Source organism: Sphaeramia orbicularis, chromosome 15 (genome assembly GCF_902148855.1).
Source record: "Sphaeramia orbicularis chromosome 15, fSphaOr1.1, whole genome shotgun sequence".
Lineage (NCBI taxonomy): Eukaryota > Metazoa > Chordata > Actinopteri > Kurtiformes > Apogonidae > Sphaeramia > Sphaeramia orbicularis.
The window spans coordinates 20,307,131-20,442,124 of NC_043971.1; the positions used below are offsets into that span (position 1 = coordinate 20,307,131).

Below are 134,994 nucleotides of genomic sequence, written 5' to 3' on the forward strand. Positions count from 1 at the left end.
TTTAAAGACATTGACATTTGTTTGACCTTTCAAGGTCACACAAGGTCAAAGGTCATGGCACTGAATGAAAGCCCATATGTGACTTCTTATTTATTGCCAATAGTATTTATATCAATATCCTCAAGTGTTTTAAAGTTATAGCACATTGAAATTTGTCCCATTATAAACCAATGGGGATTTTAAAAATTTCAAAAATTCATAAAAATTAATCAATATTTCTCAGTTCTTTGAACAAATTTGGTAGACCTTACCGCCAAAGAAACCTCTGCTATGAATTTCAATTGATTCTGGCAGACAGTTTTGGAGAAAGTTTCTAGAAATCTGGACATAGATGATCTTGAGTTTGACCTGTCAAGGTCAGCCAAGGTCAAAGGTCATGGCACTGAATGAAAGCCCATATGTGAGTTTGTATCTATTGCCAATAGTAATTATATCAATATCTTCAACTGTTTTGAAGTTATAGTGCTTTGAAATGTGTCCCATTATAAACCAATGGGGATTTTTAAAATTTCAAAAATTCAAAAAACAATATTTCTTAATTCTTTGCACAAACTTGGTAGACTTTACCCTGAAGATGTTCCACATCAAATATCAAGTCCTTCTGACGGACTGTTTTGGAGAAGAAAATCTATTGGAACTACAGAGTTTCACATAGATTTACTGACAAAATTAAAGTTTCAAAAAGTAAAAGATGGCAGAATTTGATAATGTACAGCTTCCTGTTTTAGCGCTCTCTCCTCTCAGCCCATATGAGGAGAACATGAATAAATATAGCTGACCATGTCGAGTCCAGGTCGTGTCTGACAAAATCTAATCAACGAAACCTAATTACCACTGTCAGTCATATATTTAACCCTCATCCATGTCTGAATAAGCCTGTGATTAAACCAAATCGGGGCGTCACTGGGTACATTTTCTGCCTGAAAACACAGACAACAAGGACATGGAGGATTCTCACGTTCTCTCAGACCACTTCAATGGCAGTTTTCTGAATGGTAATTATGGACTTTTTGCCCAGTGATGCTTAAAAAAACATCAAGCACTTCAGTTTTAAACACGTGTACCTGAATCTATTTTCTACTGCATATAATGATACCGATGCCTGTTACAGTTATACTTCATCTTAAAGTAATTCCTCATTTGTACCCCCTCTGGTACAGCGTGGGATGCATGAAATGATGGCAGACACATTGATTCTACATGATCTAAAAATACAAAGCCATTATTGATCACTTCCTCTCAATAACCTCTAGATTACTACTTATTAATAGCAAGTAAGGAAGCTGCTGTACATGAATTGTGATTACACACTACCATCTCCGAAGGGCTATTCTGCACAAATTATACTAAGAGAATAATTCATGTTCAACAAGTCTCTCATTAAGCGGTAATTAGGAGGTTAATGTGGGGAAACTTAACGGCCTGGTAGCCGTAGATGCTGAATATGTGCTCTATAATGGCTAAGAAGGAGGCAATATGCAACAAATCTGTGGTAATAAGCAACTAATGTTGGATTTATGTAACACTATATTAAATATATGCAAAAAATGCATTCTGCTTAGACACAATAAGCATTCAAGACCACAGCAAAGAGCATGGTAAAGTAATTGGACTTTATCTGAGTTGATGAGTGAATGTGTTTTCATTTTAACGTCTGCCTACAGCGACAGTGACAATTTAATTTGATATGGCATCTGTGAATGTGGCAAAACACTCGAGAGCTGAGTAAACAACTTCAGCTAACTGTGGTGTTTTTTTTTTTTTTAAAGTTAGAAAATAGTTTAGAAAGAGGGAAATTATTTAAGGTATTTTAAGTGTTGACAAGTGTATTTGGTATGTTTATAAGGCAGCGTGATATAAAATAATGCTAGCTCGTAAATGAATCTAGCTAAAACTCTTTATTTTGGGTTTTATATTCTTTTGTTGCTGTATCCTAATTCCTCTGTTAATAAAGAAAATTGCAGAGAAACAACATGCAAGTTTTCTATTTTATGCAGCCTTTACATAACAGAAGTAAAACTATGCAGGATTCTTGCTCATGAGCAGGGCACATCAAAGAGAATATAGGAAGTGTTTTGCAGCAGCGCTTAAAGGGCAGTCATTTGATTTCACTGTTTGGATGTTCCTACGGCTGATTAGGCACCATCAAATCTAAACCTACTCAACATCAAAGAGCCTCTTAGACAAATGGGAGCTACACTGTGTAGGTGATTGCTGCACTAAGACAGACAACTGCCTGCTGTGCACCTTGGGGCGGTGAGATGGTTCAACAGAAGATTGTGGTTACCTAATCAATGTTGAGAGATCAGGTATAAAAATATCCTGAAGTTTGTCTAAAGCCATAACCTTTAATTCAACAGCTCAGAACAATTATTGGTCATTATTCATTAGGGACCGAGCCTGGTTTTATTTAGATTCTGTGTGTCTCTTTAGTGAGCAGTAAAAGTCAATATTTCTTTATTTAAAGGAGCGATATTTTGATTTTTTTATTTTTTTAAAATGGTATTATGCATTTTAAAACATTTCCCTGTGGTCTACATAAACTGTAAATGCTATGCTCGGGTCTGAATTCTTCATTAATAAAACTCCACAGGTCCATCTTCAACCCTATTTCTGACTAATGACACCGAAAGGTTGTTTTAAGTGCCGGCCCTTGACATGCAAATAAGCCACTTCAGGCCCTGCCCCCTCCAGGTTGTTGGCTGTGCTGCTCTGTCCCATTCAACTAACAACTGAACATTTTAGGTAATCAGCTCGAAGTTTGGACATATTTTCAATATGGACTACAATCACTGCTTCTGACAAACAATTATGGCGTACTCGGAGAAATGTTCATTGGAAGTCTTGACCTTATATGTGCAAATGTCATGACGTAACCAGTTATAGACTCAACAAATTATCCCTATAACACCAAACATATCATATTTGGTACATGAGTTTTGAAACCCTCTACTTGATCAGAGTGATATTTTTTTCTTGAAAAACCTGATGTATACAATTAGATACATGCAATCTGGGGCACAGATGGGGGGGGGGGTAAACAGGTCAAATTCATGGGGCCCAGTATTTGTGAGGAGCCCAGTGGATATAGAAGCTGTGAAAATTTCTTATAAGATCCGCCCTTTAAGAGAGGTGTAAAAGTGGGGAGCGAACGTTGAAAGCATGTTTTATTTTCATGATATTATAAGTCACGTTGTTTATGGGCCACACCCCCACGTACATAACCCCACCCCCCAGTCCGACAGATTGAGAAGATAGTCAGTTTCTGTAGGGTCCATAACAATTATGCTTTCATGGGGCCCATAACTGGTAGCAGCGCCCCTGCATGCAATACACAGATAATCCACTGGGAGGAGGAATTTGTTCACCAGGGGCCTTTCCAGTGAAACTACAAGATTGTCAGGAGGCAGAACCTTGGCAATCTTGAAAAGGAATTACTAATTTATTAGACATGTTTGTGTTATATTATGTTTTTGATGTTTAAAAATAATATTTGAGCATTGAGACCTGATGTATCAAATATGATACAAAATTGAAACTCATACATGGAAATTGCTATTTGAAAAAACATTTTTTGATTGTTCAGAAGGACCAATAAAGGCTCCAGTTTCAAAGAACTGGAATTTCTGTCAATGATTTAATGGTTCAGGCTTTATAGGGTTAAGCAGGAATTAGAAATCCACTCGATTTTTGCCAAAATGAATATAAAGATAGCTTTGCAGCACCTGGAGGGTTCAAATCCAAACTTTTTGAACTATTAGGGTCCAAATACACAAATAAATGAACCAACCAAATACACAAATAAATGAACCAAAGACTAATAAAAGTGGGTTTAACAAATATGACCCCTTTAATTACAGAAATATGCAGTTCAAAATCATATAAAGACTGCTGTTAACTTTTGCATCAGAACATCTAAAATGTCTAAAATGGAAGAATTCATTTATATTTGAGATGTAAGGTCTGGATTACAGATTTAGTGCTGTGTCAAAGGAAAAAAGTAGACTCATATGTAGCACTGAATACAAACATAAGGATCAGATCAGACAGATGCCAAAGTTCTGCTGATTTCTATTGACTGAGCCCAAGTGTTTGTGGAAGAGCTCTTATCCTAAACCCTGGGATTCTCTGCTTCTTTCTTTTATTCCCCTTCAAGCTCAAAGTCATACAACATACATTTTATTACCTCCGCCAAGGAGGCTATGTTTTTGCCAGGGTTTGTTTGTTTGTCTGTCTGTCTGTTTGTCTGTCCGTTAGTGTGCAACATAACTCAAAAAGTTATGGACAGATTTTGATGAAATTTTCAGGGTTTGTTGGAAATGGGATAAGGAAGAAATGATTACATTTTGGTGGTGATCGGGGGTGGGGGGCCCATTTCCAACAAACCCTGAAAATTTCATCAAAATCTGTCCATAACTTTTTGAGTTATGTTGCACACTAACGGACAGACAAACAGACAGACAGACAGACAGACAAACAAACAAACAAACCCTGGCAAAAACATAACCTCCTTGGCGTGGGGGGGCCCATGGGGGGGCCACTGATCAGCCTTGGCGGAGGTCTGCGCTCTCCGAGTGCTTCTAGTTATTTTTTTTTTTTACTGTGCCTTTTTAGACTTATAAACTTCCCCTCACTTCCTGTTTCTACCAGTGGTGTAGGGGTCCCTGGAGAAGTGGATATACTCTCAATTTTTGCCTTTTTTTTTTTTTTCTTTTTAAGTAGTCCACAAATATGCTGTTTTAGAAACAATGATATGTCAGACTACTCTATTTAGTTTACCCAAAAATCTCTCAGTAGTATTTGCTCACTATTATAAAATTATAATGACTTGATCAGGAGCAGTTTGTAGGTATTACTGGTCACACAAGCAGCTGCATGAATGTCAAATGTACTCAACATGAGACAAACATAGTTAGCCTTTCATAACTTTAGCCTACTCTATTAACTATTGCCTGTGTACAGAGGGAGGTTTAGGATCCCAAAAGTCACAGTATGTGACAAATAATGCATCAATGTCAATGTGTGCAACCTTTGTTTATCCTTACTCTTACCCCATGATAACTTTCTTCGGTGTATTTATGTTCAGGTAGATGACAACGGGTGTGTATAATGTTATTATTGAAAATGGAGGTGGGGAAAAATCTGTCGTTTTTGTTTTGTTTTTTTTTATATATAATTTTATTTTTCAAGTTTTTGTACAGAAAAAAAAATAAGAACATTTAACGAGGGGTGCACACAATCAAATACAATACAATAACAATATACAGGGACATGCATTTTCATGAAGAGAGTACAAAATATAAAAGAAAAAATATTTACACAAAATGTGGTCGTCTTGATAAAATATATGTCCTCCATTTCTCCCATATTTCATCAAATCTATAATTTTGAAGTCTGTTGTAACGTATGATTTATTCCATCACAAAAGCCAAGTAAACAATTTGATGCCCATCTTCTAGGGTTGGGGCGGAAATATCCGTTTTTAAAAATACTCTGCAACATGTAAAACGTGGCCCAAGTATAAGCTGTCAATTTGTAAAGTAAATTTCCACCACAAATTACCCACACTATTTCAGCAAACACAGAGATCCTGTAATTATACTCTACTGCTCATGAAGTTGGAATAATGTTGTTTTCTGATACATTCCTCTTTTTTTCCTTTTTATGCACATCAGTAACAGTGGTGGCTGCTCATCTTTCAGAGAGGGGAAGCTCATTGTCGGCTTACATACAAAATAAAAAAGTCATGTTATTTAAACATAAATTCGGCCCTCCGTTCCTTTTTAAGAAAATGGTCAGTGACCTTATCGTACCAACTAAACAAGAAAACATTGAAATTATGTTAAATTGAAACAAGGAAGTACAATGAGTGTGTTTTATTTACAGTGCAAGAAATGAACAAGCAATTTCGTAGTGGTTTCCTCTCTCGATTTCACAGCAGAATTTGCGATGATATTAAACTGAACTCTGTCAAGTGAAGGAGCAGATCTCAAACTAGCTGTCAATCAAATGGGATTCAGCCTTTCGACTGATCCTCCAATCAGCACGTGGAAGCCTGGTGTCCAGCCCGGCCGAGCTCCGCCTACAGCTCCATTCACTCCCAGAGACACTGAGCGTCCAGGGGCGGGACAACATCATGACATTTATCCAATTACCGTCCAGTTTTGAGGCACTGAAAAAAACTGTTCCACTCAGTCCCATTGAAGCCCATAGACGCCCGCAGTCTACGGACAAATGCACTGACCATAGATCATATGAGAAAACAGCACAACGGGAATGTATGAGAAGTAACAACGTCAAGTCCATTGAGTTGTGATAAAGCTGATTCTGTGTCTTTGAGATGAACGTGTTCTAACACATTTGTAGTCAGTGAATTGTCAACACAACTGTACATATTTAACCATTTAATTTTTGTAATTTTAGGGGAAGCTGAGCTTCCCTTGCAGTCTATGAGAAATCGCCTCTGCACCTTGAACCAGGTGCAATGATTACATGCAGTTAATCTACTGAGAATAAATCACACTGTCACAATCATGAGGTGAGGTAAAAATGTTTTATTCCAACTTTATGGACAACAGTGTATTAGTCCTGTATTAGTTCACATTTACATACCTGTAATATGGTGGGATATTTTAACTCCACCGATTTATTTAGCCTATTTCCTGGATTCCTGGTATTGATAAATGTTTTAATAGTGTTTTGGGAGGAAATTCGGGAGGCTGAAGTTGCACCACTATAGCATGGATGTTCACTTAAAGAGCAAAGTTAAACTACTGTAAGGAACATTTGTCTAACTTTCAGCTATTATCTGGAAGTGGTGAACCTGCCCTTTGCATCAGAACCGATGACTAATGTCAGTACATTTAAGTACGTAAAAAAAACAGACTTTGCCTACACAGTGTGAAAGCATGAGGCATGGGGGATTCATTTGCCACAGGTTATATAAGTTCTGTGTGAATGGGGCTTTATTAGCACAAAAAGGAGATGATTTCTCAAACTATGAATATGAATCAACACTGATGCTTTCCTTCTCTCCAGTGAATTCCAACCATTTTATGGTTTTATGGCTGATTTTTTTAAAATCTGTTTTCTCCAATTATGACCCCGCAAAATCTATGCAGTCCTTTTGTGGATGTGGTTCACTTCATATATTTTCAGCTCAAAAACAAGTCGACACCTTGCAGCAATCTGCAGACATGAAAACTGAAGCTAGCAGCAAAAATGACAAATCCATCCTTGAATAACCGCCCAAGACTGGCACTAAAAAAGGACTCAGTCCCCTTACATCAACAAATTTAATCACTGATGACAACTGCAGCCAGGTGAATTTTTATTATATTAAGGCTTAAAAGTCAGACATAGTTGAGACTGAGTGGGCCTTGAGTCGCTGGTGTTAAATGTCTTATTTATTCCTGTATAGAAACACAAACAGAGTCTATAAAAGGCAGAGTCCACCTGCCTGTCAAGAGGAAAAAACATCATAGAAAGCAAAGCACACTGAGACACAAAATATATTATCAGTGTCCTGTCTGTGGACAAGACCTGAACATAGTGTTTTAACCCATAAAGACCCAGTTCTACTTTTGTGTCACTTCCCAAATGAAATTTTCTCTATATTTAACCTTTCTTAAGTGATTTATCACCATTTATAATGGTATTATTGTCTGTGTTTTGCTTTTTTTCCAGTATAAATCAGGTATTTTCCTGTATTTAATTTACTGATCATGTAGATGTTCATACAAGCTCAGATTCAAGTTAAGGGTTATTATATGATATCACATGAAAAAATACAAATTGGCTCTGTTTGTCTGAATTAACGAGATAATTATTTCATTATTACAAGAAACGGTTTTATGGAAAAAAAAAAAAAAAATCTGTTTTTCTTGTTAATTTAGAAAAACAGCCAAATTAAATTTTTTTCATTAAACCGTTTCTCATAATTATATGATAATTAGTTAATTAATTCAGAAAAACAGAGCCAATTTTTAGTTTTTCATGTGAATGCAATATGCTTCCATAGGTTTGGGTTTGAGACATTGGGAGATACTTGTGTCTTTAAGTAGTGTTGATGGCATTGTTATTAGTTTGTCGACTTTGCGCAGGCACCTCAATACAGAAGCATATTGCACTGACATGAAAACATTTAAATTGGCTCTGTTTTTCTGAATTAATGAGATAATCATTTCGTAATTACAAGATGATTATCTTGTTAACTCAGAAAAACAGAGCCGATTTTTATTTTTTCCTGTGAATGCAATACGCTTCCTTAAAAAAATGAGAAAACTGCAAAAAAAAAAAAAAAGTGACTTTCTCAGTAAAAATCTAGCATTAACTGAACTTAAACCAAACATTTCCATCCACTGTCATTGATCCAACTCTATGGGTTTTACTGGGGAATCCATGTTGTAGAAGATGATGGTGTTTCTATGTTCATTACGGAGCCTCTGAACGTCCAAATGGGTCATATCTGATGACCATGAAAAGATGATAAAGTGTATTTTACACCAATTATTTCCATGTATTAATAGGATTAGTGGATCAACAGGGATTAAACAGTTTAGATCAGTGGATGCTTTTGGTCGGATGTTTTATATTTGGGTCTTTATGAGTTCAAGGATTTTGCCCTCCTTTATATTTTTGTTTCTTTATGCCTAAGTGGACAAATTACCTGAGACTGACAGAAATAAAATCCACCAAATGGGTATACTACCTGGGTGCAGAGATGAAATGATGAGATAAACTTTACTGATCCTCTTAGAGAAAGTCAATAAGGTCAGGAGGTTCAGAAAAATGTCAGAAAAATAAAAAATAATAATAAGTCGACACAACACATCAAAGTGTAAAGATGAAATGACTTGTGTTGATTTGTTTTACAGAACTCCTTTTAAAAGTTGTTGGTTTGGAATCCCATTCTTCACCAGCTGAGGTGTCTGACCACCCCTTCAACCCATTTCTTTTATGTGTTTGCAGGAGAGCTGTCTCTACTGCAGCATCTGGAATCAAACAAAGGCAACCTACACAAATCTTTAGCAAAGATCTCAGCAGCAGGATAAGGGCGGCAAGAAAAGAGGGAGAAAATGAGATTGGACTGCAGCTGAATTGGATGCTAAGTTCTCACAGTGCTGATAGAGGAGCTAGGGAATTGAAACTATCAGGGAAAGGAATTTATATTAAAAAAGTGTTGTTAAAAAAAAAAAAAAAAAAGCAGACATTTTATTTTAGTTCTGTAATTTCATAGAAAAGATTTATGGTCGTTACTTGGATGTTACCAGTCAAGACTTTACAACAGATAGAGCTGAGTTCAGGTGATTTTAACCCATAAAGACCCAAACATCCATCACCAACCAAAACCATCTACTGATCTAAACTGTTCAATATCCGTTAATCCACTAATCTTATCAATACATGTAAATTCATTCATTCATTCATTTTCTGAACCCGCTTTATCCTCACTAGTGTCACGGGGGTCGCTTGGAGCCTATTCCAGCTACATAGGGGCGAAGGCTGGGTACACCCTGGACAAGTCGCCAGTTCATCGCAGGGCTGAACATATAGAGACAAACAATCACTCTCACATTCACACCTGTGGGCAATTTAGATTAACCAATTAACCTATTAGTGCATGTCTTTGGATGGTGGGAGGAAGCCGGAGTACCCAGAGAGAACCCATGCAGACACGGGGAGAACATGCAAACTCCACACAGAAAGGTCCCACCCCCCCGTCGACTGGTGTTGGAATTGAACCCAGGACCTTCTTGCTGTGAGGCATGAGTGCTAACCACTGCACCACCGTGTCGCCCACATACATGTAAATAATTGGTGTTAAATGCAGTGTGTCATCTTTTCATGGTCATCAGATACAGTATGACCCATTTGGACGTTCAGAGGCTTCGTAGTGAACATAGAAATATCGTCATTTTCTACAACAATGATTCACCAATAAAACCCATGGAGTTGGATCAATGACAGTGGATGGAAATGCTTGGTTTATGTTCAGCTATTGATATATTTGACTGAAAAAGTCACTTCTTCTGCAGTTTTCTCTTTTTTTTTTTGACATAATAACCCTCAACTTTAATCTGAGCTTTTATGAACAGCTACATGATCAGTAAAATAAATAAAAGAAAATACATGATTTTTACTGATAAAATACCAAATACATTGGATAAATATTAGAATAAATAGCAATAAATCACTTAAGGTTAGATATAGAGAAAGTTTAATTCAAAGTAGCGCTGGGTCTTTATGGGTTAAAACACAATTTTCAGACCTTCATGTCATGTGTTATATTCAGGAGAACATTGCAGGGTAATCCTCAATGACCTAAAGTACCAGCCTTTTACAGAGAACCTTGTCTGTTATCATCTGTAAAACTGACTGTGACATTTATGAGACAAAGAAATGAAAAAAATAATTTACTTCAGAGAGATGCTAAAACTGACATTTAGTCAAATGTTAAAATCTGTTTTTCATTCAGGATTCAAGACAATTATAGTAACCTACTGAAGGACAAGTGAGCGCACACTGAAAGATTTGTTCTGGAGGCTGCAAACAAACGTGTAATGGATGATGCAGATGTAGATCTCTGTAAAACACTGACGGTAAAGGGATCATGCGAACCTTTATTCCTTTATCAGGCAAGTGACTTGTTTTGGTAATTTCTGCATATATTACAAGACTGTGACAGCAGCAGTTACAGTGAGGACAGTGAGGCAACAATCTCAGGTCCAATGTGGTCTACACCCACTGCACAAGGTGACATCAGAGTGATGTCTTTTCTAAGTCATTTTTGGACATGTTTAGTAACGCCAGGCAACGTCTTTTTTCTGACGTCTAACGATGTCAGTTGTTGACATCCGTGGGACCTCTGTGTAAGGGCTATTTATAGTCCAAATATGGTCATTATAGACGTCTTCTAAACATCAAAGTTAGACTAATTCTAGATGTCATTCTTACACTACTATCACTGCTTCAAGGGAGTGAAGAACATGTTTTCTGTACCAAGGTTATAATAGTTTTGGATTTTTCATTATAGTTTAGTTTTATTTAGTTTTGACTTTTTTTCTCTAATTCAGTTAGTTTTAATTAGTTTTTAGAGCAGGTTTGTTAGTTTTTATTAGTTTTAGTTTTTTTTCTAAATGCTTCGTTTTAGTTTAGTTTTAGTTTTTTTATATCCTTTCTCTTCTTCTCCGTCGTATTCAAATAAATCCCAGACAGGACTCTGCTGCTTTCTCCCAGCTTTAGTATCCATGTTTCCAGGTAGAGTGGGGACGAGAAGACGACTCTAAACCACAAGTGACCACAAGTGACGGACCGTTAAATATCATGTGGTGCTGCTAGCTAAAATTGTTTGAAGGAAATAAATCTATTTCATATCAATCTGACATTGACAAAGACAAAAACTAAGAGAATTTTATCCATAATTTTTATACGTTTTAGTAAGTTTTGTAAGCACACAATACAGTTTCAGTTAGTTATCATTGTTTTCTTTTAATTATAGTTTTTATTTATTTCAGTTAACAAAAATGTTTTTGCAATTATAGTTTTCGTCATTTTGTTAGTTTTCGTTAACAATAATAACCTGGTTCTAGTTAATTTTCCTGTAGCTTTGGCTCAGCAGCTAGTTGAACAACATATGCATTACACCTTTGTATGGGAACTACGTGTTGTGTTGTCAAATGTAATGTGTGTAATGTGATGGACAAGGCAAGGAAGAGACAGTAGACTTTCTTATTATAGTTTTCCTGCTTAGAAACAGAACCAAGGGACTCGTGTTTCTGATGATACCAAGAGGAGACGTGTTTCCTGGGTCTCCACAGTACGACGCACGGATGTAGTTTGTCTTTGTACAGTACACATTTTTTCCATTTTATTGACTTTTCAATATACTGACTCGCTTCAACCGTACACTGAATGGATTTTAAGTTCAGCTAGCCGGATAATGGCGGCGTCTCATTGTTTGTGTCCCAGAATGCACTGCGTTGTGACGTCGGTTGCCAAGCTCTAATGGCGAAATTTTTAAAAATGACTCAAACATCTTACTTTTGTATTTACTTGATGAACAAAAAGATAAATATCAGGCAACTGAATTTAATATTCCAATTTTCATTTTTATGTTTTGAAATAGAAAAATACAGTCTAATTAAACGTTATATGGACCACATTTATTAATCATGTGAATTTCCTGCACCAGTCATAGATGTCAAATTGGCATCCAAAATGTACCCAGTTCAAAGGTCAAATGTTGAATGTCAATATGACGTCCAAGTTGGGTCATGTTTGGACTTCCAAAAAGTGGACATAGTTTGGACATCGAATAGATGTCTAGAATTGTTCATGGACTGGCCGACCCAATATAGACATGATCTGCACGTCTATCTAATGTTTAGTGGGCAGGGTCTGTAAGGTCCACCTCTGCATGAACAGTGAGTGTACCTGCTTTGTTAGGTACCATGAAGTAATGGTACTAATGTAAGGAATGATGTTCAAAGAGATAATTGTGGATGTGGACAGGTGTCTGAATCAGCACTTATGTTGGTCTAATGTTCTAAAATACATGTTCCTTTCACCTTACATGTGTTTTTCTTGTATTTTTTATATATAATTCAATTTTTTTGCTACTTATAGGCAAGGAACCAAATATGGTACCTTAATTGACCTTTTCAACATGACAATAAAACATTTTGAAAAATTTCACTAAAGTCTTGTTATGTCCTCTAATAACACACTAATGCCGCATTTCCACTGCGTGGTACTGGCTCGACTCCACTGGACTTGGCTCGGCCTATTTGCGTTTCTATTACGAAAAAGGACCTGGAATCTGGAACCCAGTACTAGTTTTTTGATATCACCTGCACCGAGGTTCCAAGCGATACTAAACCGTGACGTGTAAACACTGCAGACCACTGATTGGTCAGACAGTTTTCTCTGTGACCCGCTGTTTTACAAAAAACAGATGCGGAAGTGGACAGTAAATATAGCGGTACATTAATCCACATGATAACAGCCCAAAATGACACCATGGTCGGTCGAGGAGATTCAGTCTTTGGTGGCCGACGTAAAAATTCAGACAAGACAACACGTAACGAGCGAGTTTTCAGCAACTCTCTGAGCAGACGACATGGAAATAACGGACCGCTATGACGTCCACGGAAACGGTCTCCAGGAATACCGAGTCGAGCCGAGCCGAGCTGAGTCGAGCTGGTTCCACATGGTGGAAATTTGGCATAAGGTTAAAATTTTGAAGTTCAGAGTATTTCTACGAGTGAAGTACAATGAGTTAAAAACATACAATAGCTCTGTGTTTGTCATAACCTGGAAATTATAGTCCTTTTTTTGTCCTGTGACTTTTATTTTGGTAATAGTTTGTTCCCCTCATTCTGTCAACTCGTCCTTCCTGTTTGTCTGATTGTCTCCTCACACCTGTTCCCCATTACCTACTGCGTATTTATTGTCCTTGTCTTCCTTTGTCTTGTACCAGTTCGTCACCATCTCATCTCCTTGTCTTGTCAGGTCTTGTATGTTCTGTGATTCACACATTTACCTGTATGTTCTTTTGGTACTTTGTCCAAGTGAATTACTGTTTTTCCCTGACTGAGTGATTTTGAGTTTATTTTTGAACATTTTACTTTTTTTCAAGTTTTTTCTCCTCTGTGAGTGATTTTGTATTATCAGGTAATTTTGACCTTTTGTTTTGAAAGAATGATTTTGTGTTTTTGTGCGTGTTGTTCTTGTATTTTTGACCATTTTTCTCGACTGAGTAGTTTGGAGGGTTTTTTTTTTTTTTGTTATATTCTTTTTTGACTTTTTTGCCTCTACTGAGTGATTTTAATTTGTACTTTAAAGGGGTCATATTTTGCTAAACCCACTTTTATTAGTCTTTGGCACATTTATTTGTGTATTTGGACCCTAATAGTTTATAAAGTTTGAATTTGAACCCTCCAGGTGCTGCAAAGCTATCTTTATATTCATTTTGGCAAAAATCGAGTGGATTTCTACAACCTGTTTTAATTCCTTCTTAATTTGTTACGTTTTATAACTAGTGAAGTCACAACATTTGCACATATAAGGTCCTGAACATTTCTCTGAGTACAACATAATTGTTTATCAGCAGCAGCAGTTGTAGTCCATACTGAAAATATGTCCAAACTTTGAGCCGATTACCTAAAATGTTCAGTTGTTGGTTGTTATAACGAACACAAGTGGCTGAACGGGACAGAGCAGCACAGTCAACAGCCTGGAGAGGGTGGGGCGTGAAGTGGCTCATTTGCATTTAAAGGGCCAGCATTTAAACTACCTTACTCGTGCCATTACTCAGAAATAGAGTTGAATTAATGAAGTATTCAGACCCAATAGCATTAACAGTTTATGTAGACCACAGGGAAATGTTTTAAAATGCATAATTCCATTTTAAAAAAGCAAAATATCACTCCTTTAAAAAAAAAAAAAAATCATTTAAAGTTGCTGTCTGGCTGGTTTGGGTTCATTCCTTGTTGAACTGTGACAGTGTCATTTTATAATAAAAGATGCTTTCCCCTTAAGTCACAATGATTTAAGAAGAATCAAATTCCGTGGGGCACTGTGTCTATTCTAAAATTAAAATAGTGTGAATATTGAAAGTTAGATGAGGGCAATGAGAGATAATAAAGAAAGAAAGATCAAATATGTGCAGGGATCACATCTAGGCATAGTCTATAAAAGGCAAAGTCTACACACTGCCTTCCCATGAGTCCAGGTGATGCAGAGATTGTCAGGAGAGAAAAAAAAAGAAGAAAGCAGAGAAAGAATGCAACCGGCAATGTGACAGAAAGATGTTATCAGTGTCCTGTCTGTGGAGATGATCTGAAAATCCTATGAGTAGAAACAGTCAAAGGTTGCAACATGTTTATACACACTATTGTCAGTGTGACAAGGCCAGTGTTTTAAAATATACAACAGCTTAATGTCATTCACTCTTTCAAGTATGAGAATGTTCTATTCAGAGCATGGGAGTTCTTTAATTATGCCTGAAATGTAGAACTACTTCAGAGATATACGAAAGGAAAGGTTGTATTTAATATCCATTGTAATGGATCACTCGTGCCCTAAGTGAGACCGGTGAGAAACGAAGTATCTTTTCAGTAATAATGTTTAAGGGCTACAGTGCTGAAATGTGCAAACCTTGCTGTCCAGGTTTTCTGATTCATAGGCTGTATGTAATTAGTAGATGGAGGAACCATCATTGTGGGAGCTTCTGTTGATTGAATAAAACATTTGTTTTTCTTGACTTTTGTTGTGGTTGATAACTTACACTAGAAAGAGTATAAAATTAATGTGCGTCATGACGTTTATTATGTCACTAAGCATTTAACATTAGCTCCACCATGGCCCCTTACAAGGAGTTCCACCCTCTGTGTCAAATATGGTCATTTAATGATTGATCAAAAACTAGTGGATGATGTTAGACGTCAAACATCCAGTCTGTGCTCTCAGCAGAAGACAAACCGCATGATGTGAAACAGTGTTGAAAGTGTGATGCTCATTGTTAAATATGCAAGAGCTGTGCAACTGAGATCTAATTAGTTTGACTTTATTTGTTAGGAAACATTCACCCTTTGCCACACTGTTAAAATAAGGTTTTGAAGACACAGTGGAGGGTCAGTTTTTGTTCCAAATCTACTTTGGCACAAACATTTAGTGTCCAGTGTAAAGACAGACTTTCAATATTTACTCCCCAAATCAAAAATCTACCTGCAGTTTTGCACTTTATTAGCATTCATGTTTTAAAGTGACATACAGTAAATTCAGATTTGCTAGCTTGGCCCCGATAGAGAATCTAAAGAAGTGTAAAAAGATTCAATGATGGTCACCTACTTGACAAAATGGTGCTGGTATTATCTAAAGTGCACCATCATTATATCATATTTCAGTTTGTGCTTCTGATTGAGGCTCTGAAAAGGATCCTTAAAGTTCAAGAATTTCAGATGATGACTGTACCTTTTATGAAAATCCATGAAAAAAATGTTGCTGAAATATTTTTTGTTGTGTTTACATCTGTGCTTCAATTGCAAGACAATTTTCCTACCTCAAACTTGTTTACTTAAAGCATTTGTCAGACACATATTTCAGTTGTGGGATCATTATGTTCCCTACATTCAAAGATAAAGAAGGATATGTCTGCCTAGCTGTAAGTTAAAAGGAGCTTTTGTTTACTACAACACTGCAAAATCAATGGGCTGGTAGAGCAGATAAATAATACAATATAAAGATGAAACAAATTACTGATTTACAACATGATATCATGAATTGCGTACAGATAACACACCAGTTTTAATTGGTGTGTTATCTGTACGCATTATAAGCTTTCAGCGTGTATATTTATGCCGCGTAAAATAACACGCCATTAGTGCAATTAGGGGTTAGGGTTAGCGATTAGCATGATTAGGGGTTAGGGTTAGCGGTTAGCATGATTAGCAGCTAGCGCATAGACATGTCATCATATGGCGTTAAATAACACATGAAAGGATGAAAATGCATACGCATAGCACACCAAATGCAATAAACTGTGTCACATACAACGTGATTTCATGAGATCAGTCTGTGATTTAACACAAATTCATCACAGAGTTAAGATGCATTATCATTCTATGTGTTTGCATTTCTTGTTAAAGTCAGGGCCGGTTCTAGCCTTCATATTAGGGTGGGGTGGTTGAAATAACAAGTGGGCCACTTGGTTGGTATGTACAGATGATAGTGAAGCCAAATAGTGGCCTGAAGGCTGACAATTTGAATTTCAGTCCTGACGGCACTGAAAAGAAGTGGTTTGGGGGTTTATTTAGGTATAAGAATCGCTTTATTGATCCCCAAAGAGAAATTCAGTTGTCAGGCAGCTCATCTGTCTTCATTTACTCTGAAATATGAAACAAAAATGATTTTAAAAGTCCTTCATGCATATTTCTTTTCATTGGATGAGCTAGAAAAATAAAAGAATGAGCTTATTTTGGCATCGATCCAGCTGATGTCATCATGTGTATGCGTGTGCTGATGTCAGCATATCAGTTTCCTCTATATATGTGCCAAGTTTGAAGTAAATTGAAACAAAATTGATGTTTTTATAGACATTTGAAATTTCGCCCATTATAAGTAAATATGAGCAAATTATTATTGATTTCAATTAATTAAAAAAAAAAAAAAATTTACTTTGACCTACTTTTCCCAAAATGTAACCACATCTATTCTGGGTCACTCGCAATCTATAAGCCCAATTTGGTATGAATTCAACCAATAGTTTTGCTGCTATAGACATGTGAAATTTCGCCCATTGTAAGTAAATGAAAAAAAAAAAAAAGATTTTAAAAATTCATTAGAAATTGAAACTTTGACCTACTTTTCCCAAAATATAATCAGATCTATTTTGGGTCACTGGTAATCTATAAACCCAGTTTGGTATGAATTCAACCAATAGATTTGCTGCTAGAGTGTGAACAAAGAAACAAACCAAACAAAAAACAATACACCTTGCCTCCCCTTCGAGGGAGGGAAGGGGATAAAATTATGCGACCTAGGTTAAATCTGTAATCCATGAATTAGAGTAGTCATGCCACCTGCTTGTTAATAGTTTACAGAGCCACATACACACTCATTTATTCAGCACCCCGCAATGAAGAAGTGAACATACTCACACAGAAATCATATAAACACAGTTAAACAGATTCAGTAAATGTTTACATGAACTACAGGACACAGACTGAGTAGATGCCAGGGTACTTAGAGTGAAAATCTAGATCTGCTTTACATATACTGTTGGAAGCTTTATTAAACGTGCGATATCTAAATTGTGATGATTATTTTTTATAATTAGTGTAATTAGTCGTCCAGTTTGCAGACAAACTCTGAGCGAGGCAGTAAACCATACCTGCTGAAGGCAGTGGACAAGTTGCGGCTGAACATAATCACCATCCTCCGCTACCAGACCTATATTTATGACACTCTACAATACAAAAAGCACATACCGCTGCATGTTCCCATTCTGCCAGGTTTACTGTGACGAATGTATACAGAGGCCTCGAGATGGTGAGAACTGATGACCAGCATGCAATTATAGATGTCACACCACCACAACACTGTTTGTAATTACTTTTAATATGACCAGGATACCCTAGAGGAATATATCCTGTATTGAAATGGAATGTTCTAAAAAAATACAAATAAATAAAAGTAATTATGATCTTTAAAGCTGTGTATAACTTTCATCACCAATTTTTTATCAAATCTGTAAAACCGAAGTCATAGCCTAAGTATCGCAAATCCATGTCTTTCCGTGATTACGCACCTAAATCTCTTCCCTCACGGTGAACAATTTGGAAGTGTACTCCACCATATTCATAGGTTACTCTGGCATTCTCGGAAATTTGTTGTGACATGCATTGTAGGAAGTGGAGCTCCACGCAGCCGCATTTTGGCCGCAGCGGCAACAAACACGGAAACGGCTTCATTGCCTCTTCCTACTGCAGCTGAGTGGAACTCCGCTTCCCACAATGCACATCGCGACAAATTTCCAAAAATGCCTGAGTGACCCACGGGTTCTGTTTGTAAACACATGAATTGTTTATGGTGGACTAAACTTCGAAATTGTTCACCATGAGGGAAGAGATTCAGGTGCGTAATCACAGAAAGACTCATGGATTTGTGATACTTAGGCTATGACCAGGTTTTACAGATCTGATGAAAAATTGGTGATGAAAGTCAGAAAGTCAGTCATTCAACAGAATGTGAGTGTCGTAAGAACATGATTTCTTTAGGCTAGGTCAGTGTTTTTCAAACTTGGGGTCGGGACCCCATGTGGGGTCGCCTGAAATTTCTAATAATTTAAAAAATAATTTTAAAAATTCTTAATAATAAAAAATACATGATGAGTGTTGAGAAAGAACACCATAATACATAAAAGACATGACAAACTCTGAAGCTGAAACTGAAGCACTGTGGTTCTGTTTATCTTTCAAATGTTCATTGCGGTCAGTTTCAGATGCTGCAGCTCTTTCATAATTCATAGTTTGAGTTATTGTTTGTTCAGTATTAATTGTCAGCCTTGTAAACCCAAGCTGGACTGACTGTACATATCCTGATCAAGGAAAATCAAATTCTCACTTTGTGCAGTAATCTACACCTGGCTTTTCTGCCTTCGTCCATAATAATATACATTATATAGACTAAATGTCATCTAAAATTAACGTATATTTGCAACGTTGTATAGCAAACTATTACAAAAACAAATTAAGTTTAGCAAAGAAATGTCTACGTTTTGAATGTCTGGGGTCGCTAGAAATTTGTGACGTTAAAATGGGGTCACGAGCCAAAAAGGTTGGGAACCACTGGGCTAGGTTGATATTCTAAACTCTATTATGTTTTGCATTTTAATGGTCTCTTTTGTATTCCACTCAACCAACATACCTAAGTCTGTGAAGTTTGGTTGTCCTTTTTATATGACAACCTTCAACTTTGGGATGTTATAACAGGGTACTTTTCTCAGCCCGTGCCAACTCTGGGAAAAACATAGGGTTCTACAATTTTTCTTTTTGAAGGTAGAAACCAGTGATTCAATATCAAATGCTGCCTCTTTCACACAGGAGAAATGGCCCTCAAAGGGTTAGGTGCAACAGTACAGCAAAACCATTTTTCTACTGCTCTGCTCATCTCAACATGGACTGACCGGGCTGGCTTTAAAGGTTTACATTCATTTTTCATAGCATGTGTGTTGATATGTGAGTTGATCTTCATAGCTTTATTCTTTTGATTTCTTAAATAACATGTCATGCACTCAAAGATTTTTGAGTTATTGCATATCAAGATGTGGTTGTTTTTTTTTTTAATATTTAGTTTTCAGCTGATGCAGCATTACAACATTTCATTGCTGTAACTGTGAATTTAAAAATGATAAATGTTATATTTTTGGTAGTGTAAGGCTCAGAAGTTAAGGTAATTTATATTGAAGAAATGTAAGGTTTAACAGTGAAGTAAATTCATATTACAGAGAATAAGTGAATTCATGTTTTAGTCAAAAATATATTGAGAGTGTCTACCCAATTAACTATTTACATTTATGTTTGCAGAATTATTATTTACATATTTAAATATTCTCATTTGTAGTATACAAGCAGCTAAGATAAGATCTGCTGAATTTGCCTCTCTAAATCACTTACATTTACCATTTTAGGTACTGCTAGCTCCTGATTGGTTAGTTCAGTCATGTGAGGGTATGTGTCAGGAAGTGTTCTGAGTAAAGTTTACTCATAAAGCGCTTTTCAGAAACACACAGAAATATATGGTTTGTGTCTTCATTCCTAACAACATTTCACTTGTGCTTTTCAGAATTGAGGTGCACTGACCACAAATCTTTGTGTTATCGTGGCCCTGGAACCTGTAACAAACACATCACTAAATATGCTAAAAGTTCTGCATGTAAGTGATGGAGATGGATTCCTCAAACACACTTAATTATGACTTTTGTAACATGAACTATTTCATCACCTTTTGTGTTTACTTGCGTTATTTCTATGCAGGTGACTGTCTTCTAATGTGTGTGACAGACAGGTTTGGTACTTTTTCTTTACATATTATATTTACTTCATCATGGCTTGACATGCTGGGTAACTGTATCAGCTTTGGGGTGCCGCAGGGGACTGTTTTGGCTCCCTTAATCTTTACAGTGCATACATCAGAGTTTAAGTTCAGCTGCTGGAGAAATGGACTCGGGATGAGGTGAAGGATGTCATGGACTGTACTGGTCATCTGATTTGCATAATCCTGACAGACCTGAGAGGAATCTGCAGCGAATGGGTCACTTCAGTGACCTTCAGGACTGAAGGACACAGGGGATCCTTTGACCCCGCCACCATCTGACTGTACAACATCTGTCCTAGAGAAAACACTCGAATGGACTCTAGAAATTCATGGGCAAGTAAACTATGTGATTTTTATGATTTAGTGAATTATTCTGAACATGCAATGAAATTTAACATAAATGTGAACAAGCTAAACATAAATAATAATACAAAAATCAACAATCAAGACAATCTTAGACAGAAGAACAGCACACTAGCTTCATTTACATGCCCAAAAAGGGGTGGGAAGAAGTGTAACTTTTTCAATCCCACCCCTTCTCCATAAAATAATAATAATTATTATTTATCTCCCTCTAAAACTAATACCAGTGACCTACTATATTTATTATAACTTCACTACTACAATGATTTAGTTATAAATAATTATATCCCTGAAATGGAGTTTCAGAAAAGTTCATATGGTGTCATTTTCATTCACCAGGTGGAGTTTTGTGGGGCAAAATTGGTTCTCTGATCATTATTCTGCCACTATCAGGTCGATGTAGCTGAAACTGAGTTCATATCCATTGTCTAACTATTATCTTTCTTTGTGCCACTGCCTTGAGTTTACATAATGTCATATTTTGAAACCAGGTGAAACCAAATGGTTGGGGGAGCAGAGGATTGGGTGGATTTCAGGTATATACCCTTGCTGTCGGCCCCTCAACAGCGTAAGCCTCGTTAATTACTTATTTTATTTGACTGTTTAGTGCGCTAATGGTCAGTTTAAGATTCTACTTTCTACTGATGATTTCTTGAGGGAGTTATTGATGTCTATCTTTATCTTTGTACACATAACATATAGGTTTACTCTCAGTTTGTCTCAGTACCAAACGGACACCAGTTTGCATGAATTTTTATCACAGATGAGGTTTTTGAGAAGGAGCACAGGTGCATTTGGAGCAGAAAACAAAAGACAAGAGGCCTCCATATGGTGTTATTTCAACCTGGTAATGTGTTTGACTTTGTGCCAAATAACCTGCCTTGAAAACAAGGAGCTCTATCAATCACTACCACTCTTCTCAGAGCATAGATTTGCATTCAGTATTCAGGTGACGTTTACAGCAGTCTGACCTGCTCCAGTGCTTCAGCGGTGGATAAGATCCAAGGGGTAGAGGGTCTGTAATCTCTAACTGCAAGGATTAGAGCAAAAATAAATAAATAAGTATTATAAAAAGCATATGTGTGGGTTCTGCACCACCTTGTCATGCATTCACCTCAAAAACACTTTCAAATGTAGAAGCAGGTGAGAAAAAGGTAGATAGTGTTTACATAGCATTAACCCCCCACTGTCTGCTAAACAAGTACAATTATGAGCTTCCAACACCTGTACAAACACAATCAGTGCTCCAGCTATCAGGTTTTAAAAAGCCCATAGCCTGCACTTTCATTTTAGGAAAGATAATTTTCAACAGTTTTTGCTTTTGTTAATTTTAGTTAATCACTGACTACATGTGTAGGTCTATAGAAAGGAAAGTTATTCAGAATTTCTGCATTTTTAATTATGATAACTGAAGCAAAAAGGAGGATAAAATCAGTTAAAGAATATGAGTCAAGCATATAAAACATCATAGCTCTTTGTTAGTGGTCCTAAAATGACAGATTTCTCCCTCAGGAGCACGTTTTTTAAAATATCATCTTAAATATGTGAATCTATCCTCATCTGTCTTCTAAGAATGTGAATAATGTTTTCAAAACTAATGCCACAAACCTGTTCATCTACATTTTACCATCAACATTTGGATGTAATACATGTAGTGATATTTAAATTGCAGTCAAGAACTGACTTTAAAGTAATTAGAAAACTAGAGCCAATGAAGTGAAGATAAAATGTGCATCATGTCACAGTTTTTTCATCATTTGACATAAAATATATAACAGATGAACTCATATTAAAGACATACTGCTTTATATATTAACTTTTTTTTTTTCCTTATCCTTACTCGTTATTATTATGTTCCGGAGATGTGGACTCGAGTCACATGACTTGGACTCAAGTCAGACTCCAGTCTTTCATTTAATGACTTAAGACTTGACTTGACAAAATGTAAAAAGACTTGAACACTAGTGACTTGTAACTTCACTCGGACTTCAGCCTTATGACTTGAAAAGACTTGATAAGTTACCCAAAACTTTAAGATTAAAAAGTGTGTCATTTAAAAAGTGTATAATCAAGTAATTTCATGCCTCCCTCACTGAGTGACACAATCCACTTCTCTCTCTCGCTGCCTTGTGTGGTTGTGTGACCTGTCAGCAGCCAATCAAACTAATCAACGAGAAGCTAGGGTCACTGTAAACTCTGCAAAAATCACTGCAAAAATGTTAACAAAGGTAATTTCTACACAAACCTTTATTATTGTTTACTGATATGTTGATGATGTTATCTCTCTCTCTCTCTCTCTCTCTCTCTCTCTCTCTCTCTCTCTCTCACACACACACACACACACACATACACACACACACACCGGTTCACTGGCTCCGCCCCCATGCCGCTGTCATTCATTCACACATCTGTCAAACCCACACACACTCTGTCCTCTGTTGTACTATGTCCTGAGGTAATCTATATCCATAAATCAAGGTGAAGAATAAAATTCAGTGAGTGGATCAGTTCTCACATAATAAAGTTATTTTTCTCTGTGCAAAATGTCCAGGGGAAAAATCTGATATCATCAAAGATTTTATCAAACTTCTGTAAAAATCTTCTTTTTCCAAATATAAATAATATATCAAGGGAAACACTTTACAGAAAGAGTGAAATGAAGCTAAAAGAAGATATCCTTATTCTAACGCAGCACTTAAGGAGCACAGACTTTTAAACCAACTAGCCCAGAAATGGGATAACACATATTGTGTTAAATTGGGGTTAACGAATTACTGAGCGAACCCAAAAACGGGATAACACAAAATGCATTATATGGATGTATTTTGCGTTGCATTTGGGTTTATGATTTAACAAGCAAGCGCAGAAGTGAGCCCCTGGTTGGGAATAATTATAAAGTGCCAGTGAACATTCTTAGAGACTGAAGTACTTTGTGCTCTTCTCTGACACAAATAATGAAAGGAAACTGAAGTACGTCAGTGGTGGATTCTGTTTTTCCTGAGGAGGAGAAAATCCAACCCACACATAGAGTACAGGTCACATTGGTACAAATGAGATGAGAAACATTGTTAGAAAATAAAGTGAAAGAAAAATTGCAAAAACAATCAAATGTGAGCTTTTCTGACTTGGTTCAAGGTATCTTTATTATCCCAGAAGGAGCAAGGTGATTTACAGCCAGCAGGAAATAAACAACAACAAAAACATCAGTCATCCAACAACAGCAAATACCTGGCAGCAACAACATTCAAACCACAGTGGAAGGTAAAATAATAACAGATTCAAATAAACAAGAAGAAAACATTTTCATAAAAATAACGTCAATAGTAAAACTGCAAAGTTTGCAGTAAAAATGCATGTGTTGGTGTGTTTTCTTACACACACCATCAACCTGCGGCTCAAAGATAAGTTTATTGTCGGTCACCCAAATACCTCTTACCTGTGCTGAATCACCAGGTCAACAGTTTGACTGTTTATCATAAAAGGGAGATGGCCCAGTGATTTCTCCTAAAACTGGACATCTCTTCTGGTTTTGCCACAATAATGCTCAAGACATCATCTTCACCTGTGGCAAATTCTATTAAAAAAATCCATCAGCCAGCAGCTTAGGCCAGCATCAACATTAATAAAAACTCTGATTTCTGTGACGTCAAATGTGGGGTCTGGATGAAGTTAAAATCAGTGGAGAAATCAGCAAAAAAGGAAAACCGACTTGGCTCCTCGAGGTGTTTAAAACCATGCATCCCTGTTGCACCCTCCACACCTCAACCCAAACTGAAAAGGGTCTAGAGTTCTTAACTAACAACAGAGGCTCTCATTACAAAACAGGTAAACACTACTGGTCTGAAGTCATCTTTGTCTTTGGGATACAAGAACAATTACTGAAGACTGGATGGAAAAATGAAGCAGAAAATATCTGTTAGTGACATGGCAGTCTTTCAAAACCTGATCATCGATGTCAACAGTGAATTGGAACTTTACCTTTCCTTTACATCACAGAAATGTTTCAAGACCATGAACTTGTCAAATGGCACATTATTATAGAAAGGGTTAAAAGTAGACCCCTCACTAAAATTAAACACATTAAAATTAATATAAAATACATTAAGCCCATTAGTGAGGTTTGCATCAGTTGTCCTATCCAGGGATATTGCACATTTTTGGGAGTGCATCCCCATCGTATCAAGGATCCTGTGATGTCCATGTCTACGTTCAGACCACAGCAAATGTGGCCCAAATTCCATTTTTACTCCCATATGTGACCTATATCCGATCCATTAAAAACAGTTTGAAGAGTACAAATTTGATTTTTTCAAAACCGACCCAGGCCACTTTCGTATGTAGTCCTAAATCCGAAATGTATCAGATATTTTCCAATGCGACTTCAGTCTGAACGGCCAGGTTGCAATTATCCAACCTTTACGTCAGTGAAATGCGACAAATGTCACAATTTGGTGTCTCAGGAGGAGGAGCAGTGGGAAAAACATACTTACCTCTGTAAACACAGTGCATGCCTGTGTGGTCTCGTATTAAGTCAGGATCTCTTTTGTGTATGTAGGTCACTTAAGGGTCACATTCAGGTCATACTCAAAATTGATAGAAGTCGCATTTAATGTGTAATATGAACGAGCACACAAAAAAATTGGATTTCACCAAAAAATCCAAATTGTGCATTAAGACTTGCTGTCTGAATGTAGCCTATGACTCCTAAGCCTCTGTTGCCCCCACCCCCCCATGTCTTTCTCTTTTCCTTGCTGTTGGTTTGGATGCCCAGCTCTGGCTCCAGTGGTTGGATGATCACCCCAGGGAAAACTGCAGAGATCCCATGTTGGTGTTGCATAATAGCAAGAGGAATTCCCAACTGCACTGGCTCTATATTAATAGATAGTCCATATAGGGCCGTTTCAAGACATCTGGGGGCCCTAGGCAAGAAAGTAAAGTGAGGCCCCTAATACACAAAGATGTGGTGGTCGAATCACCGAAGAAGAAAAATAAAATCCAGATGCGATTTCCTGTTTTCTGGTGCATTTAATGAGTCATGAATTACTCTGTATTACGCAACACAGAGTATCCACCAGAGTGTAGTAAAGGACACAGTGTCTTCAATTAGGCATTGTTGATGGGAATGACACAAATTGTCACTGTCAATTGGCGCTGACAGAAATTTAAGCAAAGCACCTGAAAAAGAAAAAAAAAAAGGCATTTGGTGAGTAGGCTTACTTTTGTCCTTATTCTAGAAGTATATGATTAAAGTGCAGAGGATTTGATAGTAACTCTGCAGGAGAAGAACTTCACTTCCCATAATGCACCAAAATGTAACGTCAGACGTCATCGGCAAAACTACCTGAGCACATGGTGCAAAGTGTTGTGGTGTGTTGATGGGCAAATGTGAGAAATATAGATAATTACAGAGTTAAAAATGTAGGATTGTGATTACATGGTTCACAGACATGGTTTACAGACACCGCCATTCATTTTTTTGATGTTGTATTTGAATATTCTGAATATGTGACGATTTTGAAGAGTGTTGTAATTTCCTAATTATTCTAATTGTTCCTGAACGCCTCATGTATTGTTTACGTGTGCCTCCTTGAATGTGAAGAAAAAACGCAGTGAGGGCACAGAGCTGATGTGAGGGACTTTAACTAATGTCGGCTGGAAAATCCAAACTTTTGCTGCAGTCCTACTCTAGTCCTCTTCTGTGCCTAAACCAGCTGACACACAAGGAACAGACGTATGGATGAGACGGACAAACGCAATGGAAAAGGGACATTTTTCTACTAATGGGATGGACAGATCACCAACGGAAATTGCTAGCTAACCAAAAATGTCCATTGAACTGGATGGATTATTTGTCCAAACTGGATGGGATTCATAGGAGCAGACGATTTTGTTTGGAATAAAGTTGTGTGGGTGACCGCAGCAGGAGCAGACAACCGTCCAGAGTAAGTGAAAACACTTCAAGAGGTTTAACTTTGGCTTTTAATGACAACATACTGTTAATGCTGTTGTACTTCGGTCCACATCCAAATTATTTAACTCCAAAGAAGTTTTGGAACGCTGTACAACAATAAAAAAGGGCGATGGAGAAGTTGTGTTTCTTCTCTCCTTAAATTCTTCCAACAGAACACAGTTGTGTTGTGTGTATACAATTAGTTGTTGAACTGAATCCTCTCCCTCTCATGCTAACATCTATCTGTGTGTTTGGTCACTGATGTGAGGGCTTTTGTTCACACACTTTCAAACATATCACACAGTTGTGGCCTATTTGAAGAAAACAGTGGTTTACTTAAAACTTACCGCTGTGTCGTTGGCGTTTTTCCTCCTCTTCTTTATTTTTTTGTCTTTTTGCAAACCCTGAAGGGTAGGAGCGCTTCATCATTGCTGTTCTTTTAAAATGGCCGCCGCCGTGCTCAGTGTGGACAGACCGTTAGTTCCACAGACAGCAAGTGGGGGGTGTGATGGGGGGTGCGCGAGGGCGGAGGTCAATTCTACATGAGCCTCATAGTGTTTGTCATTGCAAAGGGGGAGTCCCTCTAGTTTGGGGGGGCCCCAGTCACAAAACAGTTCAGGAGAGGGTTAGTGATGCCTCACTGTGGTGGTTTGTTTACAATGGATGGTTTTTAATAAGTTGTACAGATAAATGACCATGCGGCCATCGGGGGCCCTCTTCAGCGAGGGGGCCCTAGGCAGCTGCCTACCTTGTCTACGTCATCCCCACGGCTCTGAGTCCATATATAAAGTGGAGGAAAAGACCCACCATATTAGGGTGAGTCATCATGTTACTTACTTACTTACTTACTTACTTACTTACTTACTTACTTATTACAAAGGAGAAAAAAGACTATTTAAACAGCCTCAGTTTCTCAGATGCCAAACTGCAAACTCGTACATAGTGCTACAGTATTTTGCCAGAAAGTGTAATAAAACCCATCAATACTGGAGATAATGCATACGCAAAAATAGCTCAATTCACTTTTTCCTGTATGGAAATGTTTTTGCGCCATCCCACCCAGTTCATGATGCCAACTTGTACTTTTACTGGTTTAGTACAATTCTATGTCACAAAATTTGAATTAAAAAAAAAAATATATATATATATATATCATTGTTACCACTTGTAATTAGAGGTGCTGATTTTACTTGTCTCAAATTCTGCCAGACTTCATTCATTTTTCACTATGTTCAAGTCCAGTTTCTTGAAAAAAAAAAAACCCAAAAAAAGAAGCTGGATCAGGTAATTTGTCAGTTTTAATCTGAAATAACGTCTCAAAATTGCAGTGGTACTGCAACTCAGGCTTCAGAGTATGTCATGTTGTCAGGGAAGTTTTTCACTTTAGGAGCTTTATGCTTCAATTACCCATAGGAAACACCTACAGTATGTGATGGAAAGGAAAAGAGGAGGAAAGTATTCTAAGAATGGTGTACAAGTAACTGGATAAAGGTTGGAATTTAGGGGGTTAAAGCAGTACAAAAATTCGGACCAACCCTTTCAGAGCCTCATGTGTTTGTGATTCTCTGAATGGATAGTGTCCCTGAACTACAACACTTGCACATTCAGCCACAAAACACCTCCATCTGAAGATTATTTTTTCTTTGTAGACATTTCATCGCCATTCAATGGATGGAGATTGACTCAGAGCATTTAAAAAGTCCAAGGTATGGACTCACTGACTACACATTTCTAAGCAGTGCATTCTCTGCATAACATGAAAACAAAGATAGTGATCAAAGCATTGCCTCTATTTACTTTAGCGTTTGGAATTCAGAGTGGCCAATGATCAAACATTACTGCAGTGGGTTAGGAAGCAGCTTCATTTGAATCACGCCCATTCATACCTTTCAGAATGCCAGGGAGTCCCTGATCATTTTAACCACTTACTCAAATGCTTATTGCACTGACCTACTTTAGGACAGGGAGGAGGTGTTGTCTTGGTTCTTGTTGGTAGTAAGAGAAGCCGCCCAGCACAGGTTTCAGCCTGAATGATATGTTTGGTGATTCTGTGTGGGGTCCTCTCACTGTCACGCTAGATCACTGGAAGTCCTTCCCTGGCCGACTAATCCCACTGATTATGCAAACGTCTTCAAGAGGAGACTATAAAAGGCTGGAAAACTGCTCAAAGCAACAAAAACAATAAAAACAATTGTTTAACCTTAGAGCTCAAAAGTGTGTGTTCTGTCCATTTGTCGAATGGTTGCTTCTTCTTCTTCTTCTTCTTCTTCTTCTTCTTCTTCTTCTTCTTCTTCTTCAGTGCAAAAATCTAAATCTTACCAAGTACATTTTTCTCAATTCTAGTCAAAATATCTCATCACACTTAAAATAAAACATAATCACCTAAAGAGTGACTTGTGAGATATAAGAACTTATTTTTAGACAATAGATCTTGATCCATTGGCAGATTTTATTTGCTTGGATTAAGCAAAAAAAATCTTGAATTAAACAAAAACAAAATCTGCCAATGGAACCAGTGAAAATTGTCTTGGTAAGATTTCTTGAAATAAGATTTTCAAGATCTATTGTCTGAAATAAAGTTCTTATATCTCACTGAAAAGTTACTCTTTAGGTGTTTATGTCTTATTTTAAACGTGATGAGATATTTGGACTAGAAATGAGAAAAATACACTTGGTAAGATTTAGATTTTTGCAATGTTCTTCTGCCTTTCATTCCAGACCTGATTTGCTGGTACATATACAGTGGTGAAACAGGTTTCAGATCAGAACTATGTGATTTCTACTCCACGTCGCAGGACGAAGGCACAGTTCCATCACATACATTTACTTCTCTGTCAGGTTAAGGAGGTTAAGGCAGCAGTATCTGCCCCTGTGGGGAAAAAGTCTGGTACAGGGTGAACTTTGATATGTGAGCACTACAGACAGGGTTGTCCTACTTACTAAAGAACTCAGAGCCTGCCTATCTATCTATCTATCTATCTATCTATCTATCTATCTATCTATCTATCTATCTATCTATCTATCTATCTATCTATCTATCTATCTGTCTGTCTGTCTGTCTGTCTGTCTGTCTGTCTGTCTGTCTGTCTGTCTGTCTGTCTATGTACCTACTGTATCTATCTGTCTGTCTGTCTGTCTGTCTGTCTGTAGTATCAGCGAAACTGATCCAATACTTTATGTTTATGCATTTGGCAGACGCTTTTCCACTTTAAACACTTAGGGCTGGATCTACTAAAGGTTTGCGTGTATTAAAACATGTTCAAACTCACTGTACACGCAAAAAAATGTACAAACGGATTTACTAACAGTGCACACTAAGGGTTGCATCTTTCAAAGGTGCAAAATAGCGCATCTGCATCCAGTTAGTACATTTGGCACAATGAATATGCATTTTGGGGCATTTATAAACAGTTGTGCGTGTGGTGGGAGGAGAAAACGTAAATACATTAATTTAGCACACGCAAAGTGATTTATCAAACCCAAAAGCAATTTTTCTCATAGAAACTGTGTCTATATTTAACACGTTTCAAAAGGAGGTGCAAACAGTTTGGATGCATAATTGCGCACGCATGGAAGTGGTTAGGAGACATCAAAATGATGAAACAAGATGCAGAGAACACATTTTTCACCCTTGTGTGAAGATTTTTGGAGTGACGGAAGAAAAGATAATTAAGACATATTCTAGATTGCACAAGCAAATTAGAACACGCAAATTGGGATCTTAGTAGATCCGGCCCTTAATGTCTGGAAAATCAAGAAAAAAAACAAAATAGTGCATTTCAAATCATAACTTCATAAGGAATACAAGACAAGAGTAATTATTGTTTATAAATTAAGAACTATTATTAAAATGAAAACTTGCAAATGAATTCATGTTACATGAACGTGTTAAAATGAAACACGACAATACTGAACATGTAACCCTTCAAGAAAGACATTCAACATTGACACTTTCCCTCATTCATCAGTTTTTGTTACGGAACAACGGCATATTCACTGTTTTCCCCTTTATTCTGTTCTGTGATGCAGTACACATTTACCCAGGCGGAGGAAGAAGTAGTTCCCATCAATCGCATATCATTTGGATAAGATCCCAATAGTTTAGCTACTTTCCACTGTGTTCCTGATATACATTACCTCAAATGACCGAAGTATCAAAAGTGTTGATATTTTGATTTGTGAACTGAGTATAGAGTGCAAAGATCTGGTATCGGAGATATCGATACTTCAGTATCGATCTGCACATCACTATTAATAGGAGATCAAGAAAGAGAAGAAAGTAGATGGTTAGTTGTGGTTGAAAATTATTATTTACAATTGGAACACAAAAGACATTTTAGAAATAAGGTACAACATTTAAAATCATAGTCATGGTTAAAAAAAAATCAATGCTGAGAGAAAATAATTCAAACTACCTCTGAGGCGTTTTGGATGCAAAGATAATTTAAACAAACTAACCAATATAATGATATTTATCACAATATTAAAACTATATTATGATATTTGTCATTATTGTTTTGTAGTTCAGACCACCGTTAGAAAAGAAACACCTGAATTCAATGTGTCCCAATACTTTTGTCCACATAGTGTACTTTATTGTGATTTGATTATTAGTTCAATAAATCCTTAAACTGGCATATTGCATGAACCCCTCTACAAAACAGTGAGGTTAGAAAATAACAGATGCATTTTCCACTGTCACATGATGTGTCTTTTACACAAATGAGTGTTTATGGCAAAAGCTCAGAAAATATGACCTTGATCAATAAAATAACACTTTTGCTGCATAATATTTGCATTTTGTCAAAGTACTCATGAAAAAAAAATATATATAATGAAGTGCAAATTAATTCCATGGAAAAAATGTTCTGAGCGGGTAAAGAGCTACAATGTTTGAGAAGAAACAAGTGACAGAATAATTCCACAAACCCCACTTCACTGCCTTAACAAATGTCTCAAGACAGCAACTACAATATATGACGTCAGCAGTCATACACTGTAGATAATAAACCATGTAAATAATGTCAATTTTCCTCAACAGTAATGTATTATGTAAGCAGGACACATTTTTTTTTCAATCATTTTGGCTTCAATTGGCTTTACAAAAGGTACAATGTACATTATCTGTACTTCCCCATTCAATTCAAAGCGAACAAATGGAAAAGGCATAAAGAAAGTAAGAATGAAGGTGGACTTCAATATGTGTTTAGAGTACAGAAAACTACATAAAAAGTGTGTATAGAAAAATGTACATACTGTATAGAGTGTACAACAATGAATAATGAAGATATACAGGGTGGGGAAGCAAAATTTACAATGAACATTTAGTTGTTTTTTCTCAGCAGGCACTACGTCAGTTGTTTTGAAACCAAACATATATTGATGTCATAATCATACCTAACACTATTATCCATACCTTTTCAGAAACTTTTGCCCATATGAGTAATCAGGAAAGCAAACATCAAAGAGTGTGTGATTTGCTGAATGCACTCGTCACACCAAAGGAGATTTCAAAAATAGTTGGAGTGTCCATAAAGACTGTTTATAATGGAAAGAAGAGAATGACTATGAGCAAAACTATTACGAGAAAGTCTGGAAGATACTGTTAAAGAAGAATGGGAGAAGTTATCACCCAAATATTTGAGGAACACTTGCGCAAGTTTCAGGAAGCGTGTGAAGGCAGTTATTGAGAAAGAAGGAGGACACATAGAATAAAAACATTTTCTATTATGTAAATTTTCTTGTGGCAAATAAATTCTCATGACTTTCAACAAACTAATTGGTCATACACTGTCTTTCAATCCCTGCCTCAAAATATTGTAAATTTTGCTTCCCCACTCTGTATGAGCAACATTCAGACAGAATCAGCAGACAAGACCCAAACTTCACACCTCCAATAAGTGAAACTGGACATAATGGATGGGATATCCAGACCATCCAATGTAGTAGTAGAATGACTGACATTTAGGAGACGTGAGGATGGCAATCACAACTAATGATCTAAGTCAGGAATTTAGCTGAACTATGGAGGCAGGTCATAAAATTAAATACTCTCTCTATTTACCCTTTCCTAAGTGATTTATGACCATTTATTACAACATTATGGTCTGTATTTTGCATTTTTTCAGTGAAAATCTGGTATTTTCCTATATTTAATTTAATGATCATGTAGATGTTCATTTAACCCTTTCATGCATAGTGGTCACTACAGTGGACAGCTATTCTACAGCTGTTCTCTTGTATATTCATGGGTTTTGTAGTTTTAGTTCCATATCAGCCAACACAGTGGACGCTTATGCACCATCCCATAATACACTGCAATTCATACCATTCCTGTAACTTTGCTGTTCTTGATGAACCTGATCTGAAGTAACATGTTTGAGTGTAAATCAATTGATAATTGTTATTAGACTGTAAATTACAGGGTTTTTTTTAAACATTTATTTTTCTTTTTGCATATTATCTCCATGAAGTGAGAAATAACTAGTATCAGAGTACGTTAAAATGTTAGAAAACATCAGATTAGCAGCATATAAAATATTTTTATTTCATAGTTTTCTCACTTTATATCAGTAAACATATTTTTCTTTGCTTCAAAAATTAAACACATGGTGTCCAGCTGAGTGGACATTTTTGCAACTGTGAAAAATAGGTTCATAAAAAAATTTCAATTGCATTATTTGTTTTTTTGTTTTTTTCATGCCTAAAGAGGAATAAAAGCACTCAGGGCAAAAAAATCTTGATTAAGGTTCTCATAATTCATGCATGAAAAGGTTAAACTCAGATTAAAGTTGAGGGTAATCCCCCCCCCCAAGAGGAGGCAAGGCGTATTGTTTTGGTTCCGTTTCTTTGTTTGTTTGTTAACACTCTAGCAGCGAAACTATCTGTTGAATTCACTTTAATTCATACCAAATTTGGTTTATAGATTGACAGTGACCCAGAATAGATGTCAGTACATGTTGGGAAAAGTAGGTCAAAGTTTAAATTTTTTACGAATTTCTTAAATCTTTTTTTTTTCCCATTTACTTATAATGGGCAAAATTTCACATGTCTTCAGTAACAAAACTGTTGGTTAGATTCATACCAAATTGGGTTTATAGATTGCCAGTGACCCTGAATAGACGTGATTATATTTTGGGAAAAGTAGGTTAAAGTTAAAATTTTTTATGATTTTTTTTTTTTTTTCTCCCATTTACTTATAATGTACGAAATTTCAAATGTCTATAAAAAAAAAAAAATCAATTTAGTTTCTATTTACTTCAAACTTGACACATTTATAGAGGTTATTGATATGCTGACCTCAGCACACGCATACATATGCATGACATCAGCTGGATCGGTGCCAAAATAAGCTACAATATGTGCGAGAGGCGGGGTTTGTTGTGCCTGGAACCACTTGTTATATCAGAAACAGAGAAAACTGAAGAAAAAGTGACTTTTTATTAAAACAAAGATATCAATAACAGAACATAAACCAAGTTTTTCCATCCACTGTCACTGATCCAACTCCATGGGTTTTACTGGTGAATCAGATGAGGGTGTTTTGATGTTCGCGACGGAACCTCTGAACGTCGAAATGGGTCATATTTGATGATGATTTAAAGCTGAGAAACTGCATTTTACACCAGTTATTTGCATGTTTTGATAGAACTAGTGAATCAACAGTTATTACATACAGATGCATTTGGTCACTGGTGGCTGTTTGAGTCTTAATGGGCAAATCATAAGACTTCAGCAGTGAGACTAAAGGATACATTGCAGATAGGTGAAAGCCCTGTAATCTGTTGAGTTTGGTTTAGGAGGTGTGAATTGTGAGAAAGAAGAGCATGGGATGGAACGTAAGGTGTAGTGAGATCAGCTGAATAAAAAACATAAGCATTTAGACTTCTGTTTCATAACAGTTTAGGCAGGAATGGAAGTCAGAGCAGGTCACAAAAATCAATTCCACCTTTGCTCCCCTTCTCATCAACTTTCTATGTAGTATTTATATCACAAATCCTCAACACTAGGGTAAGACATGCACCAGAACACACATCATAACTACCAAAGGCACCAATAAATCAACAGTATGTATCCACAGACTATATCACTCACTGAAATAAGAATAAAAGTCATTATTTAGACACATCTGTATTATGGTATTATACAGTTTTCTTCTTCAAACTAAAACTCAGAGCTGATTAATGTGGCAGTTGGTGAAAATAACACTATGTCTTAAAATCTTAAAGTTACCGCTAATAGTTTACATTATAGCTCTGTTAACTTATTTCAGTTTTTAGACCGAAAACAGTTGCGTAAAGCCACAAACCACCTGTTCTCTGTAAGGTTTGCGTTGTCAATAGCTGCACTGAAGATCAGTTTGGGATCATCCAAACAAGATCAGAACTGTCATAGTTTAGTCCAAACTAGGGATGTAACGATATGAAAATTTCATATCACGGTTAAAGTGACCAAAATTATCATGGTTATCATTGTTATCACGGTATTGTTGAAACTGTGCTCAAAATGTTCAAAAAGTACTAATACACACACTGAAATAATTTAACCAAGTTGTATTTTGAAAAAAACAAACAAAAAAAAAACAAAAAAACAAATAAAACCAAATTAAATAATAGGCTCAATGTATCTTCTGTTGCAAAAACATTCGAATATTAACCCTTAGTGGTCTGAGCCTATTTTGTCTGTTTTTCAGTCCTTTTGATTTTGCCTTTATATACTATATAAACAAATGTTTACTATACCCATGTTTGGGATCTGTTTTTTCAGCACAACTTCATGTATATCATCTGTCTATTATTTTTTCACTTTAAGCCACTATATAAACATAAAAGGCCAGAAAAAAAAAAAAAATCCGATTTGAAAAATGTATATAATTTATTGCATAAATAACACAAAGATGCTTAACAAACCTTTTCAAAGACTTTAAAAGTGACTATTGGTTCCAAATATTAGGTATTGAAAATTAAAATTGCAATAAATTTAACCTATACTCAAATATTTGACATAAAAACATATCTTTACACAGGTGTTTTCTCCGGAAAAGTGCGGTAATCAAACACGGTTATCATAATTAGAATTTAAACGGTGATATGAACCGTTGGCAGTTTTACCACGGTTTATCGTTATACCGGTAATCGTTACATCCCTAGTCCAAACTATGGTTCAACAAACTGAGAATTTAGAAAAGATAATAACTTCACATAATAATTCCTTCATAAGCCTCATAATCAAACTCACTCATGTGGAAGAAACGCTGTGATTTCAGCATCAAACTCCATTATTTTCATTTAGAGCTGAGTCAGGTAATAAAAACAACAGTGCTTCTGGCTTTGTCTCCTTCTTTGAGCAAAATATATTCTTATGTAGGTGTAATTGTTCAATTATTCTTCGCTTATCCATTCAAACATGAATCTGAAGTTCTGCAGGGTGGATTTCTAAATCATACTTGCACATTCTCCAGAAAATCTCTTGAGCTCAGTGCTCTGCCGGAAGTATTCTAAATGTTCAAAGCACCTTGAAATTGGATCTAACCTGAACAAACAGCCACTGAAGCAAAGCCGAGAATAGAAAAATATAGTAGAATGTTATCATTTTCATTAGGTTTATGCTACAGTATTTAAATGGGTTGTAGATGTTTTGTATCTGTGCTTTTCACATCATTAAAAGCCTCAGAGACATCACATCGACATGCTACAATGGTCCGCATCTGCCTCTGACATGTTTGTGTTCAGTAATATATCACTCCATCCCTCTGTATTGACAGCTTCTCTTTTCAGGTGTTAAACCTTATCTTGATCTGGCAGTTAAATATAACTTTAAGTATGTTCCCTCTCTTTGTCGCAGCAACACACAACAGAAGCTCCACTATAGTCTCACCTTTTAAGCTCCTCATACGGACCTCATATAACAGCAACCGATAACCACTGACCTCCTCCATTCACACGTTGAAATAGGTTCATTTCTACACAACAAAGATGGATTTCGATATGATCTGGAATAGAAATTAGAACTACATGCAGCAGTGAATGCCCATGTGATATCAGCTCCTTTCTCTTGCATGTGAGAGATAAATATGATTTTGATACAGAGAGCAACCGCCACTCTGGTATCTAATCTGGAATGTGTTTCATTTTGTCACAGGCTAATGCGCAAAACAATGGATGAGACAAGCAAGAGCAATGAAACAAAACACCACATGTTGAGTTAAAGATCACTGTGTAAGATTTAGGGGGATTTAAGTGCATAGATGTGATGTAATATTTAAAATTACGCTGTGACCAACTCAGTCAAACAAACTGTCATTTAGTAGATGTAGAAATTTTTATCTTTTTATTCCTATTTATACACATGAGTATTCATCTTTGGCCACGTGCAGTGATTACATACTGAGTCCCAGGTACACTTTATCTACCAAGAATAAATTAGTCGCTTTTCCATTGACCCTCAGATTGTGCGAATATAACTTGCACATACAAATTTGCCTAATGGAAAAACAGCAATTTCGCCAAAACTCTTGTTTTTCGTTTAAAAGTTTCTGTGCTGGCAAGAGGTGGTTTTTCAAGCAGAGCGTATATGGTATATCATGCAAAACTGCAATTGAAAGACCTTTTTCCGCAACTAGAGTCACGTGAATTAAAAAAAAGAAAAAAACAGATGTTGACAGAGAGTTTTGAAAGAAACATAGCACAGTATGTGAGGACACACCACACTGTAAAAAAAAAAAAATCCTGTTGCTTTTACAGAAAAAAACTGGCAGCTGTGGTTTCCAGAACAATACTGTAAAAAAACACATCCAATTGTGAACATATTATGGAGTAACATGTAGATTTAACATTTTAAACATGTAGATTTAACATGGATTTAAACGGTAAATGGACTGTGCTTATTTAGCTCATTTTCTACACCTTCATGGTGTCCAAAGTGCTTTCCAAAGCCACCAGGTCCAACTAGGAGCAATTTAAGGTTCAGTGTCTTCCATGGACATATGGATAGTTGGAGCCAGGATTTAAACCACCAACCCTTTGGTTATTGGACGAGCCGCTCGACCAACCCATTCTTTTACAAGTTTAAAATGTTATATTGTTAAATGTTTACTTTTTTATAACTTTTTTATATTAAAAAAAAAACAAAAAAAAACGCAAATACGCCATTATTTCAACATGGTCTTGCCATTTAAACTGCACCACATTCTTTTTTAATTTACAGCTTTATTTTCTAAAAACAATAGAAATACATCATTTCTACATACAAATTTGCTTTTGTTCACATACTCTTCCTGTAAAAACTACAGCTATATTTGATTTAATCGTTAACACAAAAATCTTTTCAAATAAACAACTTTGCATCGTATTGTCATTTACAGTTTTTTTATGCTGCAATTTGACAACTTTTTGGTGTTAATCCTACAGTCATTTTTTACAGTGCAGGAAACTAATCATTTTTTAATTTAGGACATGTTTATGGAATGACTTCTCATGTCATCTCACAAAAATAAATAAACAAATCATTGCATTTGTGATTTAATGGAAAAACCAACATTACGCACTTCTGGTTTTTTGTTTTTTTTTGACATTTAGTAAATATCAGTAAAGTTTTGCACATATGGAGAAGTGACTATTGTCACAATCATTTCATCAGAAGAGACAAAAATATTTTATTCCAACTGTAAGAGTAACAGTGTTGTTGTAGGACTAGTATAATATGTTTGGCTGCATAGTTTTACTGTGGGTCTCCAATGTTTTTCTCAAGTGTTACCCACCTGCTTGTCAACCTGTCTAGAGTTTATGGTAAGACACCACTTGGTAACACTAGTGGAATACAGAACTACACTGCTAGAGCATGGGTTCTCATTAGTGCAGATCTGGTGAGTGACCTATGCACATCAGTACTCTGGACAATGACAGACTCTCCACGCTTTAACAGGAAACATGAGGAAAAGAGGAGTAATAAAATATAAATAAACTAGAAGCACTCAGAGAGCGCAGACCTCTGCCAAGGCAGATCAGTGATCCCCCGTGGCCCCCCCACCCCCGATCACCACCAAAGTTTAATTATTTGTTCCTTGTGCCAGTATCAACATTTCCTGAAATTTTCATCCAAATCCATTCATAACTTTTTGAGTTATCCTGCACACAAACAGACAAACAGACAAGCCAACGCCGACAAAAACATAACCTCCTTGGCGGAGGTAATAAATAAAATAAAATAATCTGGCTCCAAATGAAACCTTTCTACCCCGTACCAAAACATTCTCAGTGCTCACCTGGTGTTCATATCCTGCATACGAAGTGTGTACAACCACAGACAAAGCTCCAGAAACTGTATTAACAACAGCCAACATGCTGAGGTGATAGACCGACAGTACAACGTCAACCCATAAAGACAGTGTTATTTCTGTGGCAGTTCCAAAAATATTTTTTTCTCTATATTTAAGGTTTATCAAGAAATTTATCACAATTAATTATGACATAGTCCTCTGTATTTGGGTTTTTTCAGTGAAGATTAAGTATTTTCCTCTATTAAATTTATTGATCATGTAGATGTTCATCAAAACTCAGATTAAAGTTGATGGTAATCATATCAGAAACAGAAAACTGCAAAATATATCATTAACTGAACATAAACCCAGTGTCTCCATCTACTGTCATTCAGATTCAAATTTATTTGTCATTTCAGCATATAATAAATACACAGAAACGAAACATTGCATTCAGGTCCCTGACTGTCAGCAGCATTTAGTAATAGTATAAATTACTGATAAAATAATACAATAATAAAATACTGATATAAAATAGCAATAACAATAACCCCCTCTCCCCTAAAAATTACCTATAGATAACTAAAAAGTTTTATTTCTTAAATGCAATCCAACTCCATGGGTTTTAATAATAATAATAATAATAATAATAATAATAATAATAATAATAATAATAATAATAATAATAATAAACTACATTTATAAAGTACTTTTCATCCAGCAGAATCTTAAGTTTTACTGGTGAATCCACATTGTAGAAGATGATGGTGTTTCCATGTTCACTACAGAGCCTCTGAACGTCCAAATGGGTCAGATCTGATGACCATGAAAAGATGACAAATTGCATTTTATACCAATTATTTACATGTATTGATAGGATTAGAGGATCAGAGGTTATTAAACCTTTTACATCAGTAGATGTTTTTTGTTGCCAGTGGTTGTTTGGGTCTTTCTAGGTTAAGCTGGTCTGACTCACAGGACGTCCTCTGTTGGAATAATCCTGCCAGTGGGTGACTCCCCTCTGCTTTCTGCATGTCAATGTTTTCAGTCCAGCTCATCGTCACCTTGGAGTAAGCTGTGGTATTACAGAGACTAAACCCCCTGTAAAAGAAAACACCTTTATATGTCTGTGTCAAAATTCCTCATATTGAATGTCTTAATCCAGTCTGGAGGTTTGTTATTTCACTGACTGCCCTTAGTGTTATCTCAGATCTCGTACATTTTGGTCCATATCTAGTATTGTAGAGTTTTTTTGATGTGTGCTACACCAATGGGAGATTTCAGAACATTTTTTTTTTTTTTGTATAGAAAGATGTGTTGACTGACAGTATCAACACTGTACCTTTGAAACCCTATCCAATGATGGAAACATAAATCCAGATCCAAGGATGATGTTTTCAAGGCCAACTAAATAATTTATGTGTTTTCCACACTAATGCAGATATGTTTCTCCACACAGTGACCTCTTACCCATATATTTGTGACTCCGCACACGTATCTTTGTGAATCCGGTCAGCCAGGACCACTGAAGGATACAGATACAGACAACTTTATTAGTCCCCTAGGGGGCAATTCAGTTCAAGAAGAAGAAGGAGTGTGTTTGTCTACTTTTTATTTCAAATACCAGAAATGTTTCTAAGGAATTTTCCCTTTTTAAGTAAAAGCACAGGGGAAGGCAGTAGTAGTAGTTTGTTAAGGTAGTACTTAACAAACTGGTGAGGAAAGCCGGTTCAGTTCTTGGCTGCAGTCTCCATCCAGTCGAGGTGGTGGGGGACAGAAGAATGACAGCGAAGCTGTCATCAATCATGGACAATGTCTCCCACCCCCTACATGAGACTGTAAGAGCCCTAGAAAGCACCATCAGTGACCGGCTTCTTCACCTACGCTGCACGAAGGAGAGATACCGCAGGTCCTTCCTTCCCTCTGCTGTCAGACTTCACAACCAGTCCTGCTCCCATTAGATCAATGCACAATGTGTAATAACAACCCTCCCTCCACTCCACTTATGTTATTCAATCCGTATTTATATATTTATATATATATTTATATATATATATATTTTTTATATTTATAACCGTTTGCACTACATCATATCGAACAATATTTGCACTCTCCTTTTAAACACTTTTTTATTCAAATTTATATGACTGTTTTTATGTGTATGTGTATGTCTGTGTATGTTTTTTTTTATGCTGCTAACAACACTGTGAATTTCCCCATTGTGGGATCAATAAAGGAATATCTTATCTTATCTTATCTTATCTTAGTACTAGTCTGATTGTAGTTTGCAGTTTTATACGCACAGGTCTTTACGCTTGTGAGTGTCCTGTTGGATGGTGAAGACACACACCTGATTTCTTTAAAGGACTGTTTTCCATTGATGGCACTGAATAAATCTAATAGAATAGAATAGAATATCTTTATTGTCATTGTACAGGTACAACAAAATTAAAAAAGTGCAATCGTCCTAGGTGCCATAAAAAAAGTATAAATAATGTATATAAAAGATATATATATACTAGAAGATACATAAAACAGGATCATATATTCTAGACAACATTCAGCATTCCACACAATTAATTAATGTATTTGTGTAATATTCAGTGCAGTTATGGCCCTGGGATAAAAACTGTTTTTCAGATGGTTTGTGCTGGCCTTCAGTGTCCGGAAACGTCTGCCAGAGGGTAAAAGTTCAGAAAGTGGAAAGCTTAGGGTGGGTTGACTGATGATGTTCCGTGCCCTCCTGAGACAGTGGGAACTGTAGAGGTCCTCCAGGGAAGGAAGGGGGCAGCGGGTGGTCTTCTGGGCCATGGTGATGACCCTTTGGAGCGCCTTCCTGTTGGCTACCGTACAGCTCCAATACCACACACAGATGCAGTATGTCAGGATGCTTTGTATGGCACATCGGTAAACATACACGAGCAGTTTCTGGGAGAGATGGTTACTCCTAAGAGTCCTCAGAAAATAAAGTCTCTGCTGTGCCTTTTTAATGATAGCTCTAGTGTTGGCGCTCCAGGTCAGGCCATCCTCGATGTGCACACCCAGGAATCGGAAGTTGGAGACCCTCTCCACACACTCCCCACCAATAAACAGGGGCTGAATGTCTGTTTTTCTCCTCCTGAAGTCTATTCTATTCTAAGGCTTGGTCTAAACAGAAAAAGCAAATTAAAGTCTAAAACAAGTGGTGCCAGGGACAACAAAACCCGCTCTTCGTACATATTTCACCCATTACAAGTAAGTGGGAAGATTTTAAATATTCATAAAAATTTTAACTTTGACCCACTGTTCCCAAAATGTACACTGCAAAAAATCCAAATCTTACCAAGTGTATTTTTCTCATTTCCAGTCAAAATATCTCATCACATTTAAAATAAGACATAATCACCTAAAGAGTAACTTTTCAGTGAGATATAAGAACTTATTGTTAGATGATAGATCTTGAAAATCTTATTTCAAGAAATCTTACCAAGATAATTTTCACTTGTTCCATTGGCAGATTTTTTGCTTGAATTAAGCAAAAGAAGATTTTCAAGATCTATTGTCTAAAAATATGTTCTTATATCTCACTGAAAAGTTACTCTTCAGGTGATTATGTCTTATTTTAAGTGTGATGAAAATCCTGAATTAAGCAAATCAATAAATATAGTATTTTCTTTTGTTCAGACAAGGAATAGTTTTTAGATGTTACCTGCTTGACAGTTTCGACTGTGACTCCAGTCTTGAAGACTGGAGTCAGTCTTGAAGACTGGAGTCACAGTCGAAACTGTCAAGCAGGTAACATCTAAAAACTATTCCTTGTCTGAACAAAAGAAAATACTATATTTACATAAACAGAAGACAAAATGAATGTCTTTAGCCTTAAGCAAATCAATCAATCAATCAATCTTGAATTAAGAAAAAAAAAAAAAAAATCTGGAATTAAGCAAAAAAAAATCCCGAATTAAGACAAAAAAAAATCTTGAATTAAGCAAAAAAAAATCTGCCAGTGGAACAGGTGAAAATTATCTTGGTAAGATTTCTTGAAATTAGATTTTCAAGAACTATCGTCTAAAAGTAAGTTCTTATATCTCACTGAAAAGTTACTCTTTAGGTGATTATGTCTTATTTTAAGTGTGATGAGATATTTTGACTAGAAATGACAAAAATACACTTGGCAAGATTTGGATTTTTTCCAGTGTAATGAGATCCATTCTGGGTCACTGGCAATCTATAAAGTCAGTTTGGTATGAATTCAAGCAATAGTTTTGCTGTTACAGACATGTTAAATTTTGCCCATTATAAGTAAATGGGGGAAAAACATATTTAAACTAGAAGCACTCGGAGAGCGCAGACCTCCGCCAAGGCTGATCAGTGCCCCCCCCCCCCCCCCCCCCCGTGGGCCCCCCCACCCCCGATCACCACCAAAATTTAATCATTTCCAACAAACCCTGAAAATTTCATCCAAATCTGTCCTTAACTTTCTGAGTTATGTTGCACACTAACGGACAGACAAACAAACAGACAGACAAACAAACAAACAAACCCTGGCAAAAACATAACCTCCTTGGCGGAGGTAAAAATTCATAAAAAAAATTAACTTTGACCTACTTTTCCCAAAATGTAACCAGATCTATTCTGGGTCACTGGCAATCTATAAACCAAATTTGGTATGAATTCAACCAATAGTTTTGCTGCTAAAGTGATAATAAACGAACAAACAAACTGAACCAAAAACAATACCCCTTGCCTCCCCTTGGGGGGGCAAGGAGTAATGAGTCAATCCTGGTTGAAAGCTCTAATCTCAGCTCAGTCACTGCAGATTTACTGATGTAAACTGAAATAAAGTGTTGTGTTCCAGTTCAACAGTGACTGACAGCATCTGTCTGAGCAGTCCATTGTCTTTCTAATGGAGTGGGTCAACATGTTACCTGATCTGAATCCAGTCTGTGGGGCATCATGAAACACAAGGTGGAAGAATTACGAGTGTACAAGATAAGACCTGTGAAACTATTTAGAACTGAGAACCTAATGGGATTAAAAAAAAAAAAAACAGAAAACTTTAGAAAGAATACTGAAATTACATTGGCACAGATTCAAGTCACTGAGGCACAAATGAAATAAAAATCACTGAACATCTTCTTAATGAACTTCACTGAGGGCCTGTAATACAGCTGCTCAGTGCCAGAGTTATTCACACACTCGTGAACTATTGTAATATGGGATTCTGAGCCAGAAATTCACAGTCATTGAACTTTCAGACACTCATTTCAATATTGTGACATTGCCAGCACGTAGATTAATTTTGTTAAATTGGAAACAAAAAACACCCCTAGCCCATTCAGCCGTATAACAGAATGTAATGAAAGAGATTTTTACTGAAAGGGAAGCTTGAAAAATTTCATTAGACACGGCAACCATTCAGACCTCTCTACTGCAAATATATGAATACTGAGCTTGACCCAATAATAATGTGACATCCTGTTGTTAATGTTTACTGCTGCTTTTTCTCTCTTTGTGTACATACTGCATATTTTGTCCTTGATATACATGCTTTATCAAAACAAAATCTTAATGAAGAGAATTACTTAAAAAAAATCCATCCATCCATCCATCCATCCATCCATTTTTTACCGCTTATCTGGGGCAACAGTCTAAGCAGGGATGTCATACTTCCCTCTTCCCAGACACCTCCTCTAGCTCTTCCGGGGGGACCCTGAGGCGTTCCCAGGCCAGCCCAGAGACATAATCTCCCCAGTGTGTCCTAGGTCTTCCCCAAGGTCTCCTCCCAGTGGAACATGCCCAGAACACTTCCCCAGAGAGGCGTCCAGGAGGCATTTGAAACAGATGCCCGGGCCACCACAGCTGACCCCTCTCAATGTGGAGGAGCAGCGGCTCTACTTCCAGCTCCTCCCTGGTGATTGAGCTCCTCAGTCCATCGGCTGCTGCCCAATCCACACTGCACCCGGCCCCTACAGTTCCCTCAGCGGGTGGTGAGTCCACCGGAGGTCGGGCCCACGCACTACCAAAACCTGCTTATCTCCCATGTTCTTTCTTCAGTTGCATTAAAGATTATCCTTCAAAGGTTAGACTACTGTAACAGCCTTCTCACTGGACTCTCTAAACGAGCTGTAAAACAGCTGCAGAACGCTGCTGCTCGAGTCCTGACTAGAACCAGGAAGTACGACCATATTAGTCCTGTGCTCAGGTCTCTGCGCTGGCTTCCTGTCACTCAGAGAACAGACTTTAAAACAGCTCTGCTCGTTTATAAGTCTCTCCATGGTCTAGCACCAAAGTACATCTGTGGCATGTTGGTCCCATATGAACCAGCTCAGACCCTGAGAACCTCAGGGACTGGTCTTTAGCTGGTGTCCAGAGTCAGGACTAAACAGGGTGAAGCTGTGTTTCAGTTCTATGCAGCTAAACTCTGGAACAGTCTTCCTGATGATGTGAGACAGACCTCTGCTCTGACAATGTTTCAGTCCAGGCTGAAAACAGCTCTGTTCAACTGAGCATAGAACAACTGAAAGGGATCTATCTGCACTCTTCTCTTTTACTTTGTTTTAATTGATTATTATTTATGTTTTATTGATTATGTTTTAATTGTTATTGTGTGTTTTTAACTTGTCTCTTTTCTATTTTTGTAAAGCACTGTGAATTGCCCTGTGTATGAATTGTACTATACAAATAAATCTGCCTTTCCTTTCCTTGCCTTCAAAGGGTACCAAAACAGCCAGAGAGGAGGAGACTGTATCGCGGCTATTGTTAAAATCGACAAGCGGTGCCACAGTGGGCCTAAAATATTTCAAACCACATGAAATCAAATCAACATCAAATCAGTTTTATTTTATAGTGTCACATCATAACCAAAGTTATCTCATGACACTTGAACTAATAGTTAAAGTCAAGGTTTGGCTCAGAATTGGTTAAGTTTTGTTATGATCCACTTTCAGTTTGGTTTTGTTGTTGTGTTTCCTGTTCCCTCTCCTCTGTGTATCAGTGATTGACCCGTTAATGGCACACACCAGGAGCTGATCTGCAATCAAACACTCCACCTGCTTTTAAGTGCTGCAGTTCCACAGCTGTGTGCCAGAACACCTTCGCTTCCATGTTGGGAAGGTGGGCTCTCTTGTATTGGTGTGCGTTTGCATTTTCCCTCGTTGTTGTTTCTTGGTGCTTGAGCCTTTGTTGGTTAAATTCCATGAGTGAGTTCTGACCGTCCTGTGTATTTATCCTCTGTTTCTATTTCATTTCATTTTTCCTTGTGTTTTTTGAATACCACGTTTGCTGTGTTTCAGGTCCTGTTTCCTTGGTTCTGTTCGTGTCTTTTCTCTTGGTTCGGTGACACCCTTAGTTCTCCTTGTCAGAGTATTGCTTTTCATTGGTGTATTTTGTGGATTAATAAATTATTAATCGTATTCACACTTGTCCGAGTCTTGGCTTCCGCTAGCCTCAGATCCTGACAAGTTTCATATTTCTGAAAATAAGAAGTAAATTTTCTGAAGTTAAAGGGTTTGTTACAGAAAAAAGTCATAATTACTTGAAATTTGTCCAGAAAGGATGAAATATTGGGTTTCAGTGCTTGTTATGGTCTTCGGTGAATGCCTTTACCTCAAAAACATGGGAACTGATACCCAATTCATGTCTGTATGTACTCAGGGAGGTGAGATAAGAAGAAAATTGATTTTCCCTGATTTTGCGTCTGTAATGCGAGTCCATCCCACGATATGAAGCGTTAACATCATGATTTCTAATTGTTATGATCCACCGAACAAAATGATACTGAAGGGTCCGAGGGGGTACCCCTCTGGGCCCATGGACTAAATGCAAATCATTCTTACAGCTTGTTACGAGTGAATACATTTCAATATAAGCTGACAAGGATATTTTTGTTCTTAGACAAAAAAATTGAATAATTTCCTGGAAAAAGTGTTTTTGCTTTCTTGAAAGTCACATTTTCTATTTGTGTTTGATTTTTCAGGTGAGTAAGCAGGTGAAGCTGGTTACAGGAATGAAAGCAGCATCAGAGGGGAGTGGTTAGAAGGTGATGATGTAAGAGTCGGTCATAAAACAGGGGAACGGTAGCCTTGTGGACACATGTATCTGCCAGAGAAAATGAAACATTTGTTATGGCGTATCAGTTGTTACTGCTCCTATTCAGGCTGACTTCCATTGGTTGGACCAATCACATACCTATTATGGAGCCGGTCTGATATGGTGTGATGAATCATTGGACTGCTGCAGGGAATTCTTCAAGACGAGTGATGGCTTTTGTTCACCCTGGATTCAATTTGTAATTCTTTTTCTCTCTGAGATGGTTCTGGCCTTGTATGATCAAAGTTTTGTTCTTCTGTAGTTCATAGATGTCAGACTGTCTGTAAGCCCCTAATGTATGTTCAGAAACACATGTACTGTATGTTATGTATGTCCCTATAGAACTTCTCACTTATTTCCTCACATACACCTCTGCAAATCTCTTTTCAATTATTTGTAATTGGTGGACGCTTTGTTACGCCCCGGCCTAGGGGTTTACCAGGGCGAACATAATAGGCTCAACTTTTGTCTCCTCCCAGCTCCCAAGCACACACGTCAGTCAAAACTAAAATTCACAATATTTATTTTCAATATTTTGCTCAACAACTAAGGAAGGGTTTCAGGGAGGGAGCGGCTAAAACAACAAAACAAAATATCTTCTTTTACAATTCAAACTAACTTACCTAACCAAAATAAATGCAAGAAATAAAATACAGAAAACTTACCTAACTACCTAACCAAAAACAGGAGAAAACGGGAAAACAAAAGAGCCGACCTCCCCTACCAGAAAAAGGATCAATTTACAAAAAAACAACTATTTACAACTAGAAACAATCGAAGTGTCACAGGAACACACGGTTGGGAGCTGACAGGAGGCAAGAGAGAGGGAGGACGGAAGCTCCAGGGCCATTTTTAAAGGGCCGGGCAATCATGCTCCACCAATCAGCAACCTGCAACAAACAGACACGAAAGGGGCACAGCACACCTACAGGACGGGAGAGAACACACACACTAAACAGAAAACATATGTACATACAAATAGACAAATTATGACCCAGGGTAATATGTTATGTATGTCCCTACAGTTTCTGATAGAACTTCTCACTTATTTCCTCACATACACCTCTGCAAATCTCTTTTCAATTATTTGTAATTGGTGGACGCTTTTAAAAGATTTTTTTTTTATATAGGGTTTTTAATTTCGTCATGGACTGTTCTGTGTTTTACATACTGTATATAATGATGCTTTATGTGTATTTTTTCTGTTTTTGGTTTCACTGTGAAGCACTTCCATGTGAAAGCTGCAATAGAATACATTTTACATGTCAGAGGACGCTGGCTTCAGTTGGAGTTCAACCCATATACAGTTGAAATAAGATGGCATGTAACGTGGTTGAAAGCAATGACACTATGTATTTTCTGACCGCCTAACACGGAAACTAGATAAAAATGCAATGAACCTTCGCTCTCTATCTTGCACAGCTGACAGAATTTGGTGGGTTCCATTTACAGACAACATACCATTCCACATCTCGGTCCTCTGATTTTTAGTAGGTTTAACCAATTTCATCCAGAGATTGTTGGGTCTGTGCTTGTTGGTAATATGCCTTAGAAATCCAAAATGAACAGCAAAGTCCTAGACTGCTTCTCAAAGGAGAATTCACTGGGCAAAAAAAGTGGAGAAAGAGTAAACAGCAGGGTCCAGGAGATGGGTATCAACCCCTAAAGACCCAGTGCTACTTTTGTGACAATACTCAAATGAATGTTTCTCTCTATTTAACATTTTAGTGATTTATCACCATTTATTATATTACCCTCTGTGTTTTGTTTTTTTTTTTCTTTTACTGTAAATCATTTATTTTCCTACATTTGTTGTAGATGTTCATGAAAACTCAGTAAATTCAAAGGTTGTTCTATCAAAACAGAGGAAACTGAAGAAAAAGCCACATTTTCAGCTGAGATATCAATAACCGAATGTGAAAACAAGTGTGTCCGTCCACTGTCATTTATCAAAGTCCATGGGTTTTACTGGTGACTCAATGTTGTAGAAGATGACGGTGTTTCCACCTTCACTACAGAGCCTCTGAACGTCCAAATGGGTCATATCTGATGACCATGAAAAGATGACAAACTGTATTTTACGCCAATTATTTACATGTACACTGCAAAAATCAAAATCTTACCAAGTGTATTTTTCTCATTTCTTGTCAAAATATCTCATCACACTTAAAATAAGACATAATCACCTGAAGAGTAACTTTTCAGTGAGACATAAGAACTTTTTTTTTAGACAATAGATCTTGAAAATCTTATTTCAAGAAATCTTACCAAGATAATTTTCACTAGTTCAACTGGTGGATTTTTGTTTTGCTTAATTCAAGATTTTTTCTACTTAAGCAAAAAAAAAATCTGCCAATGGAACAAGTAAAAATTATCTTGGTAAGATTTCTTGAAATAAGATTTTCAAGATCTATTGTCTAAAAATAAGTTCTTGTATCTCACTGAAAAGTTACTCTTTAGGTGATTATGTCTTATTTTAAACGTGATGAGATATTTTGACTAGAAATGAGATTTTGATTTTTGCAGTGTATGTTAGGAACTTTATGGATTAAACAGTGCAAATTATTACATTACACATGTTCTTGTTATTGCAGCAGTATGAAAAGTAACATATATTACATCCCTAATTATTAGTTAAATGTTGCTTTAACCTTTTTGTGTCCTGACTCCCGGCTGAATGTCATAGTGGGAGGGCGTACAATATATTAAAACTGCAAATCTCATGCCAGCATAGACAGCAGGAGGCAGGTCTCATGTGCTTTAACTCTGACCTTCACCAATCCAGCAGCTTAATCACTGGCTTTTTCAAAGGTACGATAGATCACTTCATCAACACACATATATCCAAAGAACTTTTTCAATTTGATCAGGCAAAGAAACACATATAACTAAGCATCGCGGTCACTAATACATTCAGTTGTTGCACGATCAGTAATAAAGATAGACTCGTTGCCTAGGGCTTCTAAATTGGTTGTCTTCAAATGGGTATTAATCATTAGGACTCATCACCAGCTGACTTTTGGGTCGGTTGCGCTCTCCTTGATGTCCGCATCTCACTGTACCTTTACCAAGAGGGAATGGATTTCCTGTACAAAGAATCCCAATGTATTTGCGCTGCCATCACCTATGTTTATTAAAGAGTGTCTTTGCTCTGAAACCTGCCATGCTTTTACAACACAAATGTAAAAACAAAGCTTATTGCATCTTTTACTGTAAGTATGGATATCTTAGGGTGTTTTCACACCAGAATTTCATTCCGATTCAGGGAGTAATGTGTTACAATTTTCTACAGTGTTGCACATCACCTTGTTTCGGTTCGTGTTCACACTGCTCCATGCCCCCGACACCACACCCATGGAAACAGGGGGAAGCCAACTGTCTGTTTATGTCTGGCAGCGGCACTTTTCAACAGAGCCACTCTACTTTATGGTAATGTTTGTGACATCGCAGCATGTAATAGCTCGAGTGGTCAAGGCGTGTTTAAAAAGGAGCTTGGACCCAGGAGTTATAGCAAAAATACAAATTTCTTTTTATTTTCTTCAGAGAGTCAAACACAACCCTCACCATCAACGTACCAACACTAAATGACCCACATACACACAAAAGTGCACTGTGCACGTGACTAGAATACACCATTTCTCACAGGGGAAACAAAAATATATAAACGTAACTATAGAGTTTTTTTACCCTTTAAAAAACACCACAAACTCATAAAATACACTATTTACAACTATTAACACAAACCAAATACCCAAAAACAACACTATACAAATGCATATATACATATTTACATTTAACCCGACACCAAACACCCCTCCTTCAACCTCCCGTGTGTGCTTACCCTGCCGGAACCTTTAAATAGTGCCCAAGGCCCCTGGCGATTCCTTTGGCTGGACACCCTACTGGAAACAGAAGCCCACAATCGGTAAGTTAGCTTCTGTAAATCCATTTCCCACACTATTCTAAAAATAACACTGGTTCGTTAATTTTATACAATATCACAACTGTTGTACACCTTTAACAATTAACATGTGCTGTCTTTATGAAATGCGCAGGCATGGCGAAGAGGACCGCAGCGGGCACGGCTCATCATCCCCTCGCCGGACCCACTCTGCCACAGCAGTACACTACAACAATATTCAATAAAGATCTGTTTAAAACATACCATGTGTATATTTTCTGTGCTACATGAATTAACGTTCACTGCCACAGTCATTCGATACATCGACTATAATCGATAACAAACGTGACGGCGACCCGTCGTTACACAGCATATCATACTCGGAGTCGGACCCGGTTATAGGTAATGCCCCCTTAACCCTGTAAAGCCTGAACCATTAAATCATTGACAGAAAATTCCAGTTCTTTGAAACTGGATTCTTTATTGGTCCTTCTGAACAACCAAAATTATTTTTTCAAATATCAATTTCCGTGTATGATTTTCAATTTTGTATTGTATTTGATACATCGGATCTCAATGCTCAAATATTATTATTTTGAACAAACAAAAACATAATATAACACAAACATGTCTACCAAATTGATTTTTCCTTTTCAAAATTGGCAAAGTTCTGGCTCCTTCCCCATTAATGACAATCATGTAGAGTCACTGGAAAGGCCTCTGGTGAACAAATTCCTCCCCCTGGTGGATTATCTGTGTATTGCATGTATTTAATTGTATACATCAGGTTTTTTAAGAAAAAAATATCACACTGCTCATGTAGAGGGCTTCAAAACTCATGAATCAACTATGATATATTTGGCATTATAGGGTTAAACAAATGTCCTGCCCCCTCAAATTAAAGTTTCCGAAAGTAGGGAAAAAGAAAATGGCCTGCACAACAGCGGGACACTTAGAGAAATTAGTAAAGTGTCTTAACTTTCACTTTTCACTTTGTACAGTTGTATGATCTGTATTCATTGTGAGTAGTGATGGGAATTCCTGCTCTTTTTAGAGAATCGGCTCTTTTGGCTTGGCTCACTAAAAAGAGCTGGCTTTTTCGGCTCCCAAGTGGCTCTTAAGATTTTTTGGTGCTTAAATTAATTTATTACCAACAACAATGTAAAGTTATGCGCAATATGAATTACTAATGTAAAAAAAAAACGTGCACTATATCAAATGTTTATGTAAATGTAAATAAACCTTTATTTATACACTCTACTGAGTGATTAAAAATAAATAAGTTAGAAAGTGCAAAAAGAAATGCTTAACTATTTACAAATGACCTTTACTAACTTTTAACTATCTTAAACTTTTAGCTTTCACAGCGATGCAGTAGCAGCAACAGTTGCAGTAGACTCACTGGCACCTTCATTAATGCATTAATGTCATGTTCACTTGCTTGTCTTTTTTCTTCCAATTGCTCTGATGGATGAACAGTTCTCATGTGTCTGTGCAGGTTGTTTGTGGAGCCAGCTCTATATGAGATTTTTGTCTTGCACACTCGACATTCTGCCTTAGTTTGGTCAATGTAACTGAAATGTGTTCAGATTTTGCTGCGTTTCCTGTTGTCACTCATTTTCTCAACTTTTTTTTACCTTTCCAGTCCAAATGAACAAACGGGACAAAGCGGCTCCCAATCAGGAGCCGGCTCCCATCGTTCACGTCAAAGAGCCGGCTCTCAGACCTGTTTCGTTCGCGACCGACACATCACTAATTGTTAGGTATGTACGGTATGAAACGCACCCCTCTATAATCCCCCCCAGCAACATGTGCCCCCTTCACATTCCCAATTGCCACCTCATATATGACTATCTGGAACCGGCCTGTTCAACACAAAACTGTAGTTGTCTACAGGGTGGGGAAGCAAAATTTACAATGAACATTTAGTTGTTTTTTCTCAGCAGGCACTACGTCAGTTGTTTTGAAACCAAACATATATTGATGTCATAATCATACCTAACACTATTATCCATACCTTTTCAGAAACTTTTGCCCATATGAGTAATCAGGAAAGCAAACGTCAAAGAGTGTGTGATTTGCTGAATGCACTCGTCACACCAAAGGAGATTTCAAAAATAGTTGGAGTGTCCATAAAGACTGTTTATAATGGAAAGAAGAGAATGACTATGAGCAAAACTATTACGAGAAAGTCTGGAAGATACTATTAAAGAAGAATGGGAGAAGTTGTCACCCCAATATTTGAGGAACACTTGCGCAAGTTTCAGGAAGCGTGTGAAGGCAGTTATTGAGAAAGAAGGAGGACACATAGAATAAAAACATTTTCTATTATGGAAATTTTCTTGTGACAAATAAATTCTCATGATTTTCAATAAACTAATTGGTCATACACTGTCTTTCAATCCCTGCCTCAAAATATTGTAAATTTTGCTTCCCCACCCTGTATTTCTCTCCCTGTGGTCATGTTCACACTGTAAACGAACTATTCCATGAAGTGATTGTAACTGAGCTGAGACCACCTCTTCCAAGCAATCTCAGCTCGGTTGTTTTGTTCCTGAACAGAGCATGATTACCGCTTTCACATATGGCCAATCGAACTGAGCCATAGACTTGTTCCAGAACAATAGATCAATCCAATTGATCCAGGTGGGAAAACACCCTTACTTGACATCCTCTAGAGCAGGGGTCAGCAACCCTGGTCCTAGAGAGCCACTATCCTGCATGTTTTAGATGTTTCCCTCTTCCAGCACACCTGATGGTCATTATCAGGCTTCTGCAGAGCTTGATGATAGGCTTATCATTTGAATCAGGTGTGTTGGAAGAGGGATACATCTAAAACATGCAGGATAGTGGCTCTCTAGGACCAGGGTTGCTGACCCCTGCTCTAGACGTTAACCATGTGCCGTCACTGTTTGTTGATCCATGGTTCAGATTAAACTGTGATAGTTCTGACCTTGTTTGGATGAGTCAATACAGATCTTTAGTGCTGCTAATGACAACATAAACTGTACAGAAAACAGATAAGTGTTAAGCTAACAGAGATATAATGCAAACTATAGGATACAGCATACTGAGGTTATAATGTATAGTGTTATTTTGACTAACTGTCATTGTTTGATGAGTATTGTTAAGGGTTAGTTTTTTTTTTTTGATTCTGTAATGGGCTGTGTCAGTTGTTCTATTGTAGTTTTGTAGTTTTTCTGTTCTCTTCCTTGTGTGTGGGTGTGTTCTGTTTTTTCCCTCCAACAGATAGCAGCTGATTAAGGATGAGGTGCAGGAGTGGTGTTGGTGTGCTGGCCGCAGCTGATTGGTGTTTCGGAGATGAGATGAGGAAATTTAAAGGCCAGATCTTCATTCCTCCAGAGAGACTCCTCTCATTCCATCTCCCCCTCTGTGCAGACCAGCCTTTTGTGATTTTTGTTAGAACTTTGTAAAACCAGCTATACAAGGAGGGAATCTTTTGCTTTAAGTTTTGTTAGTTAAGATTGATGTATTTTGGTTTCCTTCATTTGTGTTGGTAGAATATTATGATTCCCTTACCTGATTTAATTTTTCTTTTTTTGTAAATAAATACCTCATACTGCAGTGGCGTGGTTGCTGGTCATTTTGTTAATTTGCTCCCGTTTGTTAAGGGACATGGAGGGAGGGGAGTCTCAAACCATGTTGCGTCTCGACAACCCCTAGACCGAGCGTAACAGTATGTGTGTAAACAACGAGCTTTATACTTTATTCAGTGAGTATCACAGTTGTTGATTCATTGGTGGTTTTGTTCACTCTGTGTTCTGATACGTGACTTCTCCCTGTTGTTGAAAGTTTGCAGTACCAATACTGCATATAATCTCTTGAACTCCCAGTCCAGAGAGATGCAGTGTGATGTGATTATGTTGGGTTCAGCTGCACATGACATCCAGCTATTTGCTCTACATTTGCTAACTCTTGTTTAACATCTTTCTTTTGTTTGACGTATGTCTCAGACCAATAATTTGCTGGATATATGTTTTCTACTGCTCATATGTCACAAACGCCCTCACTTGCAGTAAGGTCTTAAACCTGCTGGAGCCAGAAAATGAGAGAATTTCCTGCAGCTCTATCATCTTGGTCAAAAATAAAAGACTACTTATTGATATACACATTTAAGCTTAAAGCTCAATGCAAGATCTAAATGATTTTACTGTTTATATTTCATTGCTAATATTTTTAAAGTTACTATCAGTTTACACTTCATACTAATTAATTAACCACCAAACATTGTAGCTTTGCATTCATATAAGCAAATAATTTAGATGACAATAAAAGGTTAAAACAAAATTGACTTAGCTGTTCCACAGTGGATATATTAAAATTGATTAGATTAGGCATTGTTGAGTTTGATTTATTAATATCCCCTCATTCACTTTCAAATAAGGAAATGAAAACTAACGTTGGGTTATTGAATTTCACTTTTAATTGTGACATGAAGTACGGGCACAATTACAGGAAATTGGATGTCAGTTTAATTTATTTTAGGAGTTCGTTATCTTGAAATCATCACCCTCTTGTCATTAATATACTACCCCAAATAAGAAAATATGAGTTAACTGAAAAAGCAATATTAAATGTTGCTTTGATTTGTGTTCCACTGAAGACACTGAACGCAACATAGTTCATGTGTTGTCTGGTCAACTTCATTTTATTTTTTAATTGCAGTTCACCGAGAATGCAGGGAACAATATATGTTTGATTTATGTTATGGTAACAAACACTGAGGGCTGCAACATGAGTCAAAAACACATAAAACCTATGCTGATATATCTGAAATGGCCATGTTTGTGAGCACAATAATCTATATGTTTTTGATACAGTAATATGTAATCATGACTACAAAGCAGACACTGGTGAACACATATAAACATACCTACAGTGTCTACCATACACACATCAGCTGAACTCCTTCAATTACCATATAGATGAAAAGGCTTCTCCCTCTGGTTGGACCTCTTGCTTAATCTAATTTCTTTTTCATCTTATCCTTTTGTCCTTCTGTCTTTGTCACACCTGGCAGTACCATAAGGTGTAGGTTGGTGTTTCTGAAGTGATAAAAGCTGAAGCACGGTATTTGTTTTCACCACCGGGCACAACTCTAAATGAAACTAGAAAAGCACTCGGAGAGCGCAGACCTCCACCAAGGCAGATCAGTGTATGCCCCCCCCCCATCATCACCAAAAATTAATCATTTGTTCCTTGTGCCAGTATCAACATTTCCTGAAAATTTCATCAAAATCCTTCCATAACTTTTTGAGTTGTCTTGCTAACAGACAGACAAATAAACAAAAAATCCGCCTCCCCCCCACCCACCCCATCCCCCCGTCCCAGGATCACCACCAAAATTTAATCATTGGTTCCTTGTGTCAGTATCAACATTTCCTGAAAAGTTCATCAAAATCTGTCCATAACTTTTTGAGTTATCTTGCTAACAGACAAACAAACAAACAAACTAGAAAAGCACTCGGAGAGCGCAGACCTCCACCAAGGCAGATCAGTGCCTGCCCCCCCCAATCACCACCAAAATTTGATCATTTGTTCCTTGTGCCAGTATCAACATTTCCTGAAATTTTCATCCAAATACGTCCATAACTTTTTGAGTTATCTTGCTAACAGACAAACAAACGAACCCCAATGGAAAAAAATGGAGTTTGATGCTAAAATGCAATGTTTCTTCTACACAGGTGAGTTTGATTATGAGGCTTATGAAGGTATGAAGTTACTATGTGATGTTTGTTGATCCAGTGCAGGATTGAGCCGCAGTGGACCCCCTCCACTTCAGGGTCATTGATGATCAATGGGAGATGGTTCTGATAACCCAACTTCCTGGATGTACTTTGGTGACAAGCCTAAAGCCGGGTACACACAAAAGGATTTTCTAAATCTGAAGACAAATTTTATCTCTTACAGACCCAACACATGAAGATAAAAAATCAGGCACTGAACAGTTTGATCGCACTGCGCGTGGTGTGCTCCGATAATCTCAACACAGTACACCACACACATTATGATTCTGTTCACACCACCGATCTAGAATCCTCAAAGCCAGAAATCTGATCAAATGTGATCTAACAAAAAATATGAAGAAGAAGAAACATAGCAACAACCAGAAAACACAACACACAACATGGAAGAGGACAGACGAGAGGAGGGAATGATGGTGTTCTTGGGACTATTTTTAACAGAAAAATCCCTAATTTCTGAGGTCCACCGAACTTTATGTTTCAGGTCGGCCATGCTTGTTTTTATTTACGCCTGCTTCCTTGTTTCTCAGTCAGCTCGCTTCTTGATTGGCTACATTCCGTTCCACGTCACAATTCACAGTCATGACTCGGGAGTCCTTGACTTTCCCCACACACACGAAGATTTTTGGTCGTACATATTAAACTTGTTCAGTATTTACGATTCTCAGGCCTGACCCGTTTCTGAGCCAATTATCAGGACAAATTCACTTTTAACACACCTCCGACCACAGAATAATCTTATAAAACATAAAATAATCTGGTGTTTTCCATCCTTGGTCGGGAAGGGGGAAAATCGGGACAAAAACAGCCTGATTATCTTTATGTGTGCACCCTGCTTCAGCTGAACACCCATGAGGTCTGATCCTGCAGACAACACCACATCAAGAACTGCCCTCCAGATGGAGCTGATAGGACACACACTCCACCCATTGGTTTCTGAGCTGTTGTTTTGCAGCTGGTAGTTGAGTAGCTGGGATTTTTGCCATGCTTGCTTTTTGGAGCTGGACATTACTTTCTTTCTTTCTTTCTTTCTTTCTTTCTTTCTTTCTTTCTTTCTTTCTTTCTTTCTTTCTTTCTTTCTTTCTTTCTTTCTTTCTTTCTTTGCTCATTTGATGAGGACAATGCACATTAAAGAACACTCAATACAAAAAAAGTGTATTGCATTCACATGGAAAAATAAAAATCGGGCTCTGTTTTCTCAATTAACAAGATAATTATACAGATTTCCTATTTGTCAGACAGATGGAAAAGTAGTAGTAGACAGTATGAACCTAATTGGACTAACAGATAATTATCTCATAAAAACAGCCGATTTTTAATTTTTTCACAAAACTGTTTCTTGTGCTTACGAGATAATTATCTCATTAATTCAGAAAAACAGAGCTGATTTTTATTTTTTCATAGTCTGTATGATCATGGCGTGTTTGTTCTGTGAGGTGTAACACTTTTTAATAGGGAAACTGAATTTCCTACATTTACTGTCAACAACAGTGCTCATATTTGAACAGAATTACATTGCATTCACATGGACAAATAAAAATCGGCTCTGTTTATCTGAATTAACGAGACAATTATCTCATATAAACAGACTTTTTAAAAATTTTTTCATAACACCATTTCTTGTAATTACGAGATAATTATCTCGTTAATTCAGAAAAACAGAGCCAATCTAAATTTTTTCATGTGAATGTAACACGCTTCCATATAAATATGCCCGATTTAGCTAGAAGCTACTTTCCATCCGTAGCCCTCACCATTTAAAAACAGACTAAATATACAAACAAGACAATAGAATAATACAACACATTACTATATACAAGTGTATATCATACAGTACATTGTTAATACAACAATAAATACAGTATAAAGCTGCAAAGAAGAGTAACTATTGAAATGCTGATCAGACATCACAGGTGTTCAGAGGTTTGATTAGATTTGAACCTTTTTTTTTTTTTTTCTTTTTTTAGCTCTTTTTTTTTTTAAATACAGAAACAGTTGTTGGAAGACTATTCCAGCTCTCATTGTAACAGATGATGTTTTGTCCTGTTTTAGTTCATCTGGACGGCACCTTGCAGTCCCCTCTAGAGATGGATCTTGTACTGAAATTATTGTCTCTTCGTCTAATAAATTCTTCCAGGGGTGGAAGGGGGCCAAACCACATAACGGGATGGGAAAGAGGGTTAGAACTGAGTGAGGGGTCATGGGTAGGCTAATGCTAATGCTAGCTTACTCACACTTAAAACATTAAACCTACTCAACCAAAGCGTAATTTTAATAGACAAACACAGTTGAGCTGTCTGTCAGGAATAAATGTATTTTTTGAGGCAATAAAGAGAAAACCTTAAAGTTAACGTACTTTTTGGCAGGTGGGTTGTGCTGTATTATAAACCTGTCAATCAAAGCCTGATGGAGCAGATGTCAAAGCTGTTGACTGGATATTCGATCTACCTGAATTACATCGTCCGAGTGGAACAAATGAGATCAGAATGGGTTTACTTCTAGATAAACCTGCATTAGCTTTATTTTGGCATCAAAGTCCTTGGCCACATGGTCCATCCTAGATGTCTGAGCCCTGGGATGTTGACAAACCTTCTAGACACAGTTAACATACGGTGTTTGTGGGCTTTTTTGGCTTTTCAGTGTGACTACTATGGTGTCTGTCATGATTTCTTGTTGTTGTTGTTTGGCATCTAAGTTGGCCATTTTCCTCAATATATTTTTTGTTATTTTTCTTTGTATGTGTGTGTGTGTGTGTGTGTGTGTGTGTGTGTGTGTGTGTGCGTGCATCAACACTACTTTTATGACTGATAGACGAAAGTACTTAGAAAATCACAGAAACATAGGGTGGTAGGATAGCTGTAGTGTAGATAATATTCTCCCTATCTGCTAAAAGTGGTGATTCAGTTCTTTGATGTTTCTCCTATAACTAACAAGTTCTCTCAGCAGGGGACCAGTGTTGTATCACAGCATGAACTCATGACATAGTTTGAAGGCAGCGGGTTGTCTGGTGGATGTCTTACGTGGTCTGACTATTTCATAACAGAGGAAAAAATGAAGTTGTGCTTTACTTAATGCCAACAATTTTTCAAAAAGAAGGAAAAGAAGTTATTTATTAATCAAAATGGACATATTCAATGAACTAAAATCACTCCTTGGAACAATTTGTTATTATTTTTTTATTAAAGAAGCTACCTATATTACAGAGTTGTTAATAAGAATTCAGATTAAAATGGAAAATGAAGTAAGTGGAAAAAGTAATGAATGTGAATGTGAGAGTAAATGATTATTCGTCTGTATATGTCAGTTCTATGATGAAATGGCTACATATCCTTCGCCTATAGAGGAAATGAAAATTAACCCATAAAGACCCAGTGTGACTTTGGTGGCAGTTCCCAAATGAATTTTTCTTTCAATTTATCCTTTTGTATCGCTATTTTTATCATAATATTATCCTCTGTATTTTGCAATTTTTCTGTGAAAATCAATTATTTTCTTATATTTAATTCACTAATCATGTAGATGTTTATAAAAGCTCAGATTAAAGTTGAGGGTTATTTTATCATAAACAGACAAAAATGAAGAAAAACTGACTTTTTCAGCAAATATATCATTAACTGAACATAATCAAATTGTGTCCATCCACTGTCACTGATCAAACTCCATGAGTTTTACTGATGAATCAATGTTGTAGAACAGGGGTGTCAAACTCATTTTCTTCTAGGGGCCACATTCAGCACAATTTAATTTGAAGTGGGCTGAACCAGTAAAATAACAGCATGATAACCAACAAACAATGACAACTCCAAATGGTTTTAGAGCAAAAAATAACATTCAATTACACCAATATTTACATTTACAAACTATCTAAACATAAGGATGTGAATAACCTGAAAAAATGCAATTTGTTAAGAAATATTATTAAAATTTTATCAATATTATGCCTGTGCTATTCATTTATACATATGCATTACAGAGCAGATCTACAAAAGCACAGAACACTAACAGGCAGAATATTGTTAAAGTTGAACTTAATTTTCTTTAGACATTTTAGGTTATTCACATTTTATTGTTAAAGGATAGTTTGTTAATGTAAACATTTTCGTAATTTAATATTTTTTGCACTAAATCAAAGACAAAAAATTGGTGGTGTCATTATTTATAGGTTATTATGGTATTATTTTTGAGTTCAATGCCCTAACTTGCACTTTGCAAATTCATCCTGTGGGTTGGATTGGAACCTTTGGCGGGCCAGTTTTGGCCCCCAGGCCGCATGTTTGACACCTGTGTTGTAGAAGATGACATTTCCACGGTAACTACAGAGCCTCTGAACGTCCAAATGGGTCATATCTGATGACCATGAAAAGATGACAAACAATTTTACACCAGTTATTTACATGTATTGATAGAATGGATCAGAAGTTATTAAAATTTTAAATTGGTAGATGATTTTGGTTGCCAGTGCTTGTTTGGGTTCTTTATGGGTTAATGTATAGCCGATCAGGATATACATGCATGCTCTGTCCACACTAACATGGGCATCTGATCCATATATAAACAGCATTTTAAGTCCATAAAACAGAAATTTTTCAAAACAACTTCTGAAGTGAAGCTTTTTGTGTGCGCCGATGTGGAAAGGGAAAAGGGAGAGATTGAAAACAATGACGTAAAATCTCATTTTGTGCATGCTTTGTGTGATGAACATGCACCTGGAACATCAAACACAGGCCATATTCTGTAGGCGTATACATCTGTGCATTGTCCGCAGTAGATTGAAGTCAACACTGATCCATTTGGAAGATGAACAGAGCTGTGATCAAAATGACTTCAAAACCCTGAATCAACCCTTTGAGTTAAGTTATTGGTTTTTGCTGTTAGTCTGAGCGTTTGTTTTGGATTATAGTCCTTTTTGCATTCTAGTTTGTAAGGAGATATTTTGTAAAAATGAAGGTTGTGTGGACAAAGGGGGACAATGATGTTTCTCTGTTATTTGCTGCAAGCTTGTTCTAAATTCAGACACACAAAATAATATTTGAGCACAGTCTTTCAGACAAAGGCTGTTTTGTTGTTGCTTCTCACAAAAGCTCCAAGCAATTGAATCTCATAGCTGGCTCTAAAACACTCATCGACCCAGATGACTGGTTGTTCGGAGCTCAAATAGGGAACTGACACAATAAAAAATGTAAATAAATATGGTCATTTGTGATTTCTTCAGTGAAAAAACAAATGTGAAAAGACTTTGAGAGGAAAAGCAAAATGTTCATTTCTATATTTTAACTGTTATATAACTGCAATTTGATTTTGACATGTAGCTCTGCAAGTATTTTAATAAATTTATATGATAATTTTATGACATATTACAAACAAAACTGCCAAAATGAAAAAGTTTTGCTCTCTTCTCTCAATTAATACTGTGTATCTCTATTATGTGTTTAGTGTTAGGTATTCATGATATGCGTTTCTATATTTTTTATGTTTGTTCTGATTTGTTTTGCATTGGATTTGATTGCATTACATTGCTGGATGTGTACTCGTAGAATACGCAGCTGCTTGACATAAAAAATTAGTTTATATCGTGAATAAATCTGAACTTATCCGACCCTGAAGAATTTCCATGAGGTACTAGTACAATTACATAACTCTGCCTCTTGACACTACAGCATGTGAGAATGAATATACACTGTAATGACCAGTCTGTGTTTGACATATTTTATACTTATATTATAATGGGACTGCAAGGGTGAAGAACTCTGCATTGTAAACATGATCACATTGGCGATCTTTGTAACCTACAATGCATTAAAAATACTGGCATTTGCTCATATAATGATAAGATGAGCTATAGCAATTACTCTTTTATTTCTAATTCAAATGAAGTTCAGTAATCCCTGGAGGAATGTCAAGATGTGTAAATATATGAATGTATTCATTATAGATTCATATTTTATATTCACATTTTACATTTTCAGAGAAATTTATCATAGTTTGCACATTTTTTGGTCTCAACCGTCATATATTATTCACTACTAAAAAAATAAACTGTAGGGATAGATCTACCGAAAGCTTTTTAAAGGATTAAATAAAGATTGTATTTAGAATATTTGTAAGTTTGAGAAAAACTAACACCTACTACTAACAGAGGAGGGCTGTATTTTACTTGGAAGTTATGGTGTCTGTGCTCATTGTCAAATGGCTTAACCCACAAAGACTCAGTGCTACTTTTGGGGCAGTTTCCAAATGATTTTTTCTCTATATCTAACCTTTTTGAAGTGATTTATCACCATTTATTATAATATTATCAGTATTTTTTATTTTGTCAGTAAAAATCAGGTATTTTTGGAAATATAATTCACTGACAGTGTTGGGCAAATTATTTTTAAAAGTAATTAATTATAGTTACTAGTTACTTTCCCCAAAAAAAGTAATTGAATTAGTAACAGAATTACTCCTTCATAAATGTAATTAGTTACCAGGGAAAGTAATTATTGCGTTTCTTTTTTTTGAAAAACCTTCAAACATGTAAAAGGAAACTGATTTTTGACCGTGTTTCACAGGCCAGTTTCACAGAGTAGAACAGCAGACAGGTACTGAATGCCATGACTTTGGTGAGGCTGGGGTCCACTAGGGCCTGGCTTTTCCGCCACATAAGTGCATATCTGCATTTATAGGAAGAAGATGCTCCTCAAGTTAATCCCGCATCTCCACTTTTTTCAGTCGCTCCTCCCTGATACAGCAGTAAGTGTCTTCAGTCCAATCAGTCGGACTCCTCCCCTAAATTAGCTTCACACATAGCTGCGTTCAAGTGAATGGGGTGTGCTGCGGACAGCTCAAACTCATAGATGTCATTGGTCGTTCAGGTGAAGGCAGCGTGGACAACTTAGACTCATGGGGCACACAGGTGAAGCATGAAGGCAGTGTGGGCAATTTGAATATAAGAACGACTCGTAAACAAACAGCTCGCAGGGAATCGATTCGTATCGTTCACTGAAAAGAACCGTTCAAAAGACTCGACTCGTCCGCAAACGTCACACATCTCGTGCCTGGCTGAGCGAGCCAGGACGGATAACAACTGTTAGATATCAGTGCATAGTAATGCACCACATTTCACTGCCGATAACAGTAACGGTGTTCTAACGTTTCAAATAGTAATTCATTAGATTACCTGTTACGGGAAAACAATAACGGCGTTAGTTATTCCCAACACTGTTCACTGATCGTGTTAATGTTCATAAAAGCTCACATTAAAGTTGAGGGTTATTATGTTAGAATAGAGGAAACTGAAGAAATAGTGACTTTTAAAGCAAAATATATCATTAACTGAACAGTGTCTCCATCCACTGTCATTGATCCAACTCCATGGGTTTTACTGGTGAATCAAAGTTGTAGAAGATGACGGTGTTTCCACGGTAACCACGGAGCCTCTGAACGTCCAAATGGGTTATATCTGACAACCATGAAAAGATGAGAAACTGCATTTTACACCAATTATTTACATGGATTGATAGGATTAATGGATCAATAGCTATTAAACATTTTAGATCAGTAGATGCTTTTTTTGTTTTTTTTCGGTGGTGGATGTTTGGGTCTTTATGGGTTAAGCTGATCAGTATTAATGCACTCCCTCTGTATTTCTGTATTGTTTCATCATGTAGCATGTGAGTGAGATCAAAATAATACCATTAAATATCATGTTGGTTTAATAGCACGCTAGCAGTGTTGGCACATATTTACTGTAGTTGTTGTAGTAACACTAAAACATATAATCAGAGCAGAATAGTCCATTAGTCCTGCTGATTCAATCTGTACCAAATGTGTATATATAACAAACAGCAGGACTGGGAAGACCTTGAATAACAAAAATGTGCTGTATGTTGTGGTGTAAGGCATTTTCAATCTTTTAAGAAAGTTTTAGAAGCTGTGTGGATAAATGGAAGTAGTAAGATTTAAATGGAATAATTACACACTACTTGAATTGAAATCAATTAATATGTTTCAATTTTAATTATTAAAATGTTATTGTAATTTTCTCATCTATTTCTACCTACTTTAAATGAAATTCTTTTGCTGCTGCTCACTGAAACAGCTCAAACAAAGTCAGTTTTTTTAGATCAGTGCTTCTGAAAGAAAAAAAAAAAGTCATCTTGTCAGAATATTTGAAACTTTCTGGTCTTGTGGAAAATTGTTTCAATATTTACTTTAGGGAGAAGGGATAAAAGAATCTGTTGTAAAATAGGATCACGTTCATTTGTCTCAGTGCAGTTCTTCTCCTAAAGGGACAAGAACAGGAAACCCATCTTCAGCTGACTGTGATCACTACAGCTATAGGGTGTTTCTTACAGTCGAGTCAGGAAAAGCTGCTACAAGGAGTCATTAACATAAAGATTTCACCAGAGGACTGATTCAAAGTCTGGGATTCTACCAAGGACGAAGTCTTCCTATGGAGAATTTTCAAGGGGGTTTCTGTAGAAAGCCTTCAAATCATAAGAAAATACAGTAATATGATAAATAATTATTACAATGATTTAAAGAATGTACAGAACTCCAGTATTAACCCATAAAGACCCAGTGCTACTTTTGCCGCAGTTCCCAAATGAAATTTTCTGTCTATTTAACCTTTCCTAAGTGATTTATCACCATTTATTGTAATATTATCCTCTGTATTTTGCATTTTTCACTTTGAACCATGTGTTTTCCTCTATTTAAGTTATTATATTTAATTTAGATGTTTATGAAAACTCAGAGTTTATTCAAAGGTTATTTCATCAAAAAAGAAAACTGAAGAAAAAGTGACTTTTTAAGCAAAGTTAATATTAACTGAACATAAAAACTAGTGTGTTCATCCTCTGTTTTTTATTAAACTCCATAGGTTTTACTAGTGAATCAATAGTCACTTGTCCATTGGAAGTATGACCAAAACTTTACCGATATTTACTAAATGTAAAAAAAAACAGAAGTGCATAATGTCGGTTTTTCTATTAAATCACAAATGCGATGATTTGTTTATTCATTATTGCAAGATGACACGAGAAGTCATTCCATAAACATAGTGACAAATGTAAACATCATGTTGATTTACAGATATATTCATTATTATTATTATTATTATTATTATATATTACCCCTCTATCTCGTACTAAATTAAAAAATGATTCAGGTTCGTGGTGTGTCCACACATACCGCACCATGTTTTTTTTTTTTTAAACTCTTCTTCTTTGTGTGGTGTAACGTCCATCAATATCTGTTGTTTTTTTTTAAATCACTTGACTAGTTGCAGAAAAAGGTCTGTCCGTTGCAGTTTCGTGTGATATATCAATTGCACTACGCCCGAAAAACCACCTCTTGCCAAAAACTTTTAACTGAAAAATGAGAGTTTTGGCGAAATTGTCATTTTTCCATTGGGGAAATTTTTATGTGCAAGTTATATTTGCACAATTTGAGGGTCAATGGAAAAGCGACTAATGCTGTAGAAGTATTCCACATTCACTAAGGGGCCTCTGAACATCCGAGTGGGTCATATCTGATGACCATGCAAAGATGACAAACTGCATTTTACACCAATTATTTACATGGACTGATTGGATTAGTGGATCAACAGGTATTTTCTGAAATGATTTATCACCATTTATTATAATATTATCCACTGTATTTTTTATTTTGTGAGTAAAAATCAGGTTTTTTCTGAATTATGATTCACTGATCATGTAGATTTTCATAAAAGCTCAGATTAAATTTGGGTGTTATTGTGTCAGAAATAGAGGAAACTAAAGAAATAGTGACTTTTAAAGCAGAATATATCATTAAATGAACATAAACCCACTGTCTCCATCCACTATCACTGATCTAACTCCATGGGTTTTACTGGTGAATCAATATTGTATAAGATGACAGTGTTTCCACAGTAACTATGGAGCCTCTGAATGTCCAAATGGGTCATATCAGATGACTATGAAAAGATGACAAACTGCATTTTACACAAATTATTTACATGTACTGATAGGATAAGTGCAGTGATTCCCAACCCTTTTTGGCTTGTGACCCCATTTTAGTGTCACAAATTTCTGGCGACCCCAGACATTCAAAACAGAGACTTTTTTTTTGCTAAAATTTCTTTGTTTTTGATCATGTAATAGTTTGCTATATTATGTTGCAAATAAACGTTAATTTTAGATGACATTTAGGCTATATAATGTATTTTATTATAGACAGAGGCAGAAAAGCCAGGTTGAGATTGTTGCACAAAGTGAGAATTTTATTTTCTTGGTCAGGATATGTACAGTCAGTCCAGCTTGGATTTACAAGGCTGCAAAAAAAAACAATAACTCAAACTATGAATTATGAAAGAGCTGCAGCATCTTAAACCGACCACAGTGAACATTTGAAAGATAAACAGTAGCGCAGTGCTTCAGTTTCAGCTTCAGAGTTTGGCATGTCTTTTATGTATTGTGATTGTCTCTCTCAATTCACCATATATTTCTTGTCAGTAGCTATATATATATATATATATATATATATATATATATATATATATATATATATATATATATATATATATATTTTTTTTTTTTTTTTTTTTTTTTTTTTTTTTTTTTTAATTTAACTTTTTTATCAATTACTAGGGGTCCGGACCCCAAGGTTGAAAAACACTGGATTAGTGAATCAACAGGTATTGAACATTTTAGGTCAGTAGATGCTTTTGGTCGTCTTGTGGAGGTTTGAGTCTTTATGGGTTAAATAACAGTAAATCATATGAATAACATCATATGCAACTGAAAAATATGAAGTATGTGTAAGGAATGTTTATGTGTTCTGTAAAACAGCAGAATACATAAACAGTGCATTACCTTTATTATTGTCCTCATAAATATATTCATCAGTTTTCTTGTAAACACTAGTGTTGTATGGCTATGCATTATTGAACTACTGAACTGGAGACCGGACCTTATCAGCTGTCCCTAGAGTAACTCATGAGTGTATTGATTGGGGGAAAGGGCTCATCTGGTTCATGCAGGAGGTGAATATTACGGAAGATCCTTGACTTTGAGAAACAGCCATGCATTGGATGTCAGACATGGTTCATGGTCACCCATTGGTTTTTGGATTGCTTTCATGAGGTCAGTGGTTTGTGATTCATCCATTATTAACAACATCTGCAATAGAGCTGTCCATCAGGAAAAATGTGTTTTACTCAGTGAACAGAGGCTCCCATAGCAGGGAAGCACGATGTCAGTGAAATTCCAGAGTGACGTACATCGACTCTGTTTATTCACCTTCAAATCTTATCAATGTGTATAATGAGACAGATCGACAGTTGCTTGGCTTCATTAGTTTTGCTTACTGAACATCTCTGCTATAGAATATAGATATCATCAGATAATTTATGAATATATGAATTTTTAAAGAGGAAATATTACAAATTGCTCCTTTAAGCAATGTTGTTTTAACACTGTTTATATTGTTAGTAAAAAAATGCATTCAATAATAGAAATGCAAAGGATTTTTTTCACAACATTATATGACATTTGTTTAATCTCTATAATAATCATAATCTCTATTTTTATATTGAGGCCTTATTTGCAATATTACCGAGAGCACATGAAAAATAGTTTAGATAAAGACAGTCAATTATGGAGACAAAACAACTAACGAATCCAACTAAAACATTATTACACTCAGAACATGGATAATCAGTGGTGATAAAAGCAAAACTCATTTCAACAAGTGGTACCAGGCACAACAAACCCCACCCCTTGGACATATTTCACCCATTATAAGTAAATGGGAATATTTCAAAAATTCATTAAGAATTTGAACTTTGACCTACTGTTCCCAAAATGTAATGAGATCCATTCTGGGTCACTGGCAGTCTATGAACTCAATTTGGTATGAATTCAACCAATGGGTTTGCTACTAGAATGTTAACAAAGAAAAAAACAACAAACCGGGGGACGGGTAATTAGTTAAAACACAAACAGTTATTCGTAAAATGTATTTAAAAAGAAATCTAAATTATCTTAAATGAATACAGTTGTAAGTTCCTGCTGCTGTTCCATGTTGCAGCTGCACAATGAGTAAAACTCCATTTTCCAAGGTCAGTAAAAACAGGAGCATTTGCATCGTAATAAAATAATTTGAGCGGGTTTTATGGGCACCCATATTAACAGATAAGATCAAAAACCACTTCATAAATACATAAAGTCTAGTATTTATCTCACCTTCAAGAGAAACAAGGGCCACTCAATTTGGAATACAATTCACAATGGTGAGTGCTATTGTTATCACCGGTAATAAATCTGTGATAAAGTGATAAAAAAACCACCCAGTAGTTTGAGTATTGCAGCTGATGCATGCATATATAGAATGTCACCTTAATCTAACACTGATCAAAGAGTTGCCTGTTTAATGATTTATGCAAATCATGAATGAGCTGTCCAGTTTTACACACCTGATTATCTGTTTGCCCGCATGTAATCTTATTTGCAAGTGCAGATGCAGTTTACATACCATAATGACTCATCACTGTAGCGTTTTAAAATGCATTACTTCCTTGTTCTTTAAATTATAGACCTTCAAACACAACATGAGCTACCATCTGAAATAAACTTGTTAAACAAGTCCTGTGTTCTGGCATATGTATGCATATAAGAGTATGATGTGTAACCTGTAATTTTCAAGCAACTTTGGCCTCGCCTTCACTTAAGTCTGTTATTAATGTATAAGCTCAGCTGGAGCGCTGATTACAATGATGAGATGAAGATGAAGCTATGAATTATAATGAAGAGTAAATTTAAAATTCAGATTCCGTAACCAGTTACTTCCTCTGTCTCTGATGGGTATCTGTCAAAGATGAAGCAGGAAAAATAGGTAGAGCACTGAAGTATGTTGGTGTTTTGACTGGTTTATTGAAGGGTATAACATACAGTCAGGGAAAAAATATTAGACCACCCTTGTTTTCTTCAATTTCTTGTTCATGTTAGTACCTGGTACAACTAAAGGTACAGTCTACTCTCGATAAACCGCCCGCCGTTATACCGCCATTTTCGCTCACCGCCAACCAAAACCATTGCACAAAAATCCCCAATGCATTATTCCATTAGCTACCGCCATTTCCACCTATCGCCATCCGCCAGCCCAGTTCCATGCACAAACAACACTTATACCATTGATTTCCTGACCGTTATACCGCCACCGTGATTGCTATCGAGTACACATAAATTTTAACAATGCACTGAAACAAACACGCCAGACGCTGATCGCGACAAGCTACGAGTAGGTCTACAGAACGGCCACCGTTCATTTATCGCAGAACACTCAGTAGGTCAGAATGTCGGGAAGAGGATGTGGGATTAAGCCAAAGCCTCAAGATGATGGGGTGTCATTTCCCGACACGGTATAATAATGCTTAAAATGTTTCCCCACTTTAAATGATCCCTTACAACATAACAGAATCAAGATTTATTTAGAAACGCAATTAGAACGGGTTAACGGAGGCAGCATAGACATCATATAGTAAAGACATGCACATTATGGACGCAACCCGTTGTAACGCCATTTTCGCTATACCGCCAATTTGGCCGTGAACAGAAGTTGGCGGTATAACGAGAGTAGACTGTACATTTGTTTGGACAAATATAATGATAATAACAAAAATAGCTCACAAGAGTTTAATTTAAGAGTTGATATCTAGACATTTTCTATGGTTTTCTTGATAATAACCAAAATCACTTCAGTTCTTACATCAATATCTATGGCATTGTACTGACAAAAACAGTGCTTTTAGGCATTCCATGTTTTCTTTTCTGTCTGTTTTAGTCACATGATACACACAGTAGTTAGTACTTGATTGCATAACCACTGTCATGACTTTTGATGGTCTAATAATTTTTTCAGCGACTGTATATTAGAAAATATATATATATTGTGACGATTAAAAGTCATATTTAACACAGTGTAAACTTTTGTGATGGGCCATCAGAGCCAGCAAGGCCTAAAGAATCTGATCTACATTTACACTACATTTTTATTTTTGTTCAATAATGATGTATTAATTGATACCTATAGTCTAGCTATATTATAAAAGCCAAGTGGCCTCTGTGTGTGTGTATGTGTGTCTTCTTTATAACTGATAAACTGGACAGATCTAGCCTTTGCCTTTTGCAGTACTTACATATTTTGGGTCAAGGATCAGACTGGCCTAAACAGCTTATGGATACGACCAATACTTTTGGAGTTATTAGGTGTTTTTTAAATTACAATGGGCTCACAGTTGCAAAATGGGGGGGGGGGGGGATGTCAACAGGAACCGGGTCCAGCTGTGATCACACACTCACAAATTACAACATCTCTGGTTCAGACATATGGCATTTCTTTACTAAGCAAACAAAAAGATAGTTGAGTTCCAACATTTTGGCAGCAATAATTTAAATTATACACTGAATATTTGCAATGAAAAACTGATCAAAAACATCATCTTCCCTTCACTTGTGACAATTTTTACAGTTAAGGTAAAGACTATTTGATCCACATGATAAACCACGAAAACTACTAGACTGTCCCCTTTTTAAATAAAGTCTAATACCTGTATATTGGTCTCATAAGCCATGGGTTATGGTTTTAAAGGGGTCATATTTTTGCTAAACCCACTTTTATTAATCTTTGGTACATTTATTTGTGTATTTGGACCCTAATAGTTCCAAAAATTTGAATTTGAACCCTCCAGGTGCTGCGAACCTATCTTTATATTAATTTTGGCAAAAACTGAGTGGATTTCCTGGTTAATTTGTTACGTCTATAACTAGTTACATCACGACATTTGCACATATAAGGTCAAGACATCCAACAAACATTTCTCCGAGTATGACATAATTGTTTATCAGCAGCAGCGGTTGTAGTCCATACTGAAAATATGTCCAAACTTTGAGCCAATTAACTAAAATGTTCAGTTGTTGGTTGAACGGGACAGATCGGCACAGCCAACAACCTGGAGGGTGTGGGGTGGGAAATGGCTCATGTGCATTTAAAGGGCCAGCGCTCAAAACGACCTTTCTAGTGTCATTACTTGGAAACAGGGTTGAAGATGGACCTGTGGAGTTGAATTAACCCTTTCATGCATACTGGTCACTACAGTGGACAGTTCTTCTCCAGCTGTTCTCTTGTATATTCATGGGTTTTATTGTTTTAGTTCCATATCAGCCAACACAGTAAACACTTATGCATCATCCCATACAGTGCATTTCATACCGTTACTGTAACTATGCTGTTCTAGATAAACCTGATCTAGAGTAACATGTTTAAGTGTAAATCAACGAACAAAACATTTTTTTTTTTTTTTTTTTGCATATTATCTCCATGAAATGAATAATAACTAATATTAGAGTACGTTAAAATGTAGGAAAACATCCGATTAGCAGCATTAAAAATGTTTTTAATTCATACTTTTCCATATGACTTTCTGATATTAGGTTTTAAATACATGTTTCTTTGCTTCAAAAATTAAATGCATGGGGTCCGGCTGAGTGGACAGTTTTGTAACTCTTAAAAAAAAAAAAAAAAAACTGAATCACATGGTTTTTTCATGCCTAAACTGGAATAAAAACACACAAATATTTTGACCAAGGTTCTCATAATTGCATGAAAGGGTTAATGAAGAGTTCAGACCCAAGCAGAGCATTTACAGTTTATGTAGACCACAGGGAAATGTTGTAAAATGCGTGATTTCAATTTAAAAAAAAAAATAAAAGCAAAATATCACTCCTTTACACCGTCTTTTTCAGCTTGATGCTGAATGGTGATGAATGGTTAAGTATGTGGTGGGAGTTGCTTTTCTTTTTCATTTAGCAGAAGGCCAGGACTGAAAATGTGTAAACAGCATTTACCATTTTCTCAGCACTTTTCAACTGCCCTTTCTACGAGAAGAAAACATTTGCGACGTGTTGATGAATCTACAAGGTATTATTTAGTCACCTTTTATTGGGGTCAAAAGCAAGCAAGCTTTATCCAGAAAAAAAAAACATTTAAATAGTAAAATAAAAACACACTTTCTGAACATTCACAGGATTTCTGTTCTTAGGCACAAACACACCGACCCATGCCATCACAGAACTCTACAGGAATGAAGCACCTCCCTCTGCCTGTGATTGACAGGTCTGTTAAACAGGTGACAGGCTGAAGTGCCTCTGTGTTTTGATAAGAGTTGTGTCTTGCAGACAGAAGTGTACAATGCTGGCTGTGTTTGCTGTACTTGGACCCTTACATTCCACTGGTAATAAGAGTAACTGGACTGTTCTTCTTATTACTAAAGGAACGTCAGATTAGAAATACCTTCTCTATTCACTAGAACCCCTACAGTGTCTGATTACATTGTATTTTTAGTCGCACTGAGAGGAATCCAAACTGATCAATAGTAAAATGATCACATCTCATCCTCTTTGTGATCGATTCAATCATTAGGTTACATGAGGAATGTACGGGACAGAGAACCACAAAGCTGCTTTAATGGCCTTGAGAGTTAAAAGACTGTAAATAATGAAAAAATAAATTCTGTGGCAACACATTGTAAATCCATAATTGTGATTTTTCTAATAAAAAAACATGAAAACATCTTTTTTTTTAACCAACTTTTTCTTCTTTTGTTATATTTGTGGCTGGATGGGTGAAGTAAATGGGGGTATTGATTAAATTCTTTGAGAAACTCATCACTTTATTCTCCAACTTTTAAATGTTTTTCTACTTTGAACACCAGACTGAATGCTAAACAGCATTTCATTGTTGAGTATTTGTGCAGTGACAACAAACCAATGTTTTTCAGCCTTGGGGTCGGGATCCCACGTGGGGTCGCCTGGAGTTCAAATGGGGTCGCCTGAAATTTCTGGTAATTGATAAAAATTTTTGAAAAATTACTAATAAAATATATACTGTGAGTTGAGAGAGACAATCACAATACATAAAAGACATGACTGAAGCGGAAACTGAAGCACTGTGGTACTATTTATCTTTAAAATGTTCACTGTGGTCGGTTTAAGAGGCTGCAGCTCTTTCATAATTCATAGTTTGAGTTATTGTTTTTTTTGCAGCCTTGTAAATCCAAGCTGGACTGACTGTACATATCCTGACCAAGGAAAATAAAATTCTCACTTTGTGCAACAATCTCAACCTGGCTTTTCTGCCTCCGTCTATAATAAAATACATTATATAGCCTAAATGTCATCTAAAATTAACGTTTATTTGCAACATAATATAGCAAACTATTACATGATCAAAAACAAATAAATTTTAGCAAAAAAAAAGTCTCCGTTTTGAATGTCTGGGGTCGCCACAAATTTGTGATGTTAAAATGGGGTCACGAGCCAAAAAAGGTTGGAAACCACTGCAATAAACTGAATCTAATGAAATTTAAAAAAAAAAAAAAAAAAAAAAAGACGAAAAAAAAAGTAATGTTTGTAAACTCTTAAATGGTTAGTAGTGGCTGCACTTTCATTATTATTAGTTTATTAGTACTTTATTTTACCAGGTAAAATCAATTGAGAACAGCTTCTCATTTACAATGATGACCTGGCAAGAGGCCCCAACAGACAAAGACAAAGACAAAACAGCACAAGTGTTCAGAGAACGCAAACCTCCACCAAGCACCCCGAACGGTGTGCATGTGTGGATTGACTATTTCTTTTTAAATTAAACAGTTTCAAGGTTGTTCCATACAGCAGAACAAGTTGAAGCTTGGTACCAGTCATGTGTATGTCAAATTATATTAAATTCCAATCAATATTTGTTGAGTTATAATGAAAAATGTTGTAAATGGGATTTTTAATGTTAAATTGAAATGTCCACAGAGTACACATTCCACAGTGGATGTGGACAATTTTGTGCCAGATACAAGATATTGTTATCAGCTACAGGTGTATTAAATTGGAGGCGAATCAGAGTCGTTTTGAATTTTTTATGAATTTTCGAAAATTGCTCAATGATTAGAGATAGGAAAATTTGAGATTTTGTGATCTTGCTTTGACCTTGAACTTTGGCCTACTTGGCCCAAAATTTAATGGGTTGGTCCCAGGGCCTAGGCCTATCTGTGGGTACAATTTGGTTAAGATGGTTGTAATAGTTTTCCCTTAAAGTTGCTAACAAACAAACAAACATGCAAACAAACACACAAAGCGAAGTGATCACAATACCTCCCGGTGGAGGTAACAAAAGAAAAACAGATAAAAGGAAACAGTACAGATAAATCCAAGACCCGCAACCGATGGCGAAGAGACCATGAAGTTAGAAACAACATAAATAACTGCAACAGTCAACTAGGGAATGTTGTACTTTCTGTGTAAACATGGATAATAAATCTGTGACTAGTACAGTAAATACGAATAGAATGAACTAGATTTGCTTTGTTTTTTTGTTGTTTGGCTCATGTGTGCTGCACAATGTTGCTATTCATTGGAAGTATAGAATATCTGCCTAAAGATCAACACCTAGCAACATCCTGAACAGAAAAAAAACAAAGTGAAAATAGAAAATCCAGCCTGATGACAGGATTTCTGCAGGTAAATAAACCCCACACACCTAAAGGAAAGTCGGGTTATCATTAAATTAATTCACATACTGCTGTTGTTGCTGATAATAAAGTGTCATGTTGCAGTTTGCCAGTTTTTCATGCTTGTCATTCTTGCCTGTCTATCATTCTCATCTTTTTTAACTGTTTTGAAGGACTTGTCGATGGCATGTCACTTGCTCGGACTTGCCAGCAGGAGAACACCCTGAGGAGGTGAGCACGATGACGTCATGGAGGAGGGATTGGGTGTCACAAAAGATGACTCACAACGACACAGCTTCGGGAAAAGAAACTCCCTGAGAGTCGGTGCATACGTTACTTAATCTATACACACCCAGATTCAAGACACAGACACACAATGGTACACATATCTTGTTGTTCATGTTCTTTTCAGGTGGAGCACTGAAGAACTACCAGAGGTGTTTCAGTCACATTAAAGGGACACAGTGGCTTCATATTCCTGTTACATATCACGCACAGTTTCAGACAATATTATGCATAGATATAGTTTATTTTTTAAGATAATCAGTAAAATTAATATTTGAGAACATTGCCATTATATCAAATCCAATATCTTGTTTTGTGCATAAATGCTTTTCTATTGTTATGATGTTATGACAGTGGTGACAGATTTAATTTCCTAAATTTGTCTCAGTCATAAGAAATCATCCAATCGAACATGTACTAAAGGAAGAACTCTGCATGTGTGGAGTACATTTAATTAAGTTGATTTAATAATTGATAGGAGAGAAAAATGTTTTAAGTGAAGTGTTTATATGTTTGCACTTGTTTCTTTAAAAACAAATTTGATTGACAGCAACAAGAATGTTGTAAAAATATTTCCTCAGTATTTAATAAATGTAATCTCTGATGCAGCGTACAACCTGTTTTCGTCTTATATGGATGGATATTTTCACAGTCATTCAAATAAACACGTGCATTAACTTGAAGCAGCTGAGGGGGGAATGGTCGTAATAATATAGAGTTTGTTTGTCCAAGCCCGGTGTAACACGCCAAAGTAACCCCCCCCATCCAGACCAGTGGATGAGCTGGTCTTTAAAACAGGGGAAGCTCATCTTACGGTTCCATCATTAAAAGTGGTCGTATTATAGCAAAGCAATTAAAAATAAAAGGGATGCTTAATTAAGGCTGTTATGCTTCATCTATACCAGGGGTGGGCAACCTGTGGGTCCAGGGCCACATTTGGCTTTCGGGCCCTTTTCAAGCAGCTCCATGTGGCTTTGTCAAAAACATATGGAAACGGATAAGTTACTTTTTAGACATTTTGCTATTTCGGTCACAACGCAGTTATTCTGATGTTATGCGTATGTAAAAATATAGACAACACTCCAAAAAAATCTTAAATGTCAAATGTTTATGATTAAATGTTATTGGATCTTTGCCAATATTTTCAAAGCTGTTTATAGTAGTGTAATATAAGGTTTCATTGGTGGTTAATGGTTCATTCTTTATAAGATGAGACAGCAGGATGGAGACAGCAGGATTTCTTCTTAAAGCAGTGCTTTACTTTTCACATACCATAATTACTGCCCCAACACACTTCCTGAAAAACATCACCTCACATGACCGAACAAACCAATCAGGAGCTAACAGTACTTAAATCAGTAAATGTAAGTGATTTAGAAAGGCACATTCAATAGATTATTTTAGCTGCTTGTATACAACAAATGAAAATAATTAAATGTGTAAATAATAATTCTGCAAATATAATGTAAATAGTTATTTGGGTGCACACTGTCAATATATTTTTAACGCATACATGAATTCCCTGTGATTTATTCCACTGTTAAACCTTACATTTCTTCAGCATAATTTTTTTTAAACTTCTGGGCATTACAGTTGTTTATTCTCTGGCAACTATCTAATCACAGTGCCATCTTTGTAGTGTTGTATGTCAGATTACTCTATTTACTTTACCCAAAAATCCATCAGTAGTATTTGCTCACTATTATAAAATTATCACGACTTGATCAGGAGCAGTTTGTTGGTTTTACTGGTCACACAAGCAGCTGCATGAATGGAAATGTATTCAACATGAGACAAACGTAGGCTAATGTTAGCCTTTCATAACGTTAGCCGACTCGCACAGTTTAACTATTGGTGACAAAATCTCTTCTTCTTTAAATGTGCAGTCACATGACCAGTAGTTTAAACAGTGACTCATTCGGAAACCACCTTAAAACTTACCTCAGAATTATGTATTCCATGGAAGTAGGTTGTCTTGATGTGTCACTCACTTGGAAAATATTTATTCTGCCTTTCTCGCATTTCCAATAATCGCGCATCTTTCAATGAGATATGCAGTGACCTGTCAATCAACTGGGGTGGCACTGGCACCTGAGGTGTCCAATTAGGCTTCAGAGGTGGCCAGCACTAGTTAGCAGTATTTTACTCGGCATGACCCGCCCTACTCATCAGTCCTCATGCCTAAAGTTAACCAATGTAAACAGTGAAGGCAGTTAGCCAATTAGAGGCAGAGTAGGGCGGGTCATGGCTTCACCATCTGAGGAGAAAAAATGGGTAATTTGGCTCAGATACTACTGAATAATGCGCATCGGTTGGATTTAGAGGTGGGCATATGCAATACTGTCTGAGAAATAAGTAGCGCCGTATACCCTGGACTCCACCACTGATTATAACCACATGTTTTCCAGAGGTGAAAGTTCAGGCTGACCAGTTAATATGAAGCTAGGCTGTTGTAATAGATACAGTATGTGGTAGACCCAGGAAATGTCAGCAAAGTACATGCTTTTTTTTTGTTTTTTATTAAATAAGTGCCTATATTGCAAACATCATGATGCAACAGTTTTTTCAGATGCAGTTTTTTAAATTTTTATGGAATGTCCTTTTTGTATTAAGTTGTGAAACTCTTGTCCACAAATGTGGACAGAAAACCCATAGCTGGGTCTTAGGAGGAAGCTTGGAGCATCAGTTGCTTGAAACTTTCTTATATACCTTTTAGCAGCGATGGTCCATCACTAATGCCCTAATGCACCCCTATAACATCAGAGACGCATGGTTTTGAGCTAAGGGCTGATGGTCCCGCTGCTCTTTTGTCCTCTTTTGAAGATGTGACATCCATGATTTTACTTTCATGAATTGCTTTCACATTTTAATGCCTCGGACCACAGAACAGTTTTCCACTTTACCTCAGTCCATTTTAAAATATCTTTGGCCCAGAGACAGTGAAAGTGCTTCTGACTCATGTCCACAAATGGCCTTTTCTTTGTATGATAGAGCTTTAACTTGTGTTTTTGAATGGCACAGAATATTGTGTTCACAGTTTATGATTTCTGTGAATGTTCATGAGCTCATGCAGTGATTTCCATTACAGAATCATGCCTCATTTTATCCCCATGGTTTCAGATGGTCCAAAGACCATGGGGTTCAACACTGCTTTTCCTTGTAAACAGAGATGTCTCCATATAAACAGAATCTTTCTTATATTATGTACCCTGTGTGATGAGACATTCAAAGTCCTCCCAATTTTGTGCTGAGAAGTATTATTCTCTCATTATTCCAGAATTTGCACTTTTCCACAGACTGGTTGACATGATTATTTGGTCCATATTCTTCCCATTGTTTTTTTTTTTTTTTTCATCCCTGGTCTTTTGTTGCTTATATCCCAACTTTTTTGAGACATGATGCTCCTCAAATACAAAATTACCTTTTTTAATGATACATTTTCTCAGCTTAAACATTTTATATGTTTTCCTTGCCTTACTGGGAACATAATTCCAGTGGTTTCCAACCATTTTTGGCTCATGACCCCATTTTAACATCACAAATTCCTGACGACCCCAGACATTCAAAACGGAGACTTTTTTTTTGCTAAAATTAATTTGTTTTTGATCATGTAATAGTTTGTAATACTATGTTGAAAATAAATGTTAATTTTAGATGACATTTAGGCTATATAATGTATTTTATTATGGATGAAGGCAGAAAAGCCAGGTTGAGATTACTGCACAAAGTGAGAATTTTAGGATATGTGCAGTCAGTCGAGCTTGTATTTACAAGGCTGCAAATTAAAACTGAAAAAAAAAACAAGAACTCAAACTATAAATTATGAAAGAGCTGCAGCATCTTAAACTGACCACAATGAACATCTGAAAGATTTGAAAGATAAACAGTACCACAGTGCTTTAGTTTCAGCTTCAGTTTGTCATGTCTTTTATGTATTGTGATTGCCTCTCAACTCACCATCTATTTTTTTAATAAGTTTTTTTTATTTTTATCTTTATCAATTACTAGAAATTTCAGGCGACCCCATTTGAATTCCAGGGCACCCTATGTGGGGTCCCAACCCCAAGGTTGAAAAACACTGCAATATAGGTTTATGAGATTTTCAAATCATTCTTCGCTGTTTTTATGTACATTTTACACAGTGTTACAACATTGTTTGGGGGACTGGGGTTGTATGTGCAGGTATCCAGTTGTCAGGTCTCTTTTTGCACATTATGTACATGCCACCATCAGTAATAGGGCTGGTGTCATTTAGCAAAATGTTATCTAATGCCTCTAGTGAGTTTGCATGCAAACCTGGAGTGACCCAAGAAATGCTTCAGGGCTGATTGCTGAGATTCATGGCATATGGATGAGAGCCAGGTCTACACATTTCAGCACCTCTTAAAGGTTAAAATATTCTTCCTCTAACATCACCGCCTTAAAGGGAATGTTGGCATCTGGTTTACAAAAACCACCACCACTATCACTACCAACCAGATAGATTTTGAGAGAATTGGAATTGTAAATGAATATCATATTTTCAAGTCTCACCTTCAGGTTTACCTTCCAAGAAACATCAATGAAATGACATTTTAATGATGTTCAATAAAACAGCAAAATAATGCAAATGATCCAGCCAGGAAATCATCAAAACATCCAATGTAAGTAATTCAGGTAGTCTAGTAATCTTGTATTCAAAGTGTCACCTTAAAATGGCAGCAACATTCACAACTGAGTGGAAGGTTTCATGTTTTACATCAAAAAACGGCAGCGAAAAGTACAGTCTACTGATAAGACAACTGTGGAGAGCTACAACCTTTACAAATACGACAAGTGTTTGCAGTCTTGAATGTCAGCAGTCCAAATGTTGACAGTCTGTTTACCATAAGACTGTATGCTTTTTGTTACAATGGAGAACAAATGCAAATAAGGAAGCAGCAAAACACATTATTATTGCCTTTGTGGACCACTGTTAGAATTTGTTTTTGTACAATTCACTCAAATTGTATGTCACCGAAGCACTTCCAGCTTAAAATTCCACATTAACGTGAAGCATACATAAGTTGGGGATTCTGCTAGCTAACCATAATAGTGGAAGTGGAATCATGTGTTTTGTGCATTTAATCCATTTTGCAGTGACTAGATTAATGTGAGCTATGTTCTCTTATCTATATGAATTTATTTTATCTATATCATAATAGTGGAAGGTCTCAGAGTGTCTGTGTGTCTGTCTGTGTGTATATCTGAGCGGTTCTGCAAAACTGAGACGTTGAGGAATAGTTCCATCTCGACATTAAAAATCCATTTTCTTTAAAATGTCCTTTTTTAAAGTCAGGAGGGACTGATTTAATTCACGTTGCTAAGCACTTACCAGGGACAGGGACAGGAAGCAGCCTAGCACGTCAGGAGACAATGGGCACGATCACTGTTGTTTCATATGGTCTGCAGCAGAGGTTCCCAACCTTTTTTGGCTCGTGACCCCATTTTAACATCACAAATGTCTGGCAACTCCAGACATTCAAAATGGAGACTTTTTTTTTTTTTTTTGCTAAAATTTATTTGTTTTTGATCATGTAATAGTTTGCTATACTATGTTGTAAATAAACGTTAATTTTAGACCGCATTTAGTCTATATAATGTATATTATTAGGGACGGAGGCAGAAAAGCCTGGTGTAGATTACTGCAAAAAATGAGAATTTTATTTTCCTTGGTCAGGATATGTACAGTCAGTCCAGCTTGTATTTACAAGGCTGATAATTAATACTGAACAAACAATAACTCAAACTGTGAATTATGAAAAAGCTGCAGCATCCTAAACTGACCACAATGAACATTTGAAAGATGAACAGTACCACAGTGTTTCAGTTTCAGCTTCAGAGTTCATCATGTCTTTTATGTATTGTGATTGTCTCTCTAACCTCACCATATATTTTTTATTAGTAAGTTGTTATTTTTATTTTTATCAATTACTAGAAATTTCGGGCGACCTCATCTGAATTCCAGGCGACCCCATGTGGGGTCCCGACCCCAAGGTTGAAAAACACTGGTCTACAGACTATCTGCAAAGTGTAATACATATACAACAACTGTAAGTACAACAGTTTAAACAAGAAAAGCACTCGGAGAGCGCACACCTCTGCCAAGGCAGATCATTGGGCCCCCGTGCCCCCACCCCCCCACCGATCACCACCAAAATTTAATCATTTCTTCCTTGTGCCAGTATCAACATTTCCTGAAAATTTCATGAAAATCCATCCTTAACTTTTTTAGGTATCTTGCTAACAACAAACAAACAAACAAACACACACACACATGCATGCACGCACAAAAAGCAATCACAATACCTCCTGGCAGAGGTAATTGCTCTACAAACAAAAAATTAACAATATTTTTAACTTTTTGGCTATTTTTTTTTTCAGTTGGGATCCTTGCACAGCACTTTTTACTTTTTTTTGTGTGAACTGAAAGACTTTTTTTTTTTTAATGACCAGACAGATTTATTTACAAATGGCAAAAATGACAAAAAATTACAAAAAAAAAAAAAAAGAAATACCCTTAACTTTTTGTTTGTAGTGTATACAGTATATGAAAAATTATTTATTGAATAAAATATCAAAATCTACTGCATTTTGAGTGGATTTATCCTCAGGAATTTCAGCTAGTTTTATATACTGGTGTGAGTCTGGGATTTGCCTTCAAATGTGGCTTATATTCTTGCTCCCACAGTCTAAGAAACAAAAACCAGGAGATGAGTCCAGATGAATCATATGCAATTGATTCACCACTTGGTGTAATTTGACACCTTTGATTCAGTCCGCTGTTCTTAATCTTGAAGTAGTCACCAAAGCCTCTAAGTCTGTCACTATCTTCATTTTCGTCAGTGTGAACTTTGCACCGACAGAGAGTAGAGGCGTGGCTAAAAGGCTCAAACAGGTTTATGACTGCCTGTGAGCAAGTTTCAAACTAGACAATTTGCATGTCAAAACTGGAACACACACCCTCTATCTGCAGACTGCTTATCATGTTCAGACACCTCCTTGTCTTTGTTTCTTCCAGCTGGCAGTCGGCAGCTTTCTCACATACTGAGATCCTAAGATGAAAAGACATATCTGAGTGGGATATTGTGGGAGCAGTGGAAAGAAAAGAAGTTCATTATCTAAATGTAAGTCATTGTTATTGGATGTAACATAATAATCTGACTAGTTCACGAAACTTTTACAGCTTTTAATAGTTTGTTAAAAAAAAAAAAACACATCAGCCCTGTTTGTTAAATGGAATATTAAACAGTGGCATTTCAACTACATTCTCTGAACAGTGGGAGGTTTTTGATTCTCTTGTAAAAAATGCTGTTTGTAGATTGTATGATATGTAGTGTGAGATATGATTAAAAGGCAAAAACAGATATCCAGTTGTGACATGAATGTGTAAATGAGAGAAATAGTTTAGACTGACCTCACTCGAAAGCAATGAGATCATACAGTTAATAATCACAGCAGCAGAGTGTGTATGAGTAAGAATACAGATACCAGAACTCACTTAAAGGTTATTAAAATATTAAACAGACAGAGTCTATGCAACATGGTTTATATGTACCGGATTAAAGTGGAGCCTTAACCTGAGAGGAAAGTGACCTCATGGTTTTCACTGCTGTAATAGCAGTGAACGGTACATTTTTCACATAACACCGGCAGTAAAACCAACTGGCAGTGAAACGTTTACACAAACTATCACTTACAGTCGCAGAATTTAGGGGCTGCCATGTAGTAGTTGTGGGTTTTTTTTTACCTTCTAGACCTTCTAGAAAGACTTAAGAGTATCAAAACTTCTCTTTTTGTCCTCAGTTTTTGTCTGATAAAGCATTTCTGAGACATTAGATTTAGAATTGCATTTGCACTTTTAAACATATCTACAGATAATGTAAAATAGGTGCTATCTCCTTAACTCTTTTCACAATAAAAGCCTCTGCACTGTAAAAAATGACTGTAGAATTAACACCAAAAAGTTGTAAAATGGCAACATAAAATAACTGTAAGTGACAATACAAAGCAAAGTTGTTTATTTGAAAAGATTTTTGTGTTAACAATTGAATCAAATATAGCTGTAGTTTTTACAGGAAGAGTATGTTAACAAAACTAGATTTGTATGTAGAAATTATGTATTTCTATTGTTTTTAGAAAGTAAAACTGTACATTGAAAAAGGATGTGATGCCGTTTAAATTGCAAAGACCATAATGTTGAAATAACGGCCTGTTTGCTTTTTTTTTTTTTTTTAATAAAAAAGTTATAAAAAAGTAAGCATTTAACAATGTAACATTTTAAATTTGTAAATGGATGGGTTGGTAGACTTGGTAGAGCGGCTCGTCCAGTAACCAAAGGGTTGGTAGTTTGAATCCTGGCTCAGACTGTCCATATGTCAAAGTGTCCGTGGAAGACACTGAAGCCTAAATTGACCTGGTGACTTTGCACACCATGAAGGTGTAGAAAATGCACTGAATAAGTGCAGTCCATTTACCATTTAAATCCAGTGTTAAATCTACATGTTTAAAATGTTAATCTACATGTTACTCTGTAAATATGTTTACAGTTGGATGTGTTTTTTACAGTATTGTTCCGGAAACCACAGCTGCCAGTTTTTTTCTATAAAAACAACAGGATTTTTTTTACAGTGTGTTTCTTAAGATAACAGTGAGTTACAAGCTTTTATTTTACATAGCTATCAACCAAGCAAGCAAGGATTAATGTAATTTATTTCTCATGACAGAGGCTATGCAGGGTATTGCTGGATGTGGGCAAAATATTGGACAGAAATAATTTTCCAAGAATCAAGCCACATGATTTGTCATAACAAACGTCTCAGTCATTTCAATTGGACACAACACTTGTCCTAGATACAGGTGCAGCAGTCATATTTTCGCCTTAGGCATGCAGTGTCCTTAATTCCTGTCAGTGAACAGGTTCAGCTTCTATTAATGATGAGTCAGTATTCATGATGCGGCATGTTAAAACAAATCAAATTTCTCCATCGGAGCTGGTTATCGACTGTAAAAACAGTACACCATCATTACAGGTTTCTGACATTTGCTTGTTATGTACAGTATATCAGCCCGTGATGAAATCGATATGTTTTTGTGCCGTAAATGGTACTGGGATAGTCGAAGAACAAGTATAAACAAACGCAGGGAAGATGCACAAGAGCTTGTTTTGCTGCTCAAAGAAAATTCATAATGAGCATCCGTATGCTACAAAATATTCAGTATGACCTTCACAGAATTCAAAACAGGACTCATTAGTTTCCTGTTCTCAGAACCCTTATCATTTTGTGATACCTTTGTCATATTTTCCATGAATCACTGTTACTCATGAACTTTTGTCCTCCAACGCTATATCATATCCCTTAATAATCTGTAGAATAATTTACTGTTTATGTTGTACTTTCTTTGAAATCAGAATGTAACAGTAAAGATATCTGCCTTCTAACCACTTTTAGTGTTGAGACCGCCTGAAATCTTAAGGCAAGGTAAGTTTATTTACTTAGCAGACTTCATACACAAAGGCTTTTCAGTGCGCTTAAATAAAGGGAAGAAAAACATCCAGAGGAAGCAGAAATGTAGTGCCACACAGTTAAAAATAAACATGCTGAAAATAAAGGGAAAAAAGAACAAGCAATTACAATAGTGATAGTGATTACTGCACTGTTACTGCATTGTACTTACTCTGTTTTACATTTCTTTTCTGTATATAACGTACATGTTGATATACATATTCTTGAGTGTTTTTATATTTCAGTTTTAACTCATAAAGACCCAGTGCTATTTTGTGGCAGTTCCAAATTATAATTTTTTTCTACATTTAACTTTTCTTAAGTGACTTATCACCACTTATTATAAGATTATCCTTTGCATTTTGCGTTTTTTCAGTGAACATCAGGTATTTTCCTATATTCAATTCACTGATCATGTAGATGTTCATAAAAGCTCAGATTAAAGTTGATGGTTATTATATCAATAACAGTGAAAATGGGAGAAAAAGTGACTTTTTCAGGAAAATATATCAATAACTGAACATAAATCAAGTGTTTCCATGCACTGTCATCCAACTCCATGGGTTTTACTGGTGACTCAATGTTGTAATAGATGACGATGTTTCCACGTTCACTACGGAGCCTCTGAGCGTCCTAATGAGTCATATCTGATGACCATGAAAAGATGACAAACTGCATTTTACATCAATCACTTACATGCATTGATAGAATTTGTGGCTCTAAGGTTATTACACATTTTAGATCAGTAGATGCTTTTGGTTGCTGGTGTATATTTGGGTCTTTATTGTTTAATCTAGCCGAGAACTACCCGTAAGAAAAAATTCATTACATGTACATAATAACAATGAACATTCTTGAATCTTGAATAAAAGTGAATAATATATTGTGGTTCAATAAAAAAAAAATCAAAGGTCAGTTTACTAATTAGACTTATCTCAGGAAAAATGGCAGGTAAAAATCTTAGAAGAAATGCCTTCATTTGTACATTCTCTGTATTGCACAGCCCTGTCCTTGTGACATAGTGCAATTATTTTGCATCATTAAGCTTAAAAAGTAATTTTGCTTGTTGTTCAGTGTTTGTTTTCTCCAGGCCTCTTACATCATTGTCATTGATTTCCTTTTTTTTTAAAAAGGTCCTACTGCAGCAAGGTCCAGTAATGGATTCCTCACATTTTTCCCTGCTGTCTTCCTTGAGAGGAGAACTCAAAACTGAGGACTACATCCAGCCTCACTATAAGGAGGCTTACCGCCTGGCAATTGATCGTCTATTGAGCGGCGGCAGAGACAGTTACCAGGAGTTTCTTAAGGATGAGCGTGTTGGGAGTTTTCTCTCAGAGGAAGAGCTTGTATTCATCACCACAAACGCACAACAACCCCCACCTGAAAGTCACACAGAAGAAATCAATGGCCCTTCAGACAGTCAATCAAACAAATCATCATCAGGGACATACTGGCCGATGCTCTCTGATGTGGAAACACCAGATTTGGATTTAGGATGGCCAGAGGTCATGCATGAAAGGGTTCAGACGAATGTAGATCTGCTCTTTCACCCGCCGAGACAAAACAACCCTACAATCAAGGAGGTGATTCGGAAGCATATTCAGGATGCCAGACAGGTAATCATATTTGCCTTCACTCGAGGTCTGCTGTGCATTGTTCACGCTGATGTCATCACATGTTCAAATTAAAAACTGCACCTCTCACTTCTAAAGTATGTAGCAAGTGTTTTTCCCCCTCAAGGTACTTTCACAGACCTTAAGTGTTCTTTGTTTCTGAAAGGAGTGTTTGCTGAGGTTGTCATGGGAAAAATCTGGTTTTTCAGCCTACCACTATGAGAAGACAATGTGCAAATGATTAATAATACTTGCACCAAATTATACTGTCGGATCCTTTACACACCTCGAATGGCTCTGTGTTCACTGTGAATCATAAACTGGGTGCTGGGAATTAAAATTGAGTTTACTTGTATTCTGCTGCACTCCCTACTCATTAACTCGACAGCACATGCCCCACAGCCAGGTCCAGATGCAAACACTGGGACTAGAAAAATAACTGTTCCTCTCAGTTACATCCAGGGCTGCATAAAAAACATAAATTAAGCAAGGACGTTTGTCACAGTTCCCAAGAACAAGAGTGTTTTGTTTATGTGAAGAGCAATGGGCATGCGTCTCAGTTCCAAAATGAAGCCAATACAGACACATCTTAATCCTTTCATGCATGAATTATAAGAACCTTAGTCAATTTTTTTTTTTTCTTGAGTGAATTTATTCCTCTTTAGACATGAAAAAAGCAATGCAATTGAAATTTTTTATGAACCTATTTTTCATGGAGTTAAAAAAGTCCACTCAGCTGGACACCATGCATTTAATTTTTGAAGCAAAGAAACATGGATTTAAAAACGCAATAACAGAAAGTGACATACTGTGTGAAAACTATGAAATAAAAACATTTTTAATGCAGCTAATCTAATGTTTTCTGACATTTTAACATACTCTAATTCTAGTTATTACTAACTTCGTGGAGATAATATGCAAAAAATAAAAAATAAAAATTTGTTTAAGAACACTAAATTACAGTTTAATAACAATTAGCAATTGATTCACACTCAACCATGTTACTGCAGATCAAGTTTATCAAGAACAGCAAAGTTACAGTAATGGTAGGAATTGCAGTGTATGAAATGGTGCATGAACGTCCAATGTGTTGGCTGATATGCAACTAAAACAACAAAACCCATGAATATAGAAGAGAATAGCTGTAGAATAGCTGTACACTGTAGTGACCACTATGTATGAAAGGGTTAAAGTTGTAATACTACTGATGGCCTCTGGGGGTTGGTCCAGAAAACCCTGGCTCCCATAGACTAACACTAATCTTCTGAAAATAGTAAATCAGCCAGTTCAGTCTCTTTTGTTTTATTTGGTGCCTCTTACAAGTGATGGCTGGTCCTTTAAACATTCGTAAGATCTCAGATCAAATGGAATGCTATGATGTGTGTTGTGCTGAACTTTCAGGGCAGCTGTTTGTTTAATAAAATCATTTTGTTCCCTGGCACACTACTGTACTGTCTCCACTGTGGGTGTGGTTAATACTGTAGGTGTGCACTAATACAACTGTAAAATGACTTTGCTTGATGAAGTTTCCCATTTTACAGAGGTGTTAGCTTGTGTTTAGCATTAGCTCATCCCTGCACTTCTTTTTGTGCAAATACGATCACTTCTAGCCCCAGAAACCCAACCATGGTGACGACTAAATCATAAACTACTGGCTTCAAAACAGCAGCTCAAAAAGAAAAAAATGGTGATGTCATGGTTCTTATATCCATAAATTATATAGTCTATAACAGTGAAACTCGAAGTGGGCTCCGGAGCACCCCCAAGTGGTCCACGAGAGGATGTCATAAAAAGTCAAATTTATATCAGTATTTCTCAAATCACCCTCATTTGACTTCCAAAGGAAAGTCATGAGTACAGATAATTGTTTTCTAAATTAAAAGTGAATCAAATGTAGCCTAAATCAGCCTAAGAATAGACTTTTATTGAATTTGTCTATGCAAACCCACATTCTGCATCACTGTCTCTATACAGTTAGCTTACCTAGGTTGCCTATTGTCATATCAAAGACCTCTCGTGACTTGAGAATTGTGGTGGAAATGAAGTTGAATCGCTAACTAATCAGAAACCAAGAGTAAACAACACGAAGAGTGACTTGAACAGTTCTGAAATACGACAATGGATCGGTGACTGAAGAGAAAAGTTGGAGAAATGACGACCAGTGTTAGCAACAAGGTGCAAAGACATTCTGTTAGCATTTAGCTGTTAGCACCAATTGTAATATACTGCAGATTTAATTTGTGATATACAAAAAATAATAATATTGTAACATAAGCTGGGTTTTTTTTTAGGGTGGGAATGGGAAACATGCCAGCTGGTCAGGTGGTCCGTGAATTTCTTTTTGATGATAAAGTGGTCCTTGGTGTGAAAAAGTTTGAGAACCCCTCGTCTATAGTCAAGACCCAAATTCTGGAGTGGTACATGAATAAATAATTGCAAACACTGGACAGAATAAAATCTCCCATGGTTCACCCATTCTACTAAAAGAAATCCTACCATGCAGTAAACAGCTAATTACATGCTACTGGAAACTAGAATGATGTTGTTTTGTCGTTTTCAGTATTTTTAGACTCCCCGGATAAAGAAAATGGGTAAAACAAGTTCTAAAAACACACTGAAAAAGACTGTTCCAACACATACTCCACAAAATATGTGTTGACGATAAATTTATCATCTTTGTGCTGCAAAATCATTCATCCTTACCCTAACAGTTGATTTCTGCATTCACAGTTTTAGATATCAGTATGAGGTTTAGCTGGGATGTCTAAGTATTCATGTTTATACACTTAACGGGTCACTTATCTATAAAGGTCACCCCCACTGTAACACACTAAGCTTGTTGTGATTTGTTTGCCTTTTTCTCACAGGTCATTGCCATTGTGATGGATATATTCACCGATGTAGATCTTTTCAAAGAAATTGTTGATGCATCCAAACGAGGAGTTCCAGTATATGTGCTACTGAGTAATTTCCATTTGAAAAGTTTCCTCACAATGGCTGAAAAGCAGGACATAAACATTCAACAACTCAGGGTAAGTAAACACGCTTCTGAGTTCCCTCTCACCTTCTTTAAAACGCATTTTTCTGACATCAGACTTCTGTGGAAAATCCTCTTTGTTGTATTGTTTTAATTGAACGTCTCATTTAACTGAATGTCAAATACTAATCTAACTTCAGAACCTGGTTTTTCCTGTTTACAGGGTGGAGTTTCAATTATATAATGCATGTGGGCAAAAGACTAAAGATTAAAACACACCCTTCTAAGCCACCATTGAGTACATTCCACATACTAACAACAACTGCACAAATGCAACTGTTTTCATGTCTTCAAAATGACAACTGCACAAAACACTCACTCTTCTTCAGATGTTTTCTTAATGATTGATATGATGATAACACTGCTGTAAAATGTGACAGTGATTATTCTTTTCATTCTTTTCTTGTCATTTTCCTTTCACTGCTCTGACCATAGAATATGAGGGTGCGTGCTGTAAAAGGTCAGGAGTACCTCTGTCGATCAGGAGCTAAATTTCATGGGGCAATGGACCAGAAGTTTGTTTTAGTTGACTGCTACACAGCCATCTATGGCTCATACAGGTAAATGACCAGGACAGTAACATTTGGAATGGAACATTGTTGAAATACTGATGATATACCAGTTACTCCATTGAAAAAAGTCAATGACAAAACTTCTTTCGAAGACTTGGAGCAAAATAGGTTTTCCTCATCTAGTAGTTTTTGGATTCAACAATTTCTTTCCATTTACAATTTTGTTTTCTGTTTCAGCTTCACATGGTCTTATGAGAAGATTAATCTGAGTATGGTGCAGATCATCACAGGCCATCTGGTGCAGGCCTACGACGAGGAGTTTCGGACACTTTATGCTCGGTCAATTGTGCCAGTTGAGCTGTGCCCTCCAGAGGGCTTGTTCCAACACAATGGGTCTCAAGGACAACAGATTTTGCCAAAATGTGTCACAAATTCTGGCCCAAAACTGGAAAGGAATCATTTGAGGCACACACTGGACATGGTCTATCGAAAGACTTGTGAGAGGAGACTAAGCACAAAAGAATTTAATGAGGAACTCTGTGAAGAAGAAACACTTGGGCCTTTGGAGAATGGAATTGGTGTCCACACACAGATGCATGACTTACAATCTGCAGAGATGAATTACTTGAAAAGGCACAGCTATGCCGGGGAGAGACAGGATGGATGTATTCCACAAAATGTCCGGTCTAGAGCCAGCAACTGGAATATCTCTGGAGATACAGGGCCAAACAACTACCCCACGGACAATTATTTACACACATCACCAATATACAGAAGTCAACAAATACGTCAGTCGTACAATGGTAACGATAAGCACATCCTTGCAATGCAGCAGAACATGCCAACTCTGGATAATACATCCAAGTCATTTTTGCGCTCATGGAGGATTGAGTCATATCTAAACAATGCTGACATCCCATCTGGAGAGTCCAGTGACTATCTAGATCAGTTCGACCCGCTGGATAAAGCAAGTTCGTTCATGCAGGGAAGAATGAGGTCCTCCCTTGTTTTGAGGACACCCATACCAGAGCAAATAGAGCCAAATTGTTACATAAATAACTCCTCTGTTACTGCTAGCCACTTAACATCAAACTCTCCTTTGCATTACTCATCAATGCAGTGGAATCCAACAGCAACACCTGAAAACAGAATAAATAACCAAGAATTTAGATTTAAGAGACAAAGTCTGCAAATTTTAGATAACAATGAACACTATGGCCCAGAGAGAAATTCTTACCCCTCTGGTTATGCTAGCTTAGGCAGACCTAAAAATAGACAAATAATTACAAACCCTGACCTCATCACAGATAGCTGGCAGAAAAGGCACAGTGTAGCAGATCCGAGGTCTAATTCAGAATACATCCTTGAATCCCCCGGTCACATGTATTCGCCTTTTGCAAGAATACAAGCAAACAGAAATGCAGCAGGCATTAACGCACAGAATGGATCCCATGTGTCAAATCTGAATGAAGACCAAAGATCTGTCTCTCATTATGATGTCAAGAGCATCACAGGCACAAAGAGCCCTAGTACTCCTGTTTGGCAGGAGCCACCATCCAGAACACTGTCAGTGGCAGCCCTCGGTGTGAATGGTCCTGATCTACCAAATAAACCCAGCAGTACTCAACATTTTTCAAAGAAGGCATCCAGCAAAATAAAATCTTTATTGAACATACCAGAGAAAAAAGAGGGTTCATTGACAGTCTTGGAAACAGGAAGTCTCAAGTCTGGTGGCAGTGCAGACACCTTAACAGCTGAGGATGAAAGAAAGATTTCCGATCGAAGAGAACAGATTCGCCAAAGCATAAAAAGCTCAGTCAGGACTTCCTCGGGACTCCAGGGCAGACGTATAACTGAGGACCATCTGACTTCAAAACCTCGATTCAGAACTGAGGAGCACCCACATCAACCCCAGGTCTTTGCTGTCAACACCCCTCAAAAGAAGCATGTCAGTGCTGATAGGAACTTGAAGCCCAGCCTTGATGTAGGAAGCTGGAGGAACGACCGCTGTGCTGAAAACCGTGTGTACAGCAGATATGAACCTTTCTCTACATTTGAAAACAAACACTCACTACACACTTCACCCACTTTTAGAAACACGCAGCCTCAGGAGAAAACAAAAAGTCTCACAAGAGGTGCAGCTGCTGTTGAACACACCGCCACCAGACCTGCACGTGGACACCATGAAAATAAACTTGAAAAATTCTTTCAAAGAGTGGGGAATCTCATAAACAAGCATAAGTGAATGTGACATTGGGTACGGTTATGTGATGTTTTTTAAATCTGATTTATTTTTCCAGAAGAAATTAATTCGGAACTAAAGTATTTTCTCTTCAGTTTACATGGAAATGTTAAACCCAAATAAAGGTTTACATGAGGTATTAATGAGGCAGATAAGTGAGCAAAAGGGTTTGCGCTGCAGTGCTCACGTTGCCTTGTTCTCGCAGCCCTTCTGTTAGCTTAGCTTAGCATAGTCACTGCATTTCCATGGTCACATGTAGCCAGTTTTTTAAAGGTGATTTGTTGTCTTTTGTAAGTGAATCTTTCTGAAATCTGATTCTCCCTAATTATTTCTTTAGATCTGCGACTTACTGCACTCATACAATCTTGGGACTGTTGTGTTGACGGAAGTTGGAAAATCTTTTTGTTGGAAGGGATGCATGCACTAAATTAGCTTTGCTTTACCGTTTTAGCTTTGCATTAGTTTTTATTTCCCAAGATTTTATTACTGCAGTAAGTCACATCGCCATGATTTGAGCCTCAATTTGTGATCATATTGACCCCACCGGACTAAAGTAATGATTAGGGAGAATTGAATTTCACAAAGTCACTCATAAAATTCTACAAATCACCTATAAAAGCCTGGCTACATCTGACCATAGGAATGAAGCGATTATGCTAAACTAGGCTAAGCTAAGCTAACGGAAGGGCTGCGAGAACAAGGCAATTGGTGCACTGCAGTGCAAACTGTTTTGCCCACTTACCGAACTCATTAGTGCATGACAAATGTTTTAATAAAAAACAAGTGGTGAACTCTCCCTTCAGGGTTTTAGAGGCTGGTAGATCCCATCAAAATAGCCCACTGGAACGGTTTGGGTTGAGTAGACTGCATTGCATATTCTTCTGCCAGTGCAGCATGTGTGCATCATCGCGACAGGACAAGACAACGAGCATGTGCAGAATGGCAGGAATAAAGCCCAAACAGAATAAAGGGTTTACATGTCCGAGGACTAATTTAGTTCAGAATTAAAAGGGGATTAAACCGGTGACTTTATTTGGGTTTAGATTTAATCTGAACTATTCTTTTTCAACTGGAATAAGGTGTTTACATGGGCATCTGAAATAGGATCTAACGTTTAATCAGATTAAACCAGGAATATAACTTGTCATGTAAACGCACAGATTGTAACACATGACGTCAGTAGAGTTAAAAGACTCATTGAGCAGGTCTTATCGACTGTGTTCACTATGAAAAATAGCTAAAGCAAACACTGTTTACATTTTTTTTTTTTTTACCTTTGGTTATTTTATCGTACATTTGCACTGATTTTTAGTATTGGATGAATGTTGTTTTTATAAGAGAACATGCTGCAGATGAAACTGAAAATACCTCTCTCAACAAGTCTATGTGCTAACCCAACACTCCCACTATAGGGTATGCTGTCATAAAATGCTGCGAATATTATGAGTGGTAAATGTGGTCAAAGGTCAGAGGTACATTTTACTGTTGCTTTATTACTATAGTTGTGTACATACATGCTTTGGTTGTAAAAGTACTATTAATGGCATCAAGCTACAAACTAATAACCACTTAACACCACATCTATCAAATACAGGACTAATGAATATTGTGGGACTTGCAATAATGTGTTACAGTTTACCTTGTGTTTCCCTAATAAATGTCATGTGCATGTTTTTTTCACATTGTTACAAGGAACACTAAAATATGGCTTTGATTTCATATACCATAATTTGTGTGACTGGCTTAAGTAATGACAGGGCCTGACTGGATAAATGTGACCAGAAATAGAGTGCACATGCCTACAGGGGCTACACTTGAATCATTCAAAGTGCTGTGTTGGGAGGGTGGGGGGTTAATGGATCCGGGAGAGTTAATTTCCTGCTTGACATAAGCTGCTGCTTGGTGGCCTAAAATACATAAGTAAAATTTCCTTTTATTTAATTTTTAATGATGACAAATAGAGATGGAATTGCTCAACGGTGTCCTGTGTTTCTTTCTTCGCATCTGTCAGAGATTGTTTATTTTCAACCATTTCATTTCATTTGCATAATTAGATTCAGACGCTGACAGAACTTGGTTAGTGTCAGAAAAGATACTGTCGCTGGTTTTATTTATACTGAAAGGAGTGATATTTTGCTTTTTTAAATGGAATTATGCATTTTAAAACATTTCCCTGTGGTTTACATAAACTGTAAATGCTATGTTTGGGTCTGAATTCTTCATTAATTCAACTCCACAGGTCCATCTTCAATCCTGTTTCTGAGTAATGACACCAAAAAGGTTGTTTTGAGCGCTGGCCCTTTAAATGCAAATGAGCCACTTCACACCCCACCCCCTCCAGGTTGTTGACTGTGCTGCTCTGTCCTGTTCAGCCACTTGTTTTCATTAATACAAATAACTCGGGGTGAAGTTTGGACATATTTTCAGTTTTTACTACAACCACTGCTGCTGATAAACAATTATGGTGTACTTGGAGGAATGTTCGTCAGAAGTCTTGACGTTATATGTGCAGATGTCATGCTATAAGTAGTTATAGATGAATCAAATTAACCCATAAAGACCCAGTACTAATTTTGTGTCAGTTCCCAAATAAAATTTTCTCTCTATTTAACATTTCTTAAGTGATTTATCACCATTTATTATAATATTATCCTATGCATTTTTCAGTTTTCACTGCAAATCATGTATGTTCCTATATTTAATTTCCTATATTTAAGTTAAATGTTCATGAAAACTAAAAGTAAATTCAAAGGTTGTCATATCAAAACAGAAAACTGCAGATAAAGGGCATTTCTCATTCAAATCTCTCATTAAACATAATCCCAGTGTCTCCATCCACTGTCACTGATCCAACTCCATGGGTTTTACTGGTGAATCAATGTTGTAGAAGATGACGGTGTTTCTATGGTAACCATGGAGCCGCTGAACATCCAAATGGGTCATATCTGATGACCATGAAAAGATGGATAACTCTATTTTACACCAATTATTTACCGTACTTTCCGGACTATAAGCCACACCTGACTATAAACCACACCCACCCCGTCTCCAACGTCTCACCATCGCTTCATTGATGCCAAGCTTATGTGCAGCAGCTCTATTTCCATCTTCGTCAGCCAGATCAATCGTTAGCCCAGAAAATGTAGATCAGCCGCATCATTTTTGAGCCGCAGGTTCACAGAGTGTGGAAAAAAGTAGCGGCTTATAGACCGGAAATTACTACATGGATTGATAGGATTAGTGGATCTATAGTTATTAAACAGTTTAGATCAGTAGATGGTTTTAGTCAATGGTGGCTGTTTGGGTCTTTATGGGCTAAGCAGGAATTAAAACGGGTTGTAGAAATCTACCCGATTTTTACCACAATGAATATAAAGATAGCTTTCCAGCACCTGGAGGGATCTATTCAAACTTTTTGAACTATTAGGGTCCCCAAGTGCACAAAGAAATTTACCAAAGACTTATAAAAGTGCAAAATACGACCCCTTTAAGAAATGAGATTTCTTGTGATTGCTTAAATGTAAATTCAGGGTGTTATCTGCTTTCTGGTCTTCAGTGCAAAGTCTATTACCAGAGAGACCTGCACTGCCCTGAATGTAGTACCATCAACCACTTCTAAAACAACCTTGCTCACTTACTCTGCCAGCTTCTGATGAGAAAACTGAACGAGCTTAACGGAGTTGATTGAGCTGACAATGACCCAGACTAACAGATAAAAACAGCTCATTAAGTATACTCGCTGTGCAAAAGGCTAGAGTTTAGGTGCAAGGAGATTGAATTCAGCGAAGCCTTCACAGCAGGTTTTCGTGCGGGCACACAGGTGAAAGGGGTGAAGCTGCAGCATTCAGCCAGATTAAATGTGCACAGAAAAAGAAGTTATATAAGGTCATGAATGAAGCTGAAGATTCATCAGCAATGACAACATGGGATCTTATACACAAAAGATCTGGTAGAAGATAAATATGGCAAAGGTGAGCAGAGAAGAAGAAGCTCATACTGTAGATGATGAGCAGTAAGACAGTGAAGCAGGTGTAATAAATAGGGCCTGTATTGGCAAGGACAGTCTAGTTAAAGAGATTTTAATCTTACTCTCTCTCTCTCTCTCTCTCTCTCTATCTCTCTCTCTCTCATTCCTATTAATTTATTGCAGAAAAGCATATACAATATTAAGAAATTATATATGGTGACACATTATGACAGCAGTAGGGTGTGAGGAAAGAAGAAAATCACTGTTGGCACTGTGTGTGTGTGTGTGTGTGTGTGTGTGTGTGTGTGTGTGTGTGTGTGTGTGTGCGTGTGTGTTTGTGTACATATATATCACTAATCGCTTTTCCATTGGACATCTGCGCAAAACTTTACCGATATTTACTAAATGTCAAAAAAACAGACTGTCGGTTTTTCCATTAAATCACAAATGTGATGATTTTTTATTTATTATCGTGAGATGATACGAGAAGTCATTCTATAAACATGGCAATGAATGTAAATATGGTGTTGGTTTACAGATATATTCATTATTATTATATACTATCCCTCTATCTCATACTAAATTAAAAAATGATTGGGTTGGTGTGTCCACACATACAGCAACATGTTTCTTCTTCTTCGCTTGTTGTAACGTACGTCAACATCCGTCTTTTTTAATTCACCTGACTCTAGTTGTGAAAAAAGGTCTTTCCATTGCAGGTTTGTGTGATGTACCATTTGCGCTACACCGGAAAAAACACCACTTGCCAGCGCAAAAACTTTTAATCGATAAATGAGACTTTTGGCAAAACTGTTGTTTTTCCGTTCGGTAAATTTTTATGTGCAAGTTATATTTGCACAATTTGATGGTCAATAGAAAAGCAACTACTGATAACAAATAATAATTACAATATAATGAGGGGAATTCTTGAAAAAAAAAATTGTAATATCCTAATCATAGTAATAGTTAAATAAAATTAAGTCAACCTGAGGGCCTCCCCAATTCTTCCTGGTCCAACCACAGGCAAAGAAATGCCACTACCACCAAATCAACGTTTCCTGGTTAAATAAAGGCTAATCATTTATAGGGCACTCATAGAAATACTTTGAAATTAAAAATTTCAGCGTCAGTGTGTTATTTGAAGACGTAACAAGACTTTATTACTTTTGTGAAATTTTTCAAAGATCTTCATTGTTAGGTAGAAAAACATGCTTAATTAACCCTTTCATGCATGATTTATGAGAACCTTAATCAAGATTTTTTTTTCCTGAGTGTTTTTATTCCTCTTTAGGCATTTAAAAAAAAACAATGCAAGTTAATTTTTTTTTTCCATCAACCTATTTTTCATGGAGTTACAAAAATGTCCACTCAGCTGGACACCATGTGTTAAATTTTAAAGGCAAAGAAACATGCATTTACTGATATACTGTGTGAAAACTATTAAATAAAAACATTTTAATGCTGCTAATTTGATGTTTTCTTACATTTTATCATACTCTAATACTAGTTATTACTTACTTCATTGAAATAATATGCAAAAAAAAAAAAAAAACTTTTTGCAAAAAAAAACAAAACAAATCCTGTTAATTACAATCTAATAACAATTTGCATTTTTTTGCGCTCAGCCATATAACTGCAGATCAGGATTATCTAGAACAGCAAAGTTACAGTAATGGTATGAATGTCAGTGTATGGGATGATACATAAGTGTCCACTGTGTTGGCTGATATGGAACGAAAACAACAAAATCCATGAATATGCAAGAGAACAGCTGGAGAATAACTGTCTATTGTAGCGACCACTATGCATGAAAGGGTTAAGTTACCATATTTGGCTCCTTACCCATAAGTGGCAAAACAACAACAACAACAACAACAACAACAACAACAACAACATATGAATCCTAGAAGCATATATAAAAAATACAAGAAAAACACATGGAAGTTGAAAGGAACATGTATTTTAGAACATTAGACCAACATAATACAGACACCTGTCCACATCCACGTTATCCTTTTGAACATCATTCCTTACATTAGTACCATTACTTCATGGCTTAATATAGAGTTAAAGCAATGTCCAAGCATGAAACTATTTAAGAGGAGGTACAAAGACACAATTTTTCAGAGGTACAGGGATGAGGGAGGTGTTGGGGATCACTGGGTGTTATAAAGATGTACAAGTATGGGGTAGGTGTGTGTATATGTATGTACAGGTGTGCATGTGTGTCTGTGTGTGTATATATATGTAGGTGTATATGTGTGTGTATAGATCTGTGTACGAATATGTATTTACATATATGTGTTATTGTATTGTGTTTATGTAAATCATATTATATTTGTTCATAATAATATAAAGCCAGAAACCAAATTATTCACTAGTAAGTATCAGTCATATTATGGCATAGTGTATAGATATGATTAGACTAGGAAGGTTATTATTGTTATTAATTGTATAAAGAGAAGGGGTGGGAGTCAAGGTTATTATCGTTAACGAAAACGAACGAAATGACGAAAACTAAAATTGAAAAAACATTTTCGTTAACTGAAATAAATAAAAACTCTAATTAAAAGAAAAAAACGATAACTAACTGAAACTGTATTGTGAGCTTACAAAACTAACTAAAACGTATAAAAATTATGGATACAATTCCCTTCGTTTTCGTTTCTGTCAATGTCGGATTGATATGAAATTAATTTATTTGGCTCCAGCAGTTTGAGCTGGTGACACCATACGACACTTCACAGTCTGTCATGTCTGGTCACTGGTGGTTTCCAGTCGTCTTCTGGTCCCCACTCTACCTGGAACATACAGACTAAAGCTGGGACAAAGCAGCACAGTCCTGTCTGGGGTTTACTGTAGTGATACATGGGTCGGGGTTTTTTTTCTTTTTTTTTCTTTTTTTTTTTTTTGGCGTACCGTGTGTGTGCGCGTGAGTGACAGACAGAGCTGAGCTAAAGTACAGAGTCGAACAAGACTAGCATCCAGGTTAAAACTGGAGAGTTTATCACCATGAAAAGGCCTTCCAAGCCCTGAACTGCACAGTTTAGAAGAGGAGAAAAGAGGAGGATGAAAACTAATCCAGTTACAGAGGTATGGAACCTGTTAGAATGTTAAAAAACGTTTGATGTTACTAGCAACAGCTAGCTGAACTGAACTGAAGCAAAGTTAGCTAATAATGGAACTGGAGATGATTAAGAGATGAGAGATCTGCTAAGGTGTGGTTTACTGATGAGGAACTGGGTTATATATGTTTATAAGTGGTTTGTATATGTTTCTGTCTGCTTTAACTGCTGGTTAGCTGGTTTATAATAGGTTCCTATCTGCTTTAACTGCTGGTTTATAATATGTTCCTATCTGCTTTAACTGCTGGTTAGCTGGTTTATATATGTTTCTATCTGCTTTAACTGCTGGTTAGCTGGTTTATATATGTTTCTATCTGCTTTAACTGCTGGTTAGCTGGTTTATAATATGTTCCTATCTGCTTTAACTGCTGGTTAGCTGGTTTATATATGTTTCTGTCTGCTTTAACTGCTGGTTAGCTGGTTTATAATAGGTTCCTATCTGCTTTAACTGCTGGTTAGCTGGTTTATATATGTTTCTATCTGCTTTAACGGCTGGTTAGCTGGTTTATATATGTTTCTATCTGCTTTAACTGCTGGTTAGCTGGTTATATATGTTTCTATCTGCTTTAACTGCTGGTTAGCTGGTTTATATATGTTTCTATCTGCTTTAACTGCTGGCTGCTTTGTGCATCTCCTCTCATGCTTTGCACATCTTCGCATTGTTTCACCTAAGTGACGTTGTGTATGGATTGCACCCCACCTCAACCTGCTATAGGGAATTTATACATTGTACGGTACATTGTGTCTCTGCTCAGTCCATGAGCCGCCCTAACCCGACCCCCAAATAAAGTGTCCAGGGTAGCCCATATCCACGCCTCACTAATTTCTTTGAATAGGATGATGAGGAAGATAAAATATATGAAATAACTAAAACTAATACTAAAACTAAACTAAACTAAACTAAAACTAAGCATTCAGAAAAAAACGATAACTAATAAAAACTAACAAACCTGCTCTAAAAACTAATTAAAACTAACTGAATAAGAGAAAAAAAAGTCAAAACTAATTAAAACTAAACTATAATTAAAAATCCAAAACTATTATAACCTTGGTGGGAGTTTATAAGTTGTACTTCTTCTCACTCCTTTTCGAATACGTATTATAAGTCTAATGTTTAAGTGTTTTGTTTAATTATTTTTTTTTCTGTTTGACATTCATATTCGAAATAAATACATCAATCAATCAATCAATCAATGGTACCTAACAAAGCAGGTACACTGTTCATGCAGAGGTGGACCTTACAGACCCTGTAGACCACATGTGACCTGAGATTGTTGCCTCACTGTAACTGTTGCTGCCACTGTCTTGTAACGTTAAAAATAAATAGTCACTTGCCCAATAAAGGGTTAAACCAAACCGTGATGTTTTAATAGCATAAACCTAAAAATGTACCAGACTTATAATAAAAACATCAGTCTCTGTTACTAATGCATGCAGAAATTACCAAAAATAGTCACTTGCCAGATAAAGGGTTAAGTAAGAAAATGTCCTGATGAGAAATCCTTCAATTAATACAAAAGAAAGAAACCGAGTCTTAGAAAAAGGAAGAGTGGCCATGAAGTGGAGAAGGACACTACTGATGAAAGGACGAACACAACTAAAAGTGGTAAGGAAGATGCCTCGGCTACTTCAGGTGATCAAATGAGGAAAGAGCTTTCTGGCAATTGTGCGCTATCTTTCAACCATAGTTTTAGGCAGAAATAACAAGGTGAGACAGTCAGTGAAAGGTAGTCTAGGGTTATTGGAGTGGATGAGAGGTTCTTTGAAGTACTCAGTAGTTGGACCAACAGTGAAGTTACATTCTCACCACCTTACTTGCAGTGCAACAGCCCTTTGTAACTCCAAATGAAACAGCTGACAGCAGCTCTTAGGCACTTACACTCAGGAACACAAGTTCTACAACTGAGAGAATGCAGGGTTTGTCTCTGTGCTTCTCCAAATTGGGGGTGTGCTGACAAAGATGGAACACAAGTAAACACTGAATTTGCAGAAATAACTCCAACAGCATCACCTCACAAAGTTCCAACTATTCCTTAAGTGAATAAATACTGCTATTGTTACAATGGTAAACATAATAAACTTGCAAAAATACATTTACTTGCTCACTTTTTTTTTGCTGAGGTATTTCATTTCATTTCATCATCAAGTGAACAAACATATACACACCCATGCTCGACAAGGAACAGGATGAAGAAAATGTAATATTTCCTGCCCCCTTCTAAATAATAATAGCCTTAATGGTTAGCTACACAACTAGCTATAAAATCATACTGTATAAAGTCAGACAAACCAAACAAAACAAAACACATCCAAAGGTAATACAAAATTAATACAAAACCAAGAGCAAAACTACATATCTAGGAAGTACAAAACAAACAAAACATGGGTAAATATATACCTGATGAAATGATGCAAAACAATTATGATACCAGATTAAAATAAGTAAATAAATATGTCACAAGATGCAAAACTACGGAAGCGTATTGCATTCACAAAAAAAAATAATTTCGGCTGTGTTTTTCTGAATTAATGAGATAATTATCTCATAATTACGAGAAAAAATATGTAAAAAAAAAAAAAAAAAAAAAAAAAAAGCTCTGTTTTTTTGAGTTTACGAGATACTGTTTCCTGAAAAAAAAAAAAAAAAGCTCTGTTTTTCTGAGTTTATGAGATACTGTTTTTCGAAAAAAAAAAAAGAAAAAAAAAGCTCTGTTTTTCTGAGTTTACGAGATACTGTTTTCCGAAAAAAAAAAAAAAAAAAAAAAAAAAAGCTCTGTTTTTCTGAGTTTACGAGATACTGTTTTCCAGAAAAAAAAAAAAAAAAAAAAAAAAAGCTCTGTTTTTCTGAGTTTACGAGATACTGTTTTCCAAAAAAAAAAGCTCTGTTTTTCTGAGTTTACAAGATACTGTTTTCCAAAAAAAAAAAAAAAAAAAGCTCTGTTTTTCTGAGTTTACGAGATACTGTTTTCCGAAAAAAAAAAAAAAAAAATCTGTTTTTCTGAGTTTACGAGATACTGTTTTCTGGAAAAAAAAAAGAGGCTCTGTTTATCCGCGTCAGTGGGACAGTGGTGCCGCTATCCAAGCAAGTTCTCCGCTGTAGGAAACAACCATGCCACGACTTCTAAATTTAATTAAGTTTTATTTCGGTTTGGGTTTGCAAAACCAAATTCGAAGCAAAATGTAAAAACTTATAACTGTTCGTATAATCTCATTGTTCTGTCTTTATAGACTTTTTTCAGTTGGAATATGTTTTTACAGTCCTTCAGCTCATTATAAAGTGAGTTTAACACCCACCACTGATATATACATCTGCCTCAAAGTTGTCCGTGCACACTGGTGCTTGAAATGACCTTTCCTTCTATGCTCTTCATTCTCTCAAGTGAAGACAAACATTTGACAGCAGATATTATTTAAGTCATATTTCCATGGAGTTTCTTCCCTGGAAACATCTTTTTTTCAGCATTTGTCTAAATCTGAGCAGAGAAGATAGTCCTTTGTAGTTCAGAATTCATCCTGTTCCTTCTATCATCATCATCATCATCATCATCATCATCATCATCATCAATAAAACACCAATGACCCAGTTCCACTGACAGCCACACATGTCCATGCCATAACACTGATCCACCATGTTGGACACAGTACGTGGTCTTACAATCATTCTGGTACAAGTTCATGTTGGTTTCATCTGTCCGGAGAATGTTCTTCCAAAACTGGCTTTTTAGAGATTTCCTGTCAAATTCTAATCCATCCTTCCTTAGTAATACTCAGCAATAGAAAATAATTGGCACCTTGTTGTTAACACTCTGTACTTACGTTCATGAATCTCTTGATGGTAGACCTGGATAATGACACATCTGCTCTTCTAGTGTGTTCTCGACTTAGCTGGATGATGTAGTTAGAGTTTTTCTTAACTAACAAAAAATTCTCCAATTATCACCTTTTCTTGTCTTCCATGCTCTGCCGATGTTGCTGTGTTCACCAGCAGATTCTTTATTTTTAAGAATGTACCAAATCGGTAATTTGGTTCGTCCTAAGGTTTCCTGTAGCTCTCTTATTTATTCTGTTTTTTACTCTTTGGAGCAAATAGGGATAACAAAAGAAAACAAGAAAAGCACTCGGAGAGCGCAGACCTCCGCCAAGAAGGATCTGTCGTCGTCATCGTCCCCCCCCCACCCCGCTGATCACCACCAAAATTTAATAATTTCTTCCTTGTGCCAGTATCAACATTTCCTGAAAATTTCATGAAAATCCATCCATAACTTTTTGAGTTATCCTACTAACAAACAAACAGGCAAACAAACAAACACGTAAACAAACACACAAAGCAAAGCGATCACAGGTAAAAACGCAGGTATAATATTTAGGGACATCTTGTGCCAAAGTCTCATATTGCACCCTTCTGCCCACACTCTGATCCTGACCAAGGTTATGATAGTTTTGGATTTTTAATTATAGTTTAGTTTTAATTAGTTTTGGCTTTTTTTCTCTAATTCAGTTAGTTTTAATTAGTTTTTAGAGCAGGTTTGTTCATTTTTATTAGTTATCGTTTTTTTCTGAATGCTTAGTTTCAGTTTAGTTTTAGTATCAGTTTTAGTTATTTCATATATTTTATCTTCCTCACCATCCTATTCAAAGAAATTAGTGAGGTGCAAATCAGCGGGTTACTCTGGACACTTTATTTGGGGGTCAGGTTAGGGCGGCTCATCGACTGAGTAGAGACACAAACACATATACAGTACAATGTATAAATTCCCTATAGCAGGTTGGAGGAGGGTGCGAACCATACACAATGTCACTTACGTGAAAACAATGCAAAGATGTGCAAAGCGTGAGAGGAGATGCACAAAGCAGCCAGCAGTTTAACCAGATAGAAACATATAAACCAGCTAACCAGCAGTGAACCACACAGAAACATATATAAACCACATATAAACATATATAAACCACTTATAAACATATATAAACCACTTATAAACATATATAACCCAGTTCATCATCAGTAAACCACACCTTAGCAGATATGTCATATCTTAATCACCTACAGTTCCATTATTAGCCAACTTTGCTTCATTTCAGTTCAGCTAGCTGTAGCTAGTAACATCAAATGTTTTTTAACATTCTAACAGGTTCCATACCTCTGTAATTGGATTAGTTTTCATCCTCCTCTGTTCTCCTCTTCTAAACTGTGCAGTTAAGGGTTTAAAAGGCCTTTTCGTGGTGATAAACTCTCCAGTTTTTACCTGGATGCTAGTTCAACACTGACGCTGTCCTTTAGCTCTACTCTGTCTCTGTCACTCATGCACACACAGTGCGCAAAAAAAAAAAACCTACCCCATGTATCACTGAAGTAAATCCCGGACAGGACTGTGCTGCTTTGTCCCAGCTTTAGTCTGTATGTTCCAGGTAGAGTGGGGACCAGGAGACGACTGGAAACCACCGGTGACCAGACATGACAGACTGTGAAGTGTCCTATGATGCTGCAGCTAAAACTGCTGGAGCCAAAGAAATCAATTTGATATCAGTCCGACATTGACAAAGACGAAAACGAAGGGAATTTTATCCATAATTTTTATATGTTTTAGTTAGTTTTGTAAGCTCACAATACAGTTTCAGTTAGTAATCGTTTTTTTTTTTTCTTTTAATTAGAGTTTTTATTTATTTCAGTTAACAAAAATGTTTTTTCAATTTTAGTTTTCATCATTTTGTTCATTTTCGTTAACGATAATAACCTTGATCCTGACCTGCATTTGTCTCTGAAATAGAATGAAAGACCTTGTTACTGCTACTGATGGTTTTGTCCTTTCTGTGCTTTATATGACAAACTGCAGGTATGCTGTTATATAAATGATTTACATTCACTAAAGAAAATACATCTACTTTCATGCCACAAATAGTATATTGAATTTTACAAGGTTTAATTTGAGTGCCATGAGTACACTGAACATTCATATGTAATTGGGTGAAAAGATACTGTCACCTCACATTGCTATGAATCTGTGAACTGACAGAACTGACGTTCCTCATAGACCACAGGTCAGAGGAAGTTGCTGTGAAGACCCCACTAGGTCCTGCTACATTGCAAACACAGTCATGCAGACTGAGGCAGATGGCCAAAGGGTCCACATGGACTTACAAACCTATTTTCATGATAACCCACTGAGGCATGTGTTTGGAGAGATAATGTTATGATATCATGCTCATCAACCTGTTAGTCTATTGCAAAGCATACTGCAGATTTCTTCGGTGTGTTTTGGTTATTTGGTTGTCAAATTCTCACAGCATTGGTGTGTGGTAGTATATTTATGGTGTATTAGAAGCACTGTGATCAAGACCTAAGATGTACATTAGAGGAGTGACGTACACCTGTTTGACCGAACCAACCCGTGTCATGGACCTACACTCGGTCAGCAGTAAAATCATTGGTACTCAGCAAAAATGTCTTTCATAACTGTACAATAACCAGGCATCAAAGAAGGCAAAATCCATTATGTCCGACAGCGCCCACCCTCTGCATTCTAAATTCAAATTCCTCTCTAATGGTACCTGCCTCAGACAACCGTCAGCTAAAACAAATAGACACAAATTCTCCTTCATACGCTGAGCCATCTCTATGTTCAAGTCTGTACAGCACAGGCAGCATTATCAATAGTTTACATGTTATTTAAGTATGTGTTTTAATTGAACCACCAATTTTTATGTGACTGCTCATTTTGTGTCTCACCCTGTTAATGCCATTGTCATTGTTGTTTGCTGTTTTTGTTACTACTGTAGCAGAAAAAATGTCCCCTGTAGAACAAATAAAGCCCTTGAATTGAATTGAATTGAGTTGAATTGAATTGAATTGAATTGAATTGAATTGAGTTGAATTGAACTGAACTGAATGTCTTGTTGCATCTTTTACAACATTTTTTTTTTTTTTTGTTTAATCGTCAATGTTGGTCCCATCTTTTCATTTGTTTTGCTCTGTCTCTTATTTCTCTTTTGTCTCTCACATACGTATAGTTTAACTCTCCCATTGAACTCAGTTTTACTATTTTAATCCCCCCACACACACACACACACACACACGCATCAAAAAAACCAAACAAACAAAAAAATTATATTAGCATTTCACAGGTTTTACAGATCAGATCTGGGTCCTGACCTCTAATACAGTTTTATGGCATAAAAAAGGAAAAGATTCAGGTTCAGGTGCTTATACCTTAATGAAAATATAATTATGAATATTATATTAAATTTCTGTAATTAGATCCCAATAAAACCCTATAAATCATCCTCTCTCAACCTTTCCAATGATTGTCAATATAATCATCATCAGATGAAGTATACTATATGACTATGACTGAAAATTACAATGATTTTACAAAGAAATAATATGAGTTCAGTGTCTTTTCAAGCACACGTTCACCTTTATGACATTAAATGTTAAAGAAGTATGACCCACTTTTATTATTCAGCATAAAATAAAGACAGCATATGAATAGAATTTTTAAAAATAGAAAACACAGAGACAGAGATAGAAACTGCAGGCATTGCTTTCTCTTCAATCTAAGTGTCTGTACTCCATATTTATCATTCTCTCTTTATATGTTTATTTATTTTTCAATAATATATTAAAACAAACAAAAAAACAAAACAGAAAAATCTTTGGCTCATTATCACACTAGCTATCATTAGCCTTTGTTTTCTAAGGGAATGAGAAACAAAGGGCTTTTGGTTCTCAGGCGAATAATGATGAGAACACTATAAAAACTAGAAAAGCACTCGGAGAGCGCAGACCTCCACCAAGGCTGATCAGTGGCCCCCCCGTGGGCCCCCCCATGCCAAGGAGGTTATGTTTTTGCCAGGGTTTGTTTGTTTGTCTGTTTGTCTGTCCGTTAGTGTGCAACATAACTCAAAAAGTTATGTACAGATTTTGATGAAATTTTCAGGGTTTGTTGGAAATGGGCCCCCCCGTGGGCCCCCCACCCTCGATCACCACCAAAATTTAATAATTTCTTCCTTATCCCATTTCCAACAAACCCTGAAAATTTCATCAAAATCTGTCCATAACTTTTTGAGTTATGTTGCACACTAACGGACAGACAAACAAACTACAAGCACTCGGAGAGCGCAGACCTCTGCCAAGGCTGATCAGTGGCCCCCCCTGTGGGCCCCCCCACCCCCGATCACCACCAAAATTTAATCATTTCTTCCTTATCCCATTTCCAACAAACCCTGAAAATTTCATTCAAATCTGTCCATAACTTTTTGAGTTATGTTGCACACTAACGGACAGACAAACGTGGCCCCCCCCGTGGCCCCCCCACCCCCGATCACCACCAAAATTTAATCATTTCTTCCTTATCCCATTTCCAACAAACCCTGAAAATTTCATCCAAATCTGTCCATAACTTTTTGAGTTATGTTGCACACTAACGGACAGACAAACAAACAAACAAACAGACAAACAAACAGACAAACAAACAAACCCTGGCAAAAACATAACCTCCTTGGCGGAGGTAACAATCACAACAAACAATACTTCAAGCAGCTGAGTTACTATTTGCATGAAACCTGCTCCTGTGATGAATTATACCTTTTATATTTACAGAGGGAACCATCTCATCAACAGTTAGTGCTTACTTCTGTCTTGCAGAGATAAGACTACCGACAATCATGCCGTTTTTTTTGTTTTGTTTTTTTTTTTAATCACAGCTCTCCTTTGACTTTATTTATTACATACAGGCATATAATTAAAATCCATTTGCTCTGTCTACCTGCGTCAAATTCTGACAAATGAGTTTGACTGAAGTCATCTGCTGCTTTACACTGTGGGTAATTAAAAGGGTTTAACCTCCCGAGACCCAGTGTGTAAAAGTGTGGGCTTTTTTACACTAAATAATTGGCTTGATTGAAAAGGGCATGATGCAACAGTTTTATTTTCAGATACATTTTATTTTCTTACCCCACCCCACAAAGGGGAGGCAAGGGGTATTGTTTTTGGTTTGGTTTGTGTATTTCTTTGCTTGTTAACACTCTAGCAGCAAATCTATTGGTTGGATTCATACCAAATTGGGTTTATAGATTGCCAGTGACCCAGAATAGATCTGATTACATTTTGGGAAAAGTAGATCAAAGTTCACATTTTTTATGAATTTTTAAAGATCTTTTTTTTCCTCATTTACTTATAATTGGCGAAATTTCACATGTTTGTAGCAGCAAAACTATTTGTTGAATTCATACCAAATTTGGTTTATAGCAGGGGTGTCAAACTCATTTTGGTTCAGGGGCCATATTTAGCCCAATTTGATCTCAAGCAGGCCAGACCAGTAAAATTATGACTTTATAACCTATAAATAATGACAAATCCAAGTTTTTCTTTTTGTTTTAGTACAAGAAACCCCCAATTAAATTATGAAAATATTTACATTTTACAAAAAAGATGTGAATAACCTGAAAAAACAGAAATTTCATTTGAGAAATTAATGCAATTTTAACAATATTATGCTTCGACTTATTATTTATATATGTGCATTACACACAATGTTACATAAACATTTGGTAACAGGCAGAATATTGTTAAAATTTTGGAGTTTGGAACTAAAATTTGAACAATTTCTACAATATTCCATCTCTTATCATTAACAAAACTACAGATCACAGTGGATCCATAAATGCACAAAACATTTAGTAACAGGCAGAATATTGTTAAAATTGCACATTTCAGGTTTTTCATCTTTGTTTTTATTTATGTATTTATTTGTGTTTTATTGTGAAAGAATAGTTTTGTAAATGTAAATGTTTTCACAGTGTAATGTTATTTTTTTTTCACTTAAATTTTTTTCCGCATAATTTTCACAAAGAAAATTTGTAGTTGTCATTATTTATGAGTTATTGTGTTGTTATTTTTTTTACTGGAGATCACATTGGTCTGTATGTGGAACCTGAACCAAAATGATTTCAACAACCTTGACTGTACAGGTAAATTTTTGCAATTTGGTGGAACCTTTGGCGGGCCAGATTTGGCCCCCGGGCCACATGTTTGACACCTGTGGTTTACAGATTGCCAGTGACCCAGAATAGATGTCATTACATTTTGGGTTAGTCAATTCAGTTCAATTTTATTTAGAGCTCTATATCACAACAGGGTTGCCTCACAGGGCTTTACAGAATTAGTTAAATATGAAAACAAACAACAGTCAAGTAAAGAGTAGATGGAGGAAATGGATTAAGTAAATCAAAGTTCAAATTTTTTCTGAATTAAAAAAAAAACAATCTCATTTTACTATTTTTTATGGGATGTCCTTTACAAGGAGCAGTATTTTCTTTTTCTTTTTTCTTTCTTTTTTTGTAGAAAAGCTGTAAAACTCTTGTCCTCTGCAGAGGACACAAATACGTTGCTGGGTCTCAGGAGGTTAATCAACTTCACCCTGTCATTTCTATCTTCTGTTAATAAAACCCAAGTAATCCCATGATAAATTTAGTTTTCTCCTTGCCCTGCTGTGACTTCTTATCTTAACTCAAACCAATTCCATGCAGAAACTGTCCGTGAGGAATGCACAATTCAACAGACTTTCATCACATACTAATACATTTGTTGTCATTCATGTCTCACCTCTGCTCTCCATCCAAGAGCAAATGCTGGAAAGATAGAAAGCATGTACAGGATTCTACATCTGTAGTATATGACAGAGTGTAGTCATTTTTAGTCCTCCTCTTTGTTGGGAACAGATGCTTTTACTGTGTATGAAACTCTTTTAACAGTACACAGTGTGACGGCCAAACTTTCTGGTTAAGCCGGCGGTACATCTTGAGGATCCTGATACAGCTGTGCTCAGTGCTGTTCCTTGTTTGATGAAATGCTGCTCACGTTCAGTTTTGTGATTTGCCACTGATATGAATGAACAAATGTGACCCGAGTACATTACTGTTCCCAAATGTACAAAACAGGAACCAAATAAATAGGCTCCCATCGGTGCAGTCCCTCAGCGTGGCTTATTGACTCATTATTACTGTAGCTCAGACAGTTTTATATCTCACTAAAAACAGATGATAAAATGGTCTCGCTTTGCCCATTTTTGTTTTCAGTGTATCGTATTTGATGTCACAAACATGCTGGAATCCCAGGAATGGCATAACACATAATGGAGCAAGTGAGAAAATAGGTGTTTGCAGTGTTTTACTTAAAAATACAAGCACTTTTTCAAGCAGAGAACAGAGAAATGCATCCCAGTCACCAGAATTAAATGATATAATGCTGATATAATATGTTTTTAACCAAAAATATGCTACATATCAAAATGTCATGATCTGTGTATGTTAATATGGTAATGTGATGGCTCCCTATATTTTTCCCCAATATAAGTGAGGGGAGGCCTGCACAATTTCATTGTAACATGGAGTACAATGACAACAAAGTTTATTCTATTATATTATATTATGTTATCTTAAAATAAGTCTGTATTTAGTGATTTTAATGTTTAGGTTTAAGTTCTGATAGCACTTCATTAGATTTATGAAGCAATAAAAAAGACTTGGTTAATGCGAGCAAACATGATTTGGTAGTACAGATGGAAATTAGCCCTGCTGCCACAATCTGGTATATTTACAGCTACAATTGTTGTAGATGTTCATTAATATGCAATGTCCCTAATAAATACATGAATAAATAAATAAATAAAAGACTGTGTTTTTAGTAATAGCCGACTTAACCCTTTATAGGGAACTCATCGAAATACTCTGAAATTCAAAATTTCAACCCTAGTGTGTAATTGGAGGACATGACAAGAATGTATTCCTTTTTGGAAATTTTTCAAAATTTTTTATTGTTATGTAAAAAAAAATCAAGGTCAGCGTAACAAACAGCTGTTTGTTACTGTTAAGTATAAATACAGGCACCTTGTTTCACTTGAGCACTTTAACTTGCACATGTAGTTTGTTAGCACAGCACTTTAAACAAACATATTTGCACATACAAAAATAATTGCACATGATTGGTTTTAAAAGTAGTTTATTGATTTTATTGTCTTTCCTTTTCAGTTTTTACATCCAGTGGCACTAGTATTTTAATTGATAACTGCTTGGCCCTAGAGAAGAAGGGAGACATAAATTAGATCGCAAACAGATGGAGTGCAATGGAAATGTGCAATATTTAAGTTTAACTTTGTTTAGTGACTGTGGATTTTAAAGTGTTTATTGAATGGTGTTTGAGTGTGTTTGTACTTACCCTATCCTTGTGTCCAGGTCCGTCAGTGAAAAGAGTCCCTGCGCAAATGACAACCCTTACGAAGGTTCCGGCCTGGACCAAGGCAGGGAAATGTGTAGGAGAGCCAGGAGTTGTATTTTACTGGTTTATGGGTTTTTATTTGTCTTTGGTGTTTGGATTTAGAGTTTTAAAATTATAGTTTGGGTTTTATATAGTTTATGGTTGTGGGTTTTGGTTATGGAGGTTTTAGATTAGTTTTAACAATGTATGTAGATTGTAAATCCCCTGTGGAGTTGTAGTGGTTTTATCCAGCTGGCTGAACACTATAAAAGGTGCCCATTTACATCAGTTGTGGTTCTGCTGCTGGAGAAGACACTGCTGCGCCAACCTCCATATGCACTTGCACTTTTTTGGCATTTACACTTTTTAACCTTGCACTTTTCAGCACTTGCGCTTTGTTTGAAATAGGGAGTAGTGAAAATATTTTTTAAAAATTGTGGACCACACCATCTCCTGCCTCTGCCTAGTCTCCTTCCTTGTTTCACTTACCTCCAACCACTAAATGGCCAGCCTACGTCACAGTCAGTGAAGGTGCTGTATTTGGTTCCTTAAGTAGCAAAAAAAGGTGTGTATATATATATATATATATATATGTATGTATGTGTATATATATATATATATATATATATATATATATATATATATATATATACATATATATATATATATATATATATATATATATATATATATATATACATATGTATGTATCCGAGAACTATACATAAAAAATACAAGATAAACACATGTAAGGTGAAAAGAACATCACTTTTAGAACATTAGACCAACATAAGCGCTGATACAGACACTTGTCAACATCCACATTATCCCTTCGAACATCATTCCTTACATTTGTACCATTACTTCATGGTACCAAACAAAGCAGGTACACTCACTGTTTATGCAGATGTAGACCATGCAGACCTATGTAGACCACATTTGACCTGATGTTGTTGCCTCTCTGTCCTTACTGTAACTGTTGCTACCACTTGTAATGTATGTGAAAATTACCAAAAATAGTCACCTGCCCAATAAAGGGTTAAACCTAAACCATGATGTTTTCATAGCATAAACTTAAAAATGTACCAGACTTGTAATACAAACATCAGTCTCTGTTAGAAACCCCTGGATTTTAATATCCTCCTGCCCAAAGGCAAAAAAGTTGAGCATTCTTGAGTGACAAATTGTGTTAATACAAGACGTATCCTGTGGTTTGCAAAGTAATATGACCTGGGAAGGAATAGCGATTGTATCTTTCACAGTGAAAACAAATCAGTGGGTCTTTGTGTGGTGAAACAGAGAGTTTGGCTTCTCTTAAGTGAAGGGACAAGGATATGGTGTTCCTCACAAGTATTATTATTATTATTATTACTTTATTTTACCAGGTTAATCAATTGAGAACAGCTTCTCATTTACAATGATGACCTGGCAAGAGGCCCCAACAGACAAAAACAAAGACAAAACAAGAACAAAAGAAAAATGGATAAAAGAAAACAGTACAGATGAATCCAAGACTTGCAACCAATAGTGACGAGACTATGAAGTTAAAAACAACATAAATAACTACTAGAGTGTAAGGGGAGAGAGCAGAAGAAGAGTCAACCCATGCAACAGTACAACTAGGGAATGTTTGAGTTTCTGTTTAAACACACAGAGTGATAGGAGAGCTGAAAGTTTAAGGGAGTTTTGAAGGGAATTTCAATCATTTGCTGCAACAAAACAAAAGGAATTCTGACCGAAAACAGTGCAGGCTTTTGGAAGAGAAAGAGTAATGAAATGGCTGGACCTCAGGTGGTAGTTATTGTGGGAGAGGTGCAAAAAGATTGTAGAGGTATTGAGGTTTTTTCATTAGAAAAGTCTTCAAATCAAATCAAAATTAACCCTGTAAAGTCTGAACCATTTAATCACTGACAGAAAATTCTAGTTCTTTGAAACCGGAGCCTACATTGGTCGTTCTGAACAACCAAATACTTTTTTTTTTTTTTTTTTTTCAAATATCAATTTCCATGTATTATTTTCAATTTTGTATCATATTTGATACATCGTGTCTCACCACTCAAATATTATTATTTTTGAACAAACAAAAACATAATATAACACAAACATGTTGAACAAACTGGTAATTCCTTTTCAAAATTGGCAAAGCTCTGCCTCCTGACAAGCTTGTAGTGTCACTGTAAAGGCCTCAGGTGAATGAATTCCTCCCCCCTGGTGGATTATCCGTGTACTGCATGTATCTAATTGTATACATCAGGTTTTTCAAGAATAAAAAAATACCACACTGATCATGTAGACCACAGGTGTCAAACATGCGGCCCGGGGGCCAAAGGGTCTAAAGGGCCCGCGGGATGAATTTGTGAAATGCAAAAATTACACTGAAGATGTTAACAATCAGTGGTGTCAAAATCATTTTAATTCAGGTTCCATGTACAGACACATACAGTCCAATTAGATTTCAAGTGGGTCAGACCAGTAAAATATTATCATAATAACCTATAAATAATGACAACCCCAAATTTTCTCTTTGTTTTTTTGGTGTAAAAAAGTAAAATTACATGAAAATATTTACATTATCAAACTATATATTTACAAAAAACATGAATAACCTGAACAAATATGAACAAACGGAAATGTCTTAAGAAAAGTAGATGCAACTTTACCAATATTCTGCCTGTTACTAAATGTTTTGTGTGATCGTAATGCACATGTGTAATTAACAAACTGATAAACCGAGGCATAATATTGTTAAAATTGCACTTGTTTTTTTTAAGATGATTCAAGATGTTCATGTTATTCAGATTTTTAAGGAAACTTTGTAGATGTAAACCTGATCATAATATAATTTCACTTTTTTCACTGTTATTATTTTACTGGTCCGGCCCACTGGAGATCAAACTGGGCTGAATGTGGCCCATGAACGAAAATGAGTTTGACACCCCTGATGCAGAGGGCTTCAAAACTCATGTCAAACAAGACAATCTTTTTATCATGACTTTTTTACGATCTTTGAAAATACTGACGGTATGAAAAACAATCTGAGCTGCTGAGACGTCAGCAGAAATGTAGGTGGTTTTGGATAAATTCCTTTCATTTGAGTGAGTATAGTGAAAAAATGAGTTCGATTCTGACTCTACTTCCAGTTCTGCTAAATGAAAAGGTCAAAAGCTCAGTCTTCTATCCTGCAGTGTCCTTCTCCCTCTCACTTTGTGTCAGTCTTAGCATGGGAACCAGATGCATCTGTCTACTACCTGGCTCTTCTCCCATTCAAACTGATTTCCACTTGATCCGACTCACTGAGACAATCACAAATGTCAATCTGCCATGGGGCTGCTACCTATGATTCCTCCACTCGAGTACAGGCCTTTGTTTGTGTGGGAAAGCCTACCAGTCATACCTCAGGAGAAGCCTCAGATTGAAACATGAACCGTTCTCTGTGTAACAGGCTGCACTGCAGAACAAGCCGAGTCTGTTTCCCATCTACTTAAGTGATAAAACTCTGATATGGCAGCTCGCGGGCAAGGGTGTTGCACCAGTTAAAATTACTTTAATCTTATTAATTTTTAGCAAAAGTGTGAAATAAAGAAATAAAGGATTACATTTTAATGATGTAATCCTCCTGCTTCAGTTCCTATAAGCGTTTCCTGAAGTTATTTTTAACTGTATTTGCCAAATTCTGTGTAAATGTGTTCATTTTCCATTACAATACGTGTACATGTGGTCCCTAAAACCTTTGGAGAATATGTGGCCTGAGGTTGTGTTTTCACTGGAGGATTAATGATTCTCCCCAGGACACAATTTCTCAACTCCATAGCCAATCAAAGTTGCTTTAATTTTCTTGTCCTGATGTGATTGGATAATTTAATCTGGTTCTCCATGTTGTCTGAAGAGAGACACAGACGCAGAATGGAGGCAAAGCAGATGATTAACCTGCTCCAAATGTCACCGATAATAAAGTTAAGCCCTGCTCAGTTTATTCCACATCCATTTAGTCTACCCCAACTCTGTGACTTTAGTTTAATGAAGTGTGAAACACTGGGATATTCAGCTGCTTAGGTAATACAAGACCATTGTTTATGAATTTACCATCTGAGATACAAGATATTTAATCCTGGACAAGACAAACACTTTGGTGGTCAAACATTATCAGCTGAAGGGTCCGATCAAGCGGTAACACATGGACACATTTGGTATTCAACAGTCTCTGTCTTGTAAAACAGAGTAACTTATATACATGTATTATAAATATTGGAGTTGGGGTGTAAGGAAATATCGCTTCTGCAATATATCACAGTATTTCATTTCACGATACTGTATCAATATTAGAAAGTACTGTATCAATATTTTTAGGTATTTATTCCAGTGGAGATATGGCAGAGGTTCATGTTTTGTTTTGCTTTGTGTACATTTTTTTGGGGAATCCTGCAAGCTCTTTTATTTCTATATTCACATGGGTATTTTGCTGTGTTGTTTGGGTACTCAAAAAGTAGTATTGTGATATTGCAGGTCATGCGTGTAGTTTTTTTTAAACTGATAACACTGTTTTGTTAAATAATGGTTATTTCGATCATCCTAAAAGCACTTTTTCCTGTCTGAGAGGCAGATGTTAGTTCCTTGCCTTAGAATAATGTTATGATGTTGGATGATTCAGGGACTGTCCACCTTGCATTCTCTTTACAACTAATAGAATATGAACATTTGAGGAGGATCTTAAACTCTAATGTCTGTAAAACATAATTTTATTCATTTATTTGTGTGTTTTTTGTGCTTGTAATTTTATTTTTATTTATCTGTAAAAAATGTTAATTTTTACAGAGGGGAGTTTTGTGATATAGTATTAAATCCTGTTCTGAACAAATAAAATTTGTCAACTATTTGTATATATTTCTGGTGTAATTCAATTTTTCCAGAACCCCCCCCCCCCCAAAAAAAAATTGCCTTGTTAACAGTATTGTGATACATCGCGATGTATCATATCGTGGTCCTAGTATTGTGATTTGCATCGTATTGCCACATTCTTGTCAATACATACCCCTATATTTGAGTCGGTATTTATAAGCGCTTTAACATTATGTATAACAAAGTTTGAGGAAATAAAATTCTTAGGTGAAAAATGTCAAATTACTGCTCGGTAACACGTGGACTTGAAACAGACGTTGATTTTTTTCAGCTTTACGTGAACATTCAAAACACGTGGTTCTTGATAGAAAATGATATCAAGTAGGACAAAACCTTTTAGATATTAAGTTCAACTATGCTGAAAATACATTTTGGAGTAAAATATTGAAGTCTCTGTTTTATTGACATGACAATGTGGTAACATGTGGACAGGTTGCCATAGTAACACATGGACGACTCTTTGCCATTGTATGCATCACCCAAAATGTTGACTTATTTTTTAAAACAACCAGCCAGATATAATCACAATGCTTTATTTAATGTATTTAATACGAACAGTGTTATTTACAACTTGTGGTGGTTCATACTGATAGAGGTAAATTACAAATAGTCATTTCTCAGTAACAGTTCACAGATGGTCTTTTTAAATGTGGCAGATTAAATACATTTTTAGTGTCAAATTCGAGCTATATTTTTATGTCTGAGGCTATGGTGTAAAAAGTACAATTGATAAAATCAGTTCTAACTTTTTTTTCTATAAGCAGTATTTTAAAAAGGATAACAGTTTCATAACATAGAGATCTTCAGCTAAAAAATGAGCCCACTTGATAAATGATGTGTGCAAATTTACTTTTTCATGTTGACGTTCACTTTCGCTTGATCAGAGCCTGAAACATTAAAAATCTTTCTCTTCACAAATTTATAACTGCTGTGCTCATATTCTCTTGCATCCTGCTGTTCTTTTTTGGCATCGCTGCCATTAATGACTATATATAGTCATTGGATGTGAGCTAAAGAGGCAGCTGCAGAAATTGGGACCTGGTGTACAGTATTATTTATATCTATGTAATTGCACATCTTTGTTCTTCCACACACACCACTCTCTCCCATCCATATCAACAGGTTATTTCAGTTGAAGTTACATTAGTAGCTTTTCCATTGGACATCTGTGCAAAACTTTACTGATATTTACTAAATGTAGAAAAAAAACAGAAGTGCGTAACGTCGGTTTTTCCATTAAATCACAAATGTGATGATTTGTTTAATTATTATCACGAGATGACACACAAAGTCATTCCATAAACATGGCAATGAACATAAATATCATGTTGATTTACAGATATATTCATTATTATTATATATTACCCCTCTATCTTGAACTAAATAAAAAAATGATTCGGTTTCCTGATGTGTCCACACATACCGCGCCATGTTTCTTTTAAAACTCTTCTTCACTTGTTGTAACATCTGTCAACATCCCTTTTCTTTCTATTGTTGCGGAAAAAGGTCTTTCCATTGCAATTTTGCGTCATATATCAATTTCGCTATGCTCGAAAAAACCCCTCTTGCCAGCACAAAAAAGAATTTTGTTGAAATTGTCGTTTTTCCATTAGGCAAATTTTTATGTGCAAGTTATCTTAGCGCAATTTGAGGGTTAATGGAAAAGTGACTGCTGATGTGAACTACAGTCTCTACCACAGGGGAACAGTTCGCCGAATATAAACCAAGCAGTTCACACTTTCTGTATTTGTCGCATAGGCCTAACATGAGAAAATGACCCAATATGATGAAAAATACCAAACAATAAAAATTTGACCTTATTTCAGAATGAAATTCTGATATAACAGAATGGATGATGTTACGCTGCAATGTCCCTATGATCAAAAATTGAAGCATTAATAGGTTTCAATGAAGCCCAAGCTAAGTGGAAGTACTTTGAATATACGCCAATTATTGATGAAAGGTTAAAATTAGAAAATGTTAGACACTTTTAAATATTTATGAAAGAATGTATTCCTTTGATTCTGTACATATTATGTAAATGAAATAATCACTTAAAGCCACATCAAAGGATTTTCTGATTGCTAGAAAAACAAAAAATATAATACAGACTGAGCAAATGTGCTGACTGACTACACTGAAACCTTATTTTTTCCAGAAAAAAATAAACAGACAGTACTTAAAAGATTTACTCTTACATTTCCACTGAGATTTGTTGAGTTTCTGGTTGACTCAAAAACCCACTTTGTTATTGCTCTGATTGGTTTGTCCAATTGCTTTCAAGGGTATTTAAGTCTGTGTATGTTGATAACGGCACTTGGAAATAGCAAAAATTTAAAATGAACTGAAAGATCCCAGACTAATTCTCATGTGAGGCTGGCTGGATTGCAACACTGCAATCCGTGGCTTAGCCGTCATTCATCATCAGTGTTGGGAGTGTAACGCGTTGCAAAAGTAATGCATTACAGTAATGGATAACTTTTTGCTGTAAAGCAGTAGTGTAAGGCATTACTAATGAATTTTCAGTTATATTTTACTCAGTACATGTTCAATAGCACTTGCGTTTCAACAAACTTTTTGCCCATAATTTAATTGCTCAAATGAAAAAAAAACAACAACAACAAGACCGTGAGACCTTACGGAATCAGAAATGCAGCAGGAAAGTTCTGTTTCCTGTTGGTGTTCAGCAAATAGGTGAAGATAGCAGAAGACGGTACATTGTCCACATGGACGTATGCTCGTTACTGACCCGAACCCTGCTTTCAAGAAGCTAGTTAGCATTAGCATGATCCCTGTGATTAGCAATGACAATGTAAGCTAACGTTTCTATGACTTGTTAGAATTCTTTATCTCAGGTCAGCTGACCAACTGCTCCTGAGTGTACCAGAAACTGCGCACAAGTTCAGGGGTGAGCGTGCCTTTGCTACAGCAGCTCCTGAACTATGGAACCATCTGCCTCTCCATATCAGACAGGCCTCCTCTGTCTGTTTTTAAATCCCTTCTTAAAACCCATCTTTTCTCCTTGGCTTTTGAAACCATGTGAGATGTTTGAAGGTATTATCTTTATTCTATTGTTTTTATTTGGTAGTGGTTAATTGTTCATATTTATCTATGTTATTTATTTATTTATTTTGTTGTTTTTAATTGTACGGCTTTTTAATCTATCTTGTATTTTATTCTTTTATTTTGGTTTTATATTTTTCTTTTTTTTTTAATATTTTTATTTATGTATAGCACTTTTTCCTTTTTGTACAGTTTCTATGTCTTTGAATCTATTCTGTATTTTATTCTTCTATTTTGGTTTTAATTATTCTTCTGTACAGCACTTTGGTCAACTGCAGTTGTTTTAAAGGGCTTTATAAATAAAGTTGGATTGGATTGGATTTGATCAATTGTCAATTTATCAACCAGCATCTGCCGGCTGTTTGAACATGTAAAATGTTGAAAAAATGCAGGTGTTCCTGCTGGGATTCAAACATCGTAGACCGCAGCGTTACTTACTGAGTTATCCATCCGCATGTACAGCAGGGCAAACATTTACGCATATTGGTCATATAGCATATTACAGTTCTGAGACAGTAATATTGTAAGGTAAGGAATGACTTTTAAATAACAGTAACACGTAATCTGTAATCTATTACAGTTTGGAAGTAACTTGCACATCACTGTCCATCATCAACCATGGCATAAATGACTGAGTGGGCCAAGCTGGTCCAACAGTCTCTCCTGTTCCTCCTGACTGAGCTCTATCCTCTGCTCATTAATTTCAATTTGTGTTCATCTTCTGCCTGTAGAATTCCTCAGTTTGACTCCTGCCTCTGACAGCCGTCACCTGTTTCTTCCACCTCTCTTTTCTACTCGGTTCCCCTGTGGTTTGCTGCCCCAGTTCACCTTCAGCTCTCCTCCATCTACAACCATCAGCTCAGTTCACATCAACAGCTCTTCCATGTTTCAACACCCAGCCTCCCTGGTCATAATCTAACCATGACATAAAGCCTGCCATAGAACAAGGGTCTGTGCCCCCTTCAATCACACCCTGGTTAAGGAGTCACACACATCATTACTGTTACAGGGCTGGATCTACTTGGGTGTACTAATTTGCATGCTCAATCTAGAATTTTGCATGTGGGGTTGAACCGCGGTTTGTGGATGATTTACTAAGAGTGATTGCATAAATGACAACAGGTGCAAATGTTGTTGTTTTTTCACCAATGTGTTCATTGATTTTGTCTTGTTTTTTTACAACAGTACACAATACCAACTAATGAACATGGTGGTTCAAAGGTTACATTCAGCAAGTGTAGGAGTCCACAAGAGTTCATCCACAAGGTATAAGAAAAAAGAAAAAAAAAAAAGTCCATGTATATAAAATAGGTACATGGATATGCAGAGGGTGGAGCTATTTCTCTCCAGGTTCATTCATTAGGTGTGATAAATTATTATTCTCAACATATTGTATAAAGCAGGGATCTCAAACTCATTTTCTTTCAGGGGCCACATTCAGCCAGATTTAATCTCAAGTGGGCCGGACCAGTAAAATAATAGTATAATAACCTATAAATAATGAAAACTCCAAATTTTAGTTTATGTTTTAGTGCAAAAAACCCCCATGAATAACCTGAAAAAAATTAAATTTCTCAAGAAAAATAAGTGCAATTTGAACAATATTATACCTTAACTTATCATTTATACGTGTGCATTATGGATCGGATCTACAAAAACTCTAAATACTTACTAACAGGCAGAAAATTGTTAAAACTGGGCTTAATTTTCTTTAGACATTTTCGGTTGTTCATATTTGTTCAGGTTATTCACATTCTATTGTGACTGAATAGTTTGTAAATGTAAATATCATCATAATTTAATGTTATGTTTTTGCACGAAAACAAAGACAAAAAATTTTAAGTCGTTGTTATTTATAGGCCTAGTGTAATATTTTTTTCACATCAAACCGCGAAGAAAATACGGAGTCATTATTTTTTGTAGGTTTTTATGCTATTGTTTTACTATAGATCATATTGGTCTGTATGTGGAACCTGAACTAAAATAACTGAATAAAGCTGAACTCTAAATTAAAATTCCACAGCCTTGACTGTGGAATTTTTGCACTTTGCTAATTCATCCCACAGGCCGCATTGGAACCTTAGGTCGCATTTGGCCCCCGGGCTGCATGTTTGAGACCCCTGGTATAAAGCATCCCCACACTTTATGAAACAAGTGCTGTTTACCTTTAAGTATAAAAGTAATTTTTTCCAGAGGGAGACAGAGCCAGTTCTCTGACCCACTGTGGAACACTTGGTTTACCCATATTTTTCCATGTCAACACAATCACTCTTTTAGCCTGTAGAAACCATATATTAAGAAAGATTTGTTCAGGCTGGTTTATGTTATGCCCCTCTGGATAAAGACCAAGTAAAAAAAGTTTGGGCTCTCGGTCTAGTCTGATTGATAGAATCTCCTGAATTATTAATTTAACCTGTTCCCAGAGCTCCTCCACTTTAGGACATGACCATAAGCAATGGAAGAGTGTACCCTTATCTTCAGTGCATCTGGTGCATAGGTTAAATTTGAGACATGCCTATGGGATTTATTTTAATACGATGGCAAGAAAGATAAAAGATATGAAAAAACTAAAACTAATACAACTAAAACTAAGCATTTGGAAAAATAAAAAAGAAAACTAATAAAAACTAACAAACCTGCTCTAAAAATGAATTCAAACTAACTGAATTAGAGTTAAAAAAAATTTAAAATGAAAAAACAAACAAACTAAACAATAATAAAAAAATCCAAAACTATTATAATCTTGATCCAAGCACAGGTCAGACATCGAAGCCCTGTCCACACTAACAGATACTTATTGGACCTCTGTTTTGTGGATCTATGTGGACAGGAAATGAAGAGATTAATTCCCCATGTACACTAATATTTTCTTCATTTTCCAAACATTTTTCTCTACATCTCTACACTGCACCCATATATAAACCATATTTTATGTCACAAAAATGACATTTTAATCACTCCTTCCAAAGTGAAGGTTGTTTTAAACTCCAGTTTGATTGTTTCCAAGTTGACAAAGACAATGAAGAGATTGGAAAATAATGGCATCGCTCTCCATTTTGCACATCTATTATTGCTTTGTGTAATGAATATTCACCTGTAACATCAAATTGAGGAGTGTAAATCAGGTTAAGCTCTGCACAGAAACCTTAAAAAGACCAGAAAAGTGTTATAATGTAATGTAATGTAATATAATAGGATAAAACTTCATTTAACTGGTCATTGCTGCTCACCTTCATAACAGATTAAATCCTCTTTGTCTGCTACATTCAGTATTATTATATTAGTGACATTTTTCAGTACAGCAGAAACGAAAAAAAAAAAAAACTTTGACATGGCTTGCAGTCATTTTGGCATTGATGTGTGAGAAGAAATGTCTGATAAAATGACAGTCATATGGAGAGATTTTTGTAAAAAAAAAATAAAAAAAAAAAAAAACAGAGGGAGAAAATATGTTTAGAAAAATATCCATGCTAGTGTGGACAGGACATAGAAAACAATGATGTCACACATTAATTTGCTTACGTCTGTTATTGCTTGTGTAATGAATGTGTAATACAGATATATAAGCCAGCTCCTGGAAAAAACAAAACATAAAAAGTAATAAGTAATTAAAAAAAAAAAAAAAAAAAGTGAAAAATAGACTGGTCATGAACTGGTGTTGTGGCAAAATCTAATATTAAAAAAAAGAGAATTTCTGAGACTGAAGCTTCTGTTTGTGCGTCATCCAGTGTTATCTAGTCCACCAGGAGCAATTGTTTGTCCAAGTATTTGTATTGATTTTTGTTGTGAGTTTCATGTCTTAATCTGTCCCACTCTGACCTGTCTTTCATGCTCTGACTTGACCTTCTACTGTGTGTGAGAACCAAGTCGATAGCAGCCTCTCACTGATAGTTGCTTTAGTGTTATTGTGTGGACAAAGATATTCTATAAAGCAAAGGTTGTGTGGACAGAGGAGGAAAATACCCATTTATAGTCATACAGTACACACATGCACCATAAACATGGAACATGTTCATTTACTGTTTCTCCACCAACTACAGATTTGGAAATAATTAGTGGACCGCTGTGACCTGGCATTGAAAAGTCCTTTAGCTTCTTCCTAAAGGAACATTCGGTAGAGTCATACTGCACTTTATTGACCTCTAGAGGTCCTCATCTATAGCTGTTTGGCTGATTCCAAGTCAGTTCCAAACAATAACTCTACTACTGCACCACCATAAAACACCAATAAGCCTGGATTTCCTTTATCAAATAATCCTCCTGGTTGAGTCATAAATTACTTTGAGCCTTTTTAACCTCCTAAGACCCAGCTGTGGGTTTTCTGCCCACATTTGTGGACAAGAGTTTCACAACTTCATACAAAAAAAAAAAAGAAAAGAAAACTGTCCACTACAAAGGACATTCCATAAAAATTTAAAAACTGCATCTGAAAAAACTGTTGCATCATGATGTTTCCAATATAGGCACTTATTTAATAAAAAACCAAAAAAGCTTGTACTTTGCTGACATTTCCTGGGTCTCAGGAGGTTAACCTCATGTACAGGGTGGGGAAGCAAAATTTACAATATTTTGAAGCAGGGATTGAAAGACAGTGTATGACCAATTAGTTTATTGAAAGTCATGAGAATTTATTTGCCACAAGAAAACTGACATAATAAAAAATGTTTTTATTCTATGTGTCCTCCTTCTTTCTCAACAACTGCCTTCACACGCTTCCTGAAACTTGCGCAAGTGTTCCTCAAATATTCGGGTGACAACTTCTCCCATTCTTCTTTAATAGTATCTTCCAGACTTTCTCGTTATAGTTTTGCTTATAGTCATTCTCTTCTTTACATTATAAACAGTCTTTATGGACACTCCAACTATTTTTGAAATCTCCTTTGGTGTGACGAGTGCATTCAGCAAATCACACACTCTTTGACGTTTGCTTTCCTGATTACTCATATGGGCAAAAGTTTCTGAAAAGGTATGGATAATAGTGTTAGGTATGATTATGACATCAGTATATGTTTGGTTTCAAAACAATTGACATAGTGCCTGCTGAGAAAAAACAACTAAATGTTCATTGTAAATTTTGCTTCCCCACCCTGTAAATTACTTAAGAAATGTTAAATCTAAAGAAAAATTAATTTGAGAAGTGACAGAAAAATAGGACTGGGTCTTTATGGGTTAATAACAAATGTTGAGAACCTATCATATTGGTTTTTATTAAATTAAATCACAGTTGAGGGTTAAGTGGGTTTTGTTTGATTTTTTTTTTTTTTTTCTTCTTTTCTTTTTTTTTTAAGTGTTTGAATACCTGTGTGTATTCTGTATTCTGAAATTTAATAAACATATCTAAACAGAAATTAATCACAGTTGGTCTTACAAGTATTTCCATAGCTGTAGATCAATAAAGCATAAAGGAAATAAAAACCCCATTCTCCACCCTACCCCTAGTTTTGGGGTGCCCTCTGCTGGGTAGTGACCCTGCAGAATGGAGCTGAAAGGAGCAGGGCTTATATCTGTACCTACAGGAAATGAGACACCATGATTATATACTCTACACCCCATACTGAAGAATGTTGTTTACTATTATCTGCTATGAGAGTGATTAATCTGTCAACATTTGGAGAACATACCTAGGTAAATGAGTTTTTCCGACGACAGCCCTGTAGCATGTTTACACACATCTGCAAATTCACATTCCTGTCAGTACAAATTTCTGCCCAGAGGGGAAGATGTACAGAAAATGTTCATACTTACATATGGCCCATGGAAATAACCGCACTGTCAAACTGTACTCACAAATTGCTGTCTATTAAATGAAGTTGTGTCTATAGTGTGAATGTGGTTTTTCTGCAGTACTGGTCACACCAATCCAAATAATAAAAAAAAAAAATTATCCCTTTACACTGACTTAAATATATTCCAAGGAGATTACAATGAGTTGTGTAATTATGTGCAGATCTGTACATTAACTGCCCTCTTTCCCCATCCCAGTAGCTGTGATTGCCTTGGTTTGTAAAATATTCTGTTTTGAGTCTGCATCTAAAAAAGCCCCGGTCTTGAGCTATAGCCTTGAAAATAATTATTAAACCGCTTGTGATTTTTTTCAGGGAGAGATCTTCCAACAATGACTTTGAAATTCAGCAACTTTAAAAAAAAAAAAAAAAAATGACAGCAATTTTTTTTCACACACACACACCTACACACACACACACACACACACACACACACACACACACACACATTCACACACACATCTATCTATCTATCTATCTATCTATCTATCTATAAGGCAGACATGGGGACTCATAAAGAGGGAAACAGCTAAAACATTTGGTATCGTGTCCAAACAGCTGTCAAACACAAGCTCCAGGAGCAAATCCAGCACTGATCCACCAAAATCCATAAGGGTATAGAGGCAGAAAATGATTTCAACCAATCATCACAGTGGCCCAGTAATTGTCTCTAAAGCCATTCATAATCACTACCCCTTGACATCGGATGTCCTACCCTAAGGGCATTTCATACAGATGGGCAAGGACAGAGAGGAAGACAAGGACAGAGGTTGGGGATTGGACCTAAAATTTGCATCTTTACTCTCATAATGAAGTAAAAGTCATGCAGATACAAGTTGTAGTCTGAGATCAGAATAATTTTGTGTGCAGTGTGATAATGCTGCTGAGCCCTGATCCATGAAATAAATGCCTCTGTGCATCCATTATCTTACATCATTGTAGCAGGAAAAAACTGATTGAGCTCTGATCATTCAAAGTTTAGTGCCAGACAGTTTAGTGAAGCACTTGGTGACATTGGGCTGCTTATCAGCTGCATAACTTTACGTTACAGGGTGGGGAAGCAAAATTTACAATATTTTGAGGCAGGGATTGAAAGACAGTGTATGAGCAGTTAGTTTATTGAAAGTCATGAGAATTTATTTGCCACAAGAAAATGTACATAATAGAAAATGTTTTTATTCTGTGTCCTCCTTCTTTCTCAATAACTGCCTTCACACGCTTCCTGAAACTTGCGCAAGTGTTCCTCAAATATTCGGGTGACAACTTCTCCCATTCTTCTTTAATAGTATCTTCCAGACTTTCTCGTAATAGTTTTGCTCATAGTCATTCTCTTCTTTCCATTATAAACAGTCTTTATGGACACTCCAACTATTTTTGAAATCTCCTTTGGTGTGACGAGTGCATTCAGCAAATCACACACTCTTTGACGTTTGCTTTCCTGATTACTCATATGGGCAAACGTTTCTGAAAAGGTATGGATAATAGTGTTAGGTAGGATTATGACATCAATATATGTTTGGTTTCAAAACAACTGACGTAGTGCCTGCTGAGAAAAAACAACTAAATGTTCATTGTAAATTTTGCTTCCCCACCCTGTATGTGACACAGGGGAGGCAAAAGATCTATGCAGGGTGGCGTGGGAGGACGGTATGTGGGAATGTAAATGGATACAAGAAAAGATTTTTTAAAATGTTGTACATTTGAACTATGTAGCAGGAAGTGACAGTGACATCACTGGTAAGGAGGGGGAAGGGAAACTTACAAATGAGACACACCTGAGAGCTGAGTGTGGAGGGAAACTCAAACAAAGGAGAGACTGGAAGGAGGTCAGATCTGATGGAGAAGTGAGATTGAAAAGGAAAGGAGGAAAAAACAAAAAACAAACAAACAAAAAAACTTAATGTGACTTTAACTGAAGAATCTGAAAATGGACCGGTGTGGACCCAGGAGTCTTTAGAAGAGAATCTGAATCCCTGGAGCAGGCGGACCTGTTCCTGCTCAGACTCAGTGGTTACTCTCTCTCGGAGGACACCTACAGACAGATAAGTTCCTTTTTTTTTTTCCCCAAACTCTCCTGGCTTCTCCTGTCTGGCCTGAAGATACCCCTGTTCTCTCTCTCCCCCTACTCAACACACATACGCCCCCTAACCTCCAACCTGCCCTGAACTGGACCCCATTCATCTTTCCCCCTCTCACACACAGACACTCACACCCCTATGAACTGAACTGAACTCATCTTCAAACTCACCATCATCCCCTGGAAAGAACTGAAGGACCCTGAAGACTTACCAACAATACACCCCTGCACACTCACTCTACATACATACACTCCTACACACTCATCCTCCCTCTTTGTCTACACGAGTTTAAAAAAAACAAAAAACTATTTTCTGGGACAGACTACCTAAGTTTAATTTAATGTCTGTTTAATTTACTGTTTAATGCCTGATTTAAGACTTGTTTGAGTTGATGAATAATCTGAAATGTTTTGATGATGATGTTGATGATTCTGAATTACTGATTTAAAATTGAGGAAATTGAGGAACCTTAATTCTACGCTGTTATCTGATATGTCTTTTGTAGCAATGAAGTGAGCAGCTGTTTTTTTTTTGTTTGTTTGTTTCTTTCACATTTAAGTTAAATATGTAATAAATTTGACAGGTTGAAGGTAATTTAACCCCTCTCCTGTCTGGTGCCCAACATTTTATTTTTTATGTTTATTGAGACTTCTACGCAACAACTATTTATTATGTCATGCTCTGTATTGACACAATCAAAGTATTTGTTAATGCACAACAGGAAAAAGGCCATTATTCAGCTTTATGCAGCTCTTAAACAGTAAGTAACAAGACAGAGAGGAACATATGTGCTGGTCTGTTAAAAATTAAAACGTTTTAAAGGTTATCTGACTATTATTCCTGTACAAAAATTCTGTTTCTGCATTTTACTCATCTTAAAACACCCAGTATGTGTCATTATCATTATGCATTACAGTTTTTCTCAGTGGCTTTGATACATCTTTCAGATCAGAATTGAAATTCTCAAAACTACTTGTTCAATCTTCACATCATTGTGTCACATCAACAAAAAACAAAACAAAAAAAAAAAAAAAAAAACATTTCTTTGAACAAGTTGCAAATGCTTTGGTACATTCATACAAATGACAAATTGGAATGTATTATAATGTTGAATAGTCTCACCACTCACAACATTTAGATTTTAGTTCGTCACATAAGTCTTTTCATGCAAAATAGAATAGAGCAGATTTTTATTGTCACTGTCACAGGAACAAAGAAAGTCAGTGTAGCACTCAGTTCAATTTAGCAGCAAAACACTTAGTGCAAAAGAGACTGTATAAGAAAAATAAAATAAATACAGGGTGACCCAAAAAAAACGGGAATTTTTGAAGTGCGTATTGGCAGACATGAGCAAGTGGCAGCACTGCGAGACACTGACCTTGAGCAAGTAAACACACCCCCATTTTAGTAACCATGGATCAGTGGAACGGGTAACAGCGTGCGTTAGCCATAAAAATGTTTTATAAAAACGGTGATAGTTTGACAGCTGCGCAGAGGGAGTTCCGACGTTTTTACAACTTAGGACGTCATGGTGCTGTTCCATCAAAACACGCGATAAAATGTTGGATTAATAACTTTGAAGAGACTGGATCTGCCCTAAAGAAGAAACCAACAGGACGACCAAGAAGTGCTCGTACTCCTGGCCCCCTAGATCGCCAGATTTGTCCGTTTGTGATTTTTTTCTTGTAGGGCTATCTCAAGAGTAAAGTGTACACGACTCGACCAAGAACTCTGGATGAGTTAAAACAGAGAATTCAGGATGAAATTCACAGTATCCCAGCTGAGATGTTGCAGCGGTCAATGAGGAATCTCAACAGCAGATTTCAAGAATGCATTCGTACAGGAGGACGCCATCTACAGGAAGTAATTTTTAAAAAACGAAAATTCCATCATTGTTTCTTAAATGGCATGTTTTAAGGTTTCAATTACTATGAATAAAATATTTTTCTTCCATCACTCTTGGTTTTATTGGCTTGTTAAAAAGTTCCCGTTTTTTTGTGTCACCCTGTATATCACAGAGTATTAAGAAAAAGTAGGACTGTGCAAAGGCTTCAGAATAAAATTTTAATACACATGTGCTACTAAAGTAATGCTAGATAAACAAAATATACATAAATAATATACAAAAGCTAACTCTATACTACAGATGATAGATGTATGTACAATGAATAGGATATATACAGGCAGTAGTAAGGTGCAAGTGTTGTGGTTATTGCACTGAGGTAGGGTGAGTACTGCACTGTCCATTACTCTGGGGGTGAAGATTGTTCAGTTGAACAGTGGTTGAACAAGTTTTCATAATATGTCAAGCATATTTCTGTACATTTCCATTAGACTTTTTTTCTAAATCTGTCCTGAATTGGTAAATTGCTCCCAGGTGAATCTTTACAGACAGGAACCTCAGGAGGTGTAGGAAGACTGCACTGGAATTCCTACAGCACTGCATGTAGTTTTCCCTGAGGAGATTATCCTAAGTTCACATTTCTATGTTTGTTTTTTTGTTTTTTTCTTTGTGCTATGCAGTACTGTCTTTTCTATTCTATATCGCAATGACATGGTCGGTCAACAAATTACAGTACAAACAGTAAGAGCGTAAATGTGAATCTTGTCCAGTCTCTGCAATCAATCTCCCACATACACTAAGGTGTAACCTACAATTTACAGTAATTGCCATCAAAACTTTAGCCATACTTTACATCAGAACATCCCTCCAGAGTACACTGGTATAGTGACAACATGACCAAGCAACTGGACAGTGTTATCCATTCACAATGACACAAACACTTGTCATTCTGAAGGCACTGATATGTTCAATGACACAGATATTTACTTTTGAGAGATGAAGTAGGGATATTGAGCAAGAGACTAGCCTTTGCAGGTAGTCCATGGTGTTTTCTATTTGTACGAATTGTTTTGTTTTGCAAATGTCAAAGATGATTCGAGAAATGCACCAAAGCGACTGAAAAAAACTTTAACACATTAAGACAGTGATTTTCAACCTTGGGGTTGGGATCTGACATGGGGTCACCTGGAATTCAAATGGGGTCACCTGAAATTTCTAGTAATTGATTAAAAAAAAAAAAAGTACTAATTAAAAATATATGGTGAGTTAAAAGAGACAATTACAATCCATAAAAGACATGACAAGCTGAAGCACAGTGGTACTGTTTATCTGTCAAATGTTCACTGTGGTCGGTTTCAGATGCTGCAGCTCTTTCATAATTCATAGTTTGAGTTCTTGTTTGTTCAGTATTAATTTGCAGCCTTGTAATTACAAGCTGGACTGACTGTACATATCCTGACCAAGGAAAATAAAATTCTGACTTTGTGCAGTAATCTACACCTGGCTTTTCTGCCTCCGTCCATAATAATATACATTATATAGACTAAATGTCGTGTAAAGTTAATGTTTATTTGCAACATAGTATAGCAAACTATTACATGATCAAAAACTAAATTTAGCAACAAAAAAAAATGTCTCAGTTTTGAATGTCTGGGGTCGCCAGAAATTTGTGATGTTAACCCTTTCATGAATAGTGGTCACTACAGTAGACAGCTATTCTACAGCTGTTCTCTCATTGTATTTTCAAGGATTTTATTGTTTTAGTTCCATTTCAGCCAACAGAGAAGATGATTCTCACAATTTATGCATGAAAGGGTTAAAATGGGGTCATGAGCCAAAAAAGGTTGGGAACCACTGCATTAAGAGCATTGAGCTGTCATTGTGTGAGCTGGACTCTAGATCCTCATCAGTATCATGGTTAAAGATACTACGATGAGAGAAACTGGAGGTGCAGAGAAAACAGGTAAAGTCAACACAGAAAGGCTCCGGTCTGACTGACAGTTGAATGTGGACCCTTATTACTGTGAGGCAGCAGTGATGGAAGATATGATGAAGAGGTTGGGAAGTGTGTGGACATAGTCAAGTGGCCACAATTTTTTGAACACCTGACAGATCTGTAAATACAGACTTTTTTTCCTTTGCATCCAAAACAGGTTTTCATACTTTAATATTCATGAATAATGCAGATGGTTGCTCTGAGCACACATACTGTATTAGTCCTACTGTTTGTTTCCACATTTAACTTTAAAATGTATGTAATGAGCATGGTTGGCCTTTTATACCCCTTTTCCACTGCATGATACCAGCTCGGCTCGACTCCACACAGTTTGGTACAGTGCTGTCGATTTTCCACTCCAATTGGAATCACCTTTTTGTGAATGAGATGGGTGTGGTCAGTGGAGTCCAAACTGTCGTGACGTCGTTTTTAGTCTCACTCAGTATAGTAAACAGTAACAACAATGGATGACATCGAAGTGATGCTATACTTGTTGCTCGGTCTGTGGCTTTTTGTCACAGAAAAGGTGAAACATGAGAGCCAGAAACGGATACAAGCAGTGAGACGAAACACGCTTGAAAAGCAAAGGAGAGATTAAATTAATTAGGTAACTTGTTTGCTATTTCATAACTGTAACCTGAATTATCATTACTATTAGATTGACTGTTATCTGTTACTGAAAGGCGTTTGTTATGTTCTGTATGACTAAATGATAGATAACTAATAAAAACTAAGTGTCAACAAAAGAAGAGAGAACAGCAAAGGAGAGTTATGAAAGCCATATAGTAGTATGAAGCTGAAGACCAGTGGATAAGAGCCACCAAGAGACAACGTCTGATGATAAGCTAATGTCTTATATACACACGGTTCCTATGCAAGTATGGAAAGGATAGAAAAGTATGGTAATTTGATTTTATACATTTCCAGATCTGGAAAAGTATGGAAAATGGAAACAAATGTATGGAAAAGTATTCATGTTTCCAAGACTGTTACCACTAGGGATGGGAACTGAGAACTGGTTCCCAGTAGCTCGATTCCTTGGAATCATTTGCCTGCCTGCTTAACGATTCTACTTATTGATTTCACCTTCGTTGAGCATGCGCGATGACGTCACATGTACGCTGCATTGTTCTGGTCAGAACGTAGCCAACATGGCATTGAGGCAGAAACGGTCTAAAAAGACAACACCAGGTCCACTTACTTGGAACACTTGCAAAGCTTCCATATCTTCAAAAGGGTGGAAATCCCTCCAATATCCTCAAACATTTGTCCACAGCATGTGAATCATTTACAGGAATGTCACGTATTGGATATGCTACTTAGCGGCGCTTGTGAATGTAGCAGCAGAGTGAACGCCGGGCCGGTTCCTGTTCTGGTGTGGACAACAAACGTCATAACTCCTCAAATACAAGTTTCCGAAGGTAGGGGAAATGAAATGAGGTGCACAACAATGGGAGACAAGTTGAGCCGAATCGAACCAGTTCCATGTAGTAGAAATGCGGCAATAGAGGAATTAGTAAAGCGTCTTTAGTTTCACTTTCACTGTACGCCCCCCCCCCCCCCCCCGGACCGGGCCCGGCTTCATCTATTATTATTTGTACATACTGTATATGTTATATTTTCTGTGCAGAGATGGAAATATGAAAAAAGGTAGGTGACACGCACATCCAGAATTGGAGGTGTGCAGGATCCCAAAAAGTTAAACATGAAAAAATAAAGGAAGGTCCGCACAACCTGTGAGCTCCCAAACCATTTATTCCATGTGACGTTTCGGGCCGAGGCCCTTCACCAGACTGAGACCCTCAGTCTGATGAAGGGCCTCGGCCCAAAACGTCACATGGAATAAATGGTTTGGGAGCTCACAGGTTGTGCGGACCTTCCTTTATTTTTTCAGAGATGGAAATATAAAAGACAGTTAATACAAACACACCCGTTTGTATTCTTTTATTCCCTCACTCAATGAGAATCGATAAGAGAATCGATAAGCAACATCGATAATGGAATCTGAATTGTTAAATTCTTAACCATTCCCATCCCTAGTTACCACTGTTTGATTTTCTAAAACATAAAATTATGAATATCTAAAAGAAGAAATGGATCGATCTGTTTGCTAGCACAGCTAAAATGTTTGTGTGAGAGCACATACAGTAGGCTACGCATCCCAGAAAACATTTGGGCAGACTGACAAGTTGAATAGCCAGCCTTCTGCTCTTATCCCCCTCCAACCCATTTTAAGGCCCGCCCAGATGTCGTCAAGTGTCACTGCTGCTTTGACGGACAGGTGACGCCCATACACTGTTCGTGAGCGAGCTATTCAACATGTCTGTATGATCGTTGGCAGAACTCATAATGGGTAGATGTAAATTCTCTGACGACTGGCTCATAAATTCCAAATATAAAGGCTGGTTGGAATTTTTTTTAACCAAGACATCTGGAAATCAGGGTCTATATAAATATGGAATTTTGAAATTTCAAATGTGTACGAACCCTGTGTATAATAAATGTGACACTGGACGGTGCAGTCTATGCAGACCGAGCTGCTAGTAAAACGATAGAGAAAAGCAGTTTTGGTTACTATAGGCTATCTTTAAATAAATAAATGAAGAAATGAATAGAAATAAATAAAAAATAAATAAATAGATAAATAAATAGATAGATAAATAGATAATAATAAAACAAATACAGGCTATCTGAAGAGCTTCTCTACTACCATTCTTGTCAGTGTATGGTGTTTGCATTAGACGCTCACACCTTGTTGCATGTGTGACGACACTCCCTCTGACCGATCAGTGGCCACCAGGGAAATTTCAGTGCCGAGTCAGCCCGGATAGATCCTCGCCAGGGGTGGTACAAAAAAAAAACTATGGTTACCAGGTACAACCCCCAGTGGAAAAGCACTAAAACTGTAATCGAGTGAAGTTGAGCCGAGTCGTGCTGTGAAGGTGCAGTGGAAAAGGGGCATTACGTTCAACAGAATCACAGCTGTGACCTAATACTATCGCATCATCATCAGCTGAAGCACGATCACACCTGATAATGACACATAAGTCATTTGGTTTCTTCTGTGAGGATTCAAAGTGTTTTATTGTCATGTGTACAGACAGTAAAGAAACAGATTTCCCTGTACAGTGAAAATCTTACTCTGCCGTTGACGCTGAATGAAATTATGAAAAAAATGAATGAATGAAATTTAAACAAACCAAAGTGACATTTAAAAATGGCATGTGAAAGAAAAGCATAAAAATATAAACCACTGTTACTAAGAGAAAAATATATTACATAAATGTGCAATATCTGGGTAACTGCAATTATTTTCCCGTGAAGGAACATAATTGAGTGACATTGACAGTGAAATAA

General features: G+C 36.5%; 2 protein-coding genes and 1 long non-coding RNA gene across 4 annotated transcripts in view; 2 read left to right on the forward strand and 1 right to left on the reverse strand.

Annotated features, from left to right (window-relative positions):
* mlip (muscular LMNA-interacting protein) overlaps nt 1-1,974 on the forward strand; it is an 86,412-nt gene extending 84,438 nt beyond the window's left edge. For both annotated transcript variants that reach the window (XM_030156757.1, XM_030156759.1), the window contains exon 12: nt 1-1,974. This exon is cut by the window's left edge and continues 691 nt beyond it. The gene's annotated coding sequence lies outside the window, so the exon portion shown is untranslated.
* A 47,139-nt stretch (nt 1,975-49,113) lies between these two features.
* LOC115433715 (uncharacterized) lies at nt 49,114-85,999 on the reverse strand. Its single transcript, XR_003937409.1, has 3 exons — nt 85,965-85,999; nt 66,379-66,502; nt 49,114-49,244 (listed from the first exon to the last, which is right to left on the reverse strand). It is a non-coding gene; the product is annotated as an uncharacterized LOC115433715 (long non-coding RNA).
* Nucleotides 82,759-92,781, forward strand: fam83b (family with sequence similarity 83 member B). The gene is made up of 5 exons (XM_030155175.1): nt 82,759-82,853; nt 86,366-86,848; nt 89,713-89,877; nt 90,318-90,442; nt 90,632-92,781. The coding sequence occupies exons 2-5, from the start codon at nt 86,390-86,392 to the stop codon at nt 92,637-92,639; spliced, it is 2,757 nt and encodes a 918-aa protein (XP_030011035.1). The 5' UTR covers nt 82,759-82,853; nt 86,366-86,389; the 3' UTR covers nt 92,640-92,781.
* The last annotated feature ends 42,213 nt before the right edge of the window (nt 92,782-134,994 follow it).

Bases quoted from the DNA above. Each gene is read 5' to 3' on its own strand.
- fam83b (XM_030155175.1), top strand. From the start codon at position 86,390: ATGGATTCCTCACATTTTTCCCTGCTGTCTTCCTTGAGAGGAGAACTC. The intron at 89,878-90,317 runs GTAAGTAAACAC...CTCTGACCATAG, and splicing joins TAAACATTCAACAACTCAGG to AATATGAGGGTGCGTGCTGT. The intron at 90,443-90,631 runs GTAAATGACCAG...TTTCTGTTTCAG, and splicing joins GCCATCTATGGCTCATACAG to CTTCACATGGTCTTATGAGA.